The sequence below is a fragment of the Spermophilus citellus genome (genome assembly GCF_964194105.1).
Source record: "Spermophilus citellus genome assembly, chromosome: X".
Taxonomy (NCBI): Eukaryota; Metazoa; Chordata; class Mammalia; order Rodentia; family Sciuridae; genus Spermophilus; species Spermophilus citellus.
In genome coordinates this window covers 34636480-34780658 of record NC_138190.1, presented here as the reverse complement: position 1 = coordinate 34780658, position 144179 = coordinate 34636480, and the positions used below count along the sequence as shown (strand labels likewise).

The 144179-nt window shown below is 38.2% G+C and overlaps 1 protein-coding gene across 6 annotated transcripts; it reads right to left on the bottom strand.

Moving 5' to 3' along the window:
• Positions 1-30704: 30704 nt before the first annotated feature.
• On the bottom strand, positions 30705-142397 carry USP9X (ubiquitin specific peptidase 9 X-linked). Of its 6 annotated transcripts, XM_081276571.1 has the most exons (46): positions 141537-142397; positions 139484-139566; positions 113975-114228; positions 110316-110461; positions 108716-108795; positions 107570-107682; positions 105463-105681; positions 101577-101692; positions 101126-101377; positions 100911-101049; positions 99769-99921; positions 98814-98918; positions 95423-95629; positions 94590-94726; positions 92473-92621; positions 82379-82466; positions 79511-79853; positions 77787-77882; positions 76735-76946; positions 75365-75605; positions 74876-75025; positions 73782-73902; positions 68514-68644; positions 68050-68328; positions 66176-66301; positions 65302-65427; positions 63873-64039; positions 58017-58125; positions 57676-57822; positions 56965-57111; positions 56254-56476; positions 53527-53747; positions 50035-50225; positions 46924-47097; positions 44994-45135; positions 43172-43925; positions 42501-42624; positions 41780-42005; positions 40918-41047; positions 36841-37026; positions 36208-36428; positions 36032-36120; positions 34882-35038; positions 34563-34775; positions 33862-33957; positions 30705-32376 (listed from the first exon to the last, which is right to left on the bottom strand). In XM_081276571.1, the coding sequence occupies exons 3-46, from the start codon at positions 114068-114070 to the stop codon at positions 32239-32241; spliced, it is 7680 nt and encodes a 2559-aa protein (XP_081132697.1). In that variant the 5' UTR covers positions 114071-114228; positions 139484-139566; positions 141537-142397; the 3' UTR covers positions 30705-32238. The 6 variants fall into 6 exon arrangements, with proteins under 6 accessions (XP_081132697.1, XP_081132696.1, XP_081132701.1 ...); XM_081276570.1 differs by lacking the exon at positions 139484-139566; XM_081276575.1 differs by lacking the exon at positions 139484-139566 and having other exon boundaries at positions 92473-92606.
• Positions 142398-144179: the final 1782 nt, after the last annotated feature.

Below are 144179 nucleotides of genomic sequence, written 5' to 3'. Positions count from 1 at the left end.
GCAGCATGATGCTAACAAAGCCTCTCACACAGGGATTTAATTTTGCCTGTTTTTTGTTGTTGCTGTTGTTGTTTTGGGTAACAGGGATTGAACTCAGGGGCACTCAACCACTGAGCCCCATCCCCAGCCCTTTTGGTATTTTATTTAGAGACAGGGTCTCACTGAGTTGCTCAGTGCCTCACTAAGTTGCTGAGGCTGGCTTTGAACTTGAGATCCTCCTGCCTCAGCCTCCTGAGCCACTGGGATTACAGGTGTGCACCACCACGCCAGGCTGTGATTTCTATCTTGAGTAGGCTGAGCTGGTTGTGCTGAGGGCTGGTTATCTGAGCGTGGCTAGGTAACAGAGAACAGTAGGGAGCAAGAAGAGCTGCTGAGAGCCACTAGATTGGACTGTTTGAAGAATTCTAGAAAGTTCCAGTAACTGCTGGTTTCAGCTTCCTGGAAAGCAGCAAGGAGAGCTGCTGACACCAAGAGCTGCTGGCATTCAAATCTCAGAGCTGCTAACGCTAAGGGAGCTGCCCTTCACCCGTTGGTGAGCAAAGCCCCCTCAGCCAATTGGTAACACTATCACAAAAAGTACATGAAATAAATGAAGTTGAGATTGTGTGTGTGTGTGTGTGTGTGTGTGTGTGTGTTGCTGGGGATTGTGCATGCGAGGCAAGCACTCTACCAACTAAGCCATATTCCCAGCCCCTGAGATTTTTTCATAATTCTTACCTTTCTAAGACTAGCAAGTACATCTTCTACTTCTTTGGTGTCTATATCCTTGGGATACTAACAACCACATGGTACTGAAGAAGTGGAACGTGTGTACACAGAAGTCATGTTCTAGATGAGTCTATATCTCTCCATAGTGTCTGCTAAAATGTGTAGACACAGGGCCTGATGAGCGGTGACCAGCATTTACACAGGGATGGATGCCTTTTGCTATCATCTCTAGAGCAAAATTTTTTTGGGGGGGTACTGGGGATTGAACTCAGGGTCACTCAACCACTGAGTTCAATCCCTAGTACCCCCAGCCCTATTTTGTATTTTATTTAGAGACAGGGTCTCACTGAGTTGCTTAGGGCCTCACTGTTGCTGAGGCTGGCTTTGTACTCATGATCCTCCTGCCTCGGCCTCCAGAGCTGCTGGGATTACAGGGTGGGCCACTGCACCCAGCCTTAGAGCAAATTCTATAGGTTATCTGAAGGGTCAGGCCGTTTTCTGTTCAGCTTCTCTCCCTATCTGTGGTAGGGGGCCTTCAAGATGGCCCTCTAGTGATCTCTGCTTTCCCGAATTCACGCCTTTGTGTCATCCCCTGCTGTTAAGAGTGCACTGAACTTGATGAGTAGAGAAGCCAGACACAATGGTACTGACCAGGAGACTCGGCCGTGAGGGAGTGGAGCTGGTGGGTGGCTCAGTAGTGGGGAGCCCACGCAGCATAAATGAAACCGTGGGCTCGACCCCTGGTAATGGGGAAAAAACAAATAGTGGCTCATCTCCCAGTCAGTCTCTCTCTGTCTGTCTCTCTCTCTGTCCTCTCTCCCACTGGGGGAAGACTTGTCCTAAGCCCACATGGTAAGGAACTGAGACCTCCTGCCAACAGCCACAGCTTTGATGTTGGAGGTGGATCCTGTAGCCCCAGTTGAGTCTTCAGAGACTCCAACCCTGGCCAGCAGCTTGACTACAACTTTCCCCATGTGGCCCCCTAAGCTAGAAGCATCCAAAGCCTAACCCTTAACAATTATGTGAGGGGCTAGGGTTGTGGCTCAGTGGTAGAGCGTTTGCCTACCATGCATGAGGCACTGGGTTTGATCTTCAGCACCACATTAATGTAAAATAAAAATATTGTGTCCACCTAAAACTTAAGAATAAACACTTTTTAAAAATGATATGAAAAAGCTGGGCGCCATGGCGCATGCCTATAATTGCAGCAGCTTGGGAGGCCAAGGCAGGAGGATCTCAAGTTCAAAGCCAGCCTTAGCAAAAGAAAGGCGCTAAGCAACTCAGTGAGACCCTGTCTCTAAATAAAATACAAAATAGGGCTGGGAAGGTGGCTCAGTGGCTGAGTGCCCCTGGGTTCAATTGATGGTATCAAAAAAAAGTGTCTGGGAGGATGAGTGTAGATTTTATACAAATACTATGCCATGTTATATAAGGGGCTTGAGCATTCTGAGATTTTAGGATCTGCACAGGGCCTGGAACCAGTCTCCCAGAGATACCAAGAGGTGACTGCCCATTTCCAGTTCTTTTGTTCTTGTTCTTAGGTTGAGGGAGGATGCTGCAGAGAGCGTGGGGACTAAGTGAAGGCAACCCCTGCCAACAGCATGTTGATCATGACCTCCAGAGAAATAAGACGCCACGAGCATTGGCCGGTGTTCCTGAAACAGGGCCATGCCGCAGAATCAGAAGAACCGTGCTGCCAGGGGAGGACACACAGCCCTCAGAATGGCTCCATGCAGGCCAGGCTCCAGGGCCTGCCAGAACCTACCAGAGAAGAAGTCAAAGACGATTTTTGCTGGGCTGGGGCTGGGGCTCAGTGGTGCAGCGCTCACCTAGCCTGCGTGAGGCACTGGGTTTGATCCTCAGCACCACATAAAGCAAAATAAAGATACTGTGTCTACTTACAACTAAATATATATATATATATATATATATATATATATATAAAGCCTGCTTTTGCCAGGTTGGGTACAACTGAAACCAGAAATGCTGGGATCTCTAGTTTCCAGGATTCAATAAATATTATTTTCTATTTTCTCAAAGAAAAAATAGTTGATTCCAGTTTACTCAAGGTCTGAAATAAACTTTTCCCTTAATTGGACGATGTCGTGTATTGTATACACTAAATGAGAGAAGGGTTGGGAAAATATAAACAGGATATCCTTACCATAAAAGTCAAATGAATTGCTAAGTGAAAGGAACTAAACTGAAAAGGGTACATGGTCTGAGTTCAACGGTATGACATTTTGGAAAAGGAAAGACTATGGAGATCATTTTGGGGGGGAGGGGAGTGGGTACCCGGAAATGAACTCAGGGACGCTCAACCACTGAGCCCCATCCCCATTATTTAGAGACAGGGTCTCACTGAGTTGCTTAGTACCTCACTGTTGCTGAGGCTGGCTTTGAACTTGCAATCCTCCTGCCTCAGCCTCCTGAGCTGCTGGGATTACAGGCGTGCACCACCACACCTGGCTCTTTTTTTTTTTTTCTTAATCAGTGGTTGCCAGGGGTCAGAGAGAGGGGAGAGATAAATAGGCTAGGCATAGGGATTTTGAGGTGAGTGAAACTCCTCTGTATGCATCACAAATCCATCAAATATACACTACCAAGAGCAAACCCTAATATAAACTATAGACCTGGGGTTCAATGATGTGTCAATGCAAATCCACTGATGGTAATCCATGTACCATTCGGGTGGAGGGTGTCGATAGCTGGGGAGGCCATGGCGGGGCGCTGGGAGCATGTGGGAGATCTGTATACCTGCTGTTCCATTTTGCTGTGAATCCAAAACTGTTCTAAAAAATAGAGTGGAGGGACTGGAGTTGTGGCTCAGTGGTAGAGCGCTCGCCTCGCATGTGCAAGGCCCTGGGTTCCTGGGCTGGGGATGTGGCTCAAGCGGTAGCGCGCTCGCCTGGCATGCGTGCGGCCGGTTCGATCCTCAGCACCACATACCAACAAAGATGTTGTGTCTGCCAAAAACTAAAAAAGAAATATTAAAAATTCTCCCTCTAAAAAAAAAAAAAGGCCCTGGGTTCCATCCTCAGCACCACATAAAAATAAATAAATAAATAAAATAAAGGTTTTTTTTTTAAAAAAAAATAGAGTGGAAAGGAAAATGATAAGGTAAGCTTGGCTCTGAGGGCACATAATTTAGAAGTCACAGAAATTTCAAGCCCAGTTAACCTCAGAAAGAAGTTAGAGATCACAGGTGCTTTGTGAACCAGAAGACAGAAATCACTATGGATGATGAGAGGATGTTGGAGCGGGGCCTCAGCAAAGTCTGGGCTCCTTCCCTGGAGGCCTGCTCCTTTCTGGGCCAGCGTCTCTTTATTCTCATATTCTTCTTCTCTTTTCTTCCCCCCAACTGTTCCCTCTGCTTCCTCAGGCCTTTAGCTTCCCACAGCGCCCCTATTTACATGGAATAATTTATTTTTCCTTCAGTGTTTATTCTTTTCTGGACCAACCATATTTTCTACAAGAAGCATATATTTCTATTATCCAAATACAGCGAGGCGTACCTGTGCATCCCAGCACTCGGAAGGCTGAGGCAGGAGGGTCTCTCGAGCCCACAGGTGGCTGACCAGCGTGGGCAACAGAGTGAGATCCTTAGTGAAGGTGTTCGGCCAGCCTGGCTTTCTCTGATTTGAGACTCCTTGTAATTGGGCACATTTTGGAGGATCTCTAAGTTATCACAAGGTTATCTGGTCAGATGCAGCCAGCTGTCATTCTGCCTGGTAATAGAAGTTTCCTCACAGCCATATTGACTGCTTGGAGTGACAACACAGAAAACCAACACAGAACATGTGTGGCTCTTAGATACAGTTTCCCCTTCCTCTTTCCCAGTCCTACATTCCTGAGCAAGGAGACTCCAGGGGCTCAGTACTTTGGGGGCAAGGGGTGTGTCCAGTCCCACAACTGTGGCCCTGAGAAAAGGGGTGCTGGGCCCTGGCACCAAGGAAGAGGCCTGGAGCTCACCATCAGGGGGAGTCGGTGGGCACCCAGGCTGCTGGGAGGGTGTGGGCTGGGGGCTCTCAGGTTGGCCTAGTTTTGTGATCCCCAGCCAACTCTGAGCAGGGATGCCAGGGTAGCTTCCAGCTGAGCTCTGGCCCACTGTCCCCGCTCACTCCCAACCCCTGCAGCCTGTACTTAGGAGCTGTGGAGGAAGTTCACCGCCAACTGACCTGCAGTCGCCCTCTTATGTAACCAACAGCCACGGGGGGGGGGGGTGGGGGGGTGGGGGTGGGTGGGGGGGGATATGTGTGCATTCCGCCTGTTTTCTTTCTTTCTTTCTTTCTTTCTTTCTTTCTTTCTTTCTTTCTTTCTTTCTCTCTTTCTTTCTTTCTTTTATTTTTTCCCTGTTGCAGTAGGTTTTTTAATTTATTTTTTAATTAATAAGTGTGCAGAAAATAAAAGGGAAGCCACAGCCCCCACGCTGCCCTGCCCTGCAGGCTCTGGGCTCATTTTCCTGCAGCCTGGCAGCCAGCCTGACAGACGGGCCCTGGGGAGGGGGCCGGGACACGGGGTGCCAGCCATCCTGAGCTGCAGAGGCGACAGACCAATGCGACTCCTTCCTTTCCGTCCCTGCCTGGCGCCCTGCGTCCCCTCCCTTCCTCGCCCTCTCCCCCGGCGGGTTCTGGGCGTCCTTGCAAGGAAAGGACTTGAGAGGGTGGCTTCGAGGCCCGAGAACTCGCATCGATCATTGCAAACGTCGCTTAAAAAGCGGGTGCAAGCTCCACCAGGCGGTGGAAAGTTGGGTGGCACTCTAGAGAAGCGACAGCGCTCCCGTTGTCGCAGCCAGCCGGGGACGCCCAGGCGCCTGCCTCGTTGGAAGCGCGCTCCTGGGCTTCAGGGTTGTACGGGGGACACCCTGGCTTTCACAAGACTGTTTACAATGGGCTATGATCTAAGCTCAGAGGGGACTCAAAGGGGCAAGCGGTCCCCTCCCATAAGGCCGCAGGCGAGCAGGAAGGGTGAGCCTTAAATCTGGCTACAGAAGCCTTCTGTCCCCTCCTGTAGGGATGTCCCTTCCCTGGAGAGGTGGAACTGGTTTGTGATTCTGCCTGACCTGCCTTTGCCGATTGTCGCTCCTCTCAGCTCCCACATCCGCCACCTTCAAGCAAGCTGGCCTGGGCCTTAGTTTGCACAGTGACCAACCTGAACAGCTGCACAGGGAGCTCCCGCCCTGATGGAGCACGAAGTGCTTGGGGAGACCTTCCTGGATAGGGGTGGGTGGGGCTCCTCATCTTATTCCCCAGAAAAATGTATATAAATGTCTATATTTGCACAGCTCAGGGGTGAGCAGAAGGGCATTTGGGAGGTCAAAAGTGGACCTGGTGGAGGAAGATGGGTTTCCTTTCTGCACCAGTCGCAAGCATGTACAGAAAATGCACTCAACCAGAAAAGGCTCAGGAGCAAGTGTGCAGGTAAATTTCCTATTAAAATCCCTCCAACCTCCCCCTCCCCCACTTTGTTCAACTCTTTGTTATGGAAAATTTCAAAAAAAAAATGATAAAAGCAGATGACTAGATAATGAATCCTCGGCGTCAGCAATGACCAGTGTAGGACCCATTTTGTTTTGTCTCTGACCTTCCCCACTCCCTGTCCTGGTCAACCCTCTGGAGGAGCTGAGATTATAGGTGTGCGCCACCTGCGCCCAACATCCTTTCCTTCTATTTTTCTTATTTCTTTTTTTTTCTTTCTTTTTCTTTTTCTTTCTTTTTTTTTTTTTTTTTGGTACTGGGGACTGAACTCAAGGGTATCTAAGCACTTAATCACTGAGCCATATCCCCACATCCCCAGCCCTTTTTTGTGTGTTTTATTTACAGACAGGGTCTCACCAAGTTCCTTAGGGCCTCGCTAAATTGCTGAGGCTGACTTTGAACTTGCGATCCTCCTGCCTCAGCCTCCCAAGCTGCTGGGGTTACAGATGTGCACCCCTGCTCCCAGCCTCTTCTTGTTTTAGGGACAGATTGACATTCTGTTTTAGTTAATGTTTGCTGTGTTACAAACTGTTAGCACAAAGAGATCGGGCTGGATGCAAGCTTCACGGGTCATTTCAGCCTTTATTCAGGAGCGGGACTATACCTACGAGATGGACCCACTTTCCTGGTGGTAAATGAGCCACTGAACAAAGGAGGGGACTGGGCTTATACAGGTTGTGGGTGATTGAGTGAGCATGTCAGTCTGGGTACTCAGGAATTTGGGTCTTTGGCTTGGGGGTGGGTGGCCGGGGTTTATTTTGGAGGCGGTCATGTTGCCTAGGGACTATCATTCTAGGTTTGATGAAGCACATTCTCCCAGCCTGTGGCCAGCATCTGGGAAGGATTTATCTTGAAAGAGACGACAGCTATCAATGTATGGCTTTCTTTTTCACTTTCTTCTCCCAGGCCTCACTATTTTGGGGTTTTTCATTTTCCATATCCAATACAAACCAACCCCAGAACATAATCACCCCAAATAATAGTTTTTCTTATTTCCCACCATTATGGGAAGCGACCATCCTGGCTGTCCTTTTGTCTGGGCTGACTGCAGAGCTGGGGACTCAAACCCAGGGCCTCTGGCCAGCTAGGAAGGCTCTCTACCACCCAGCTGCATCCTCAGCCGAGGTGCGCCAGCTACTGTAGGCCTGTGGCCGGCACCCACCACTCTCCCCTCCGGAAGTCTCAAGCTTCCTGATGCGTAGGAGTCCCTTCTATTTGAGCAAAGCAAGTCATAAAACCAAGCCAGCCTGGGGTGGAGGTGGGGAGAGAACAAGACCCCCAGTTCTGGATGGGGAGGAACCAAGGGCAGAGACACATTGAAAAGTGATGCGCATGCTAGGAGAAAAGGATTTGTGGCCTTTTAACAACTGGCTGCAGTTTGTGTCCCATGAATGTCTCTTTTTATTTATTTATTTAATTTTATCTATCTATTTTATTTATTTTTGTGGTGCTGGGGATTGAACCCAGGGCCTTGTGCATGTGAGGCAAGCGCTCTACCAACCGAGCTATATCCCCAGCCCACTCAGCACCTTTTCATTTTTTTTTTTAGAGCGAGAGATAAGATCTTTGTTTGTATGTGGTGCTGAGGATCGAACCCGGGCCGCACGCATGCCAGGCGATAGCGCTACCGCTTGAGCCACATCTCCAGTCCAGCACCTTTTCATTTTTATTTTGAGACAGGGCCTCACTAAATTGCTGAGGCTGGCCTCCAACTTGTGATCCTCCTGCCTCAGCCTACAGAGTTGCTGGGATTGATTACAAGCAAGTGCCACCACATCTGGTTGTAAGGCCATTTTCTTACTGTTACATCTGTCATATAGGTGATCTGGTGGTGCGAAGCTATGACCATTATTATTCATTTTCTTTTTTCTTTTTTCAAAAGATATTTGAAATATACCTTATTCTGATTCTAAATAAAACAGAATGGAAATGATATTAGCAGACAAGATTTCACAGGGTGTGGTGGTACACTCCTGTAATCCCAGTGACTCAGAAGGTTGAGACAGGAGGATCTCTAATTCAAGGACAGCCTGGGCAATTTAGCAAGACACTGTCTCAAAATTAAAAAAATAAATAAATAAAAAGTTTGAGGATGTATTTCAGTGGTAGAGTGCTTACCTAGCGTGTTTGAGGTCCTGGGTTCAATCTGCAGCACTGCAAAACACAGTTTCACCACTGAATATTGTGACATGACCTGAGTAGTCTTATATTTAAAATTCAAGAGGGAAATAACTACATCCCGAAACAGCTAAATATGTAGGACCAACAGGTATTAGTGGCATACACCTATAATTCCAGAGACTTGGGAGGCTGAGGCAAGAGGATCATGAGTTTGAGGCCAGCCTTAACCCTGTATCAACTTAAAACATAGAAAGGGCTGGGGATGAAGCCCAGTGGTAGAGCATCCCTGGGTTCAATCCCCAGTATTGCAACCGATCAATAAAAATATGTAGGGCTAGCTGAGTGTGGTAGTGTGCACCTGTAATCCCAGTCACTCAGGAGGTGAGGCAGGAGGATCACAAATTCCAAGCCAGGCTTGGCAACTTAGCGAGGTTCTAAGCAACTTAATGAGAATCTGTCTCTAAATAAAATATATTTTAAAAATGGGCTTGAGATGTGGCTCGGTGGTTAAGCAGTCCAGGGTTCAATCCCTAGTACCAAAATAAAATAAAGTGTGTGTGTGTGTGTGTGTGTGTGTGTGTGTGTAGATCTAAAACATGAAGATTTTTCTTTTTCTTTTCTTTTCTTTTTTTTTTTTTTTTTGGTACTGAGGATTGAACCCAGGGGCAGTAAGCCACTGAGCCCCATCCCCAGCCCTTTGTGTATTTTATTTAGAGACAGGATCTCACTGAGTTGCTTACCCCCTTGCTAAATTGCTGAGGCTGGTTTTGAACTCGAGATCCTCCTGCCTCAGCCTCCGGAGCCGCTGGGATTACAGGCATGCGCCACTGCACCTGGCTTAAAACACAATTAATTGTCACATTCGCTCTGAAGCCCATGCATATCCTTCAGCACCCTGAAGTTGAAGCACACATCTATTAGCTTTGCAATCAAGTGGCAAACACACACACCACCCAACGCACAGCACAGTGGCCAGAATGAAGGAGGTGTGGGTGAATGAGAGTCCAGCTGAGGACTCAGTCCCATGGTGGTGGGTTGTATGGAGAGGAAGGCAGAGAGGCCCACACCAAACTGGCCTCTCAAGAAGCAGGCTTGGGGGACCCTCCAGCATCCTATGCAGGCAGCCCTGCCCTGCAGAAGACAGTCTGCAGCGACACCCCCAGCAGTCAGGGGGCCCACTGGGTTTTCCCTGTGGGAGGGTCAGACATGCCAAGATTCATGCTAAATGTGGACACTCTTCCTCAGAGTTCAATACTAGCTTAGTTTTTAATAAACACAACACTATTTTGGTGCCATAAACCTATTTTTCACCATCTGGCATCTCCTTCTGCCTCTTCTAGGACAACCTAACTGAAAAGAAAAAACTGTCAGGGAACCAGAAACACGCCACCAACCAGGATATCACCGTCCCTTTCGAGGGGACAGGGGACCTCTCTTCAGTTTGCATCTGCTTAACTTTGAGCAACAGATCTTTAAAAAGCTCTCTTCCTATAAGTGTCTAGAGAACAAAATAAAGAAATTTAGCTTATGAAATGCTAACGAAAAATGAAAGTTGGATTTTTTTTAACATAACAGATGATGATAATCCTAAAATACCCCTAAGACTAAAGAAGAAAACCACCAGTTCTGTCTGAGAGAATGGCAAATCTTGGCCCTAAGCCATCCTCTGTGATTTCTTTGGGGGTGACACGGAAGGAATGGAAAGCACGGGGGGGGGGGGGGGGGAACCAACAGGAAAATTAGCTTAATTAGTCAAATTAGCTTAATTAGTCAAATTGGCTTAATTAGTCAAATTGGCTTAATTAGTGGAAAATCATTCTCCTTGGAACAAGCTTTTAATCCGTCTGTGGTAATGGTGTGATTCTATGAATTTTCTGGAATACGTGCCAGGTGTGTCTGTGGGAGTGGGAGTGTTTGTGCCTGTGCGTGTGTATGCACAGGTGTGTGGGGGCAGGTCCAGGTTTTGTGCTGCTTGATTGTACAATTTGAGTGGCCCTTTAAAAAAAAAAAAAAGAAGAGGGGCTGGGGATGTAGCTCAGCTGGTGGAGTGCTTGCGTTGCATGCACAAGGCTCTGGGTTCAACCCCCAGCTCTGCAAAAAGAAAAAAGAACACAGGGTTGGGAGTGCAGCTGCAGCTCAGGGGTAGAGTGTATCCCTAGGGCATGCCCCTAAGCCCTGGATTCCATCCCCACACCACTAAAGACATGCGCACACACGCACACACAATACGAATACAAATAAGGAATGCTTATGTATATGTTTTTAAGTTTTTGGTACTGGGGATGGAACCCAGAGACGCTTTACCACTAAGCTACATCCCCAACCCTATCTATCTATCTATCTATCTATGAATGACAAGGTCTCACTAAGTTACTTAAGGTCTTGCTAAATTTCAGAAGCTGGCCTCAAACGTGTGATCCTCCTGTCTCAGCCTCCAGAATTGCTGAGATCACAAGCATGTGCCACCGCACCAGGCAGGAAATTTATTTTTCATTATGGAGGGTTCAGAAAACTTTCAGCTTCAAAATTGGTTAATAATTCTGTATATTTGCTTTTTTTTTTTTTTTTTTGGCCATGTTGTGGCAAGTGCTTTACCACTGTGCTATACACCCCAGGCCCTTTTTATTTTAATTTTGAGACAGGGTCATGCTAAACTGCCAAACCTGGCCTCAAATTTGTGACCCTCCTGCCTCAGTCTCCTGAGTTGCTGGGATTACAGCTGTATCACCTGGTCCAGCTCCACTCTGTGTACATTTTAAGGATTGTTTTCAATTTTGGGGAACCTCTATAAAGTTTCTTTCATATAAAAGCTGCAAATTTGCTGGGCACAGTGGCTCATGCCTATAATCCCAGCAGCTCAGTAAGTTGAGGCAGAAGGATTGCAAGTTCAAAGCCCACCTTAGCAACTTAGCAAGACCCTAAGCAACTTAGCGAGACATTGTCTGAAAATAAAAAAATAAAAAGGGCCAGGGAAAGCCAGGTGTGGTGGTACTTTCCTGTAATCCCAGCGGCTGAGGGGAGGCTGAGGCAGGAGGATCACGAGTTCAAAGCCAGCCTCAGCAACTGTGAGGCCCTAAGCAACTCAGTGAGACCCTGTCTCTAAATAAAATACAAAATAGGCTGGGGATGGGGCTCAGTGGTTGAGTGCTCCTGGGTTCAATCCCTGGCACAAAAAACAAAACAAAACAAAAAACAAATTTTTTCCTTTTTTTTTTTAGCATTGCAGATTTTACAAGGTATCTTTTTATTTGTTCTAATAAATTATAAATGACAGCAGAATGCTTTTCGATTCATTGTACACAAGTGGAGCACAATTTTTCACTTCTCTGGTTACAATGTATTTCTTGATGTCAGAATGGTTTCTTTTGTTACCCATAAAATTTCTGAAAAATAATTTTATTGTATTGTAAGCATGCAACTATATCCAGTGATAACTCTTTTTTTTTTTTTTTTTTTTTTTTGTACTGGAGATTTGGATAGTTTACCACTGAGCCACATCTGCAGTCCTTTGTCCTTTATCCTTTATTTTTTATTTTGAGACAGGGTCTCCCTAACTTGCTTAGACTGGTCTCCAATTTACCATCCTCCTGCCCTGGCCTCCCGAGTTGCTGGGATTGGAGTCTTGCACCAACACCATCTGGCTTTATTATATTATTCTTTTTTTTTTTTTTTATTGATTATTTATCGCATTACATAGTTCATTATTATATTATTCTTGACAGGAAAAACTTTCTTTTTGATCTGCTCACATGTTTTCGTATATAATGGTTGGAAGAATTTTCCACAGGACCAGCTTCTGGATCTATCACTTCAAACCTTGCTTCTCCTCCACCACCCACGTGGCAGCTGCTGTAGCTCAGTGACATGATGCCAGGCAGGCAGCGGGATTATTCCTGGAAGTCATTCCTACCCCAGAATGGCCAGTAAAAACAGTATGTGGAAACACAGCTCATTAAACCACCCAGAATGTATTTTCGAGGCAACTTCTCCAGGTACCAAAGTCCCTCAGCCTTTCTAATGCTGCAGGACCCCTGGGAGAGGTCACAGTGGGAAAAGTCACAGTGGGAAGAGACAGCAATCTTAACCAATAACAGTTCGAATTGTTGTCTTTTGCACATTTTATAAACCTTTGTGATTATGTGCATTCATTTCAGGCGTCCCCGAAGTGTCCTCTGCAAGGGAGCGACCTGATGCTTGAGCTTTATTAGTTTCATAGAGGTGTTCTGGGTATGTGTGCGAGCATAAGGATTTTATTGTTTTCTTTTTCCAATTATTTATTTGATTTGTGGAGGTGCTGTGGATTGAACACAGGGTCTCCACACCCTACCCCTGTGTCTGTCTTTCTTTCTTTTTCTCCTTTTTTTTTTTTTTGTACCAGGGATTGAACTCAGGGGCACTTGACCCCTGAGCCCCATCCTCAGCCCTATTTTGTATTTTATTTAAAGATAGGGTCTCACTGAGTTGCTTAGGGCCTCACTAAGTTGCTGAGGCTGGCTTTGAACTCACCATCCTCCTGCCTCAGCCTCCCGAGGTGCTGGGATTCCAGGCGTGCGCCACTGTGCCCGGCCCTGTGTCCTTTAAAAAATAAAATAAAATAATTTAACAAGGGGCAGCAAAATGCCAAAGGGCTTGGATCTAAGTGACCCTGAATGACTCTCTCCACGTCGCCAGACCCCTCATGGGCCAGGTAGCCCCGCGGCCTCTAGAGGGCACCAAATACTAATCTTGCGCGCGGAGGGCGGCGCGCGCTTGGTTGCCAAGGAGACTTCCGACCTGGCGGCTGGCCAAGCTCCCGGGCACTTCCGGCGCTTTGCGCAATCGTGCTTCACGCACGACGTCGGTGGGCGGGGAAAACGCCCACCGGGTGGGCCTTGCGCAGATCCCGCGTGATTTGGGCGGAGGGCGGCCCAGCTGCCGGGCTGCGGGGGCGGAGGGGGGCGCCGCCTGCCCCCTGGGGTCCGCTGAGCCCGGGTCGGGCCTCTTCCGGAAGGCCTTGGCCCTGTGCCCGTCAGTAAGGGGCTCTCCTTGAGGGCTTTCCTTTTTTGCATTTATAATCATACAATTATAATTTGACATAAAAATGGGGTTCATTTTGCAATATTCGTCCGTGTACGTAACGTAATTTGGTCAGCCTCATCCTCCAGCATCTTCCCTTCCCTGGGTACTTTGATCACCCCTCCGACTTCTGGAGTACACAGGACACTCCTGCTCTTGATTTGGGGTGTGTGGGGCAGCAGGGGTCAGTAGGTAGCGCGGGGAGTGTTTTTGACCAGGAAGGGCCACCCCAGGGCAGGCACACAGTCCAGGCAACACGTGCAGAGCCTCACACGGGTGCTGGGGGCTTCGGGTCTGATGGGGTGTGACGAGCCTCACTTGGAGGTTGGGCCATTCTCAGGGAAGGACCAATTTACAGTGGAGTCCGCTCAGAAGGGCGCTGCCTTAGGTCAGGGAGTTGGAATTCGGGCAGGACGTGGGGGGGGGGAGCAATAGACTGTGCAGAGTCCCCCCTACAGCCTCCTGTGGGTGGAGGGGCACAAAGGACTCTGATGATAATGACTGTTGTCACCCCTGTGCAGGTATGCCAGCATGGTGGCGGTGATCCTCTGTGCAGGGCCCAAGTCTATCATTGCTTTGGGACCTAATAAAGTGCTCAGTTTGGTTTCAGATTAAGGAAGTCAACAGGTAGCGGGAAGAGCTGGCCAAACAGGTGTAGGGGAGTGTGGGGACAGGAACCAGCGCACACCACGCAGAGCAGGGCGTGCATGTGACTGCTCCTTACAGCAACTGCAGGGAAAGTCGCATCTTTAAAATTTATGGCAAAATTCATGTAACATGCAATTAGCCACTTTAACCATCAATTTCTTTTTTTTTTTTTTTAAAGAGAGAGTGAGAGAGGAGAGAGAGAGAGAGAGAGATTTTTATTATTTATTTTTTAGTTACACAACATCTTTGTTGGTATGTGGTGCTGAGGATCGAACCCGGGCCGCACGCATGCCAGGCGGGCGCGCTACCGCTTGAGCCACATCCCCAGCCCCCCATCAATTTCTTTCAACCATACAACATATACTATAAAATTTACCATTGTAACCACTTAAAAAAAAAAAAAAAAACTGCAGTACTAGGAATTGAATGGGTGCCCCACCATTGAGCTTCATCCCCAGCCTTTATTCTATTTCTATTTTTTATTTTCAGACAATCTCACTAAATTGCCCAGGCTGGCCTTGAACTTGTGATCCTCCTGCCTCAATCCCGAGTACTGGGGTTACAGGTGTGCACCATCTTCCCTGGCTGTAACCCCTTGAAAGTATACAATTAGTCCTGAGCAGTGGCACACGCCTGTAATCCCAGAGGCTCCAGAGGCTGAGGCAGGAGGATCATGAGTTCAAAGCCAGCCTCAGCAAAAGCGAGGCCCTAAGCAACTCAGTGAGACCCTGTCTCTAAATAAAATACAAAATAGGGCTGGGGATGGGGCTCAGGGGTCCACTGCTCCTGAGTTCAATCCCTGCTACTTCCCACCTGCCCCCCAAAAAGAAAATATACAATTACGTAGCATTGAGAATATTCACAATGTTGCACAACCATCACCTGTTATCTAGTTCCCGAACATTCTTGTTTCCTCAGAACACCCCCCCATTAGCAATCCTCCCCTTTCTTTATTCCCCTTTCTTTCCTCCTCTCGCCCCCGCCAGCTGTCTCTGCTTTCCATCTATGTGGATTTGCCCATTTTGCAAGCTTCATAAATGGAATCAGACAGCATGTGCTCTTTCGGCATGTTTCCAAGGACCATCCGTGTCGCAGCATGTGTCATCCTCATTCCTTCTTATGGCTGAATAACATTCCATTCTGTGGACATAATCCATTTTCTTTATCCATTCATCCATGGACACTTGGGCTATTTTTTTTTTTAGGGAGAGAGAATTTTTAATATTTATTTTTTAGTTCTCGGCGGACACAACATCTTTGTTGGTATGTGGTGCTGAGGATCGAACCCAGGGCCGTGTGCATGCCAGGCGAGCTCGCTACCGCTTGAGCCACATCCCCAGCCCACACTTGGGCTATTTTGACCTTTTGGCAATTGTAAACAGAGGCATATGAACCTCTGTGTCTGCATCTCGTCCTCATCGGCAGGCCCCTCTGGGTCCAGTGCCCTCTGCTACTGCTGGGCCTCAGTCCACCTTCCCTTAGCCCCTATCCATTCCCAGGGAACTTTTGTCTGATCCCCGGATTCATCAGGTGTTGCCTCAAGCAGAGAGTTTAGAGTTACCGTGTTTCAGAGGTAAGGGCCCTTTAAACTTGGATGTTAGAAACACCTCCTTTTGCTCTACTTCTGCTAATACGTCCCTAAGGCAAAGAACAAGACTGGCCTGACTGCTGCCATGATGAGAGGGTGAACAAGTCAGGGATTGGACATCGGGGAACAAAGGTGACAGTTTGAAAATTGGATTTCATGTATTTTCTCCTTTGGATTTTTTTTTTTTTTTTTTTTTTTTTTTTTTTTAGAGAAAGAAAGAGAGAGAATTTTTAATATTTATTTTTCAGTTCTCGGCGGACACAACATCTTTGTTGGTATGTGGTGCTGAGGATCGAACCCGGGCCGCACACATGCCAGGCGAGCGCGCTACCGCTTGAGCCACATCCCCAACCCTCCTTTGGATTTTTAGACTTGTCTGAGGATTGAACCTAACAGTGCTTAACCACTGAGCCCCATCCCCAGCCCTTTTCATTTTTTATTTAGAGGCAGGGTCTCGCTGAGTTGCTTTGGGCCTCGCTAAGTTGCTGAGGCTGGCTTTGAACTCATGATCCTCCTGTCTCAGCCTCCAGAGCCGCTGGGATTACAGGTGTGTGCCACTGTGCTTGGCCATGCTGTGTATTATTATCCTCACACTCTCAGATGACAACGGGTAAAACTGATTGGAGGGTGAGACACAGAAGATCTGGAAGAGCCACCTTCCCCCTCTGCATGGCCAGTTTACCCAGGCCCTACTAGGAAGCAAGAGAAGTTAGGACCCTGTGCAGGGAGTGGGGTTTGTGGAGGTTCTGCCTGGACCAGCAGACCAAGGTGCTCCTTCTTTGCCAAGGAAGATGGGCAAATTGCCATGGCCAGTTCTGGGGGAGGGTAGAATCTCTCCCCAAGTCCACATGAACTCGCCCATATACTTGGATCAGTGCACAGCCCATGTCAAAGCAGGGAACAAGGGCTGGGTTGTGGCTCAGTGGTAGAGCGCCTGCCTAGCATGGGTAAGGCCCTGGGTTCGATCCTCAGCACCACATATAAATAAATAAAATAAAGATAAAGGTATTGTGTCCACCTACAATTAAAAAAATAAGTAAATCAATAAGAAATGCAAGACAAAAGTGTTGTCCTTCCACTTACCAAGCTCTCTAGTTACAGAGAACAAACACCTCTCTGTCCTCTCCCCCCACCCCACTTTGCTACATCCTAATTTGGATGTTTGAATGAAGGAGCAGACCCATCCCAGGTCACCTCATTCAGAATTCAGCATTTACTGACTGTGAAGAATATGAACTGCTCTCAGACTTGCAAACTCATAAGTACATTTTTTAGCGCTTTTTTATGTTAAGGAGACCAACATTGGCTTTCTAACTTTTTGGTGGTACTGGGGGTTGAACTCAGGGGCACTTGACCACTGAGCCACATCCCCACCCCTGTTTTGTATTTTATTTAGAGACAGGGTCTCACTGAGTTGCTTAGCACCTAGCTTTTCCTGAGGCTGGTCTGAACTTGAGATCCTCCTGCCTCAGCCTCCTGTGCTGCTGGGATTACAGGCATGTGCCACTACGCTTCGCTGGTTTTCTAACTTTTTGGTGTGCCAAGTTAAGAGAAAAACAACAACAACACTGTTCTATCATTTCCTGTAAGGGTGGATATTTGTTTTTTTTTGTTTTTTGTTTTTGTTTTTGTTTTTTTTTTTTTAAATAGAGAGTGGGGGGGGGAGAGAGAGAGAGAGAGAGAGAGAGAGAGAGAGAGAGAGAGAGAGAGAGAGAGAATTTTTAATATTTATTTTTTAGTTCTCGGCGGACACAACATCTTTGTTGGTATGTGGTGCTGAGGATTGAACCCGGGCCGCATGCATGCCAGGCGAGCACGCTACCGCTTGAGCCACGTCTCCAGCCCCAAGGGTGGATATTTGAATTAAAGATGATTCAGGCCAGCACAGTGACAAATGCCTGTAATCCCAGAACCTTGGGAGGCTAAGGCAGGTGGATCACAAGTTTGAGGCCAGCCTCAGCAATTTATTAAGGCCCTAAACAACTCCATGACACCTTGTCTCTAAATAAAATATAAAAAGGGCTGCGGATGTGGCTCTGTGGTTAAGTGCCCTGGGTTCAATGCCTGGCACCAAAGAAAGATGATCCAAAAGTACGCTCTGGTGGCATAGTATTCTAGGGTTGGTTTTCTCTGTTTGGTGGTGATTGTTTTTGCAGTGCTACCACCAAATCGCCAGGCAAGTTCTACTGCGGAGCTAGATCCAGGGCCCTGATAGTCATTTAAATAAAGTGAATTCAGTTTATGAAAATCTTACTCCATTGTCTTGTGGGAGCATAAAATATTCCATTGAAAATATGCTTATTAGCATATTTCCAGGGGGTTATGCAGAGAAAATTCATACCGCTGGCAGAGGAGAGAATAGTTCCCAAAAGCTGTTTTTTTGTAAAAGAAAATTGACATCTATGTGCATTAGTGAAGTAAGTAGTCAATGCAGATGGCTCTCGCTATCCTTTCCCCCTTTCTGCAAAGGAGAGCTTTTTTGTTTGTTTGTTTTTGTTTTTGTTTTGTTTTGTTTTGTTTTGTTTTTCCAAAGGAGGAAGAGATGGGGGTCTTACACCTGGCCCAGACAAAGACCAAGCAGGTGGCTATTACCTGGAGAGCTCATCTGCATCACAAAGCAACCCTGGGCTGCTGGGGCCCCCTCTCCTCAGTCTCCCCCACACTGGCCCACCCACCAGCCTTCACCCCCAAAACCAAGCCCCTCTCGCCTTCATCTCTGTATAAGATGAAAAAGAAAAAAAAAGTTATTAAGGCTCAGCGGTCTTGCCCCTCTTTGGGTCTATACCCCCATCCTTTAGGCTTGGAGTATGTTTTGTATATTCCTTTCCCCATTATCTGCCTACTGTCAGTTTCCTTGTAAGTGATCAAAGCTTAGGACAGAAAAGAGTGCATTTAAAGCTTCCCTCCAGGGCTGAGGCTGGGGCTCAGTGGTAGAGCACTTGCCTAGTATGCATGAGGCACTGGGTTTGATCCTCAGCACCACATAAAAATAAAATACAGGTACATAAGAAGGTAAAACTTATTTCTAGTTCTGCATCATCCCCCCCCCATTTTTTTTTTTTTAATGGTGCTGGGGATTGAACCCAGGGCCTTTTACGTGCAAGGGAAACACTCTACCAACCAAGCTATATCCCCAGCCCATCATTCCTTTTTTAAAAATATATTTTTTTATTTTTTGTTTTTTTAGTTGTCGATGGACCTTTTTTTTACTTATTAGTTATGTATTTATTTATTGATCTTTCTGTGGTGCTGAGGATGGAACCCAGTGCCTCCCATGTGCGAGGCAGGGACTCAGCCACTGAGCCACACTCTCAGCCCTAATTCTGCATCATTCTGATCAGAGAAAATCTTCCAGGGTTCTGAGGTCTGGGGACCCGCTCCAGAGTTTAGAAACCACCTCCCCAGGGCACGTCCCATCTGGCTATCTTGTTTCCATCTTGAATTATTCTTCCCAGTTTCCTTCTTGAGATAGTCATGGGGGCTTTGGCTGCTTAGAAAATGCATTGCTTCTTATATCAGATAAAACACTCAGCATTTGGTTTTTTGGGGATTGGCATTTAATAAGATAAGGCTAGAAGATAATGCTAACTTCACTTAGCATTATGTTCTCCAACTCCATCCATTCACCTGCAAATGCCATGATTTTATTCTCTTTTATTGCTGAGTAATATTCCTTTGTGTATATAGGCCACGTTTTTAATCCATTTATCGACTGAAGGGCATAGTGGGGTAGGGAGGGGGAGCATGGGAGGAATAGACGAACTCTAGATAGGGCAGAGGGGTGGGAGGGGAAGGGAGGGGGCAGGGGGCTAGCAATGATGGTGGAATGTGATGGACATCATTATCCAAAGTACATGTATTGAGGGCTGGGGATCTAGCTCAGTTGGTACAGTGCTTGCGTTGTATGCATCAAGGCCCTGGGTTCAATCCCCAGCATCACAAAAAAACAACAAAACACAAAGTACATGTATGAAGACATGAATTGGTGTGAACATTCTCTATATTCAGAGATAAGAAAAATTGTGCTCGGGCTGGGGATGTGGCTCAAGCGGTAGCGCGCTCACCTGGCATGCATGCGGCCCAGGTTCAATCCTCAGCACCACATACAAAAAACTAAACAATAAATATTAAAATTCTCTCTCTCTCTCTCTTAAAAAAAAAGAAAAATTGTGCTCTATATGTGTAATAAAAATTGTGATACATTCTGCTGTCATGTATTTAAAAACTAAAATCAATTTAAAAAAAGAAGAAGAAACACACTGCTTAAATCAGAACCCCTTGTAGCATCTAGAAACCTCTCTATTTGTGGTGAACAGCCTTTATTTTCCCCCCACAAGAGCCAATGTAGGGGGAAAACGTTGCTTATGGGCTGCATTTCTTTTCCTTCCAAATGAAAATAGCTTTGGATCCCAGGGCGGGGAAATGGATTCTCTTCCAGGGCAGAATGTTTGTAGGATCAAGTGGATTTCTGCTAATCATCAAGCGCCGCTGCTGGACAGTGGCTAAAATGTGAATATCCCCCAGCTCTGAGAATTCCTCCCAGGGAAGCAGCTTTCCAATTCTTTACCCTAAAATTAGCTGACAGACTGAAGATCGGGATAAACAGAAGAGCACAAAGCTATTTATCACCAGCCGCGTGCTTCATTTCTTGCCCTTTGATCAGCCCCTTAAAGTTGTTCGGCTCCAATACAGGAAACCAGCCAATTAAGAATTCTGCTTGGTGTGAATGCATTGCAAATTGTACATCTCAGTCAGACCTCAGATGTTTGCTAAGGTTTAGTTGTAAATGCCAGTGCTCACAACAGCTGCTCTCCCCAGGAAGCCAGGGCTTCCTAAGTCCTTAAGGGAGCCCAGAGCGAATGTACTGGAATTGCTTATTTGGAAGGTTTTTCTTTTTTTGTTCTTCCTTTTAATTTTTTATTTTTCTTGTTGTTGTTATTGGCGATTGAGCTGAGGGGTGATCTACCACTGAGCTGCATTCCTAGCCCTCTGTATTATCGTGTGTGTGTGTGTGTGTGTGTGTGTGTGTGTGTGTGTGTGTGTGTTGCTGGGAATTGAACCCAGGGCCTTGTGCATGCCACGCAAGCACTCTACCAACTGAGCTATATCCCCAGCCCCTGTATTATCTCTATTTTTTTAAAGAGAGATTGAGAGAGGAGAGAGAGAGAGAGAATTTTAATATTTATTTTTTAGTTCTCGGCGGACACAACATCTTTGTTTGTATGTGGTGCTGAGGATCGAACCCAGGCCGCACGCATGCCAGGCGAGCACGCTACCGCTTGAGCCACATCCCCAGCCCCTGTATTATCTATTTTGAGACAGGGTCTCCCTAAATAGCTGAGGCTGGCCTCCAATTTGTAATCCTCCTGCCTCAGCCTCCCAAATTGCTTGGGAGTATAAGCAGGTACCACCGTGCTTGGCTGTGTTGAAGGCTTTATAAGAAAATAAGTAACTGCTTATGTATTAACAGAATTTGTTTTTTTTTTGGTACCAGGGATTGAACCCAGGAGCACTTAACCACTGAACCACATCCCCAGCACCCCCACCCCTTTTTTTTTTTTTGTATTTGATTTAGAGACAGGGTCTCACTAAATTGCTGAGGCTGGCTTTGAACTCACCATTCTCCTTCCTCAGCCTCCCAAGCTGCTTAGATTACAGGTGTACACCACCAGGCTTGGTTTAACAGGAAAATTTTTACATACAGATCATGACTCAAAGTATAAAACATCTGTTAGCTAAATCTTTCATGTCATACACCCTAGGTGACCAAGGCTATGATACAAAGAGGGATAATGTGTTTGATCCTGAGGCATCAGGTTTGTAATCTGGAGTTGAATCACCTGGGTTCAAATCCCTGCAAAAACAGTGCCATTTAATTTACTGACTACTATGTTCTGATTCCTAGCGCAGAGGGACTTAAAAAAACAGGACTAGTGCAGTTAGCGAGTTTCTAAGATCTGAAATATGGGAACCACTAGTAGTGATACTGCAAGGGAGAGACAGACACAGCATACAGAAAACTTGAAGAAATGACATGATCTGGGAGAGACTTCAAAATCTATTCCCTGACTGAAGGGGTGCAATGGAGCACACCTGTAATCCCAGTGACTAGGGAGGCTGAGACAGGAGGATTGCAAATTTGAGGCCAGCCTCAGCAACTCAAGAGAGACCCCGTCACTAAATAAAAACTAAAAAGGGCTGGGGATGTAGCTCAGTGGTTAAGTGCCCCTGGATTCAATCCCTGGGACCAAAACAAACAATAATTTTTCTTTCTCTCATCCTGCTGAGCAACCCCCAAACAAGTTGTGTAAGGTCTTGGAGATAAGATTTCTTGGTGTATAAAATGAGAATATTTCTCCTACCTCATAGGGTTTATGAAGATTAGAACTATCCCATTGTTTGTTTGCAGAGGACAAAATAAACCAACTTTTCATGTAGTCCAATTCCAACAGAAAAGACAAAAGACTGTCTTTAGATGTCATTTAGCAAATCACTGCGGAAAAAAGTCACCATTAGCTAAATGCTATTCTCAGCAACAAAGCTAAATCTAAACACAAAACGGCAAGCCCAGACTTGTGGCACCCCCCTTTTCTTCAAAAAGGAGAGACGCCTCTGCACTAGCACAGTCCCCTCGTTGGATGCTCTGAAGCCACCACGCATGACCAAAACATCTTGGACAAAAATAAGTCGTGTTTCTTTCTGAGATGGAAATTGCTTTTGGCTGCTCACCTGACCATGGTTTTTGCTAAACTCTGGGCTTTGTTTTTGCTTTTCAATCGAAGCAGGTTTATAAACAGCAGAGGCAAAATTCACCAACTCAAACAGATGGCTTCAAGTGCTATTTCATTTGTCATTATTTGTTCAGGGAAGATTGCAGAGTTGGGCTGCTGGGATGGCAGCCTTAAAGCCAGAGGAATTGTCTTGGGCCAAATCAAAGCCCCCTTGTTACAAAGCTGAGCCGCAGCACTTTCCTTTCCTGAAATCACAACTCGACATACACAAAAAATATCCTTTTTTTTTTTTTTTTTTTTTTTTTGGTACCAGGGATTGAATCCAGAGGCACTTAACCACTGAGCCACATCCCCAGCTCTTTTTATGTTTTATTTTGAGACAGAGTCTTGCTAAATTGCTGAGGCTGGCCTCAAACTTGTGCCTCCTGAGCCCCTGGGATTAGAGGCATGCACCATTGTACCTGGCCCTTTTTTTACTTTTAGACAGGGCTTAAATTGCTGAGGGTCACTTCCAACTTTAGATTCTCCTGCTTGAGCCTCCCAATTTGCTGGGATTGAAGGCATGCCCATTGCGCCTGGCTGCACACTTTAACATTTATATGCCCACCCTGGCTCACAAAGTCACTCCAAGTACAGAATGCTAATAAATAATAACCAGGAAAATGTTGTGACCACCTCTGGGTTTCCTTTTTCTTTTGGGGGTTGGGTAGACCTCATTATGTGCTAGGTAAATGCTGTACTGCTGAATCACACCCCAGCCCCTGCCCCTGGCTTTCTATCAAGCATGTTTTTTGGCTTGTTTCATCATGACATCTAAGATTGGGTCTTTAGAGCTACATCCCAGATCTATTTTGTATTTTCTTTTCTTTTTTTTTTTTTCTTTTGTATTTTATTTACAGACAGGGTCTCACTGAGTTGCTTAGGGCCTCACTGTTGCTGAGGCTGGCTTATGAACTCACGATCCTCCTGCCTCAGCCTCCTGAGCTGCTGGGATGACAGGTGCACACCATGGTGTGAGGCTACTTTTTTCTTTTCAGCCTCTGATTTTGTAATGACTGTCTCTCCTCACACTTCTGGGTAGCAGAATGTCAAGTAAAAGTTTACATGTGGGGCTGGAGTGTAGCTTAGTGGTAGAGTACTTGCCTAGAATGCAGGGGGCCCTGGGTTCCATCCCCAACAGTCTCCGCCCCCACAGCTTAAATGTGGATTGCATATTGATAAAATTATTACTGCCCCCCAAAACCTGTTGCTCTTGATTACCCACATAACCAGTTTTTCTAGAGACAAAAACACAGCATGAGAGGTACATCCTGTAGCCACTTCTATCACACTTGGTAAGATTTTTCTACTAACATTCTTCTTCAGCCTGCATTCCTTGTGTAACAATGGGTTTATGAGAATTGGATATTGGCTAACATCAGTATAAGCAGCCTATTTCTACAGTCTAATGCTGTGTTGATAATTGAAAGACAAACCTGTTTATATTTTAGTGCAAGTCTTTGTGGTTTTTGCTTTTTTATTAGTTAAAAAATTCTTGGAGGGCTGGGGATGTGGCTCAAGCGGTAGCACGCTCACCTGGCATGCGTGTGGCCCGGGTTCGATCCTCAGCACCACATACAAAGATGTTGTGTCAACCGAAAACTAAAAAATAAATATTAAAAAAAATTCTCTCTAAAAAAAAAAATTCTTGGAGCCGGGTGCAGTGGTGCATACCTGTAATCCCAGCAGCACAGGAGGCTGAGGCAGGAGGATCGCAAGTTCAAAGCCAGCCTCAGCAACAGCCAGGTGCTAAGTAACTCAGTGAGACCCTGTCTCTAATAAAATACAAAATAGGGCTGGGGATGAGGCTCAGTGCTCGAGTTCAACCCCCAGTACCTCACTCCCCCCCCAAAAAAAAAATTCTTGGAGCAATAATAGCAAAGGCTAAGGACAATCTAAGGGCTTGGTATTTAAAACTGACTTAAGGCCTGGGGTTGTGGCTCAGTGGTAGAACTTCGATCCTCACCTCAGCACCCTATAAAAAACAAATAAATAAAATAAAGATATTGTGTCCATCTACAACTAAAAAATGTTAAAAAATAAAACTGACTTTTCGCTTTAGCTTTTAAATTTCTTTCTAGTCCATTCGTACTCTTCATCTTTGAGTAATACTTCCTAAATAAGTGATGTTTAACATTACCTCTTGGGAATCTACATAAAGCCCTGGAAGGATTCATCATAAATGCTTAAGAAAACATTCTGAAAGTAGATTACTAATTACTAATACTACTGATTAATATTTTCAATAAAGAGGCTACTTATTCATCAAAGGTAAGTAGGTACTATATATGTTTCTTATTTTTTAAGCACAACCTGAAAAACTTGTTTCCGTTATTACCCAAGAGAACATACTAATTTATACATCAAGAAATTTGTCAGGGACAATCCAAAGCATTTAGACACCTTAGGAAAATGGATTATGATGGGCTCTCGCTCAACACCGTACATGCCCTATGTTGACCTACTTGCTTGGCACCCTGGTTCCAAATGTCTCCTCTCCCTAACAGCCATTGTGCAGGCAGTACATTTAGGTGGGCAAGAAGGGAAGGGGATGCTGAACCTTCATGAATCAAAATGCCTCCTTCTCTCTGGGTCCACCTAAAATATTGGATGCAGCCAGGCCTGGTGCAGTGGTGCATGCCTGTGATCCCAAGGACTCAAGTGGCTGAAGCAGGAGGATGGCAATTTTGAGGTCAGTCTTGGCAATTTAGCAAGACCTTGCCTCAAAATAAAATATAAGGGGCTGGGGATGTGGCTCAAGCGGTAGCGCGCTCGCCTGGCATGCGTGCGGCCGGGTTCGATCCTCAGCACCACATACAAACAAAGATGTTGTGTCCGCCGAAAACTAAAAAATAAATATTAAAAAAAGTAAAATAAAATATAAAGTTCAATTCTCAGTACTGGACAAAAAAAAAAAAAAGACCCAATGAAAGTTATCCTTACTACTGAACTCCAAAGGAATACATATTATTCTAATGGTAGGGGGAAGAAATAGATGAGAACATGACCAAATGGCAAGCAAGTTAACCTGACTTGAGAGGCACAATTCTGTTAAGAATATATTTCCATTCCTCATGCAACACAGTCCCTTCAAAGGACTCCATAAAAACTCTTTTCCATTTCCAAAGCGCCCATTTTGAACTTTTCTCCATCTATACAAATTGAAAAGAAATAGAACATAAATACAGTTCTTACTGTCTTTCAAGGTGGCCCCCTTTTTTGGTGAGGGATAGCAGTGTGAAGCCCAACTTATTTTTGCAGTACTGGAATTGAATCCCACGGCACTCAAACACTGAACTGCATCCCTAGCCCTTTTTGAGACAGGGTCTCCCTAAACTTCTCAGGCTGACCTTGAATTTGCAAATCTGCTTCAGCTTCAGTCACTGGGATTACAAGCATTATAGGGTGCATCACCATGCCTAAGTATTCTCTCTCTCTCTCTGTATATATATTAGTTGTAGTTGAACACAATATCTTTATTTTATTTATTTATTTTTATGTGGTGCTGAGGAGTGAACCCAGCACCATGCACGTGCTAGGTGTGCGCTCTACCGCTGAGCCCCAGCCCCATATATACTCTTATTTTCTAATGTATGGAATGCACAAGAATCCAGGGCAGCTGATCAGTAGTTAGCAGCAGAAAATCTATGCAGATGAGAACTGGAGATGAACTACACAGAACTATCTCGAAAGAATGGCCATAGCCAGGTGCACACCTGTAATCCCAGCAACTCAGGGGGGTAAGGCAGGAGGATCATAAATTTGAGGCCAGCTTTGACAATTAAGAAAGACCCTCAGCAGCTTAGTGACACCTGTTTAAAAAAAAATGTATGGCTATACCATTAAGAATTTTTCTTCATAAATTTGTGAACTGGCCAGCTTTGATAGTAACTACTCAAAAATAGCATTTCTAAATTTTGCTAATAGAAAATAAGCAATGTAAAATCTACAAAAAAAAATCTTTCTAAATGTTAGATGGGGGTTGCCACCATATGGATAATTATTGGATGGATTCCCCACATTTTGATATCTCAGTGAATTTTCTTAATGGTGCACCTCATAATAGATGACATCTTTGTAAAACTCAACGATTCTCTAGTGTTAGTGGGGTAGAATTCGAACCTGTTGGACCCAAGATGACAGCTAAAACCACCCCCACACACACACATATATATAGTAATGGAAATTAAATCCAGGCGGCACTCAACCAGGATCCCCAGACTTTTATTTCCTGAGACAGGATCTCACTAAGCTGCTGAGGCTGGCTTTGAAATTTGTGATCCTACTGCCTCAGCCTCTGGAGCCATTGGAATTACAGGTATGTGCCACCACGCCCAGCTACCACTGATTGTTTCTGTTTGGTACATTTAAATGGAATGTCTTAAACCATTGTTTTAATTTTGCAGGGGATGGAGGGGGGAGTGGGGATTTAACCCAGGGGCACTTTACCACTGAGCCACATCCCTGGCCCACTTAATTTTTTGAGCTAGGGTCTCATCAAGTAGCTGAGGCTGGCCTTGAACTTGAAATCCACCTGCCTCAGCCTCCTAAATCAACTGGGATTATAGGAATGAACCACGGCACCCTGCAAAATAGCGAACTTTTTCATGAGTCTGAAATTTTAGTTTCTGGGCTGGTGTGTGGCTCAGTAGTAGAGCTTGCCCAGCATACACCAGATCCTGGGTTCCATCCCTGGCACTGGGGAAAAATGCCTAAGGTAAATCATAGGGCCACTAAGAATATTGTAGAAAATTATGATACATTATGAAACATAAGTGAATTTCATATTTAGACAGGGTCCAAGTTGCTGAGGCTGGCCTCAATACTTTTTTTTTGGTACTAGGGATTGAACCAAGTGGTGTTTAACCACTGAGCCACATCCTCAGCCCTTTTTTATTAGACAGGGTCTCACTGAGTTGCTGAGGCTGGCTTTGAACTTTGAACTCACGATCTTCCTGCCTCAGACTCTCTTGAGTCGCTGGGATTACAGGTGTGTGCCATTATACCTGGATGGCTTTTGACAACTTTTTTTTTTTTTGTACCAGCGACTGAACTCCAGCACTTAACCACTGAGCCACATCCCCAGCCCTGTTTGAGACAGGGTCTCACTGAGTTGCTTAGTGCATGGCCATTGCTGAGGCTGGCTTTGAACTCGTCTCTGCCTCACAAGCCCCTGGGATTACAGGGGTGCGCCACCATATCTGGCTGCCAGCAAAGCTTTTGATCCACCTGTTCAGCTTCCCAAATTACTGGGATTATAGTGTGTACCCCCATGCCTGTCCTGCTGTTGAAAATTATCAATAAAATTAGATAAAAAATTGGGATATTTCTTGAGCGGTACTCTTTGAAGTAAACCAACTTCAGGGAAACACCAACAGATGTCTGGAGAAGTCCCAGTTCCCTGAAACATGACAAGTTACTTTTTAGGTACTAAGAGCAGATGGCATGTTGAGAAATGTTTCCCTCCTATTACTTGCCTCAAAATATGTGACCTGGCTTTTATTTCAAATCTGAAAGAACTCTGAGACACCCAACTATTTAAATCTTGGTTTTAGAAGAAAGGACTAGGTCAGCAATTAGATCACAACTCAATCTCAGAACTGCCTTAGGTAGGAATACACTTTGATCAACCAAAACATGGCAGAGTTCCCTTAAAAAAAATTCCCTTCAATGGGGTGTTGAGGTCCTGGGTCTGATCCCTAGACTTGTGGAGTGGAAGGCGGAGAATTCCCTTCTGAACTTAGAAGTTTTAATAAATAAAAGGAAAACCCAAATTTAATTTATAAAGTTTTATTTTTGTATATGTGCTAAATCTTAGGAACTGTGGACAATCTTTATGTCAGTCTGTTGGTTTGTAAAAGGCTAGGAATTGTGAGTTGGGTGGTGAAATTTCCTTTTGAGAATCTGGATTTCAAAATAAAAATTTGCACTCACGCGTGACTTTAAAATGTGGTGTACCTCTCCCCACCTTTTCTTACACCTATCAATTTGGAGGAAAAGTGCTACATTTCTGCAAGCATGAAATAACTGTTATAAATACAATGGCAGTTAAGTTCTTAATACATTTAGCACTTCTTGTAGTGATTCATCACACCCCAAACCTTTTTTTCAAATGCTAAAACACGGAGGTGTAGGACCAATTCTGGTTGAGCCCTACTGCGAAATCAGTACTGTTCTTTTTCTTGGTAACACAAAGCGGGGGAGTGGGTGTTGTCTTCCTATATTGGCAGCATGTATGTAGTACCTTTAAACCGGAGGCCAAAAGTGGGCACTTAAAATGAAAAGGCAATTTTCTTATCCAGTTATAATTCTAAATAAGGCAGGATATAGCCACCAAATTAACCACAAAATCTGGCAAAGTAAAACAGTTCATGGGAGAACATAAGCTGCAAAAATACTAATAAAAAACTCAAAACTATTCTGAATTCATCTGAATTATCACAAACTGTGGTTTTCATTTACAAACAATTCAAATAAAAAAGGCTCATCGATTGAACCACTGAGAGGATTAAAGACTTATCATTCACTAATAAAAGTTAATCATGAAAAAAATAGAAAACACTTTAATAATTCTAAGTTTGTATACATTATAACTAAAAGACGCAAGGCTGGGAAATGATGACCGAGAGAAATTCAACAAAAAGAAAAGTCCCCAAATATGATTATGTTATTTCTGCCTCTACCATGTTGAACATGAAAATTTTGGTTGGTGGAGGGCTTAGAAACAGCAGCAATACGGTTCTTACCAAGTTGTACACTGAAATACTTAGATCCAGCAGGGCAAACCCCTAGTTCACATAGTTTTACAACTAAAACATCTTCAGTCTTTACGTTAACAGATTCTACTGTCTTCTATGCGAGCAATCATGCCATTTAGAGTTCCAGGAATATCTCTTTCGAAGGAAGACTAGTGATTCTGCAAGAAACATTTAAAGTAGGAAGTATATGGCTCAAAAAAATCATCTGAGGGAGAATTAAATAACCTTTAGGCACTTTTGAAAACTTGAAATTGAAAATGTGCCGTGTTCAGAAAAAGACTTCAGAAATCACCACTATGGTTGCTCTTACGATAACATGCATTTTAAAATTTGCCGTTCTACACTAATACTTAAGAGATAAATACAGAAAATAACTTGCACAAACAAAAATAACTGTTCGATCTCCCTCACTCCTGGTCACAAAACAGGCCATTCTTCCTCGGAGAGAGGGGAAAATGACTCTCAAGCCCTCACCTGGCACCACGTGGCGGGAGCGGCTTGAAATTCAAAGCAAAGTTGGGATCTCCCTCCAGAGAGAAAAATTCACAGCCTTTTAAAATGTCAAGTTTTTTTCTCATCTAGGAAGTCATTACATTTTAAATTAAGCCCATTACATACTTTTGTTAAGGACCAGGAAATTTTAAAATCACCTCTCAGATGGCGAGATGGTATCATTAATAATAATAAGAACTTTTCCAAATAAAGTTAACCTACTTTGCTAGTTGAGAAAGCTTGTAACTAACTTTTAAGTTAAACTACCAACTGGAATTGCAAACACCGTACAACCCTTGCTCAAACAAATTTAGGCTGGGGATGTAGCTCAAAGGTAGAGCATTTGCCTAATATGCGTGAGGCCCAGGGTTCCATCCCCAGCTCAGAAACTACAAAAGAAAAAACACTTAAAAAAAACTTAAATTCAGATGTAACATAAAGTAAAAACAAACTATCTGCTGTCAAAATTTCCTAATACTACAGAAAAACCTAGAAGCACAGATTTACTAGAGTACTGCAAATAAGATACCCAAGCTTTATCTTAAATACCTGCCCCTTTTAATCACAAAACAATGCAACGCTGTTTGTTTCTGCTTTGTTCAGTTCCAACTATTGCCTTTTGACAAAACTTTTTCCCATTAACTGAACTGTAAAAAATACAACCTAGCTTGTGCTCATTAAATATACATGTATATAAAAAACATACAAAAAGTACAAGATTGATTGTTAGGAAACTTCTACAGTGTCAACATTCTGTTTTCTCGAAGTATTTAATTTTGGGGGACTGGGGACTGAACCCGGAGGCACTCTACCGCTGAGCTGCATCCCCAGCCCTTTTGATTTTTTAATTTGGAGACAGAGTCCTACTAAATTTTCCAGGCTGGCCTCCAGCTTGAGTTTGCGATTCTCTCGCCTCAGCCTCCCGAGTAGCTGGGATTACAGGCGCGCACCACTGCTCCTGGCTCTCTGCAGTCTTTAGTAAAGGGCCAAAGGTCAGATCTTTCTGTGCACAAAAATGTTAACTGAAATCCTGAATTAAGTGCCATGGCTATGCATGCTATGCACAGAATTTTTATATGCAGTCCTTAAAAAAACAAAAACAAAACCAAAAACAGGACCAAAAAAGTAACCAAAAAGCCAAAAACACACCACAGGACAAAAAGTTCTTCTTAAATCAAATTCTATTTGTGAATTCAGCAAAATAATTTCTATAAAATAAAACAGCAAAATATTTAAATAGAATAGGGTGGGCTGTATCTGTTTGCAGGGGTATTTGGTTTTTCAACAGGTTCCAAAAAAATTACACACATTCAAGTCACCAATTCTCTTTTAAATACAGTATTAACCGATGAGTTCCTTACTTTAATCAAATGTTTATTCTGAAATTGTGATACTTCAATTATATTAACTAACCAGTAGTTTCTTTTTAAATTAGACCCTGCTTTGAACGTTAATATTTTTGGAATAATGGAAAATGAGCTAGGACAATTCTTGCTTTCAAGTAAAATTGTGACTGAGCAAAAAAATCAGTCAGACATCTTGATGCAGAGGTACTCCAAGTACTGTGGGATTCTGACGACTTCCACATCACTGGGATCCAGAAGAAAGGTTTTAGAAGACTCACCTAATAATCTCTACCAAAGAAACAAAACAAGCATACCAAATACAGTCTTCTATTATGCTCCAGCATCCTGGCATAGCAAATTTTTGCATATTTAAAAAAAATCTTTTAAAATTCCCATTACTGATACTTAAGTTTTCTTTATCCCACCCAAAGACTGAACTGTCAAATATGAGAAAGAACATAAGGGCAACTGAAAACTGCCTGTCACATTTCTCCCCTCGCTTTATTTTATATTCTAGGTGTAAGAAGGAAAAGCTCTGAGCAACACAGCTGTCACTTCCGGACAACTGCAGTCGTTATGGTAGTTTTTTCTTCATTGGCTACACTAACGTGGTGTGAAGCCATGCTAAATGTTACAGCATAACTATAGCCTCAAAGTGATTAACCTAATATCAGAATAAAAAGGCAATGAAAAAGATCTAGAAACAATGTTACATCACCAATTTTCCACATCAACCAAATAATTTAAAGGTTACCAGCCTTACATTGCTCATAGTTAAAATTGACTTCAGTGGCAAAGAATTAACATGAAACTATTGGTGTGGCTGACATGAATGGGCTGTTTTGTTGCTGTTGGTTTATTTTTTGTTTTTGTAAAGGAGTTGATCCAACTGCCAAGAGGCAGGCAACACTGGTTGCAAAGTGCAGTGGGTATAACAAGAAAATTAACTTTTGTAGTAGTTTTTGTAGATCTGTGAGTCCCATCAAGAAAAAAGTTTCTTGCTTAAGAATTAACAGTCAAACATTAATATACTATATACACCTTTGCCATTTACACATTAGCATCAGGCCATTTATTACAAAACACTATACACTTTCCACTGCAGGCGGGTTATATATTGACAGCAAATTTCTGCAGATAAGACAGTGAATAAACTCTCCACTCCATGTTGATTAGGAATAGTTTTCTAGTTTTAAATATTAGCCAGACACAGAAAAAGGTTGGACTGTAAGGCCTGGGTGCACAGTCTTGATGGAACCAGTTAATATGTGCATTTCACTGATCCTTGGTCTGAGGTGGGGATACTTCTTCACTGCCTTCGTAGTTTTCTTGTGCTCGTTGGCCAGTTCTCTGAGGGTTGTTCATGTGGTGTGCTGCTGGGCCTGTATATGGCTGTCCATGCACATGGTTATTCTGGGAGGGGAGAGGAGATGTGCGTGTTAACATTTTCCCCAGGTTGAACAAATTTTAAAATCACAAGCTCAAGTTACACTTAAGACTAATAGTGAAAAAATTAACCCGTTTGAAAGAAAAAAAGCTAGTTAAGTACAAAGCACGAGGCCCCCCCAAAAGAGTGATGATTGTGTAGCTCTGTATAAATCTTTGACCAAAGTTATTTTCACTTGTTTTGTTTTATTCTGGGAAGTACTGGGGATTAAACCCAGGGACACTCTGAGCTACATACTAGGCATCTTCACCCTGCCTGCTCGCCCGCACGACCCCCGAACTTTAAAGTCACAGTCTAAGTTGCCCAAGCTGGCCTCAAACTTGAGATCCTCCTGCTTCAGTCTTCCAAGATGCTGGGATTATAGGAATGCACCACTACACCCAGCCCAAAGTGACTTTTAGTGTGAAACACTAAAAGCCTCATAAGGGATTAGCCCATTATTGTTCTTGGCCAAAATCTTCACAAAGAATGATTCGTGAGTTAGAATACACAGAATTCGAATTCTTCCATATGATAAATGACTGCCCATGATATGAGATCTGCAGGCACAATAACCATGAACACAAAACAATGTTAGTGAGAAGCAAACAATGTTGAAGAAGATAATAAAGCAACCAAGCGTGCTTAATATGAGCATTCTCAGGGTCAAGCAAGTAATTTTCTCCTGTGGATTTGGTTAATCTTTTGAAATGCCAGAACCCTATAGGCACTCGTTCTCCTATATATCCCCACCAGCCAAGCCAAGATTTTGTTTTATTTTCTATATCATTTGCATTACGAAAATAATTGTGTTGAATATGCACTTCTTAACTATTAGGCATGCTTCTATTTATACCTTGAAGCCTATGAAAGAATGACTTACATGTGTCTCAAACAGTTTTTTTAGACCAGCAGTGGGGAACAGCACTCTGTAGGGGGAGGAGACCTGAGGCTCTGGGCAGGGTCTAGCACCCTGTCCTCTAACAAGCCCTCTAGGAGACTCTAATACCTGTTCAAGTACCACTGTCCATCGCCCAATGGAAAACTACCAAATCCTTATTTTTTTTTTTTCCCCTCAACAATTCCCATTCACTGAAATCTAGGGTTAAGTAACCAAGGATCCCTTACTTCATCACCATACCTGAATGTCCTCAGAATCCATTTGCAGACTTAGCCTAACAGGAGATATCGTTCTAATCCTTTGCACTAAGCAATGGTTATCATTTTATGTTGACATGAATAAATATACAGATTTACCAAGTAAATTACCAGTATCAGAAGGATACCTATGTGATGAGGAATCTACCACAGGGGCCAGTTGAAATGGGCACCATGATCCCACTCTCACCATTTCTCTTCTAATCATGTCCCCTAGACAATCCCTCCATGACTTCAGTCATAAAAGATTTGGCCACTATTTAAGCCTAAGAATTGGTTCTAGAGACAAAAACCAAAATCTGACTCCTGTTTACCTGTTGATACTGAGATCCAGGTGAATGGGGATATAATGGGGCATCTTCAGGGGGAGGTGACTCATGCTCATCTGGGGCATCTTGGTCATCTGGTTCCTAATTAAAAAAAAAAAAAAAAAAGAAAAGAAATTATAAAGGCAAATTCAAGCTCATTTTTAACCTTTTCTATTTTAACTAAAATTTACGTATTTGTTTTTGTGGTATTGGGGATTGAACCCAGGAGCACTCTAGCACAGAGCCACATCACCAGTCCTATTTGAGATAGTGTCTTGTTAAATTGCTGAGGCTGGCCTCAAACTTGCAACACTCCTATCTCAGCCTCCTAAGTAGCCAGGATTACAGGTGTGCCTCACTTCGTCCAGAATATTTTATTTTTTTTTGGTTTGGTTTTACGGTGCTGAGGATCAAACCCAGGGCCTTGTGTATACTAGGTAAGCACTATACCACTGAGCTACATACACCCCCAGCCCTGAAATAAAATTTTAAAACCTGCAAAACTAACCCATTAACAACTTCTTTTACTGCAGATAAACAAAGGAACTGGAATCAACACAACATACAGTAACAAACAAAAACTTCAATATAACTTTTTTTTTTTTTAAAGCACTACTGCTAATAGCTAATAAACACTGGCCTATAAAGTAAAGAATTACTTTGCTTTCTTCCATTTCTATTTGCTGCATACTGATGGCTTTTTTTACCTCCTCTGGACAGAGTTCACAAGCTTTTGCAAGTGTCATCCTAGCGCTATGTGATCTCTCCAAGAAATAGCCATTTGATGTTTCATTGCTTTGTACTGGGGGAGACCAATTGTTGTAAGTGTACTGAGGATTGCCAGTATATGGTCTTCTTTCAAGTTCGTCTCCAAGCCATTCCACTGCCCAGGTCCACTTTCTTTTCAGATCGCCATTACCCTTCAAAAGAAAATAAAAACCACATATGTAAGAGGACTTGGAACACTTCAAACTTAAAAACAAACAAACAAACAAAAAAACCCTAAATTCTCAGGACTCTCTTCACCTGTAGGATTTGGTAAGCAACAGGACAATTGCTGAAGAGAGCTACCATACATTTTATACATTGGTAAGCTCTTTTCTGATAGTGATTCTTAGAGCGCTGGATTGTGTCAAACAGCCCATCTCGGTCATCTGGAATTCCCTTAAGGGCATTATGAATTCTGAAAGAGAAGCAGAATATAAGATTAAAACTTCTAAAAATCTAATATAGCAGCTTATATTTATTGCCTATTACATACCACTTATTTAATGTCTGATATAGTCATTTAATCTAATGCTAGACTATAGGTATTGTTATTACACCCATGAACAGATGAGAAAATGTATCAAATAATTTGTCCAGGCTAACACCAAACTTGTGGTCCTCCTGCCTCAGCTTACCAAATAGCTATAGGATTATAGCTATATGCCACCATGCCTGGCTTGCAAGCTCAATGTTAGTCAATAATGTATGTCATACTGATAGGTGGATAAAAATGTAAACAGAAGTTCAAGGAAACCAATTTCCTAGCAGGAGTAACAGTTTATTATTTACTACCTCAGTGTCCGCAACGACTTTATAGACTGCTGAGGACTACTTTTAAGTAACCAAATATTTCAAGCGACTAATTCTAAAACTAATGCGAACTAATCCTAAAAAACTTCAAGGGAATCATCAATGAACTTAAATATTTACCAAATGCTTATGCTGGAGGGAGGAAGAGAAGTATAGGGCAGTAATATTGGTCAAATTATTATGTGCATGTATAAATACGTAACAATAAATCCCATCAGTATGCATGACTTTAATTTAAAAATTTGATTCAAAGAAATGATGTTAGAGTGTTAAGTATGAAACTCGGGCAATGAGAAGAAAAAAACAAAACAAAAACCAACCAACCAAACAAAAAAAACAAAATAAAAATATCATGCTGGGGGCAAGCACTATCACTGAACCACACCCCCAGCCTCTTTTAAAAATCTGAGACAGGATCTCACTAAATTGCCTAGGTTGGCCTTAGCCTCCCGAGTAGCTGGGATTATAGGTGCATGCCAATACACCTAGCTGTTTTTTAAGATGAAATATTCACTAGGACTCTAAAGTGGTGACTATTGCAATTATGTCTAACACCTGGGCACATATAAGTAGTCCAGTAATGAAAACAAGTATCCACCTGTGAGTCTGCCAGGAGTCCTCAATCAGTAAGATTTGTAGGAGGAGATCCAAATAAGGCCGAAGTTCGTAGGTGTAGGAATATGCAACCTAAAAACAGGCCAGAGAGAGTGAACAACTTAAAGGAATAACAAATCAAATCACAGAGATTTATCAATGTTTATATGTTCCTTTAACCTGCCAGAGAAGTTCACTGAGGACAGTAGATGAGAACTGAGGATTCTCCCAGCAGCAAAAACGAAGCAATTTGACAGTTTCCTCTGAGTTACTGCAGTCTTCAATGATTTTCTTCACATAACTTGTTCTCACAAATAAAATGTCTGCCACATTCTGCTGAATTGGCATTATAGGTTGTGATAAATTGGGATCACCAAACGGATTGGGAAGAGGAGGATTACCTAGAATGTAGATTTGGCAATGAACAACTAATAAACTTTTCTGTAATAACAATACACTGATTTCACCATAAAGGTAGCCTATGAATTTATTTTTGAAAAGTTAACTTCATAAATGTTTCTTAAGCACAATGAATATTATGTTACTATGATTAGATATCCCAAGATGACATAATGCAAAAAGTTAACTCTTTAAGTACGCCATAAACAAAGTGTCAACTTGAGTAGCAGACAGAAAAGAATTCCCTGTTAAACATGTGAAAAAGGTATAGTACTCAAAAATATTTCCAAACATGGACCTTCCTCCAGACTCTTATTTCGTATTTAAACATTTTCAGAATTAACATTTGATCAAGTGCTATATAGCCCAGCCATATTTCAAAATTATTGGGAAGAATGAGGCTTTCTACTTTACCATTTATTGAAGACTGCATCCTTGATGAGACATTGCAACAGCGGATCAGCTGTGACACTACTGAGTATAATTTGCCTAATTCAGCATACTGATATTTGATTGGAGGACCTGGCCCTTCATCTAAAGACACAAGCATAAAGGTAGCAGGTACACTTAGTTTGAGCAGCTGTGTCTTTTCTGCCACACCTACAGTGAAAGAGACGGTAGAAGGAAGAGAGGAAGAAAAGCATTAGGATAAGGGCTTTGTGAATAAAAAAGATAGTCTTATGTCAGAAGTATATCACATTTCCTTAGCATTCAGACTTAAACTGGGATAGAAAATTCACAGATTAGGAATAACTAGACTTAAATATTAAAATTGATAAACAGCAACCACGACTATAACCTTCTGGTTATACTGGACTATGTGGAACATGAACTTTCTGGGGCCTGGAGAGCCCAAAAGGACTGACAAAGATGGCAACCTTTATCATAGAGATGATAACTATTAAATGGAGAAATAAGAACTTTTTATAAATTGCCTCTCCTCTTTCCTCTGCAAACTTCCTGAAAAAGATGCTTATATTTGGTTTACTTTCTCATTTTCTCACTCCTCAAAATTCATGCCAATTTGGTTTCTATTTCCCTTCATGAGGTAAAGGAACAGAGCAGTTTTCAAACTGTAACTACTTCCTTCTTAGATTCTTAACTACCTTTTTTCTGCTCCCATCTTTTATTCTTTTCTTTTTTTGCAATACTGGTTATTGAACCCAGGTGCGCTCTATTACTGAGGTACATCCCTGGCTTATTTTTTTATTTTTTTTTTTTTGGGGGGGGGGGGACCAGGGATTGAACCTAGGGGCGCTTAACACTGAGCCACATCCCTAGCCCTTTTTATTTTGACACGGGGTCTCAAACAAGTTTCTTGGGGCCTTGCTAAATTGCTGAGGCTGGCTCTGAACTTGCAATCCTCCTGCCTCAGCCTCCTGAACCGCTGGGGTTATAGGTGGGCGCCATGGTGCACGGCATCCCTGGCTCTTTTTTGAGACAGAGTCTCACTAAATTGCTCAGGCAACTGGGTGTCACACAGGCGCAAACTGAATCTGCCCAAACTGAAATCATCCTCTTCCTCCATGCTTTTCCTCTGGAGTTTCCCCAACTCAGTGACACTATTATCTTCTGAGTTGGTCAAACTGGAATCCTGGGCATCATTCTTCTTCTTTGTTTTATTTATTTATTTTTATATGGTGCGGAGGATCTATCCCAGGGCCTCTCATGTGCTAGGCGAGTGCTGTACTGCTGAGCCACAACCCCAGCCCCTTGACATCATTGTTAACATCTATTTCATGCTCCCTCCTCTGAATATCCAATCACCAAATGCCACAGGCTCTCTTTATCAAGTACCAGAATCTACTTGTATTCCTCTCAATGCTAGTTCTGCAGTATAGGCCAGAATGATCTTTTGTCTACAGTTCATTTTAACCACCTCTAGTCCTACTCTATTGTAGATCTTTCTAGAAGGCATGTCTGTTCAGAGACCCACAACAGCTCATCAATGCTTCAAAATATAAGCCAAACCTCTTTCACAAGGCTTGCCAGAATAACATGAACAGGGACTCCTGTTCACCACTTCTGCCAATACTATATCAATTCTAAATAGACCGAACAACTGTCATTGGACAACAAGCAACACCAAGTTAATTCCATGTATTTGTATTTGCTGTTCGCCCTGCATGGAAAACTCAGGTAAGCAATTCCCATGTCAACTTCCCCATTAAATCTTCTACCCGAAAGATGCACATCCATAGTACTTTATATTTTCCCTATTATAACCATGAACATATTTAACTTAATGGCAACTACGTTTTGGTTTGCTTCCATATCCTATTAAGACAGTAGACTACTTTAACACAATGAATTCACCTCTATTAACCCTTATCTGAAATCCTGAGAAAAGTTCTTATTATAATCAAATTTCTTTCATAAAGTTGGTATCAAAAATATGTATTTGATAGGAAAACCTAGCCTGAACTGAAAACAGGCTATTTGCAGTCTTCCCCCTCCCGTCCCCATTTATTAATTTTTAAATATATTTTCAGTTGTAGATGGACACAATACCTTTATTTTGCTTATTTTTATGTGGTGCCGAGATCCAACCCAGTGCCTCATGCATGCTCGGCAAGCGCTCTACCACAAAGCCACAACCCTGGCCCCCGTTTATGTTTTAATAAACATACAACTCTCATTTACATTTTACTCCAAGGATATTAATGTGTTTAGTTATAAGGAGCTGTTTAGACTCAGATACATTATATATGGCATATGCACTGCCTTATTTTTCTTAAACCCAAGCAATTTTGAATCACATAAGCATTGTTTTTTAAATTTTTTGGTTGTAGATGGACATAATACTTATATTTACTTACCTTTATGTGGTGCTAAGGATCAAACCCAGGGTCTCACATATGCTAGGTGAGTGCACTACCACTAAGCCACAATCCTAGCCCAACATATCTGTTCTTAAGGGCTTCATATTGAGGCTTATAGACCTGTATTTGCCTTTAGCAGGGAAATTTTGTTAGTGAACAATGATATGTGCTTTATGAATATGCAATATCTAAAGGGGAAGTTGAATAGAATAATATTTTTGTGAATGCCTAAATCTGAAATTTCTAAGTTTGAAATACAGATTCTAGTTAGTGTTTGTGTAATATATTTCCTCTTCTTTCTCAACTACAAATACCAAATGCCTCTGGTATGGAAAGGTAAGGGAAAAGATGATCAACTACAGAGACAAATGGAAAGTAAAATGTTCCTGTGTTCCTGATGTTAAAAGGGCCATGTATCAGTAGAGCGAGCTCATACAGAAAACACGGGAAATGACAGGGATGCTTGGGTACAGAACTTAATTTTGGATAGATCAGTTCCTAAACTGGCCAAATAAATATTATCATCACTAAGATTTTAACTGGAATGTCTCAATAATCATTTTGGGATCAGAACACTATCATCTCATTAGTAATTTTCATAATTTCAATCATAAGAAATTTACCTACCCTAGGCCAAAACAGAACACCCACCCCAAATAACAATGAAAATATATTTTATGATATTCCTCACCACCCATCCATTCAGCAAACAAGCATTTACCAAGGGCTACTGTGCAATCTAGTGGGGGAGCAACACAAAAATTTGGTTGCTATCAAAATACAATAGAAAAAGTAGAGCCAAGTATAGCATAAATTTTTAGGTAAATTTCAGTAACCAACGAAAAGAAATGATCTAGTGATGTCAGAGTAGGCTACTTTGAAAAGGACAGCTGTCACATAGTGGCAACAATAGAATAATTTAAGCAAATTCCTAAGTTTTTCTTGTGGTGCTGGAGTGGAACCCTGGGCCTCATGTAGGCTAGGCAAGAGCTCTATACCACAGAGCTACATCTAGTCCCTTAAATGAGGCAAGAGGGGAATTTTATATTTATATGAAATATATAAATAATAAATAAACAAAAATCCCAGGGTCACTCTATCATTGAATTACATCCCAGTCATTTAAAAAAATGTTGTTTTTTTTTTTTTTTTAATTTGAGACAGACTTTTGCTAAGTAACTGAGGCTGGCCTCGAACTTGTGATCTTCCTGAGTGCTTAGCCTCCAAACTTGCTGGGATTACAGGCGTGCATCACCACATCCAGCTAAGTGAATATTTATACTATCCCTCATTTTAATTTTGTTTAGTTCAAGAAAAAGTTATATGTAGACCTCTATTCAAAACTTGGGAAGTACTACAATCATCTAGGGACCTTTACAAAATATAGATTCCATAAATTAACTTTGGGAATTCTGATTCAATCAGTGTGAGATTGGGGCCTAGAAATGAGTATGTTCAAAAAGCAGCCAAATCTGGCAGTGTTTTAGGAGACAAAATGTGACGACATAAGATTCTCATTTGTGTTTAATGCAGAGCAGTAACACATGAATTACTATAAAGTATAAGGTTTCTTGTACAAAATTTCTACGTTAAACTAGGTTATATGTGATCAATTGACCTAAACGATCTCACCATTTAACATACAGATTATGAAAACCTAAATTCTTACCTAAATTGGCATACATTACAAACAAGTTGAAATACTGCTGTAAATGACGTCCATGCTCTGAAACTTCCCTTCTCAAGAGATTTAGTACTGCTCGTAGTAAGTGATCGCTCAAGCTTAAGTTGTCATAAGCCTGTAAAATATAAAACATTAGCTGTTCCTCAGCAACAACGTGCAGGTATAACTCTCTTCACACAAGCATAAATTTACGGAAGAACTGATTACACAAACTATTTGAAAGGGTTGATGGTTGGGAAAGGGAATAAAGATCTGGGTAGATTTCATTATAAATCCTTCACATTATTGTACATTTTAAGTCCATTAAAAAACCCTTTAAGATAGAAAAATTTACTCAAGTTTATAATTAAGCTACTGTATGTATCTGAACAGTAAGAGTTTCTTTATTATTATTATCCTGCCTCAGCCTCCTGAGTTGTTGGAGCTACCACACCCAGCTCCCTTATGTTTTAAAAGCTCAGTAATCACTATTCATTTCTTTCTTTTTTCCTGGTACTGGGGATTGTACTCAGAGGCACTTTACCTGAGCCACATCTCCATTTTTTTTTTTTTTTTCATTTTGAGACGGGATCTAAGTTCCCTAGGCTGGTCTTAAATTTATAATCCTACTGCCTTATCCTCAGTCAGTGTGATTATAGGTGTGTACCACTGTACCCAGGTCCCAGCCCCTTTTAATGCATTTCCATATAGTAATTTTCACGGAACTTGAGACATTAGATTCTGTGTGTGTGCACACATATGAAGTAAACATATCAAAAGAGATGAACATAAGCCGGTGACTACAACTTCTAGCAAACATTATTCTTTGGTAAGCATTTAATCATTAGAAAGCAAACTGTACAATTACCTGACTAGAAGGTCCAGGAGACGCAAAAGGTGAAGGACATGGCCCATCTTGCAAGGAAAAATGTGCAATAAAAACTATAAGTTTTGCAAATGCACCCCTCACTTCTGCACTTGGGCATTCCAAAAGGTATTCAGAGAAGCGATTTGAAACATTAAAAAGGACATTATGAGCAAACCAAAAACGTACATTCTTGCTGTGGCGAAGGAGAATACACAATGCATCATACCTAAAACAAACAAAAATATCTATGACTATCAATATGACTTATACTTGACTTATTTTATATACAAAAGGGATGGATCTCTATGAACAAAAAGAAAAAAAGTAAAGGCCTCTACTGCTGGAGAGAGAAGCAGCAAATGGTTGCTTCTAGTACTAACATTAAAAGGATAGGTGAATACTATGACTTGGTCTTCTCTCAATGACTTAAAATAAGCAAAAGCTTGCACTGTACTCTGAAAAATCTACTAAACTCTAAGGTTCCATGACAAAATAGCCCCCACTTTCCTTAACATCTTACTCTTGGATGAGTAAGTAAAACTAGCCATATTTAGTCTAAGTATTTTAATATAATCTCACCACTGCTACCAAGAATTTTGTTTTTAAAACTCACTTCAAAATTGAAACAAGATCCTCATGGTTTGGAAAAAGTAAAAGAAGTTCTATTAAAGAACCAAATCAAATGTCAGTATACTAGGAATGAAAAGTCAAAGCAATGTACCAATCACTGGCAGAGCCACGGACTATTTTCTTTGTGTGAAATCCTGTAGTAAAGAGGAACCTAGCAGCAAGTTGAATACTAATCATAGTGATTTCTTCTGCTTCAGGCAACAGGTGATCTTGCCCTATAAATAAAATGCAGATATATATATATATAAATCAAATTTTTATTTTCAATCCCCATTTTCCAACAAGTCTGCATTTATGAGAAGTCCTAAATCTGTTAAATACCCCTTTTCCTAATACTTAGAAAATAATTTTTTAAAAAATATTTTTTATAGCAGATGGACACAAAAATGCCTTTACCTTATTTTTATGTGGTACTAAGGATCAAACCCAGTGCCCCACACATGCTAGGCAGGCGTTCTACCAAGTGAGCTACGGCCCCACCCCAAGAAATAATTCTTATTCCTTGATTTTGGCAGCTCATGAAAGCATTTTCAAATCAGTGAGGAAAAAAAATCCTTAAAACAAACTAAACTTCCTATCTCTAAACAGTTAATTTATTGCTCAAAGGTATCAGCCATCTTAAATGTGACCTTAAAATAAGCAAAAACTTAGACCCACTTAAAAATATTAATATTTTATGAACTTAAACATGTCAATGCTTAGGAAACCCTTCAATTATTGAATTATTCTTTATTATTAAGAAACCAAACTCACAACACTTACCTGGAGGAGGGTTTAAGTAAACACCATTACATGTAAGCAGTTTTTTCATAAACTGAAAATACTCCAAACTGTACTGCATTCGGTTATGCATGAATTGTACATTCTGTTTCCGTACACTTCTCTCAATGGCTGATGGCATTATTATTTGATGGGGTCTTGTGGTGATAGCAAGCTCTGATATGTATCTTATCAACTCATCGTCTTGGTCTATTGTGTCCATTCGTTCATAGAAAAGTATATAAGCATTCCACCACCTTTTCTGGCGTCTGTATGACATGCGCTTCATCATGTGATCAAACACTTCTCCCATGTATTCTCCACCAAAACACTGATTTTTCATTTCCTCATCATCATCCATTTTACATTCGGTTACATCTCCATCATCAAATTTATACCAGCGATTTCTCTCACCATCTCCACCATTCCTTTGAATGATGTAAGAATAATAATGTCCCCCACTTGCTTGACCACTGTGTACAAGCACACCCACAAGCCTATACTTTGTGCTTCCTGCAGTCTCACTTTCAGACTGCTCATTCTGTTGTATCAGCTGACTCTCTGGGTTTACATTATCTCCTTCCAGCTTAGCAACACCTGCAACTGTGTAAGGTTCCATGTCCAGCTCACGAGGAAATTCAAAATAATCATTAAACTTGATTGCACATTCTCTTTCCCAGTCATAGTCAAATCGTTTTAGTTGGATAGCAAGAACAGGAGGTAATTTTTTAATTAGCAAGCGCTTTACGGTATCAACCTAAAAATAAAGAGAAAGTTACTGGCTACTTTCTTATAATCCACTGCAAACAAAAAACAAGCAAATCTTTAAATGATATTATCAAACTCCCTTGAAGACTTACTTGGATTTTTATGTGTAAAGAAATACATGATAATGAACATAAAGTAATTCTGCCATAGTTGACTTAAATGTTAACCAAAATTAATAACATGGAAATGGCCTCTGTGATGTTACAAACTGTAAAAATTAGTGATACTAACACCACTTCTCACCTGGTTCCTACACGGTCATAGCTACCTAGCCATTACTACTTGATGTTTAATGTTGTTCTAATGAAGGTGGTTTGGTGTGAGAAAACCAAAGAAATACAACAAGTTATTTACTGGGCAATTAGATGCCACGTAATATTTTAAATGCTGCATGAACAGTAACGTATTTAATCCTTACAACCCTCTCAAGCAGGTACCACTGAATCTTAAAGATGAGGATAAGAAGTTCCCGAGAGGTTAAGTGATTTGTCTCATGTCACAGAGGTGTGGGAGGCAGGCAAGTAGTATGGCTTTTGCAACCTCTACACTTTAATACTTCTCTAAGTGGTTGGTAAGGCAACATAATGCAGTAATTTGAGGTGAGAGGGCCTGGGAACCTGAAAAGATATACAATATTTACTACCTATGAAATCATCTCCCTCAAAGAACTGCTAAGTTCCCACAGATAAAAACTAATTAGATCAGTCCAAATATCTAATCCAAGGGTTAAACACAGGTGGCAAAATAAATCTTAAGTGGTTAAATAAATTAATGGTTTTCTCCAAGTAAAGGACATGAGAGGCGAAGCATTTTCCTCTATTAGCAAGAAAATGTGGTGTCAAGTTATTATGACTTCTAAAAATCATCCACATGTTCATCACCTCTATGGTACTTTTTAACGTTCTTTGCCCAATAAATCATTAAATCAGCTGTCCTCTTGACTATCTCTCTATTATTGCTATGACAAAGTAGGGTAGATATTTTTTCAAAAGGGTGAATTTTGAGGATAAATAAAAATCATGTCATCATAACTATTTTAAAGCTGGACAATCCATACCTTTTTATTGCATTTTTCACAATGATATGCATTTGCACCTTCTAATAAATCTCCTTTGACATACTGTTCCAAGGAATCAAGAAGATTTTGGTGATTTCTAATGTCTACATTCAGAGTCGTAAAAGATTCTTCACATTCGTACCTAAAGATATTATTTAAGAAACAATCAAAAAAGACTTTATGCAAACTACATTTGCAATATTTATTATGTAATAATAATGAAGCTCCTAACTCACAGAATGTTACCAATACTGATAGTTAACGTTTACTGATCATTTGCTCGTGCTTGTCACTATATTTGGTCGTTTAAAACACTCAACATATTAGGTTTCTTGTTTTTATAACAAACTTGCTAGAGAAATATCACTGTCTCTACTTCAGAGATGAACAAACCGACTGGGAAAAAAAAGTTTTGAAGCCAAATATATTTGGACTTAACAGCTTAAGCTTCTTATAGTCTACCAGTGATATGTTTAGATAGAAACTATGGGTCCTATGGTCTCTGTGGCAGCTACTTAATTCTGCTATTGTAGCAAAAAGAGTCACACAGTATAAAACTGAGTATGTTCCAATAATATTACAAAAACAGGTGATGGGCTGGATTTGGCTTGTGCTATATAGTTTGTTGACCTGTTTTATTATGCAAAGTAAAGCCCTATAACAAACAGTCTTGGGACTCTCTATGTATGGTTTGGCACGTAAAAATAAAGACTAGTTCAGATATTGATCAGGCAGATAAGGATCTGACTTCATGAACATGATCTTTTATATTTTCATTTGGCAAAGAACACAAATCATTTCCAAGTAATTTGGTAAACTGTCCAAAACAAAGTGAGGACCGACTGAAAAGATGAGCAAAAAGTTGGCCATATTATCAATAATTAAAAACAAAAAATTAAGCTGAGGACAGTGGCACATGCCTGTAATCCCAGGGACTCAGGAGGCTCAGGCAGGAATATTGCAAGTTTGAGGCCGGCCTCAGCAACTTAGAAAGACCTAGCCTACAAAAACAAACAAAGAAGCCTAGAGATGGGGATGTTGTTCAGTGGTACCCTTTGTTTAACTCCTAGTGTCATCAAAAAAAAAAAAAAAAAAAAAAAAAAAGAGGTTAAAGTGATAATCTTATTGTTTTCCTAACGATGTAAACGGTCTTTCCAAGAAGGCCAAAAGTTGCCCAGGCTAAGTGAGTAAGTACATACACCAATTCAGAATGAATGGTAAAATTATAAAACCATAAAATTATTATTTATAAAGTATTCTTTACCCTCATGATTTCTCTATGTTTAAAAACTAAGTGCCTCCAACAACCATATACAAACTCAACTCTTGGCTATATATATGATCAATTTGACTTATAATGAGGTTTTTCTTCGGAAACAGCATCTTGCTAGGTTACCAAACCATGTCTTGACCTTGTGATTGCTGGGACTATAGGGAGGCACCATCATGCCTCATTGCTATTGTTAATAGGTATCATTAATTAAATACTTTACTTCCTTCCGTCCATCTGGACTGGGGATGGAACCTGGGGTACTCTACCACACAGCTATATTTCCAGCCCATTTTGAGATAGGGTCTTGCTAAGTTGCCCGGGCTGGCCTTGAATTTTCCATCTTCCTACTGTGGTCTCCACAGAAGCTGGAATTATAGGTATGATACCATGCCCGGCAACAGTTTCCACTTTTTAAGTGAAAAACTAAAACACACAACAAAGCACACAAACACAATTTGTTCTCTCATTCTTGCTGTACTGTATACAAACATTTTTAAGCAAAATGATAAATGATGTTATTTTACAAATGAGTATTTCACTTTAATAGGGAATACTACTCCAAGTCCACCATCTTTTAGGTTTAATACAGCAAAAATTTTATTTTTGTTAGTATATAAATAATACTACTTACACTTCCAATCTGTAATTAGCACTTACCTATGTGGACAGCCTTGGCAAATCTTCTGATCAGCAAAGGACCCTCCTAAGACTTTACTTAGCATAGCTGGATGTCCTAAGGCTTTTAAAGCTTCATCTAAACTATCTACCAATGAATTAAAAAATTCTAAAGCATCATGTTGTTCACGCAGATTAACAGGCTCGCCCCAAAGCCTAAGAAATGAATGAAATAAAACATTTAACATATGACACAACAATATATACACTGTACATACACTGTATTTTTGAGGGGAAAAGAAAGCAATGTGACCACAAATGACAGCATATGTACACTGAAATTTTCTTCCTCAACTACATGAGGAAAGAGGAAAGTACTGGTGTGGCTGACAGATAGTATGGGTCCAAGAAAGTTGAGGTTGCTTCAGGTGATGTGACAAAACAAAGTATCACTTATGTATACCACAAAATGAGAACTGACATTGGTAAAGCCCAAGCACTGCTGGAAACTGTCAATGACATCCAATTTTGTATTTACGTAAATAAACTAATACACGGAGTATACATATTTATTCTAAGCAAGAGCTATGCTGAATTATATTTTAGACACTTCAGAAGAACTGTCTTTTGAAAAATACTTCTATCACTTGTGAAAATAAATTTGTTGCATTATTTGAAAAACCAGTCCATTTTATTTGTTTTTGGAAATTTGAACGACACACGACTTGCTATACTTTGCAATGTGTACATAGTCTAGATGTCAACTTATTAATTATAAAAGAGAAAAATTACCCTTTACAATGGAGAAATCTGTTAAGACACTGGGGGATCAAAGTCATTACCATCAATAATTAAACACATGGATAGCATATGCTTCCCAACTGGACAAACTGAGAAGCATAGAACATCATCGATGTAGTTTTCCTGCTTTCCTCCCCTAAAAGCTTGACCTGAATCTAACCATGAGGAAATAATCATACAAATCAAGACAGACATTCTATACGACAACTGGCCTGTGCTGAGCACGGAGGCACATGCCTGTAATCCTGGCTCAGAAGGCCGAGGCAGGAGGAGGATCACAAGTTCAAAGCCAGCCTCAGCAAGTGAGCAAGACACTGTTGCTAATTAAAATATAAAAATGGGTTGGGGATGTGGCTAAGTGCTCCTGGGTTCAATCCCTGGTTTAAAAAAAAAAAAAGACAACTAGCCTGTACTCTCAAAAAATTTCAATGCCATAAAAGTCACAAATTTGGGAGCTGATTCTAGACTAAAAAAGAATAAGAAGGTGAATTAAATTCTTTTTGATTCTTTTTTTAAATATTTTTTTTAGTTGTTGATGGACCTTAATATTTAATTTATTTATTTATATGTGGTGCTGAGAATCGAACCCAGTGCCTCATACATACTAGACAAACACTCTACCACTGAGCCACACTCCAGCCCCTCTTTTTGATTCTTTCCTGTGTATTCCAGATTGGGATATAAAAAACCAAAAGCTTCAGTATAAAACCATTTTGAGGAAATTGGAATATGTACTGATATTATTAGAGATGATTAACATTAAATTCATTGGGTATGAAGTGTCATGTTTTCAGATTACTATCAAATGGTTTACAAAAATAAACCAAAACCCCAAAACCAACTATACTCACGGAAAAACAAGCAAATATGGCAAAATGCTAGCAATTAGACAGATCTAGGTAAAGAACATAAAACAACAGTGATGACTCCCCCTTTCTATACTTCTGAAAATTTTGAAACTAAAAAAATTGGGAGACACTCACACGCGCGCGCGCGCGCACACACACACACACACACACACAAACGGGAAGTTTAGTTCACATTTTCAGTAAATTAAATAGACTGGTACTGTTTCTAATAATGAAACAAATTGATTTTAACAAATAATGTCTGAAGTGTGGTAAATTGAAAAGTGCTAGTTTACATGAAGTGTGAGCTCCACTAGCTTTAGGGGGAAAAAGGTATTGTAAGAGAGAAAACTGAGTGATAAAATCCAAGCTATAAACTTGAATCACTAGTACAGATAAAGGAGGGGCCTAGTTAGGGGAATAAAATGTGGTAGTGATGGTGAAGCCACTGTATATTAGGCAGGGGGTTCACAAGAAATCTAAATATCCTCATATGTAAAAAGGGAGCCTCACTGCCATTCCACAAAATTAAAAACATCACTTGAATTTGCTCAAGTCTCCATCTTACATCTCTTACAGATGTCGGAGAATTAAGAAAATAGGAAACACTAAAATACCCTGGGGACCCCATCAACAAAATTCTGACTGGGAAAACTTGTAGTGTTAACCACCTATTCCCCTCCATAAACAATTGTTTAAAAAAAAAAAAAAAGGCAGGGTGGGGAGGGGGATTTTGCAACAATGACCAAAAGAAACTTAAGAGGCATTATTAACCATTTGTGGTATATGAACCTCATCCAGATCCTGATTATTAGGGCAGTACTAGGGATTATACCAAGGGGTGCAATCCTCTGCCCCAGCCTCCCAAATTACTGGAATTATAGGTGAGTGCCATTGGGCCTGGCTCTGGATCCCAATTTTAAAAAATACTAGTGAAAATAATTTATGAGATAAGTGGGTTAAGTTCAAACACTGATCACATTTGATATAAAGGATTTTTTTTTTTAAAAAAAAGACATAGTAACAGTTCTATGGTTATATTTTAAAACAGATATTAGAGACACATATGGGTGAAACTATCTGGGATTTACCTCCAAAACAATCTGGAAAGAAGTAGATTATAGAATACAGATTAAATAAGATTGGCTATGAGTGGACAACTGTTGAAGTTGGGTGATGAATACTAAGGTTTCATACTATTTGTGTACATATCAGACATTTGCATAACAAAGTTAGACGTCTCAAAACATTTATCTATTTTTGGTGCAAGAGATTTAACCCAGGGGTGCTTAACCACTAACCCACATCCAAGGCCCTTTTTAATTCTGAGAGAGGAACTTGCTAAGGCATACATGACCAGCCCTGGCTTCAAAACATATATTATAGAAGTTTAATATTAATGTATTGAGTATGTTCATCAAGTTTTAAGAAATATCCCTACATATTTAAATATAACAAAAAGAAAACAAAAGATGATCCCTATTATTATTCATTCATAGTTTACCTGAACTGTTTCCAAAATCCTCTGGGCACATAGTATTGTAGTCGAGAAGCAGCTAAATGACCAAAGATGACCTGAAGGTGTCTTAGGACACCAATATTGTATTCTTTTCTATCTTCTGTTTTACTTAATGCTGGTTTGTCTTCAAATTGTTGAGGATAGCCAAATACATCATCCCTGGGATCAACATTGCTCTAGAAACCAAAAAAATATCATTAATTAATGAGCTAATCTAAAATGTAAAAAATATGGTGAGACAAATGCCAGTTAGGGAACAAATGATTTGTAGTTTACTTATGTTTCTTATTTCCAAAGCACTTAAATTCCAATTTATAGATTTAAATTATATTCATACAGCTACTGTGGGGATTATGAGGTAACATATAGAAAGCGGAACTCTATAAACATCCTAACTCATACATATTAACAGTAGTAGTAGTACTCGTTAACAGTGTTGGGAAAACCAGATACATACAAAATAATGAAGTTGGATCCTTATCTAAAATTTTTTATGTTTAAAAACTAACTCAAATGCACCCAAGTCCTAAATGTAAGAGCTGAAACCCTAACTTTTAAAGACAACAAGGTAAAAGCTTCAAGATATTGGAGTTGGTAATGATTTCTTAGATACGACACCAAAAGGACAGGTGACAAAACAGACAAATTTGACCTCATGCAAAATAAAAACTTTTTTTTGGTAAATACATTGAAAAGGCAATTCATAGAATGGGAGAAAATATTTGCAAATCACTTATTTGATGAGGGATTTAATATCGAATAGAGAATCCCTAAAACTTAACACACCACAATTTTAAAAATGGACAAAAAGTTTTAGAGAGGTATTTCTTCAAAAAAGATATGCAAATGGCCAATAAGAATAGGAAAAGAAACTTAAAATCACTAGTCATTAGGGAAATTCAAATTGAAACTGCCACAGGATACTACTCATGCTCAATTAGGATGGATGACTACTATGATAGATAGGGTTGGCAAGGATGTGGGAAATGGGAACCCTCATTTACTGATGGTGTTAATGTAAAATGGTACATTTGGGGTAGAAAAACAAATTCCTCAAAAAAAAAAAAAAATTGAAAAGTGCTGGTGCACATGAATGAAATCAGCTATTCAGGGGGTTAGGCAGTAGGCAGGAAGATCACAAATTCAAGCCCAGCCCAGGCAACTTAGTAAAACCCTGTCTTTAAATTAAAATTTTAAATAGTTAAAAAATGAGGAAACAATCCAAGTATCCACACACAAATGGATAAGCAAAATGTGGTATGTACATACAATGTACTATTATTCAAATATTAAAAAGAGGAAGTTCTGGGGCTGGAGATGTGGCTCAGTGGAAGAGCTCTCGCCTAGCATGTGCGGGGCACTGGGTTCGATCCTCAGCACCACATAAATGTAAAATAAAGATATTGTGTCCACCTAAAACTAAAAAATAAATAAATATTTAAAAAAATAAAATGAAAAAGAGGAAGTTCTATTACATTCTAACATGAATGAACCTTGAGGACATTATGCTAAATGAAGGAAGTCAAGCTATAAAATGGCAAATACTCTTTGATTCCACTTATATAAGGCACTTAGGAGTGGTATAATTCATAAAAACAGAATGGTGGATGTCAGCAATTGGGGGGGCAGGGGAAAAATATTGTTTAATGGGGACGGAATTTCAGTTTTGCAAGATGAAAATAAACGAGAAGAATGGTGGTGTACAACAATATAAATATATTGAATACTGAACTGTACACTTAAAAATGGTTAAAATGGTCAATTACGTGTATTTTACCACACTAAGAAATTTAGTTGTGGTATATGTAACATTAAGACAGAATTGTTGAGCATCATAATCTAATGACAGTAAGAATAGCTGTTTGACCTCTGATATAGAAACAGATACTATCCAGTCTCTGCCCAAGAGAAACTTACAGTCTAGGGAGGGAAACAAAAGTATAAATAGAATAAGCCCCTCCACCCCTGAAATCCTTATAATGCATAAGGGTGAAGACAGCATAAAGCAGAGGTACCACAGAAGCAAAGGCAGGACACCTGAAGTTGATTCATATTCCATGTGCCTTATCTACTATTTGCCAGTACAATTAGCTCTATCAACTTGTGTTTAACTCAGCATCCTGGGGATGTATGATGGGCCACAGAACTAGAATTTGAACTCAGACTCCCGCTCAGAGCAGTGACTTTTAACCAGATGAGTATAAACATCCCCTTGAAGTCTTTTCAAAAAGTAAAATTGCTCAGCCCCCATTCCTTGGGTCATCAGGTCCAGGGGGTCTGTGGAAGAGTTGAGGCAAGGGTTATGTTCTAGCAGCCCTGTAAGTGGTAAACTGTTTCTTCAGAACAAATCCAATTCTGGTGACTAAAGGGAAGGATTGAGGAATGAACCATTTTAAGACATTTACTACCACAAGAATACACTTTGGATTTTCTCTTCAGTTCTAACACTATAAACAAGAAAAGATAAAATAAAAACAAAGTAGCATAGGGTATGTACAAACATGACTACAATTTAGGTCTTGCCATATTCTCTTCTTCGAAAAGCCACATCATAGTTATGTCAAATCTGATCCACCCCTACAACCTAACATTGCTTTATTCTGCACTGGATATGCCAAAGGCAGTCTACACTTGCTCACAAGATCATGTAATACTATTTCAAGTGTAGAGGAGTTTATTCTTTAAGCAAGAAGAGTTATGATCTGGGGGAAATGTAAGGACAACCTAAAAGCAAGAACATATAGTAAAAGTGGCAGATACTGTCCAACTTGTCATAAACCAATGGAGATATAATTGAAAATATGAAGTAGAAAAGTGAAAATATAATTCAAACTATTATCAAAAGGAGATGGGTACATTGTTACTTTAGAGACATACTATATCAAGAAGAGTTCAACCAGGAGAGTCCATTTCTACTTTCAAACATACTTTTAACAGATTTGATGAAAGTATAATATAGTCGGCCCTCCATATCCACTGGTTCTGCATTTGTAGATTCACCAATCCCAGGTGGGAAATATTGGGAAAATAATTGGGTTGGTGCTGAACATGTACAGATATTTTTTCTTGTCTAAACAATACAGTATAGCAACTATTCACATGGAATTTACATTGTATTAGGTATTTAAATCTAGAGAGGGGGCTGGGGTTGTGGCTCAGTGATAGAGCACTTGTGTGAGAAACTGGGTTTGATCCTCAGCACCACATAAAAAATAAAAATAAAGGTATTGTGTCTTTACAACTAAAAATTTAAAAAATCTAGAAATAAAAAGTATATAGGAAAATATATATAAAGGTTATATGCAAATGCTATACCTTTTTATATAAGGAACTTGAACATCTGAGAATTGTGGTATCCTCAGGGCATCTGAACCAATCCCCTGTGGATACTGAGGGATGACTGCACTCTCTTGGAAGAGAGAATAGTATCTGATATCAGAACTTCAAACACAGAAAACAGAAATAACTAAAATTTACCTCATTGTCCTGCTTCTCATCCCCAGACATATCATCATCTACATCACTACCTGTGCCTTCAATTGCAAGAATACCGTTCCTGATGGAAGGAATCATGTAGAGTTGCTGAATCACAGAATTCATGTAACAAGTAGCACCAGCATTTTTCAGCCCCACAAATCCTTTGGGTGGGCGGGGTCCAACAGGTGGCAGATATTCCCATTCAGTAAGTGCTTCACAAGCTGAAAGAAGGGAAGAGTCTTGTAGCATGAACATAACCATTCTGTACTTTCAAGCTCTATTAAGCTGATAAAGTAACAATAATGACAATTTCACCATCCCCACAGCTACCAGAGGCAGTGAATGCTCTCACTTTGCATCCCCTCAATCTAACATAGAAGCACAGGCCATTGCAGATTCTTAACATTAATGTCCACAAACTCATGTTTTATCTGGTATTATTTATATGGCAGTCTTAAAAGTAGTCATACAAGATGGCTCAATCCTAATCTGTGTGCTAACTTTGGTTTTATCTTTACTGTAACCATCATTATTAATTTTCTTATCATTTTATATGCTTTTTAAAAAACATATATACTTTTTAGTTGTCAATGGACCTTTATCTTATTTATATGTGGTGCTGAGAATAGTGCCCCACACATGCTAGGCAAGCACTCTACCACTGAGTCACAACCCCAGCCCATTCTCTTTTCTTAAACATGCTTTCAATCTCACTGTGGCATGAAACGTTATATAAATATATCAACACATGAGGCTTTGCTCAGTTTCAAATAATCCTAGAACCACTGAGGTTCAGTCTCAGTTTGGACACTTTTTTCTACCTTCAGGTGACCTTTTGTCCGCTCCTACTAAGAGTAACATTTGCTTTGCCTATATCCACAGTGCTATTTTGGGGAGTAAACCAGAAAATGGATTTAAAAATTCTGTAGGAATTGTCAATCACTAAATATATGTCCCCAACTCCCTCCACCTACCTAGTATAAACCTGAAAACAACACAATAATCATTTTCTAGGGAACCAGTTAAATAAGTTTAAGTATATTGAATTGAAAAGTATCTAAGCCAATACATGGAATTAGGTCAATACTTACATGTCAGATAGGGAACAATGACAGATATATTATTAAGGTATTAAGATATATTATTAAAAACAGAGTGAAGAAGACTGTATTTTATTTCCATTTGTGGTTAAAAAGTTGGGGGGAAAAAAAAAAGGTTTTGGCAGGGCACAGTGGTGCATACCCATAATTCCCGTGACTCAGGAGGCCGAGGCAGAAAGATCACAAGTTGGAGGCTAGCCTCAGCAACTTGGCGAGATCTGGTCTTAAAACAAAAACATTTAAAAAGGACAGGATGCATAGCTCAGTATTAAAGGGCCCTTGGGTTCAATCACCAGTACCACACACAAAGATTTTATATGCTAAGCAACTCAGTGAGACCCTGTCTCAAAATATAAAAAAGGGCTGGGGATGTGGCTCATGGTTGAGTGCCCCTGGGTTTAATCCCTGGTATCCCCCATGCATTTATATGTAGATTCTGCATACAGAGAAGTGGGAAGACAGACATGAACTGATGATAATGATTATAGCTTTCAAAGAGGACTGGGGAAAATGGATGGGCAGAAACATACTTTTCACTGTATACTCAATCTTAAGTACTTGAAGTTTCCACCATGTAAATGCATTACTTAAAAATAAGTGCAAACTCCTCTCCGTTAAGTTAAAAGAAATAATGGCAACAAAAATCACCTTACTAGATTTGATAGCTAAAGGTCTATTCTTCTTAAAATTTTATATTTTCAGTTTCAGCCCAGGTCTAATCTCTTAAGCAGTCTGTTTAACCAGAAACACTCAAGATGTTATTTTAAAACTTCCTTATATTCTGAAACATATTAAAAACGATTTACTATAACCGGATATATATTTATTTGTTTTTAATGGTATATAGGGATTGAATTCAAAAATATTTAACCCCTGAGCCACATCCCTAGCCCTTTTTAAATTTTTTACTGAGTTGCTTGCTTAGGGCCTCACTAAATTGCTGAAGCTGGCTTTGAACTCAATGATCCTCTAGACCCAGCCTCCCAAGACACTGGAATTAAAAGCGTTTGCCACCATGCCCATCTATATTCTTAAGTGGTGTAGATAAACCGGTTTTCTTCTTAAAATGAAATTGCCTTGGATTTGTTTGTTTTTACAGTTATTTTATATATGCATTCAATCCCTTTGAGCTTCAGTTTCATATCTTAAGATCTAGAATCTGCAGCTACTGTCATAGGCTTAATGTGGGTTATCAAGTGAGAATATGTAAAATACACCAAAATAGTATCTTCTCACATTCTAATCTTCAAAACTCCATATTTTCTTTGATGATCAACCTTGTTTTCATATGAATTCTCAGTGAGTACCTGAGAGGTTCTCTAACCCATGCAATTTAGTTGTAAGCTGTATTTACTTTGGCTACTCTGGAATTGGGATTTTACTTCAGATTTGAAGGCTGAAAATTTGTCAAATATTTATACTAGTTACAACAGTTAACAAACACTTGAAAACTTTTCTATATAAGGTTCTCTGCTTGTAATGATCATAATTATATATCCATTTGCTAAAAATGTCAAGCTAGCAACTGACAGAAACAACATGACAGATTTTTACTGAAAGAAACTTGGCAAATAAGAAATTGAAAAATTACAACATCCATCACAACTTCATATTTTAAAATACTTACTAGTTATTGCTGTCCCAATGTAATACATTTCAGTTAAAGAATCTACTATCTGTTTGAGATTCCTCACACAGCCAACAGCTAATGCTACAAGTAACTCAAAACCAGCATTAATCGTAGCTGGTGAACTACAGACTGGGATAGCCTGCTCAGCTGGGAGCTCTCCATTTCTCATATATTGCAGGTAAACATTGGATGCAGGAAAGATGAAATCGTCAATTAGTTCCTAAAAGGAGTTGAAAAAATGATTACATATTAACAATATATTCAGGAAAAGAAAAAAAATGTCTCTTGTAAGAAAACAATTTAAAAATTACTTATCAAAATTTAAGATCTTATTACAGCTCAGAAAACTTGGATTTAGAAAAATGAGTATAATTAAGAGACACATCCAATTTCTCATATTAAAACAAAGTATTAAAGACAGAATAAACTGCATTACTTAACAAAATTAACATTAATGCTTACTCTAATCAGATGTCTATCAAAATAAACCGATTTTGAATAAAAATTACTAAAATGACACTTTGAGTTACCACATAAAAAAACTCGAAATGATACATGACTCAGTCTTACAACAAAATGGAGGTTTGCCTCATTTTAATAGTCTGATGAAATGATTAATCCAGAGACATTGATGCTATTAGACAGATTTGATGGTGAAACATTTAGAAGGCTATGAAATCTAGTAAGGACCAAGAATGCTGAACTCACCTTAATGAGATTAGCACCTCCTTTTTCACAACCAATATGAAACTTTTTCTCAGGAGTTTGAAAGGCCAGTAACTCTTTTGTTACCCCAAGGTGGCCTTCCAAGATAGTCTCTTCAACACCCGTTTCACCTGTTCTTTTAACATCATCCTGCCAAATTAAAAAAAGAAAATAAAACAATAAATAAATGTCTAACTTTTAAAAGTGAGGCTAAGAGGGAAGGAAAAGCCAGTACAAGACAGAGCTGGAGGGACATAAGATAATTTCCAAAAATTGATCCACTGAAGCAAGTTTACAGAATTTCTTAGAAAGCAGGCTTTATAAACTATTAGAAAAACTGCTATTTTCAAGACTAAAACCATCAGAAACAAATTCTCATGCAATTATGTCCAGGAGTTATGATCAAAGTGCTAGCCTATCAGACTCATTTTTTACAAGAACAATTTAAGAATGCTTTTTTTTTTTTTTTAAAGCTAGCAATTTGTAAAAAGGCCCAAAATACTAAAATGGAAGGAGGTAAACACCAGCATTCAAAGTTTCTAGTAAGAAAGCATATTTTATACAACTAATGAAACGTTTGTTCTACAAGTCATAAATATCCACCAATCCTTTGGTTTGTTTGATTACTTTGGAGCTCTCCATTTAACCAAAATGCTCAAAACTATAAACCATCTCTTTTAACAATGATATATAACAGTATTAACTGCAACTTACCCTAATTCTTTTAAGCCAATCAATTTCATTATTGAGAAGAACTTCAGCATTGGGTACATTAATATTACTGTTATAAGCATAATTAAGAAGATGCCTTAAGAGAGTGAAGTAGTCGCCTGAATGTTTAGCTCTCTCTCTGGCGGTACTCTGAAAATAAGAAGGTATGAAAATATGAATTTATATGCCCATGCTTAGAATCTACTTTTTAAATACTCAGTAAATTAGAGCAGATAACTAAAACAGGGAAATTTCCATTTAATAAAAGCTAAGACCATAAATCCCTGAACGTCCCTGGTGAAAGAGTAAATCACAAATGGTAAGCATATTAAAAAATGTCTCACCCCCAAAACGGTAAAGAGCAGAGTAATGAAGAAAAGTAGAGGCCTGTGTCCCATGCAACACCTGGTGCACATTAAAAAGAACTGCTCCTGTGCCACCTGACGAACAGTTCTGAAACAGAAATGTTTCACATTTAATACATTGCTCTTATTAAAAAAAAAAAAAAAAATTCTAACACTGTTTTCTGGTTGGGGGGGGTTTGAATTAACAGTTATGATAACAAGGTAATCTCCCACTTGCAGTCTTGGCAATAGTTAATAAACAAGCTGTATCCTCAGGAACGTAAGCTCAACCCCTGTGTCTTCTGACATCTGTTTCGGAACAAGCTGGAAATGGTCTTCTAGACACAAAATGTTCTAAAGTTAGCTTAATCCATGTTTTTGGCCTTCCAGAGAATTTTCATTTGGTTGTGCTTTAATACAACCACTTTGTGGGAATTCTTCTGCAATCACCCAAGGATACTACTGCAGATGTTCCTTACGTCATACTAGTAGTTTCAAGGGTATGGTCTCCAGATTAGCAACATCAGAATCATCTTGAAAATGCCTATTTTCAGATTCTATCCCAGAATTCCTGAATCAGAAATACTAGGGGTGGGGACTGAATTAGAACAAGATACATTCCATGCTTTTATCATCATGTCAAAAAGGATTCTACAGATGTCATGAATAATAAAAAGAAGGAAAGAAAAATACTAGGGGTGGTGAGGCCCAACAATGGTTAAAACTATTTAGGTGGTTCTGATGAGTGCCAAAGATTGAGGACTAAGGTATTATGCAATATTTCCTCTATGATGATCTATAGTGAAAACATGGATCTTGTCTCAATCCTGGGAATTTTACATGTTCATTTTGAACCCAGGGCTGCTTCACCACTGAGCTATGTATCAGCCATTCTTTATTTTGTTTTTAGTTGTAGATAGACACAATACCTTCATTTATTTTTATGTGGTGCCCCATGCATGCTAGGCAAGAGCTCTACCACTGAGCATTAACCTCAGCCCCAGCCCTTCTTTATTTTGAGACAGTCTAAATTGCTAAGGCTGGCCTTCAACTTGCAATCCTCCTGCCTCAGGCTCCCGAGCTGCTGAGATTACAGAAGTGCACCATCATCCTGAGCTTGGATCTTTTTTGAAAACAAGAAACAAAAACCAAAACTCTATTATATACTATACAGATTTCGCTAGAATAAACACTCCAAGAACCTGAAGCAATGTGTGGCATACAGTAGGTGTTCAAGAACCAGTTACCAAATGTACAAATACTATTCGTTTACGAAATGGTAGTCTGTCTCCATTAGAAAGTAAGCTCTTTTGGGGTGGGGGGGCTTTGATTTGTTGATGCCAGAGTTCCAGGCACCAAGAACAATGTCTGACACATGGAAGAGGCCCAGTGAGGACTTGCTGACTGAGTATGTGTGTATTTTGCAGTTATCACCAACTACATTTCTGTGGTAACTATGTTTTATCTTTGTGCTAGCTGCTGAGCTCAGAACTGACTTTTTATTTCAATTGTAAAGGACCTGACAGTATACATTTTGTGACTCACCTCCCTTCCTGGAATTTTTAGGTTTCTGAAAACTGCCCATGGGCCCATAAACCAGAGGGACTCAGAAGTTCCTAAAATTATTGTGGGTAGAATTTGGGAGTAACCCAAGTGAAGTCAGGAGTACATAAATTTCTGAGAAGAAGGTCCATGGCTAGGTCAGATTTTCAAAGGAGTGTTACACCCACTGCCTGGTTTAGTTTGAAACAAGTTAGGTATGTAGCCCAAACTGGGGTGGAATGGGCTGCCCATAAAGAGTTTGTCAATTCTTCAAAAGCCCCGGAGCACTGTCACACTTTTATACTGCTTGCCAAGAAACACATTTCTGCTTGATAAATCCTGTTGCTTCCATCTTCACGACGTACCTGGAATCTGATAGTTTCTTTCCACTTTTATTAATGGAATAGTTTAGCTGCTTTTCCTAATACTCTACAACCCACACCCAACCACAGAACACATCAGATTTCTCCACTCAAAACCCTCCAACAGATTGCCATCTCACAGTGATCATCAAAATCCTCAGGGTGACTATAAAATCCTTCCAGACTATGTATTTATCCCCTCTGGTCTCAGCCCCTGCTACTGCCCTCCTTTACCCTTCTACCCTTCAACATGAAAGGAATGTTCCTGCCTCAAAATATCTACCTCTATTGCTTCTTCTGCTTAAAACAATCCCTGGTTACCTACATGGATCATTAACTTACTCTTTCAGACTTTGGATTGAAGGGCACCTCAGTGAAGACTTCTCTGACTTTGCTGGATAAAAATGAACCCCACTGACTCCTAAACTCCTTATTCCCCTTTCCGGCTTTATTTTTCACTGCATTATTTATTAGGTCTAACATACTATATGGTTTTCCCCATGTTTTCCATTCTCTATATCCTTTGGCATATACGCTCCAAGAAGGCTAAGAACATCTTCATTTTGCTTACTGAACTATTCCATAGTGTCTGCTACATAATAGGTACCAAACAAATGAGACTGACCACCATACTGAAATCAAACACTACTTAGATAGTAGCATCACAGGTCTTCTGTCAAAGTGACTCCCACTAATCTCTTTCACAGTGTGATCCTTTGCTCCTACCTATCAAAACTGGATCTCTAGTTCTACTCTGAAAGCACTATCCCAGGGGTGGCAATAGGAAGGGTAAAGCATTAGGCCCTGGAGGGTTTCAGAAAAGCTTATCACACCTAAATGAATTCCAATATTCCAACTTATTATCAGTGTTATGATGTGGAAGCAGACCTTTTAATAGGAATGGAAATTTTGGAAACTGTCCTGGTCTAGGGATAAGGAAAAGTTACTGGAAAATGTGGCATTAAAATTGAACTTGTGAGTAAGGAGAAGAGGAGAACAAATCGTGGAATGCTTAAAAAACAAACTTAATGTTTGGATTTGCTTAAAAGGCAATAGGAAGACATAAAAAGACTTTAAGCAGAAAAGAAACAATTGTATTTTGTAGAGACCATTCTGCCTACAGTGTGCTCAACAGATTAAAGGGGTACAATAACAGCAGAAGGAGGAACAAGGACATTGCAGACGTCCAGGCAGTGGGAGCTGGCTGTTTTGACAGAGGAAGAAGCAGTATAAAAATTAAATTAAAAGCAGAAGCAACATAACTGGAAATGAGGGGGAGAGAGGGGCAGCACAATGGCTATGTCTATCATCCTTTTAAATTTTTTCTGGCACCAGGGATTGAACCCAGGGGTGCTTAAACACTGAGACACAATCCCAGGTCAGTTTATTATTTGAGACAGGGCCTTACTAAGTTACTGAGGCTGGCTCTGAACCTCTGATCCTTCTACTTGAACCTCCTGAGCTGCTGGGATGACAAGCATGCGAATACACCTGGCCCATCCTCTAAATCCTAACTAAACATGAGCTCACATGCTAAATCCAGCATAAAACCCGCACTCCTGCTTCTTCCCAGGCAAAAGGTAACCTATTCCTTTTCCAATTCCCTAAGTACTTCATCTTTTATGGGGACTAAGACTGATGTAATTGAAATGACTGACAAGGTCAAAACAAGAATCAAGCTTTTCTTATATGTTAAATTCTGACTTGTTTCTGCCACAGAGTTTGATTCTGGGTATAATTATAATCTACCAGTAATATGCGAAACTCTACTATGTGCTGGGCAGTTAAAATTCAAAAGTCAAATAAGGAACTTTGAGACTCACATAGTTTTTTGGTAGTACTAGAAATATAACTCAGGGCCTTAAACATGCTAAACAAGTGTTCTACCATTGAACTACATCCCCAGAAATTTTCATAAATGGTTGAGGGCAGAAAACATGTTTAAATCAAGTTCCTTAAAATTATACATATAAGTTGTGATGGACCTTTATTTTACTTATTTGTATGTGGTGCTGAGAATCGAACCCAGTGCCTCACACATACTAGGCAAGCGCTCTTCCACTGAGCTACACCCCAGCCCAAGATCCTTAATTCTTTTTTCATTAAAAAAAATTTTTTTTTAGTTGTTGATAGACTCTATTTATATGTGGTGCTGAGAATTGAACCCAGTGCTTCACACATGCCAGGCAAGTGTGCTACCGCTGAGCCCTACCTAGCCCCAGCCCCAAGTTCCTTAATTCTTACTAGGCCAAGTTCATGAAACACATTCCTTGTGAATTACAGTAGATGGGGTAGAGAGAGAAGAAGGGAGGGGAGGGGGGATAGTAGAGGATAGGAAAGGCAACAGAATACAACAGACACTAGTATGGCAGTATGTAAAAACGTGGATGTGTAACCGATGTGATTATGCAATCTGTATTTGGGGTAAAAATGGGAGTTCATAACCCACTTCAATCAAATGTATGAAATATGTTAAGAGCTATGTAATGTTTTCAACATTAAAAAAAATTCCTAATAAAAAATTAAAAAAAAAATAGAATAAGAAATCTGCTATCTCCAGGACTGACTTCAAGTCTCCTCCCGCCTCTCCTCCCCAACTAATATCTACCACTGAGCTATGTCCCCAGGGATTGAATTTTTATTTTGAGACAGGCTCTCCCTGTGTTGCTGAGGCAGGCCTCGAACTTGTGATCCTCTTGCCTCATTTCTTACTGTAGGTGCCCGCCACCATACCTAGCTTCAAAAAACTTCTTAAGCATTCCTACTTGAGAACCTACTACACATCAATTTTAAGCACCCTTGAGAGTAGGCAAGTTGAACACACCCTATTACATACATCATGTACATTTTTTAAGCTTTATTTATCCATCACTAGATTTCACTTCAGCAAATTGCTTATTTTGACTTTATACTAACATTTCTACAACTAATTTTGTCATTACTGAATGGCATGTATGTAAGACAGATTAATCACATATTAACAGTGACACTAAAGTTTAAAAACTTAACCTTATATATGAAGGTCAGGATCAGACTGACAGAAATGGATGGAAACCAACATTTTCTACAAATCTGATGGACTTGCACAAAAGAGTGCAAATTGAAATTATTATCACTGACTAAATGCTTTTGAAAGGAAAGGCTTTATAATTGATCTTTATTCTAGTGTAAAATGCCAAAATTCGTTCAGTAACCTTGTCTCATAAATTTTATATCATATTAACTTTGACTAAAGAAAATCTGGCAAGGGAAGGGAGGAGGAATGGGAATAGGAAAGACAGTAGAATGAATGGGACATTATTATCCTATGTGCACATATGATTACACGATCATTTTAATCCTATATCATGATTAGAAGAACGAGAATATGTCAAAATACATTCTACATCATGTATAACTGATTAGGAAAAAAAGTATGAAAACTTAAAAAAAAAAAAAAAAGAAAAGAAAAGAAAGAAAACCTGGCATCTAAGAATCTAAGATAGGAGGACAATATCCTAGTTAAATCTTACAGTTCAGATTTTCGAAGATGGGCTAATCCATATTTCCTAAGTAGAAAAAAATTAGTACTTTGAGAATTAATGTTGGCTTTTCTTTGCCTTTTTTTTTTTTTTTTTTTTGTACTAGGGATTGAACCCAGAAGTGCTTTATCCCCATCCCTTTTTGAGACAGGTACAAGTTGCTAAGTTGCTAAGGCTGGCTTTGAACTTACGATCCTTCTGCCCCAGCTTCCCGAATCACTGGGATTACAAGGCATGTGCACCTAATGCTGGCATTTGCAGAGACAAAAAAAATCAAATGAATTCAGGTTAGGTAAAACATTATTACATAAAATTTTCCTCAACACATGCTACAGAGATTATCTGATTTAAGAGATACATTATGCCAGCATAAATCAATTTATTTCTGCTTACAAAATAAAATCAATTTTTATAAAATTAAAGACACTTACTTGCTGTGACAGTGCAAAAGCAAGTCAATAATGAATGTCTGCCAAGCCTTTTCTTTACTGAGAGCATCTAAGGCTGTTGGAATCAAGGCAAAACATAATGTCATCACTTCCAGTGCTTCACAGCAAACCTGTTCATCTTCCAAGTCCAGCTCATTGCCTGCATTGGTCTGTAAAATTAATCGGGAACAAATTACCTAGAGATGCATTTCAGAAAAATCTCATGTGATTTTAAGACTCCAAAGTAAATGCTTACAACTTATCTACTTGCTTCAACAACACAGCCTTAGTCTCCTGCAATTCTTCAGGCTCTTTTGAAATAGTCTAGAAAGAATTATAATGGAAAACAAAGTCTAATTCCAGTATTTTTCTGTCTAAAAAAGGGCTGAAGGAGCATATTGAGCATGACATGTACTTCTTTGTCCTTAAGGCTCCTTCTAAGTTATATACTTTTATACCAAAAACCATGCTTTTCTAAAGAACCACTCTAGTATAGTACTTTTGACTAGTTCATCTAATTTTCCTATTGTTCCATTTCATTCAAAATCACTTGTCTTGAACAATTATTCAGGAAGATTTTGAAAGCAGCCTAAAATATGCTTGTGAATTTATTCATTAAAAATAATAACTATAGTACATGACTGCAACAGAATAGGCCTTCAGTAACTTACAGAATGAAGACCCAGGAATGTATGAAATATGATATGTCAAGAGCTTTGTAATGTTGTGAACAACCAATAAAAAAAAAAAAAAAAGAAGACGACCCAGGACTTTAAATAGACAGATACTATTGGACACCAATAAAGTAATGAAAATTGAGGGTTATATTTGCTATAAAATACAAGTTCTACTGAGCCATAAAAGTACGTATAACTCAACCTCTCCTTCTAAATATGTAGCAGTACCTACCTAATAGGACTAGGTACATATGACAGAAAACCAAAGAGCCAAGCATAACTTCTGTTGTGTAAATAATTTAATACAAGGTCAGATATGATACCTAACTGGTTGATATTTTTCCTACTTTTTTGACTGCTTTAAGAGACTCAGACAAAAACACTTTAATGCCATGATACCATAAGATAATTAACTAAACCACAATTCACATAGTATTAAAGGGTGATGAAAGAGTAACAGAATGGGAGAATGCAATTCAATGATACGATTTTATTCGATCCCCCAAAGTAGTTAAAAAAAAAAAAAAGGGGGGGGGGACACCAATTTTATTTAAAAAGCAGATTCAGGGCAGGATTCTTAAGTATTTTCAAAGCAAGATTTTTATTAAATTCTCAACTATAGATACCAGTTGATTTTCAGTCATTAACATGCAAGCAGGTAGAATTTTTAAATATAGCAAACTTAATAAAAATTTAGCCACATACACAATTAGCAACATTTATTAAAAAGAATATATTTCTGTCACAATTCTTACCTTTTCATAAATTTTAGTGATTTCTTCATTTGGGCTAAACACTAGTTGTAATGCTCCACATCCTGATGCCCAGATGATTTTTTGTATAGCTCTAATGACACAAATATCAGGCATGTATCTTGACGCCTGCAAGATAATGAGTAATTAAAACTATTGATAGAAATAGGAATTAGTGAGTAGTAGTATCACTGTCTTTAGGTTTTCAAGTTGCCTTCATCTTTTATTTATTTAGCTTAAACAAAAGTATGCTCTACAAATTAGTACCAGAAACCACACTGTTTTTATCAGGGTCTTAAAATGACAACCATTCTACTCTGTTGCTTACCCAAGAGACTTGAAACTCTCTATCTACACAAACACATGCACAGAATATTAAATTACAGCTTTCTTAATAGTCAAAACAGTCCAAGTGTATGGATAAACAAAATGTGAAATATCCACAATGGGATATTATTCAGCAACAAAAAGAAATAACTACTGATCCATATAACATACATAATTCTCAAAGTCAATAGTCTGACTTTCACATATATATTACATACATATGCATGTAAAAAAAGACACAGAAGAAGACATGCCATATGATTCAGTGTTAGAAAATGGAAACTCCTCTTATAAGGACAAAAAGATCAGGGACTACCTGGGATGAGAGTTGGAGGAAAGAATGGACTGTAGAGGGGCAGAAAAGACTAACAGAAATATTTTGTGTCTTGAGTCTTCATGTACAATGCCCTAGATTTGATCCCAGTGCAATAAATAAACTTTTGGGTAGTGGTTTTACATGTGTGTACTTGTCAAAATTCACCAAACTGTATACTTTCTGTTATCTGTAAACAAAGATATAAAAAACTCATATAATTCTTACAATACTAACCTCATCAGATATCTGCTGAGCAAGACGAACTGACACATTTCTAAGCATACACTCAGATGATGGGTTAGGAATGCTCTGAAGGGCACTTTGTAGCACCACTGCTTGATCATGAGTAACTTGGTTGACCTGGAAAAACACTTTATTTAAGTAATTCGTACATAAGCAGACCCAATCATTTGCACTTCATTCATCAACATCCAAGATGACCATCTCTGCACAAATATAGAGCCTGTAGTGACTTAGACAAAGCACTTGATGCTGCCAACAAGGTGTGGGTTCCCTCTCTTGCACTTTGAAGTGCTATGCGCCTCTCTGCCAACTCCATGTTAGATTAATCCACCTTGTGTCTCAATATCTGGGTTCAGTGTAACTTGCAGAGGATAAATGATAAACTGAATAGACTAGGTTCAACTTTAGGGACTCAGTAAAATATTACACATCTTTAATATACATGCCCCTAGGCAGACCCTGCTTGCATTTTCCCCTATCCATCAAATTCCACTTTGTAAAGGAGAAAAGGAATGGAAAGGGGTGGGGGGGACTAACTTATGAAAGATATCAAGTGTCATTCCTTCACAGAATAACCAAATTTTGCAGTCTACAAAAACAGATAATATTTAACAACACAATTCTAACTGCCTTTGAGTGGTAACTTCCCTTGTATGTACTATAAATATTTCTATGTCATCATTTAAAATATTTATATATTACTAATTTTATATATTTTACTTCCTATAGACTATGAGCTTCTTGAGATTGGAGGCTATTATGTACTAATGGCACATTCTCTGAAAAGGTTAAAAGCATTTTTTATTTTTGGACTTCATTAAACATCCGCATTAGGAATTATGACAAGAATCTGTTCTTATATCAAAACAAGAAGTTGTCTTTTAGTGCTTCCCCAAAATCCCAACAAACCGGACCCACAACAACAAAAACAAAATAATATAAAACATAGGTCATTTTATTTTATATTGAAAATTTCTAACACATATGAAAGCAGAGAATAATTTAATAAACTGCCACATATTCATTACCCTGCTTCAACTCTTATGAATAACGGACCAAACTGTTATTGTTATTATTATTCCTCCTAATTTCCAATCTCAGTATTGTTTTCAGTCAAATCTAATATAATAGCATTTATAAGTATTTCAGCCACTATTACAGAAATATGGGGGGGGGCTTTTCCTTTTAAATGAAACCATAATATTATCATACCTAAGACATAATTATCTTATCAACATTCCAATCTTCCCTAATTAAGACATAATTTCTAAAGAATAAAATCTCATCGCTGAAACTTTTATATTCTGTCAGTACCTTTGTAAAATTATCACTTACAATGTATATAATACAACTAAAAGTTTAGTTTGACCTCTCATAAGTAGGTGTCAAATTCTGGCATATTTGGAGAAATTTAGTACTATGGATCAAGGATGCCACCAAGGAAAAGGCAGTCAGATAAAAAGCTCAGAAGTGGAGGTTAAGCTGATCAAAGTGGGAAGGGAAGGGAAGCTGACAATAGGCTAAATTAATTACACCTGATCTTCACATGTCTGGCAAGTACAAGTTACTAAGAGACTCATAAGGGGTTTTTCTTAAATTTAAAATAATTTAAAGTCAAGCAGGATGTAAGCAGCAAGGGGAGGAACTGCCTTCTCAAATCAGTAGTATACTCAGTGAAACATTTACACTTTTAACACAAATATACTCTAATAGAAGAAGCTTCTAAAACAGGTACCCAACTGGAAAAAAAATTGCAACATTTGGAATCAACCCCAAACTCTACTTAAAAGTTGCTGAGAAGTTTTATCTTAAGAATTACTATCATAAACTATTACAAAAAGAATATTTTTTAAAGTCTGTATTACCGATGTCATGGGATTCACGCCTTCTACACCTGGCTGACAAGCTTCTGCCACTGCCCGAACATGGCCATAGCCAATAGCAGTTAGCAACAGTTTGGCTATTTTAAGAGCATTGAGGTAGGCACCCCTTCGAGTTTCCATATCTGCATTTGGTAGGAAGTTATTTCTGGTTAGCATACTCAGGACGAGGGGTAGGCCACCACTTTTCAAGAAGTGAAACTGAAAATCAGAGGAATCATCAGCCAGAGGCGCACCAGCAGGCATTAACAAGGCATAGACCACCTAAAAAAAAAAAGAGGGGTGGGGGAGACACTGTATTAAGATTCAATAACTTCAATTTCTATCATCATTGCTAAGAAATACTTGACCAATTCAAAAATATCTCACCCATGTTCTTCATATTAACAAAAGATCAAATTTAAAGAACATGAATGGAATAAATTCAGAAGGGGGAGGGGAGAACCAACCTCTGTTAGGTATAGCACTTGTGAGGCTGAAGGACCAAAGAAAAGCGAGTCGAGAGATGGACTAAGGCTGCTCTCTCCAAGTTTGGCGTGGTCTAAACAAATAGCTCTTAATTTTTCTATTGTTGTACTATCTGTAAGAAAGAGAAGACACGGTCTGAAACAAAACATAATTCACGTCGTCTTCATAATATTTCAGTTGCCACAGGCTCTTTTAAACTAGATTGATTTAATAACACATACACACACACACCAGCCACCCCAACCAGGGCCCTTTAATCAGTCATCTTGAACACAAAGGGAGCAGTAGAGGCTTCTAGTGAACATGCCCTCCTAAGCCAATGGAGACTGAAAAAAAACACTCGAAAAGAAGTGGTTCTGAGCCAGCACAGTGGCACATGCCTATAATCTCAGTGGCTCCTGGGTTAAAAAACAAAACAAAACAAAGAACAAAAAAATTATAAACTCTTTCCTCCAAATTCTCTGTGTGTGTCCTCATGACACCACTAGCAACTTGGCAAGGCCCTGTCTCAAAATAAAAAATAAAAAGGGGGGGGGGCTGGGGTTGAGGCTCAGTGGTAGAGCATTTGCCTCACATGTGTGAGGCACTGGGTTCAATTCTCAGCACCGCATATAAATAAATGAATAAAATAAAGATCCATTGACAATTAAAAAGATATATGTTTTTTAAAGGGGCGGGGTGCTAGGGATGTGGCTCAGTGATTAAGTGCCCCTGGGTTCAATTCCTGGTACCAAAAAAACCAAACCAACCAAAACTAGCGTGCTTCACTGAGAAAGACATGGTGGTACACAGGAAACATTCGTAAAATTTTTAGCCAACATTAATAATGCAAATGTTTACCTTAAAATAAGAACTTTGAATTTTTTCTATAGTTGTGTAATTAAAATTTTTTTAGTTTCTTCTAAATTACAGTGAACAGAGTTAAATAAAACAATAATTCCACTATACAATTAGGCATTTGCTACCAAATTTAAGAATAATTAATCAGGGGAATTCTGTCTCTCCTCACTTGAATACATCTTTTTTTTTTTTTTTTTTGAGAGAGAGAGAGAGAGAAAGAGAATTTTTTTAATATTTATTGTTTAGTTTTCGGCGTACACAACATCTTTGTATGTGGTGCTGAGGATCGAACCAGGGCTGCATGCATGCCAGGTGAGCGCGCTACCGCTTCAGCGACATCCCCAGCCCTACATCTTATTCTTAATGCTTGGGGGGCGGAGGGAAGAAAGAAAAAATAGTTAATTACCTTTAGAAAGTACTTTGATAAAGTTCTTTCTAAGTAACTGCCCTATAATTTAAAAAATTGCTCGATAAATTACTACTTTTTTCCTACAGAAAATTAATAGTAAATAATAAGTTAGTAAATTAAGTAATCATTTAATATGTGTGCATATATGCATATATTTTTCCCACATTTTTACTGGTGCATTATAGTTGTACTTATTCATGGGATGTGTTATGTATTATTAAGTGCATTAATTATTTCAAAGAGCTTATAACAGACTTGGACATATTTAAAAATATTAGCTGCCCGAACGAAGCTTCTATAAAAAAAGCAACTTATTCCGCCTGGTAAATAAACAATTTAATCACTCAGTATCAAGCAAGTGTCTTTTTCTGCTGCACACAAAGGACACAGGAGTTAAGTCTAGTTTAGATCATAAGACATCAAATTATAAAGAATACAGAAGCTCCAAGTTGAACAGCAAATCATAGTACAGACCCACTTTACTTCACGCAATGATCTGCAAATACCTAAGACATAAAGTCAATTACTAGGACATGCATGCTATGTTTATAGCAGCATAATTCACAATATCCAAGCTATTTAATCAACCTAGGTGTCCATCAATGAATGGATAAAGAAAATGTGGTATATTATACACAACGGAGTTTTATTCAGCCATAAGGAAAAATGAAATTTATGTCATTTTCAGGAAAATTTAAATAAGTCAAACTGAGGTGGTCAAAGGTTATGTATTTTCTGTCACATGTGGAAGCCAAAGAAGAAAAAGTAAAAGATGGGGATGGATCACGTGAAAATCAATGGAAGATCATTAATTAAGGAAAGGGACTAAGTGGCTGGAGGTGGGAAGGGAGGGGGAAAGTGCTGGGGAGAGATATTGGCCAAATTATATTGTTTTACTGTGTATTATGTGCATGTAATAATACTTAAAACATCCCATGAATAAGTACAACTATAATGCACCAATAAAAATGTGGGGAAAATATATGCATATATGCACACATATTAAATGATTACTTAAATGTTACACAGCTGATTATCATCTGAAAAAAGCATCTTCACAAAATTTCTGCCGGAGACTTCTGAAAAGAGCTCACTCTCGCCATCTGGTGGCAATAAACTCAAATCACAAGACCAAGGATTCTATAGTAGTTTTGTATTTTATAATGTCAGAAGGTTGAATTTGGATATACAATGCTACAACTATTAATGAGACATTGATGAATGAAATAATACAAATTTTATACAATAAAACAGATCAGGATTAAATAAAATTTAGGTAAGTTTTATCTGAGAGGCTAATTTGTGAAGTGACTTGTCTCACTAATCAGAAAGTAAGATGAGAAAGCCAATAAGGTGGTTACTAAGGCAGTAATAGAAGCATAAGACAGTTTTTAAAACTATCACGGTCACTCAGTGGTCAACGTCCCACACCCGCTTCAATCTCCAGTACCAATAAAATATAGTTGATATATTGTCTGGAAAGCTATGGATGAATATTCCTTGTAATATCTCCCTAGAAAGGAGATCAACTTTGAACTGATGACCATTTTCTTGGCTGGAAAAAAAAATCCATTCATTTGAGAAAAAGCACCATCCTAAACTGGTGGTAATGTAGGGAGGATGATTTATATATATAGATATATCTTCTCAAAAGTTTTGTATTTCTATTTTTTTGATTTAATATAAAGATGTAAGGGCACAGGACAGAATTATTTACAGGGTAATTATCCTAGAATATAAAAATAAACTCAGAAGAACATAAAAAGGAGAGGAAGCAACACCAGAAAGCTGTTGACAAAGCGCTACCTTATAATATACAATGCCAGTTAACAGATGGAAAAGGAATGATGAAGTGAAAATAATTCTGCAATCATGATAAAAACTGATTTACGTCATAATCACAGTAAATAAGGCGAAAATTTCATCAGGAAAAGATAGGCAATGTCTCAAAACATATTCCCACAAAAGGAGAAAATATTAACTTCAGAGGAGAAACCCAGCAACTAAGTAAATCTGGGTTAATGTAACCAAAAGGACACAGTGTCTCCTGTTGTGATGCCCTGAGATAAACAAGGCATCAATGTAAGTTGTACTGTGTGGAAAAAAAATATACAACCTGTATAAAATCATGAAGATTTTTGAGATAGTCAACACCACAATTGATCTGTACTTTTCGAACACATCAAGGTGATGAAAGAAATACTAAGGTGTTTTTTTGAATTAAGAAACAGTGCAAGGGGAGGAGAGAGTCTATACACAGAGGTAGCCCAGCATGAAGATTTAACTCAAGCGATGTCAGGACAATGACCATTGAGTGGAGTGAGGCCCAGGATTGAGAGTATAGTCCTGCACACAGAAACGGGTGGTGGTGGTGACTTGTTACATGAGGAGGATAGATTAAATAGGAAAATATGTTAAAGGACAGCTACCAGACATTTCACAAATACAGATAGATAGAAAATTAGAATGAACCTGTCACAGGTGACAACTGGAGGAACTGACATGATCCCATGGTTTTAAAAGAAATATATACACACATACACTATATGTATGCGTACAAGGACTCATAGGTCCTTGGAGAAATGGCAGATTCTAGACTAGGGTTACAAAATAAAGGTTGTCAGCCTGAATTATCTTGAGCCAACAAGAACACAAGTGCTCAAAAACTGATGAGAACAAATTAAAAGAAACCAGCTTGAAGAGGTTTCTACTGACCAAATTAGAGATAATTTGAGCATTCAAGTAAATGTCAAGTAACAGATTATAATCCTTTGAATGTAACAGGAAACCAAGAGTTCATACAGATATAAATGCATAAAAAAAAGCCCATGAGAAAAAGTATAAACAGATTCAAGGTATCTCAAAATACTTTATTACAAAGGGAAAAGAATAATTTTTCCAGCAGAGAAGGAAAAAACTCAAGTGCTTACAGAGATCATCAGGAGTAAAGGGAGAAACTGAAATCACATAGCATCAGAAAGAAGACATGGAGAAGAACAGAACATCACTTCTGTGGTATTACCAAAGACTCAAATTGAAAGCTGTGTATGGGGGGCTGGGGATGTGGCTCAAGTGGTAGCGCGCTCGCCTGGCATGCGTGCGGCCCGGGTTCGATCCTCAGCACCACATACCAACAAAGATGTTGTGTCCGCCCAGAACTAAAAAATAAATATTAAAAATTCTCTCTCTCTCTCACTCTCTCTCCTCTTTCACTCTCTCTTAAAAAAAAAAAAAGAAAGCTGTGTATGGAAGGCAAAGAACCGACAAATGAGGAAGAGGAGGAGGAAGAGGAAAAGGACAAGAGCAGAGTTGATGGATTATATAATGAACAACAATGGAAAATTATTTTGAAAGATTCAAGAAGGCATATGGGAAGAATTAAAGAGATATTTAAACAAATTGGGGAGGATGTAGGAGTAAGAATTTTCATCTACAAAGTGGACAATCAGTACACATCTAAAATTGACAAAGAACCAGTGGTAAGAGGATATTATTTACAGATATAATGGAACATACATATGTAAGAATAAAAGTTCAAGTTGAAAGTGATTGTTTCTAGGGAATAAAGAAGTAACAATACTGTTGGTGACAAATGATCTACATAACAAGACATATGAAAGCAAATGTTATCTATAAAAGGCCTCAGAGTAAATATTTGAGGCTTGTGGGTCACAATTACTAAGCTATGCTATTGCAAAACAAAAGTATCAAAAGACAGTGCATCTTTGAGTGTGGCTACATACCAATGTAATTTTGATTATCTACGTTAAAATTTAAATTTCATGGATCACAAAATAGTATTCTTTTGCATTTTTTAAAAAGAAATTAAAAAATTTAGAAACCATCTTAAGGTATTTGGTTATTAAAAAAAAAAAAAAAAGGTATTAGGCTGCATTTGGCTTGTGTTTATCAACCCTTAAGTTGTGGTCCATTCAGAACGAATTTGCAAACATACCCCTTTTGTTCAGCATGTACTTTATCATCATTTAAACATTCTTACCTGGTGGCATAAGTTTCATAAGCACTCTTGCTCCATCTCTAAGAGGTGGCATGTTTAGGCTACTACCCAAGTCTGCAACTTGCCAAAGGAAAGAGATGTATCTAGGATGCAGTGACATTATCTAGAATACAAAATATATGAATTACCTGTAAATCATCCCCCACAAAAAACATAATCCAAAGAAGTTAAACTCCATAATTTGTTCATCTCATGTCTACTCTGGTATAGTTAGCTTTTGGCATCTTCTCACATTTACTAATCCTTCCTGATACAGACTGAACACCTTATCTAAGACACTTCCAGTAACTTCTTTGTGATGGCTCTTTTACTGTTCTATTAAATTTCTCCCACATATACAACTTAAAACTCTGGACATACAAAAGGATACTATTCGCACTACTCAATTCCTAATCAAACTGCTGCTGGGAACCAAATTCTTCTGACACTGGAATAGCTGGTGTTACTGTAGTCATTAAGATTTTTGTGGAGAGGGGACAAAGGAGATGTCAAGAAAGGGAGAAATAACTGCTTCTATGGAGGATATTCTGCTGACAATCTAAGAAGATTACAGATATTTTCCTACATAAACAGTTTTAAATAAAGGACCCATTTTATTCTGGTACTGGGGGATTGAACTCTGGGGCACTAGGCCACCGAGGCACAACCCCAGCCCTATTTTGTATTTCATTTAGAGACAGGGTCTCACTGAGTTGCTTAGTGCCTTCCTTTTGCTGAGGCAGGCTTCAAACTCATGATCCTCCTGCCTCAGCCTCCAAAGCTGCTGGGATTACAGGCATGCACCACCACACCTGGTGACAATGATATTTTTTGAAATTTATATATTTGAGTATTATAATTAGGCTCTAATAGATTACTTCAATGTAAACACATCATATGTACCTATAGGGAAATTGTTTTACACTTCAACTGAGTTACAATCACCATTTAGAGCAATCCATTCTAACCTTAATGGTCAATAGTTGATAACTATTGTAAACTCAAGAAAAAATAACTATTTTGTATACTTCTTTATTCTCAAGATTCTAGCCAGCACAATGTCTTACACACAGTATGTGACAACTGCATCTACTCACCACTCCGGGCAAACAACTTTCCACTTCTGGATTGGGACCATCACTGTAATGGTTACCGTGATTTCCAGGAGATCCAGTTGAGGAATCAGAAGAACTATCAGGGCTTGAAGGCATATTGGAACTTATTTGTGTAAGTTTGGCTGTAATCAGCTGAAAAGGACATAATGTATTAGTATCAAAGACAAGGAAAAATATTTACACAAAACCCAACTCAGAACCTAGTGACATACCAAGAAAACACCCTAAAATAACATGCTATACTTTTAGAAATTTTTAAAAATATTACCTTATATAACCCACAGTTTTTAGAAATCTTTTATTCTGATATTTTGTAGGTGTCAGTATGCCTGTTTTAGTTAGCAATATAAGCCCAAACACCTAACACAGCCTTATGCATAACAAATAAAAAGCATTTCTTGAATGAATTAATAAATAATCTCAGGTTTAGTTTTATCAAAAAAAATTAGCAAGTATACATACTTTACTTACCGATTTATCTTTAAGGTTTAATTGTCCAATCAACTTCCTATCATCTCCAGGATCTATTAGCTCACCGCCCACAAAGAGCTCAATTTTTGTATGGGCTACATTGGCTTTAATGCGATTGAGAATACATCGTCGAACTGAACCAATTGTATCATTTGTATGAGACCATACCTCCAGGTCATCTACCTGTCTGCCCTGGTTTGGAAATCGAACTACAAAAGAGAGGTGTTTGCCACGGAAAGCTCTGCGGGGGGAGGGGAAAAAAAAATTATCATATTCAGCAGTCTTTCAAATCCAGTGGCCAAGAAAATAAAGCTAGGAATTTAACACTGAGTATTTTCTTATTAAATAAGGGGAAGTGAATTAAAGATACTTTTTATTTTTAGTATCCTCAGAATGAAAAATGATCGTTCCTTTTAACTACAAGTAACTTCAAAACACAACATGTTCGTTAATTTTCTACCTACAGTTGCTGAAAATGATGGATATGACTCAAGGAAATTAAGACAGTGACAGAAAAATTCACTTATTTTTATGCTATAAAAGCCAATTAAGACTTTATAAATGTGAAATGTAAACTTTACCTTGAGAACATCAACAAAAATGCTAATATATATTTTCCCTGAAAAACTCTATAAATATGAAAATTCACCCGAAAATGATATTTATGTTAGCATATTACCTTCTTTTAGTTAAGATACAAAATACAAATCATACTAAAGGAGTAACTTTATCTAATTCTTAAAAGGCAAAAAAAGATGACACTTTATATAAATGGCATTTAAATTACTAAATGATGAAACCTTAAGAAAAATGTTACTTAGCCCATATGAAAATCTTTTTTCATTTTTTTAAAAATATTTTAGTTGTCAATGGACCTTTATTTATTTATATGTGGTGCCGAGAATCAAACCCAGTGCCTCACATATGCTACGCAAGTGCTCGGCCACTGAGACACAACCCCAGCTGCTGAAAATATTATATTTCTTCCTATATTAGCTATCTATAATGGCAGCTTAAAAAACTTCTAATTACTCCCCAATCTGACTAAGCTATTATTTTTAACAGTTAAAAAGGCCACTATTGCAAACATTCTGTATGATACGAATAACTCAGCTTTTCTATGTTTCGCTATGTTGCCCAGGTTGGCCTTGAATTCAGGATTCTCCTGCACTAGCTTCCGGAGTCGCTGGGACTACAGGTATGCATCATCACACCTGGCACAAATAATGTTTTTAATGGGCAAGACACTAATATTTTGTAAAAAGATTAATTTCCTCACTCTTTTTACCTGTATCGTCTTTTTCAATCATATGATTAGGAAAATACCCAATAATTAAGAATTAGCACTAGTTGATCAGTTATTCACAAACCTTGACATAGGTAGAATTGTTCTTTCCTCATGATAATCACTGTCACATTCATTTATATATTCTCTTAAAACAGTTAATACTCGAACCATTCGAACTGCTTCTTGTCTTGCACAATTAATACTGTCTTTGTCACCGTCCAAAACACACAACGTGTCATAAGAAGCTTTCAAGCGATCAAAGCAAGACTGAATGAAGTCTTCGTGGATCACCACCTACAAATAACGGGCCAAATAAAGATAGTTCAAGTTGCTCTAAGATGGAAAAATTAAGCATATAACATTAACTTAATTAGAGATGACAATGGCTAATTTAAAGGTAGCTCTCAATGAGACTCGGTCTATAGTAATACAAAAACACATCAAGGTTTTTCTTTTCTGTCTTTTTTTAAGGAAGCTAGTGTTATGGAAATTACTAGGATAAAGTAGGTTTCCAAAATGAACTTTAAAAGATTAGGTACTAGTATCAAAACAAATTCAGTAAATCTCTTTGCCATTTCAACAGATGATTAATAATCATATTCAAACAAATTAAGCCAGCCATGTATGTCAAGATTCACTTATGATATTTTGTTTAACAGAAATATGAACTTTTTACCAATATTTTTGATAAGAGCTGGAACAAAACAATTTCTAGTTAATTCTGAATAAAAGAATAAAATTCTTGGGGCTGGGGCTCAGTGGTAGAGCATTCGCTTAGCATGTGCGAGGTGCTGGGTTCAAGCCTCAGCACCACATAAAAATAAATAAAAGTATTGTGTGGAACTGCAACTAAAAAAAGAAAGCATAAAATTCTTACAGGACACAGAGTGCGAAGTGTTATCAACTGGTACTCTAATATGTGGGAATTGGTTTTGTTTATTTATTTTGCTTGTGGTACTGGGGATTGAACCCAGGGCCTTGCCATGCACAGCAGTTGAGAAAGGGTCTCACTACGTTGCCCAAGTTGATCTGGAACTTGCAATCCTCCTGCTTCGGCCTCTCAAATGGCTGGGATTACAGTCACGTGCCACTGTGTTTGGTGTATGTGGATGTTTTAAGCTCACAGATTCTTACCTGATTAACTTGTAGCCTTGGACCAAGGTTTGTGTATATCTCTTTCAGTAGATCTATAGCTCTGCTGGCAATATCATCATTACTCTGAATCACAACCTAGGTTCAAAAAGATTGAAATGTTAATTCTCAAGACATGTTTAGTTGATCATATGCTCAATTATTTTTAATATACTCTTCAAAAATTAATATTTAACTATAATCTGACTTTAATAATCAAGTGAAACTGGTACAAATAGACCAAAAGAATAAATGAAAAATTTTAGTCTTTGAATAAAGAAAACTATTTAAGAATGAGACATTTTACTTAAGATAAAATAATCTTTGACCATTATTATTTAACCCTATAATTTTAACATCTTATTAACCAAGTCGTAAGGCATTACAGGAGGAATTCAAATTAGTTGAAAGGAAGAAAGAGAATAGTGAAATAGTTTAGCATACTCTCCTTCCACTCCCAGTTTCTAGAAAGCTTTATCACCCATCTAATTACATTAGTGGTTTTCAAACAATGTTCAGAACCCAAGAGGGCTTAAAGGAGGTGTTTCAGTGCTGACCACTCTAAGAGGCTTGGGGACACCAAACAACAACAAAAACCACAGGATTTCTTTTTTTGATTAGATTTACATTTTGGATTATTACGTGAATTTATTTTTAAAATCCATTTCCGCTGTTAAATTTTAGTATGTGCTAAGGATCCCCACTAACCTTTTCTGCTGCTACAAAAAAGCTGAGAACACTTTCTTAAAAATTTTTTAAATACTCGTATACCACACTAAACATCTTAGTCTACCTATGGTTTGTAGAACATTATTTCATAGAAATCTAACAAAACGATATAAAGTGCTGTATTAATAGGTCAGATTTAGGGTTTTTTTTTTTTTTAGCTTTTTTAAAATTTTATTTTTTAGTTGTAGTTGGACATAATACCTTGATTTTATTTATTTATTTTTATGTGAGGATCGAAACCAGGGCCTTGCACGTGCTAGGTGAGCACTCTACCGCTAAGCCACAACCCTGTCCCCGATTTATGTATTTTTTTTGTGTATGATACTGGGGATTCAACCCAGAAACCCTAATTGAATTACATCCCAAGCTCTTTTTGTTTTAATTTTGAAACAGGATCTCATGTTGAACTTATGATTGTCTTGCCTCCCAGTTGCTACGATTATTAAGTGTGTACCACTGTACCTGGCAATAGGTCAGCTTTTTAAAGATAGGAATGATATAAATACTATAAAAGATGGAAAGATTAGCCTTAAATAGATAATATTATACTTCCCTAAGTATTTACCAATGTAAGTTTAACAGTGCCCATAAAGTACACACTCATAATCCTGTCTTCTTTTCTGTCCTCTGTTTTAGTGTCAAACGTATAATGAACTAAAATTAATAATGAAGGAAGATCTACAATGAATGAAACTGGGGTGGAGTGGATTAACTTCCATGGGGAAATTCATTAAAGATTTGTATGGTTAGTATACTCCTACACATAAATAAACACGAAATTTCAAGCCAGACAACAGGAACACCAGTGGCAGAATGAGGGAGATGGAAAGAAAGAATACAGAAAAAAACTCTCAAATGACAAAAAATACAGTAAGATCAAGATGAACCACTACCATCCCAGAAGCCTGGGCTATACATCAGAGCAGAATACATACATATCTATATGTAACTTTATAATTCCTACAGATAATGTTTACAGAGTTCCTATTTTGACTTACCCTCCAAAGATAGTCTAATCCTATCAACTCCAAATCATCCATCATATAGGCTCTCCTTTTTGCTACTAGTTTTCCTTCTCGACAATTCACAGCTTTGAAGAATCGCTCAAAACATTTCATTCCATTTTCAGTTAATAGGGAAGGATCAAGCTGAAGCACATTACTTTCAAAGAAGTCCTTATTAATATCAGGATCTAAGTCTGGTTCATCCCCCATCAATTTGGAATACCACTTAAAACAGGCTTCACGATCACAAAGGTAAACTGCATTCTCAGCTAAGCATTTCCATATTTGTTTTGCCTGAGGAGCACATAGCCACAGTTGGCCATCCTTCAATAAAAATCTTGGAAAAACATAAAAAATTGGCAATTAGATTTACATAATTTTTATCCTGAAAGGCAATCTAACTGTATATGTATGAAATAATACATTTATCACAATTTTTTTTTAACTACAGATAAAAAGATGTCAGTTCTTTCACAGGAACCTATTTCTCAACTTTTATCTAGTACAAAAAAAAAAAAAAATACTAGATAGGAATTCATTCAACACGCCTGTACAAGGCCCCCAGTATAAGCCCTATGGAACTTCACTAAATGATTATAAAGAAAACCTTCATTCCTTGAATTGAAATAGGTCAGTCTGTGAAACCAGCCATTTTCGAAGTATATTCAATCAATAATTTGAGTTTAAAATAATGAAGATTTGGCATTGTTTAAATGGCATCACTGGGAAATGAGATATTCATAGCTCATTAATATTTATGGATCAAAATTACTTCCATTTTTATACTTTCTGATGACCTAGTAGTCATCATTTGTTACCTGGTCACACTGAACACAATAACACGTATGACTTAAACAATGGTCAATAATCAATAGGATGCCTATCAATCATTTGGTGGTGCTCTCTAGGGTCTTTTAGTTTTCTGACTATTGGATTGGTCATTAAGAACAGACAGTAACCAAGGTGAATTCTGCTATAAATAGTCCTTTTTGGTAAAGCTTTCTAATTTCCTTTGGCATCCATTAACCCACCCTGTTCTGCCATGTGTATGAGACAGGGAACACCTCACTTTATTCTGAGTAATGTAACAATAATTTTTAGCTAACACCATAATGGTAGCCACATGCCCAATGAGAGTAAGGTGCATTTACTTAAATGTTGAGGAGGTTCCTTTTCCTTTTCAAATCATTTTTGGATCTCAAATTAAGGCTTTTGATATTTTCACAGAACACACTTCTACCTAACCCTGAGAACCTCTACTTTATAGATCAAAAAAATGGAGGTCCAATGTGGAAAAAATACAATTGCTTTCAAAGTGTATTTAATTTTGTTTTCTAAAGACAACAGCAGAAACCTTTTTTCAAGTGAAAATAACTTTTAGAAATCTGATACAAAAGCAGAGCTGCTCCAATTCTTAGGAGAGGTAAAGAAAGGAATGAGAAATGGGGTTGAAACTTCTCTCACTTATTTTAAAAAATTTTCACAGAATCTACTCAGAAGTCCTAAAACTCCAAGTCTGAAAAATTACTCATCTAATAGGAAGAACACAGACCTGTGGAGAAGTGTAATTCTATCCCATACTGTCTATGTGATTTCAAAAAAGCTACTCTAAGTCATTTGAATCTTGTTTTTTTCCGGATATCACCTAGCCTCACACTATGCTATGAGGTGTAAGGTGTTTAACACAGGCCAAATACACAGCAGCCATTAATTTGGTTCCTTTGCTTTAAATCTGTTGTTACAAGTCACACAGGTAAGTACTAGTAAGTAGGAGTCACAACAGGTCCCCCTGATCTTGATCTTAGAGAAAACAGGGCTTACAACTGCTTTTCTGTTCTAATAAGCCAAAGGGATACAAGATACGCCAATCATTAATGACGACTCACTATTGCAGTGATTCTAAATCTGGGAAGCAGACACCTCTATGTGAGTGGTCAAAAAACAAATTTAAAAACTCCCCCTAAAACTACTTCACATTAAACAAATGCCAAATTTAAAATCTGGTTGAGTTTTTCTTAAGTCAAAATCATTCTGTAATTACTTAAAAATAAAGAAACAAAGTTCAATAAATAGAAGTCCCTAATTAACAAACCCCAGGAAGATACTCTCTCTAGAACTTGTAACAAAATAATAAATGTGATAGATTTTCTAAAGTACATAATTTGGGCATATTTAGCACACTTATTATAAGAAAAAAATTCTGCTATATAATGTGTTTTATTTAATCCTTTAAGATACATAAAAAATTTTAACCACAAAGATATTTTTGATATTTTTCAAATTTTCAAATGTATAATCATTAAAAGCTCAATCACCAAGAAAATACAGTTTTGGGCATTTCACTTAGTGGAATAAACCTTATTTTCCTCATCCTAATTAGAAATCATGTTTCTAATTTGACCCTAGATTGCCCTTGCCAGGCATCGTCAAGATAAACAAGGCACTACAGGACTAAAACTACTTTTATTAGGCGCTGGCCCAGCAACCTTTTGTCTCAACTTTCTTGGTGTCTATAATATCACAGAGATAGGTGTGGTTCTCTGTCCAGTTGTGTGAAAATATGGAAATCTATGCTTTAAAAATAAAAATAATTCCCACAATGAATATGAGAAGTCTACTCTAAAAAGCTTAAAATGTGTTTTCTTTAAATACTGCAAGAAAAGTCACAACTCAGCCATTAATTTTAGAGTATTCAGTAACAAAAATAAGGAGATGTTATGTCTTTTAGGCAATGATTTTCACCTTTAAAAAAAAAAAGTGGTAAGGGGAAAAGATCACCCAATGAAGATGTAGCTGTACAGCATATTCCCTCTACATTTCTTATCTATGTCTTAGAAAACAATGGAATTATATAAAACAAACCTAAGGAAGTTAAGCCGTTCTTGGACTTCTTGAACATGACTATATCTACTTCCCAGCCTCACAGTTTGTGGGTCATAGTCTTCATGGTCTGCAAATTAAGAAAAATCATGCATTATACACATGGATACTCATATCAATTATTTCTATCAAAGAAATTTTCAATTAAAAAAACTCATTAATCTTTTAACATTAGAAAGCAACTTGAAATCTACTTATAAGTGGTAGTTTTGAGTATTAAACATTTCCTTTTTTGTCCCCATGAAAAAGAAACTTTCCATTCCTTTTACATGATCAAGAGAGATAAGGATCGGTTAACACCAGGAATTCTTCAGCATAACCCTTAAACTATACAATGAAGCAATTTATTATAGGCTAACACTCATCTGAGGGGTACGTAAAAACAGGCAACCAAGACAAAATATACTTTTTATTCAATTTAGTACCCATTATACTGAAATCTGTCTTTGCAGAAAAAAAAGAAAAACTTCAGTATAATAAACAAATCACATTACTAATTTATAATTGGGAGGACAGGGTAACACAACATGGTACACTACATGACCAACTTATCATACCACCAATACCATGTCATGGATGTCGCTTCCCTTTAACATTAAATACAGATATGGCTATACTAGATTCTGGACTTCAGAGTATGCGTGCAGTACTGCCAGAGAATTCCAAATGCATGGTGCCCTTTGGAAATAGTATAGGTAATCAATGTCTTCAAAGAGAGTGAAGTTTCTTCTCTAAACAACAGCTGGATGTGCTCTAATAACAGGACATTTACAATGTTGTGGAAATATTGTTTTTGACGCTTTGGTGAAGAAAGAAGCTCCATGTATTATGACTGCTTTCTACCTGCGAAAATATTATTAGCTGCCAACAGTCCTAAATACATATTATCTAATTCTAGAAAAGTCAATTTCATTAGGGCTCAGAACTTAAAGCACTATGTCAAGAAAATGGATAGAAAATCAAATCCTATTCTGTCACATAAAAATTTTCTTTTTATAGCACTAGACTGAGAAGTACTCTGACAAATGCTGGATTTCAAAAATCCACCAATTTAAATACCTTCCCCCACCACCTTAATATTGGGAATTCATGAACAGTTGTATTTTTGGCAGGTACTATTTTTAAGGGTAAACTTTTTAATAATTTCAATCAAGTTTTAGAAATATAAGAATTTCCTTATAATCTTTATCCGTATTCACCTATTATTTATATTTTGCTCCATTTGCTTCATTAGGTGCCATGTATACTCAACATGTATACTAAACTATTTGACAGTGAACTGGAGACCTGTGCTTTTACTCCAAAATATCTCAGCTCTTCCAAATAACAAGGAACTGAACACTAATAAAACACTATCATCTAGATTTCTCAACTGCACACTATTGATATTTTAGGCTGGACACTTTGTTGTATGGGACAGTCCTGTGCACTATAAAATGTTCAGTAGCATTTCTGGCCTCCACCCACAAAGATTGGGTAGATTTGCTTCTACCCAAAGTTAAGAACTATCAAAAAGAGCTCACCCCACGAAAGTAATACTAAGGCACATCCTGTCACTTGTGGCAACACTTAACAAAGCTACCTTTCGCTACATGGTCAAAATGGTTTCTACTAGGTTTCTCCACTGCAACGTCATCATTTTTACTAATTTGCTTTAGCAACCAACCTCTGCTCTTCTAAATTTAATTACCAACCATAGACAAAGGATAGAATTCAAGAGTCAATGAAAGCTAAACAATAATCAAGAAGTAAGAAGGTCCCACTGTGCTAATTAAGAAGGATGAAGACGCCTTCTCACTACAGAGAAGTTTCCAGACAACGTAAACAAAAACACGATCTGGTTGATTTTGTTGTAAACATTCTGATGCAAATACCTTGATTCATTAATAGTCAAATAAGGAGGATGATCCATTTTTGACATGTTGCCATAGGTGGCGGATAACCCATTGAAAACAGAAGGAGTAATGACATGAGATCAAATTAAGTCAGGTGTCTTTGAAAATCGGTGGGAAACAGTGGTGAATCATGGCCGAGACAATATAAATTGTCTCGTGTCCTCATAAATAGCAAGTTGTCTAGGACCCATTTCAGAACTCATGAAAGAGAACTTTAATTAGTTAACATTTATTGAAATGTGACTCAAATACCATAAAAATCCACCAATTTAAAGCACACGATTCAATTTTTTGAGCTGTATATTCACCATCACTGTCTGCCCATTTTTACCTACCTCCCAACCCTTTGTCTATTTGAAACAGTTCATACAAAAGTAATCAATGCAACACCTAGTGTTTTCTGATTGGCTTTTGCCCATTTGGCATGTTTTCAAAGTTCATACATGTTGTATCATATATTCTTTTTAAATGCTGAATAGTATATGTACATTGTATTTATTCATTCATCAAACATTAGACACTTTGGGGGTTTCCACTTTTTGGCTATTATGAACAATATTGCTACGAACATTCACGTACACACATTTGCATGAATTTGTTACCATCTCACTTGAGTATATAACTGGAAACAGATCATAAGCTTTAACATTTTGAGCAACTGCCAACATGTTTAACAAGGTGGCTGCACAACTTTGCGACTCCACAAGCCATGTATGAAGCCTTCAATTTCTCTGCATCCTCACCAACACTTGCTGCTATCTTGTCATTCTAGTAGGGGCAAAACAGCTTATATTAGTATGGTTTTGATTTGCATGTCCTGAATAACTGATGATACTAAACTGCTTCTCTATTCAGATCCTTTGCCCACTTCTTAATAATTAGGTTGTCCTTTAATTGTCAAGTAATAAAAGTTCTGTATATAATCAAGATACAAGTCCCTCACTAGACGTGATTGGTAAATATTGTCTCCTATTTTTCCTCACATTGTCTCTTCATTTTCTTGATGCTGCTTTCACTTGTAGCAGGTAATTTTGAGAGACTCATGTAGTTCAATTTACCATCCTTCCTTTTTGCTTTTTTCGGCTGAATCACTTTACTTTCCCTAATCCAAGGTCATATAAATGCATAACTATTTCTTCTAATAGCACTATACCTTTAGCTGTTATTTTTGGGTCTAGGATTCATTTTGAATTAATTTTTAACATATGGTATGAGGCAAAAAGACCCAACTACAGTCTTTTAGATGTGAATATCCAATTGTTCCAAAAACCTTTGTAAAAAAACGGGGGGGGGGGGGGGGCCTCTTCATTTTCCACTGTTAGGTTTGGCACCCTTGTAAAACTCAATCATAAACGTGAGGGTTTATTTCTGGACTGTCAATTATACTTCATTGACAGATACGTTTATCTTAGTGCCAGCACCACAATGTCTTATTGTTGCTTTGCAGTATGTTTTGAAACCAGGTAGTTAGAGTCTGCTAACTTTGGTTTTGAAATTTGTTTTATTTGAGCCCTCTGTGTTTAGAATCAGCTTTGTCAATTTCTGCAAGAAAATAAAGCAGGCTGCAATTTTTATAGGGATCATGCTAAATCTGCAGATCATCTTGGGGACTATTGTCATCCTTTATTACATTTCACGCTGCTATGACAGAATACCTGAGACTGGGTGATTTAGAGAGAACAGGGAGTTAATTACAGTTCTGGAGGCTGGGATGTGAAGTGTCCACAGCTGGTGAGGACCTTCTTGCTGGGTCATCTTATGGTGATAGGTAGGAGGGCCTACCTATCACCATAAGGGACCAAACAAGAGGGTTTTGTTGTTGTGTTGTTGTTTTGTACCAGGAATTGAACTCGGGCATACTCTACCACTGAGCCACATCCCCAGCTCTACTTTGTATTTTTGATTTAGAGACAGGGTCACTGAGTTGCTTAGTGCTTAGCAGTTGCTAAGGCTGGCTTCTGGCAATTCTCCTGCCTCAACTTCCCAAGCCGCTGGCATTACAGGCGTGTGCCACCACACCCGGCCAAACTAGCTCTTACAACAAGCACATTCTCGCAACATCCAACTTGCTTTCTTGATGACATCGGTTTACATGATCTAATCACCTTTTCTTGGGTCCCAGCTCCCCACACTGTTGGATTTTCCAATACATGGACTTTGGGTGACACATTCAAACCACAGCATTACCTCAATAATATTAAAGTTCTGCATGCCATGAATACAGGATGGCTTTGGAAAAAAGAGACCTAAATAATTACAAAGTTTTGTAACTTCCTGTATACCAGTTTTGTCCTCTCATTTATTTCTCACTATTTTTTGATGCTACTGTAATTAAAACTGTTTCATTATTTCATTTTCAGGTTTTTCACTCCTAATGTTTATTAATTTTGTTTCCTGTAATGCAGTAGAACACACTTACTCATTATGTTTTAAAAATAAATTCCTTATTATATCCTATGGTATTATAAACATATATAGTCTTTTACTTTGTCCATTTCAGTCTAGAAGCTTTTTACATTTTGGTGGCGGGCGGGGTGGGGGGGGACCTAGTTAGCCTGCGTAAAATGTCAAATAGAGTGTTCAACAGAAGCAGCTAGAACAAACAAACTCGTCTCACTCCCAATTCTAGGGGGAAAGTAACCAGTCTTTCAGCATGAAGTAGTACACTACTGTGTGTTGTGTTCCTGGTTTATTGAGCATTTTTATAATAAGAGGGTCATAGGATTTTATTAAGTGTGTTTTCTGCATCTATTGAGATGATTACATAATACTGTTAGTTTCTACTATCATTGGGTGGAGCGTTCTATAGATAACCATTACGTTGAGTTAATTCACAGTGTTCCTCTTCCTTTTTTCCTGAAGATTTTGAGTCATTGCTGTCACTTGCTTTTCACTTAACTACTTCCTTTAGGATTTCCTTCAAGTCTGACAATAATGAATTCTCTCTTTGGCCTTCAGTTTTACTGAATGCAAGAGTCTTGATGGTTGGGTCCATCCCTCTACACTGGCACTTCGAACATGCTGTCCTATTGTCTTCTGGCCTCTGATGTTTCAGACAAGAAGTCAGCTGTTAATTGTTACTAGGGTTTCCTGTGAGGAGGAAAATATTTTATCTATCATATCCAAGTTTGGGCCTCTCTGTATTTTTCTTACTTGGAATTCTATTTTCTTGGACTTATAGGGTAGGGTCTTTCACCAAATTTGGGAGGTTTTCAATGGTTACATCTTTTTTTTTGTTCCCTTCTCTTACCTATCTTCTGATATTCCCATTAGATGTATGCCGATGTGCTTGTGTCTCATACCTTCCTGAGATTCTGTTCATCCTTTTTCTTCTGTTTTTTTATTTTATATAATCCCAATTGATCTGAGTTCACTGATTCATTCTTTTGCCAGCTCAAATCTGTTGAATGCCTATGGTTATATTTTTAAAGCGAAGAATTCCCATGTTGCCTTTTTCCCTTTATTATTTAAAATAATTTCTTTGATATTGTGACATTGTCATTATTACTTTCTTTTTGTACTGGAGCTTGAACCCACAGGTGCTTAACCACTAAGCCACATCTATAGCCTCCCCCACACCATGCCTCTCTAACATTTTATGTAGAGACAAGGTATCGCTACGTTGCTGAGGCTGGCTTTGAACTTACCATCATCCTGCCTCAGCCTCCAGCATAGCTGGGATTACAGGCTTGCACCTCACTACTACTTTAATTGTTTAGACATGGTTTCCTTCAGTTTTCTGGGCATCTTTGTACTTTTTAGTCTTTTACAAAGTCTACCTTCTCGGCCCCTTCCAAGGCAGTTTCTGCTGGGCCACATCTTTCTGTGTTTAGAAGCCTCGTTTTTCATTGAGATGAAGATGGTTTAGAAATATATTGCAGCAACTTGGACACTGTTTACTGGGTTATCGGAAGTCATGGTGCTCAGCCACTGACAGCTCCGCTCACGGGTTTCCCCCTTGTTTTTATCTTTTACCGTGGCTACGTAGGGGTCACTCCTGGGTCAGTATAACCCTTTATTGGTCAAACTTGTACTTGAGACCCCTTCACTAGATTATTATCCATAACCACTGGGTATATGTGAGACTCAGAGGCTGTTATTACAGTTATTACTTTTTTTTGGTCCTAGTAACTTGGATGCTCCCTTTTCAATTGTTCCAGAAAAGAGGCAGTTATTCCAGACTGCTGGGGATACATGCAATTTTGAAGCTTGGCTTCCTAGGAGTTCTTCCCGAGTCAGGATATCTTATTGTTCATCCAGTGTTCTGTTGGGTCAGGAGTTGCATACGAGTTCTCTGTGCCCTTTAGGTCTTTACCATTTGATGACGAATCCTGGTATAGCTTGGGGGGACTATTTTTAATCTGCCCCACGTCCTGCTCTGATTGCTTTTGGGTGAGTGGACCCTAGTGTACACAGCATTTCTGTCCCTCTGAGTGAACTGTGATCTCAATATCTAGCCTGTCTCCTTATCTAGATCTAAACTTTTGTTGGTCTCCTAAGTTTTGCTTGTACAAGAGAACAACAATCACCCTCTTAACTGTTCTTCAAGAAATCTCAACTTTTTTCATTAGACATGGCATGCTCTGGACTAAACAGTCAACCCTTCAAATCTAACTGCTGAGCTTTTCATCCTCACAGCTTCTCTCTTCGTCTGCGCAGAACACCTGTGCCACTATAGGTAGTATAGCAACCAGCTTTTCCCAGGATGATATCCCTGATTTATGAGCAGGTGCTGGTGTGGGGTAAAGGGGAATCCACTGATTTTCTCAGATTGTCCCTTCTCACATGAAACTTTCACCCAAGGAGTAAGTAGAGATGGATCCAAGTTTTCTAAGCCTATAATCCCTGGAATAAGGTTTCACATTGTTAGTGGACACTGCACAGGGTAAAAGAGCTTCAGTCCTGGCCAGATCTGTCAGGAATGGAGCTTCTGCCACACGGAGCTGAACAAGGTAAGAAACATCAGTAGCCTGCAGCTTCCCCAGGTAAAACTGGAGCCCTACAGGAGCAGGTGTGGGGAAAAATGAGCAAGTGTGGTTCACATACTAGACTTGCTTTTTTCCTCTCCTTAAATAGATTTTCTTGAGTACATATTTCTCCATTTGCAATAACCCCCTGATGACTATTTCTAGATACTTTAAGTGATTTTTCTGTGTTCCCCCAAATAATTGGCAGTTTCGTTAAGAAGGTCTGCCAGGCAGCTTATTCCAACATTCTAAAATTTAAACCCCTCATCCCTTGGTTTACATGCATTATGTTTTGCATTTATTAGTTCATATTTTCCTTTATGCCAACACATTCACATTTTATAAAATGGATTTAATTATTTTCATTATTTTGACTCAAGTTTTAGTCAGCAAAAGCCAACCACTCTGTCCTTTTGACTTATATCTTGAGTACTTCTGGAATAAGATCTTGAAAGATCACCTCATATTATCTCTGCTCCAGACCTTGAAATAGCTATTTCTCCAGAGAGATGTCTACTGTTCACAAAATGGCTAATAATGGTTCATTTTTTAAAATCACAAAGAAGCCACACAGACCTAGTACTTCATGGCTGATGGGTAGGAATGTTTCAGCCCAGTATCTGCATCCTAACAGAGCAATAGCAGTTAATGCCACTTAGGAAGAATCCCACTGCCCACCTTTTTTTTTTTTTTTGTACCAGGGATTAAACCCAGGGGCACTTAACCACCAAGCATCCTCAGCCCTTTTTGACACAGGGTCTCACTAAGTTGCTTAGAACCTCAATAAGTTGCTGAGGCTCGCCTTAAACTTGCGATTCTCCTGCCTCAATTTTCTAAGTCACTGTAATTGCAGGTGTGTACCACCATGTCCTGCCCCTTTCCTCCTCCTTTTAGGTGGAAAAATGTTGCTAAAAACTGTCAGAGTTGGATATATAAGAGGCTGGGAATGGGTAATAGAAGTGGCAGTCCTTAAAAAACAGAAGGCAAAAATGTGATCTACAGCAAAGTAAGTCATTAAATTCTATCTAGATATGAGGTAGAATTAGGTGACCGCGCCTAGGAAATGTTCTTTCCCCAAATGTGAAGATGTTAGTGGAGATGAAATATGGGCAGAATACTTAATACTAGTGAAATGGTTATCTAAAATTAAGAATATCAGTGACTGTGCAAGTCTGATGTTATCCAGCTAAATAATATGTCTGTCTCATACCTAATGAAATTCATGCCACTCTTATATTATGCAGAGGACAAAAAAAAAAAAAAAAAAAAAAAAAAAAACATAATTTACCACAGAACTGCAAATTCAGAAATCTTGGTAGACAAGGTTACCACAGAAATGACTTAATGTTGTGAAAATTTGAATAGGATTTCACTAGTGTTAAAAATTATTCCCCCATAATAACATGCTAATCATTATTCATTAGAAGAAGAGTATTATAAATTAGAGGAAGAAATGGTGTCAAGGTGAGTTAGGAGAAACAGAAAGTATGAGATGGTCCATGAATTTAGATAAAAAGGTTAATAATAAAAAAAAAAAATACAATTTTACAAAAAAAAAAAAAAAATCGAGTGCTTACTCTGGGCCATACATTGCTTTAACATAAATAACTTACTAAGGTTGTAGAGCAATACATTTAGGTCAATGTTTCAAACTTAGACAATCTGATCATGCAGATTCACATCTCTTGCTTTGTGGAGATACAAACAGCAAAAGGAGGGGAAATTAAAGAATGCAAAAATTCTTATGGCCCTGAAATTGAGATGAGGCAGTAACTTATGAAAATTTGACAATGAGTCTGAAGTGCACATGCACTTCCTGAGTACCCAATAGTAGATTCCTCCACTCTGGACAATAAAAGTACAAATAAAGTAAATAATAGCACTGAAACATTCATTTATATGGCCTCAACTATGAGGGACGGGCTGCATTGGCAATTGTGAAGGCTTTGTACCACAAAGAAATGAGGTCGTAATCAAAAGTCTGAGTTATGTTAATGTGAGCACAAAAGTATGGGTGTTTGCGTATTGTGTATACTGCACTCAACCTAGTTTCTCTCACGATTTTGGCTGTCTTTGGTATAGAACGTGTATCACACGTTTGCACGCCTATACTGCCTTCACTGTTCTAGCCTGCTGCTTATAAGGAACACAGGACAGAAATGATAAAAGGTCACTGTCTGATGCCCATCACCTGCCTAACTCTTAGACTGCTTGTCCAGTTCTACCATCTGGAAATGATCCAAAGAGAAAAAAAAGGAAGAACAGAGGCAACAAAGTCAGTAGGGCCATCTGAAGAATTGCTTAATTCTTCCTTTGTGTTTATCTGAATTGTAAGGGTTAAGCAAAAGTCTGGTGATTTATAAGTACCATGGAATTTTATTCAACAATGTTGAGTCTACTCTGCTTCTCAAATAATGAGTATTGCAAATGTAATTATTTTTCACATACACTATTGGCTTCTCCAGGTCCTAGTGTACCATGTTAAATGAGTGCTATGTTTAGTAAATATTATGTTCAAGTCTGTCTTTAACAATGATGATATAAAGTTATCTATGGCTCTGGTGGGGGGCAGATGTGCATTAACTCATCTATACTCTAGCACACAAACAATCCTGACACAACTATTAAAAAGCCAAAAAAAAAAAGCATTGACACGGTTCCATATATGGCAAGCACTTAAAAATGGTCTGTTGAAACCATAGGAAACTTCATTCCAACATGTTTAAACAATTTCACATTTTTAAAGCAAATGTAAACATCCAGGTTCTTGGAGCTTCCTATTTCTCCCCATAAAGTCTGAAGTACTTATAAAACAAACTTAGGATTATTAAAAAACTAATATGTGCAAAACCAGACTTAGAAAAAAACAAATTTTCTTGAAAAAGCTAAAGGTGGTGGCAGTAAAGATTCAAAGGTTGAAAATGAAGTCAAGTACATACCTACAAAGATAACAGCCAAGTGTAGTACAGAGAAGCAGAGTGCGCCAGATAGGGACAGATAAAGAAATCAACAAGAGGAGAAGGCAGGCTCAAAATGTTAGACGAGAGTTTAGGATGTGTAAGATTTGACACTGAAAGTAATCAAAAGTCCATAAAGGAACATGATTCAAAAGCCAACTACCATGTATCATTTAAAATAGATCAGTCATTTCTAATGTAATTAATGTAAGAAAGAAATCACTGTTATTTCCCATAATTTATCTTATAGTACATACCTCTAGCATATAGTCTCATGCTTTCCATGTAAGTTGCAAGGTTTTCAGCTACCAAAGTAACTAGGGCATGATTGTGCTGGAGTTGATTGATTAAATCATGGCGATAAAATACATGGGGACTTCGCTGAGTTTGACTGAAACGAGAAGAACTTCACAATATAATTAGGCAATTAAACTCTGTTGTGTTCAAGAGTTTACACATCTAAATTTTTAGCTAGTAATTAAAAACCTTTAAAAATTATACTTTTGACCATTTACTTCCTTTAATAGAAATATTAAGCAATTTAAAAGAAAGCAATGCCTCAAAAAATAAAAATTATTCTAATTTAACTGAAAAACATGCATCAGTATTCTCTACCTTCACCCCACAGGGAGTCTAGTTCAATGACTGATTTCTAGTACCATACTACAATAGTACCAAAGTATGTGCGTCTGGTTTCATGATTATTTCAGAATTATAAAGACAGAAACATTCCTTCCAAGACTATCATTGTAACTCCTAGTGACGAATTTAACCAAAGAAATATTTTCATAAAAATTTTATTTATTACTCATTCAAGGTACATACTAGGATACTCGGTTTGTGGCCAAGACATTTTCTGGTGACACTCGTTGGAAAACTTGGCCATAGGCAACCAGTCAACTTTCATAGCCATTATTATTCATCTAGTGAAGATAACTACCGGTCCTTTGAAGAGTTTGGGAACTACTGTCTATGTACATGTACAACTATATACGTGGTGGGCCAAACATTTGAAGTACGTTCTTCAAATAAAATGTTACTATTAGTAAGATAATTGTCTGAATTCTTCCCACTAATTTATACCTCTAGCTTTTCTAATTTCCTATTATTTTTTTCCAGATTGAAGGGGAAAAAAAATGAGACAAAGTTCACCTGTTAACATCTAAACATATATATGACCTTTTCTATTTAGGCATAATCATAGTAATTCAGAGTTGTAATAGATCTTGCCAATCATTTAACTCCCCCCCATCCCCCAGCAGTACTGGGGATTAAACCCAGGGGCAATTTACCCCTCTATCCACTGAGCAACATCCCTAAGTCCTTTTTATTTTGAGATGGTCTAGCTAAGTTGCCAAGGCTGGCTTCGAACTTGTGATCTTCTTTCCTTAGCCTTCTGAATGGCTGTGATTATAGGTGTGCACCATCTTTTTTTTTTTTTTTTTTTTGGAGGGAGGGGGTACCAGGGATTTAACCCAGAGCACTTTTACCACTGAGCCACATTCTCAACACTTTTTATTTTTGAGATAGGGTCTCAGTAAATTGTTTAGGGCCTTGCTAAGTTGCTAAGTATGGCCTCAAACTTGCAGTCCCTCCTGCCTGAGTCTCCCCAGTTGTTGGGATTACAATTGTGCACTAGCATGCCCCACTCCATTATTTCATGTTGTACAAAAAAAAAAAAAAAAAAAAAAAAAAGATCCTTTAGAGAATGTTCATAAGCTTAAATGACTGGTTTGACACAAGGTTCACATTCCATTGTGAATATTCCTTACACTAAGCTCTTTCTGTCCATATTATTTTTATTCTAATATTATCAGTTCCAATTCTATTATCAGAAAATTTAAAGACAAATCATTACAGTAAGCTACTAAAAGGAAACTTCACTAAAATAAAAATTTTAGATCATATTTTGTTATCTTCCATTATTTAAATGTCCATGAAGTCTAATGTTTGAAATTAACTTTAAAAATTTACTAAAAAAGAAAAAGTTTCTACATTGAAAACTATTCGGTAGTAGTATGGTGATTCAAACAACAAATGCAAGAAAGATAAAATCAAATGAAGAATGAGATCAACAGATACAATACATGCCATAAAACTGTCTGGCCTACTTGCTGGAAATAAAATACCTCTGAATAGAGAACCACAAGGCAGTATTATCAGCTTGATTCTGACATTTATCTGTTAATTGTGCCTTACACTTTCTCATCAATAAAAAAAGGAGGCAGATATGACAAACTAACCCTCCTCTTAGTTGGTCACCACACTAAAATTTTAAAATCTTTTTTTTTTTAACCATTTGTTAATGCTATTTCTATCCAACAAAATACATACATAAAAATACAGTAAAATTGGCTAGGTTTAAAAGTCTTACCTCAAATTTTGAGGTGCTTCACCAAACAAACTACAAATTTCTCTAATTTGTTTCAGTGCGGGAATAACCCATTTGTCATTTGTGCGAAGTTCTTCTATAAATCGATCTATCCACTGGATCTTTTGTGTGTCACGGTCCTTAAACAAACAATTTCAATGTTTTATATAGAACTATAATTGGAAGAATTCTACCTTCACACTTAAGAGAATTATGAAAGTTTTTCTCGTCTGATTAGCATTACAATTATGCTGTAATTGTAGCAAAGAGTTTAATGTTTTTTTAAAAAACTATGTTTTAATTTCACATTTACTACCAAAACTCCAAAAAAGTAAAGCACTATTAAACAAATGTGGTATAATATGTTTGCCAGAAGGTATTGCCTTTTATCCAGTGTTTTGAGATTTTTCCATATCACAGGATTGAACATTAACATATAATACCCTAAATGAAATGTTGTACTATTGAGGACATTATATCAATTTTTTCTTACCTCTCCTATGAGCAAAGAGAACCTAATTTCTCTTAATTCTGAAGTCCCTAATCAGCATGTCTTATGATCTATTTGAAACTGGTATTTCTGCATTGTACATTTGATAATACTACCATTAAATAGTCTTTTGTTTGTACTATCTTTCTCCCAAGGAGAATCAGATGATTCACAAAACCTTGATGTAAATACCTAAGTAAAAAAAAAAGGCAGACTTATTCAAACAAAGTCAATTCCTGAAGATAATTTGAAAAATAACAATGTTACAATAACCTGGAACTATTCTACAGCTAAGCTATCCTAAAAGAGAAGGCCACAAAAATTGAGCAAAGCAGCACACCATTACCTGGGAGCAACTATAATCCAATATTTTTATGTGGGCACTGAGGGCCAGGTCCATGATATCTACGGGCACATCATCACTGTGGGCCAGATTCCACAGAAGGTTCAACACTTTGTGTGCCATCACACCATCTTTATCATCTTCTGCAAGACGTCGAATCAGCTCAAGTAGCTTTTCACGTTGCTTTTTACTAGCATTCGTCCAACTGGCCTAGAAAAATAATTTCAGTGACGTGAAAACAACATCTATTTGGTTGCTGCTTCTTAAATGCACTGTTACCAAGTTAACTGAATTTAATTCATCAGGAAAAAACACGTAGATGAGCACAGAATTATGTAAGTGATAATATGAAAGATGACAATGGTATTCACGGAGTAGAGTCAAATTCCAGGAAAATAGGAAAAAGTCTCCTTTTAGAGTTAAACATCTTACCTTGGGTTTCCCAACTTCAGTATTACTGTCATTTTGAGCAGGAAACTTCTTTATTGTAGAGACTGTCCTATGAGTAGCAACCCCCACCCTCCTGTGATAACTATTTCCACACTGCGTGTGTGCGTGTGTGTGTGTGTGTGTGTGTGTGTGTCTAGGGGTGGGGGGAGGATAGTCTGTTGAGAATTAAGATTTGACCCTCTACTTGTGACTTTATAGAAGAGAGCAAAGACAAATTCATATATCAACATTTTCATAATGAATGCAAAAAGGTGATAGAACAATGTGCATTACATGTTTGAAAACAAGAGTCTGTGACAAAGTCTAAATTATTCACAAAGAAAAGTATCACACAGGCTGAGGCTGTAGTCAGTGGTAAAGTGCTTGCCACGCATGTGTGAGGCACTGGGTTCAATCCTCAGCACCACATAAAAATAAAGATACTGTGTGTTCATCTACAACTAAATAAATATTAAAAAAGAAGAAGGGCTGGGGATGTGGCTCAAGTAGTAGCATGCTCACCTAGCATGTGTGAGGCACTGAGTTCGATTCTCAGCACCACATAAAAATAAAAAATAAAGATGTTGTGTGTCTACCTAAAACTAAAAAATAAGAAAATTATAAAAAGAAGAAAAATATCACACTAGGATCCTGACTCAAACATACTTCTAAAATCAAGTATAACCTGAGACACCTGTAAGATTTTACAGTGCTTGATGATGTAAAGAAATTGTTATACTAGTATAACAATATGTAAAACAGTGGATGTGTAACTGATGTGATGCTGCAATCTGTATACCGGGTAAAAACGGGAGTTCATAACCCACTTGAATCAAAGTGTGAAATATGATATGTCAAGAACTATGTAATGTTTTGAACAACCAACAATAAAAATTAAAAATAAAAATAAAAAAATAAAATACAGAAAATAAAGGTATTGTGTCCAACTACAAAAAAAAAAAAAAAAGAAATTGTTATTTCTTTTGGTGATAATGGCATTGTAAGTATTCATGTGCTCATCTTTTAGAAATGTGGACTCAGATAACTAAATATGAAAAGAAGAAATTAAGGACATGTGTTCATCCAAACAAACCATAAGGTGATTGAAAATGACAACCACAAACTGGGAGAAATGTTAACTATTGAACTGACAAGAACTAGCATTCAGAATATGCCAAAAACTTCTGATTCAGTAAGAAAAAGACAACACCATAGGGGAAAAGGTCGACAAAAAGACTTAACAGGCATTGAGCAGAAAAAATAAGGAGCTCAAAAATACCCGAAAACATGCTCGATTTCTTTATTGATCCAAGACATAAACACTAATACCATAAGGTAACTTTTCACACACAGATAATCAAAAACAAGTTCTGCCAAGGATATGAAACCCTTGATGAAACTGTAAACTGATGTATTAAAAAACAAAGACTTTCTGAGAACTCAAACATTTAAAAGCCAGACTCTGGGCCAAGGACCTATAAAGTCTAACCAAGAAAGTTTGGATCACTTGGTTGCAATCCTATGAAGAACTACAAAATGATCCAGACTTCACACTTCCTTTAATCATCTGTACTAGAAACTTTCGAGATATATTCCATAAGAATTGCTAGATTTAATCAACGTCATAAAAAAGAGAAAAGGCCGGGGAAAGGGGCGACAAAATGTGCTTGCTACAAAATGACAAATGCTTCCCCCCCCTCCAAAAAAAATTTTTTTAGCCAAGGGAAAAACCATGATTGTTATATTTAGACTTTACTGTATTTAGAACACCCTGAGGAGGATCCAGGGAATGCAATAATAACCAATTCCTCTCTTTAGTCCATGATGGCCATCACTGGTCATGTGCCACCATTTTGGAAATCATCGCAAGATTAAAAACGAATGGCAATTAACTATAGGGTACCCATGACGGTCTGTAGGGTGCCCATGGTAACGAATTCCAGTTTTTCCTCAGCAGTCTTGATGTAATTCAATGGACAGGAGAAAATGTATAAAGTTTTACTTCTACAAGTATGAAATACATAAAAATAAGGTACTAAAAACTGCATGAAAGACTCACTCAATACTTTATTCCTTCAGAGTGGATTTTTGGATGAGGCTTTAATTTACAACTTTAACATCCTTAGGATTCATCTGAGAATCTGCTTACATACATACTGCCAGGCTTCATACCTAGTGATATATATATATCTTTATTTTTATTGTTATGTGCTACTGAGGATTGAGCCCAGAGCCTCACACATGTTATACAAGTACTCTACCACTGAGCTACATTCCCAGCCCTATTTTGTATTTCACTTACAGACAAGACAGGTCTCATGGAGTTGCTTACAGCCTCACTTTTGTTGAGGCTGACTTTGAACTCGTGATCCTCCTGTCTCAGCCTCCTGAGCCTCTGGGATTACAGGGGTGAACCACCTCACTCGGACAGGTCTTCTATTCTTAATCCACAAATTCACTAAGCACTTGGGATTTTACAAACCAAACCCTACCAACTGATGAGAGACTATTACACAACATGGCCTTAAAACGCACAAGATGGCACTAATGCAAATATGATTATAGGGGTGTTGGGTTACCTTAAGAATTCTATTTCCATTTAGTCACATGCAGCTTGGGCATTTGTCCTCAGGACCATGGTATTTGCATACCCTTCCTTTCTACTGTAATCAACCTTCCTGTAGCTCTATAGTTTGCTTAAGCCTATTACCAAAATATACACCATGAGGGGAGGACAACCCAAAATAATAACCTGACTTTTAAAAAGAATGAAATTCCTTATTTATAAATTATGGTTACCATTGAAAAACATGAAGTCCTCATTGGAAAAGAAAATAGTGGCAAAGTCCTTCACACCAGAGACAGTTTAATGAGATTTCTATGAAAGTATTTTTAGTTAAGAACAACACATCAATCTAATGAATCAATTCTATTTAAAATAAAGTGGTAATATGTTAACAATTACCTTAAAGCAATCAAAAAGATGATCAAGTTGTTCAGGAGAAAAATCCCATGCTAATTTTGCCAATAGATCATGTACATTCTTTACAATGGCTTCATGTTTCCCTGCCTAGTAAGAAATAAAACCACAAGCATATTAAAATGTGAACAGAAAAATAGTATGAACTGCTGGTAACTATCAAGTTATTCCATCTCCTTCATTTAATTGTGTTATGTAAAATTCCTAACATAAATGCTTTAAAAAATAAAATCTGGCAATTCAATTTCTGAATACACACAGTTAATGTGTACTTTGACAATTACAGTTTACTGAATTTAACATACCAATTTATTGTAAATAGGAAAAAATAAGGCACATTAATGATACTATTCCAAAATCAGAACCTAAAATACTCAAAAGCAAAACTACTCTGATTTCTACAGACTTAAGAAAATCCAAAGCTTTGTCATCTAACACTCAACAATGCTTCCAAAGTGACTTACAAATAAAAATCTATCATTAAGATAATTGAAGGATTTATGCATTTTTACATCTCTGAAACTTTCCAATTCTCCTGATAAATTATAAGACCTTAGGAATAATCACTACAGGTCTTTGTAAATAATTGAATGATATAACTATCCCGATATTGGAAGTTTCCCGCCCCCTTCTAAATCTACAAAGGAATCAGTTATAATTGTCTTATGCTCTTCCAGATAATGTTATTACTTTACTATTTGCATCTTATTTAAAACCACCTACAAAATGCCAAACTTTACCAAATACAAATTGATAGAAAATTTTACATTTTAAAATATTAATGGCTATTAAAAGTTTTCTAGAAAGATTTCTGTAGGAACTATTTAATGTACAAAAAGTCACATAACACAAGTCTGTGTCCCATTTCATGACTGCTGTATTTGAGATTTTAAGCAACTTCTTTCAGAAACAATATAACCCCCACCCTAAATTTCCTTACCTGTGCTGCCCAGATATTATCAAGATCTTGCAAGGTCAGAGCTTTTTCTTTGATGACAAAACGAAGAATCTTCTCCAGCTTCTCTACATACTGTGGTTGATGAAGACTATCTCGCAAGACTATGGATAAAATATTGTTCTGCTGTATCCATTCCTAAATAAATTTAAAAATGTGCTTCAAAAGCAGAAACTACAAAATGCAGGCTTTATTTTTTTTTAAGAAGTTTTATTTTCATCTTGGGTGAAAAGGCACTCTTTATATATTTTTTACTTTATAAACTGATTATCATGTGCCAGACATGGCACCTGCTTATCGATCAGGTCTGTCATATTCTAAATGAACCTAGTGAGGGGATATATTACCCTATTACAGAAAAGTAAAGGGGTTTGCAGATGCTCAAATTAGAATCTGAATCAAGCCTGCCCCCTTCCATTGTCTGTTCCAGTAGCATTATGCTAGGTTGCTTCATTGACATTCTATTTAAAATCCAGCATCCATAGCAATGAAGGACCAGGTCATGATTTAAAAAAAAAAAAAAAAAAAAAAAAAAAAAGGTAGTTATCTACAACACATGGCTTTACAGTATTCAGCTGACTGAAAATAAGAAGTAGTCAGGCCCAAAATGTGCCATAGAACTACACTTCTCAGCTGTTAAAGGGCTATTAAAACAATTTTTAACCCATTATAGATATTTTCCTAAACTACAGTAAAAATGTGACTAGGTTAAATTACCACTAAAGTTTCTATACATTCAATGCTATTTTCTGTGCCACACATGGCACCTGCTTTCCCAAGGCTGAGAGGGACATCACATGCACAAAATCAGACATCCATCTATCAAAACACCTCCCAATTTTAGCGTTTACTTTAGAAAGTTCCTATTACTAATTTTATCTTAAGTGGATTCTTGTTTATAAAAAAAAGAATCATGCTTGGTCTGGTGGCAAATACCTTTAATTCCAGCAATCTGGAAGGCTAAGGCAAGAGAACAACAATTCAAGGCCAGCCTAAGTAAATTATTGAGACTCAATAATTTTTACAAAGGGCTGTGGATATAATGCAGTGGTTGAGTTCTTGCTCAGCACATTTTGAGGTCCTGTGTTCAATCTCAGCACCGAACACACAAAAAGAACAAGACTTACCGCCATTCGTTCGGCTGTGAGCCACTCTTCCTCCTCAGGATTACCATGCCGATGCGTATAGTATGACACACTAGATATCACCTTGTTGACTTCATTCAGTGCGTTCATCTTTCCATTGAAAGAAGAAATTTGCAATAATCTGTAGGAGAAATTCAGCGATAAGTATGATTCTCAAAATTCACACACATGATCACTTCAAGAGATAAATAACTTACCTAAGTATCATTTTTAATCTAAATATTTCTAAGTTTTTTACAGTTTCTTCTTGTCCTGGAACCCTTGAAGCTAAATTCTTCAAAGATTTAATAATCATTGAAAGGGCATCATTTTTGGCTTCGTTCTTTGCTTCCTTTTTCAGTTCTTCATCAGTTAAGTTTTCTAAAAACTGTGGAACCATTTCTATTATTGGAAGAAAGTACTTTTTCACTGTATGAAGAGTAAGAAACTCATAGCATTGTCCAAATGGTCTGAAATAAAAAAGACGAGACTCCTGTATTAATTCCTTATAATCAATTAAGATAAAATTCTCAGACTACGTATATAACATTTTTTAAAAAGCCAAGTAACATAAGAAAAATCCACATTTGAACAACTCCATTTTTTAATCAAGCAATAAAAATACAATTTCTGCGTCACACTGAATATTCATCTTAAAATATAACTTACTTAATAAGGGCTGCAATTATTTGAACATTTAATGCTGATCCATTAATGAAACGATCATGCAATATCTGGAACCCATTTAAAGTGCCAAATTTGTTGAGAAGATCCACTAGCCAACCCTGCAATACAATTAATGAAAAAAGTTAACTTCCTGCTTTTAGGGGAGAAAAACTACTACCTTGAATGATACATACTAGAAATAGTAAATTCAATAAAACAAAATTATGTCAAATTGTCTTCGAAAAGACCTCAGAATACTGCATTTTATTCCATCATCCCACTTGAGATATGAGCAACAGACGTAGTAAGTACACCGAGACACAGCTCTTTACTCATACCATACAGCCAGCAAACAGGTATTAGAAGCCATGCTTCTATTTCAGCAATCTCAACATAAGAGTATCTTCTAAATATCTGCAAATGTTCTACATTAAAAGCATAAAGACTTCAAAATTTAATAAATCAAGAAAAAGCTACTTAGTAACGTAGTATAATGAATTCTGAATCCATTTCTTATTGTAATTGTAGATACTAAAAAGTTGCTATAAATATATAATTATTTTAAAGCCTGAAAGCAAACTGGCCATTAAAAACTAATCCTTGGGGGCTGGGGTTGTGGCTCAGTAGTAGAGAACTTGCCTAGCATGTGTGAGGTACTGGGTTTGATTCTTAGCACCACATAAAAATAAATGAATAAAATAAAAGTCCATCAATATCTAAAAAAATATTTAAAAAAAAATCCTTGATGTGCTAGGGATGTGGCATGGTGGTAGTGTACTTGCCTAGCATGAGCAAGGCTCTGGATTCTATCCCTAGGACCACAAAAAAACTAACACCAACTCAACATACCAATACCCCTGAGCCCCTGAGATTAATGATACCTGCAGTTCCTTTTGCTAATTTTTAAGAATGCCATCTAGTCCTCCTCATCTTAGAAGCAGCACCATACAATAATACAGTCTTTCATCCTCTTCTTTAAGGAACAGTGGTGACTCAACGTACAATGTACAATGTAGCAGGGGCAGGCAATAGCTGTACAACTAAAACCATGTTTATATGTAAAAGCTTTTAACGTATTAAAGGTTAAAGCACCTAAGACAACATTTTACATCTTGCCTTCTTCAAAGAAGAAGCCACATTTTAGAAGCCTCTGAGGGAAAAACATGGAGGAAAAGAGGCACTCTATTGAGCCTTAAGGAAAAATAATTTCTACTTAGAAAAAAATTTCCAAGAAAAAGGGAAAATGATATCATAGCTTTTATTGTTCATGTGTGTTTTAAAGCTGATAGTTTTGATATTATTTTGGGATAACGTAAATCAACTACATTCTTCCCTAAGTCTACTAGCACATTTCCATCCAAGTTCACATGGAATTTTCCTTTTTATTTGGTCTTAAAAGACTAATTCAAAACAATTAAAACTCTTACTAATTAATTCATTAGACATTTTTGGGATTCGGTAAGTGTAAGAAATTACATGCTCTTTTTTAAAACAAAATGTTTTAATTGTAGTTAGACACAATACCTTTATTTTATTTATTTTATGTAGTGCTGAGGATCAAATCCAATGCCTCACTTGTGCCAGGCAAACGCTCTACCACTCAACTACAACCTCAGTCTAGTACATGCTCTTTATGTAATATACTCTTATTTTTTCAGTAATAAGAATGAGACTATTGGACTGATATGCTAATGTTATAAAGATAGCGTGTGTGCTCACAGTAAAGACTAGTTAAAATCTAATCTTTCCATATTTCTTCAGCTGCAATGTTTACATAATTAGGAATACTGAAGAGTACTTTAAACTGAAGTGTACTTAAGATAGCTTTAGCAACTGGAAAGAAGAGCCCTCCTTATCTCAAAGTTCTCAACACTGACAAGGATAGACCACTCACCCTAAATAAAAATTCATAGTCCATAATTCGTTATATTTTTTAAAAATACACACACACACACACACACACACACATACATTTGGTTGTAGATGAACACACAGGATCTTTATTTTTATGTGGTGCTGAGGAATGAACCTATTGCCTCACACATGCAAGGCTTTACCACTGAGCTACAGCCCCAACCCTTGTTATATTCTTTAAATGTAGTTTTAACTACACTATTGCTTCAACCTATCAAGTTTCTACTATCTTTTTTAAAAATCTTTATTTTGCCACTACTGGCTCAGCATCCCTAAGCCCCAAATCCAAAATCCAAAATCTAAAACCTTTTGAGCAATAATGCATTTCAGATTTTCAAACCAGGGATCCAAAATTAAAAAACAAAAAATCCCCACATGCAAACCTGAAATCTGAAACTTTTGCAGTACAAGGATACTCATACTCAACCTATACCATGGGGGGGGGTGGGGGGCAGATGGGTGGTGTTGGGGAGGGGGGCGTTTACATTTCCTTCAGGTTCTTCTTTAAATCACCGTACCTGCATCCAACTAGGGACACGGTTAAAAATTTTGCCCGATGTATCTTTCAATCAATTTTCAAAAAGTTGATAAGACATATTTAACAATGTGGAAAACATGAAATTTCTCTGACTGCAGGAGGAGGTAACTGAGCAGGTTTAACTCCACAGAATAGGTTTCTCCATGGTTTAATACCATAACTTTGGCTACATTCAAAAAGAGTTTATATTTTTAAAGACTTCAAAAGGCTAAGTACCCTGAGAGCTATTTAAGAACTAGACTTCAAGATACAACTAAAAACTCTTTAAAAAAAAAAAAAAAAAAGTACCAGCCATGTTAAATCAAGTTGTTCCTCGAGTCTTTTAAGACTTGCAGATTATTGACCCGCTGAGAAAAAACATAAAATAAAATTTAAAAATACAGGTATAGATAAAAATTGATTAAGACTGCAATTATTTTTATATTAATCTGATCTACTCAAGGAAAAATAAGCCATCTAGTGACAACAATATGAACTGAGAAGTATCAGAAAACATCTCAAGTTAATTTCAGCTTCTAACAAAATAAACCAAGTACATGCCTTCAAATTTTTGTGGCTGATCAGAAAAATGAAAATTTTCCTAACAGTCACAATATTACAAACATCTCCCTAAATTCTAAAATAATATCATTGATAGCAATTAAAAGAAACATAATTTTTAAAAATTTACAGTAAGGGGAAGGGGTTGTGGTTCAGCGGTAGAGCGCTTGCCTGGCATGTGCAGGGCTCTGCATTCAATCCTCAGCACCAAAAAAAAAAATACCTTTAATTTTTAAAAAAATTTACAGTAAAAAAGACCCACATTTGTAAAAAGTATGTAGTCTGTTTGCACTGATATGGGAAATTTACATTTATGTATAGAAAAAAATATAAACCTGTGTATGTGTGTGTGTATAAGCACTTATAAGATACACTCGATTTTGGAGTAAAATAATCTTAGAATGTAGAAAATGTTAAGTAAGAGCCTTATAGAGCAACACCTGAGGTTTTCAATACAATATCCTACTCTGTTCTTATTACAAAGGAAAAACAGTCTGTTTCATATTAACCCAAATTAAGATTACTTCCATAGAAGCTGAGTAGAAAACAATGAGGACTAGTTATACATAGAGAAAATTTTAAAAGATGGCCATAAGCACTGAACTAGAATGCTGTGTCTATGTAAAAAGGCTCCCAGTTTCATATGTTTTCATTTAAAGTCTCAAAGCAAATTTGACAGACTATATATTTCAACACAGAAAAACTTACCAGTAGTACAAAAAAGACAGAGCACAGCTTTGGTACAAAACAAAGAATTCAAAACACGGAATAATGCAAAATCCCTCTAAGAGCAATGGGAAATAACTCTTTGCCATGTTAAGAGGTTCAGGTTACAAATTCTGTGGCAGAGCAAAACAACTGTAATATTTAATTTTGGAAATAACAAACCCAACACACTTTTGGTGATCGAGGGTCTGGAGAACGAGCGAAGAGTTCATCTTCAGGCAACTGAACACTTGAGGAAACTGATTCGCATGGACGTGTACCATTGTAGATATGAAATTTGCAATGAGGATTTAAGGCCATGGCAAGAAGTTCTAGAAGTGGAAACCAGTCTTGGGACAACTTTGCTACACATAGCTCCACCAGGCGATGAGTATTGTTAATAATACATCTCTGTTATATGGGGGAAAGATGATTGAAAATATCAAAACACTGCACTTTTACACAAATACCTTATGACCTTACTCTCCATTTTTCTATACTAATCATCTGAGTTATATTTGATTTCATTTGTATTAGGATCAAACTACCAGATGACAAATAGCATTTATTTACTTCATAATTTACAGGGTATCTACTTTGAAAAGCCATCTCCTATGAAATAGGTGCCTAGGTTATCAATTCCTGCTCTACGTCCACACATAAGAGGTAAACTACCATTCTTTCCTCTTTGGAATTTGTATACCACCAGCAGCAATTCTCTATTTTTTCCCTTTGATAGTGAGGACTGAATCCAAAGGTGCTCTACCACTATGCTACGGCACTTTTTATTTTTTGAGACAAGGTCTTGCCAAGTTCCCAAGGCCGCAATGAAGAGTCAATGGCTAATTATTCTTTTGTTTAACAGCTGGGAATTGAACCTAGGGCCTCACACACACTCTAGGCAAGGACTATACCACTGAACTACATCCCAGCCCTTTTTATTTTGAGACAGGTATCCTTATGTTGCCCAGGCTGGCTTCAAACTTGCCATCCTCCAGCCTTAGCTTCCCAAGTAGCTGGGCTTATAGGAGTGTACCATGATGCCTGACTCAGAGGCAGCCATTCTAAAACTCTACATAATTACCCAAGATGAAGATCTGTTATCCTCAATGACACAATTTCTAGTTAAATCAGAAGATGTTGGAATTTCTATGCCATAGTCATAGTAGGGAAATAGTTCAGAGATGACAAAAAATATCATCTGCTTTATAATCTATGACATTTCCATAGCCAAATAAGAAACAGACTTAGGGTAATTACAATATTTCATTAGTCTAAGATATATCTTGTTTTATTTTTTTAGAGATCTTTAGAATCTCCATCTTATAATCATTGATTAATGAGGTGTTTGAGGATGATTTGTTTGCCTTTGCTAGTTATAGAGAACACCACCATCATAAAACCTTTTTAAATTCTCTACTTAATGTTTATTTTTTTAATGACAACTGTAATTTGAATTCAGACTATGAGGCTGATGATGTATCTCAGTGGCAGAGCACTAGCCTAGCAATGTATGAGGCCCCAAGTTCAATTCCTAGTACTGCCAAAATAAAAAAGTCTGTTGAATTCAGACTATAAAACTTAAATAACAGCATATGGTTTAATTCTTTAGGAGGTCTTTTTTTCCTCCCTCCACCAGGTGGCAAGATTGAAACACACATGCTTCTTTGCCATCCCCTTCTGTATTGAGTTCATCTCATTTACCTCTATGCTGTCCTCGACATGTGTTACATTCTTGGGTATTTTTCTTCCTTAATGGTACATAAAACAGTGATGCATCTTATAATTGATAACAACACATTTTCTTTTTGGTGTTACTGGGGATGGAACCCAGTGGTGCTTTACTACTAACCTATATCCCCAAACCCTTTTATTGTTTTACTTTGACAGAGGTTCTCACACTAAGTTGCTTAGGGCCTTGCTAAGTTGCTGAGGCTGGCCTCAAACTTGTGATCCTCTTGCCTCAGCCTCCTGAGCTGCTGGGTTCAAAAGTATGTACCATTGCACTTGGCTGACAACATTATATTTTTAATGAAATGTGGTAGCTTAAGGTCACAAAGCACTTGAGAACACCACATTTTCTAATTCTAAACCTCAAGCTCATTCTAAATGACGATGCTGCCTTCAATAGGCAATAATAATATATTTTACAAAATTCTAAGTTTCATTTTTACTCTATTTTAATTAACCAGCCAAATACATAACCAAATAAACCACACACACACACACCCCTGTACTTCCTTCCCAACCAAAAGGGGATCACTGGGCAAAATTATATAAGTCATATGCAACAACTTACATGTATTTCAAACTTCCATCCACTCACTGCTTCATCTGTAAGGATTTTAGTGAATGATATTGTTAGCCCATCTCGAAAAAATCGCTGACAGGCTTCACTTTTAACATCAAGGCCTAAAAGGTGTGTGTGGGGGGGAAGAAAATTAGAATGCAACATAATATTCTCTGGTTGTTTTACAATATTCAGTGATAAAAGGTTACAATTGGATCAAATAACTGTGAACCAAAATAAACCTTTTCTCTTTATAATCTGATTATCTCAGTAATTTACTACAGGAACATTAAAATTGATTAATACACATAGCTGTATTTCAAAAAATGAAGTTTTACTTCATTTAATTTTAATCTCCAATGACCTAAAAAGTAAGTGTCTAGTGTTGTAATAGTCCTCCACTAGGAGAATTAAACTGCACCTAAAGTAAACCAAACAACTGAAATGAAAGATAGCTTTTACTTCTAGACAACTGAATATAAACAAAATCCCTTTTTCAGTAAATTTATTTAACATTGAACCTTATTTTTCCAAGTGTTTTTCTTTTTTTTTTGGGGGGGGGGGGAATCACACCTGGTTTTTTTTTTTTAAACCACATGTAAACAAGACAGTTTATTTTTAAAACACTATTAATGAAATGGCAATCTTTATTCAAATGACCATAGAAGATGTACTAGGTACAAAGACAAACACATTTCTTGATTCTGTCATTTTAGTAGATCAGTCAGAGGGCAAATGTAAATACTTTGTCAATTTACATAATGCATGTCCTGAGACTGGAAATGGCTCAGGATAAACACATACACAGTTAGCTTTACCTGAAGTTCATACCATCACCTACAGAGTAATTAACAGTAAAATGTGTATACTATTTCCCCATAATGGACAGGACTCTACATTATAAAGGTTTTTTCACCTTTGAGTGACAATCCCTCTATGAATCTAAGTAACAGATCTGTTCCTTAGAAATATAAATATTCATAAATTTTGTCTATTAGACAGTTCATAAATACTCTTGAAGGCTGTCCAAAGATTATGAGCCTTGATCCTAAGCCACAGCACGTCTTTATAACAGGAAAACAAGGTCTTCGGGAGATAAAGGGAAAAAATGTATCTAGTAGTATCCATTACAAAAAGCATAATATCAAAACTTACCTTTCTTACTAAGATCAATAGCAGCTTCTAAAAGCACTTCTAATTCCCCTTTCGGCAAAACAGGAACCACCCATCGAGGCCTAAGAATTTTTTTGAAATAAAAGATACTTATTGGCTGTGCACTAAAAAGGGCATTATACATAAGTTAGTAATTATAATTACTCACCCTACCATGAAATATTAATACAAAATAACATTAAAATATTAAAAACAGCAAAGTGGGCAGAAAATCTGCTTTGTTGGACTAAGCACCATCTGTTGTCTCTACAATTTTTGAAGGTATTGTAAAAATAAAAGCAATGAGGGAAGGAAACTAAATCATTCTAAAAAAAAGGCAAAAATGAGTCTTTTGAGATTCAGAATAGCAGAGACATTTTTCAACTTCCTCACTAAGAACAAAAAAATTAGGAGGCAAAGGACTAATTTAGGCCTCAATTCACCATAATTCATTCACTTCTTCTGAAGGGTTAGTGAGTTGTGGGTCCGCAGTCTCCATGTTTCCACAGAAGCCCTCTGCCCTGCTCTCTCTCTGCTCTCCAAAAGACCAGCCTTCTTCCATCTATCCCTTAATCTGCTTTAAGAGCTGGCTTCTTCAGAATCCCCAAATACTCCCACACTTTAAAAAAAGGCATTTCATTTCCAAACAATCCACGAAACAAATGTATATTACCTGTCATTGTTTTGTTTACATTTGAAAACATCCTTTGTATTTTTCTTCCCTTAAGGACTGTTAATAGTAATTTTTGGTTGGATGTATGAAAGGGGAAGATAAAGAGAAATTTACCTGCATGATATAGTTACATGTTTAATAATATATGTTCAGGTATTTTTTTTAAATGCAAAGGATTTTTATATCCCCTGACAAGTGCCTGTAATAGGGTTTGTGTGTTTTTGTTACACTCCCTTTTTATGGGGCTGGGGGGATGCATCACAACTTTCTGGCACTCATGTGTTGAACCCACAGCCCAGTGAAGATCATGCCCATGTGGATTTTCTTAATATGCTATTCTTTTATCCTTTTAAAATCTTTTTCTTGCCCTTCACAGAAGCTTAAAGCCTGACATTTGAGGGCTCATAAAGGGCAGGCACTGATGAACTCAGTCTTCTCATGACCTGGGTTATCCCAGGGCCACTGAAAAATTATTAAAGTCATCCAACAACCAACATGCTTCATAAACCCTTGAAAACAAAGTACACAGGTAGGGCTGGGGTTGTGGCTCAGTGGTAGAACACTACCCTGGCTTGTGTGGGGCACTGGGTTTGATTCTCAGCACCACATAAAGAAATAAATATATAGTGTCCATCCACAGCTAAAAATATTCTTTTCAAAAAAAAGTCTACAGGTAGTTCTTCAAAAACATACTAGCTAGGGTGGTCATGGGTCTAAAATCTTTGATATTCTCATTCCCTTTATTAAATCCACTTAAAACTATGTTTTACAAAGTACTTAGCAATGAGTAAAGTGGAGACTCTGAAGGTGGGCAGTGGGTACCTATGATATTCTTCTTCACTCTTTTCTTGTCCACTACAACACACAATGCTGAGAAAGCTAACCAGCTTTCTCGTATGTTACAAACATTAAAAAACAAAACCAACTGACCTGTTGATCATATCATCCAACTTTGCCAAGTCAGTATGTGGAAATGCAGGTTCCTCATCTTCAACCTGTGGTGGGGCATCACCTTGACCTTGTTCGTCTGGAGGAGTTGCCGGGGAATTTTCATTCGAAGAATCAGGCGACGAAGTCTTGATTAAAAATTAAATATTTCAGACTTAAGTTTCTATAATATATGTACAATATCCATTAATACAAACACCAACAGAGATTAGTATTATAAATATAAAAATTTTATAAAAATTACATACTTTTACTAAAAATATTACTGAAAGTTTACAATGTTAGTTTTACTTAATCCTCAACAGCCCAGGGAAGTATCTATTCTACTGTCATTTTTTTTTAAGGGGGGGTGGGGAGAGAGAGAGAGAGAGAGAAATTTTTTTTAATATTTTATTTTTTAGTTATCGGCAGACACAACATCTTTGTTTGTATGTGGTGCTGAGGATCGAACCCGGGCCGCATGCATGCCAGGCGAGCGCGCTACCGCTGAGCCACATCCCCAGCCCCTCTACTGTCATTTAATAGATAAGAAAACAAGCTCAGTTAAGGTCACACAGCTCAAACTGTTGTCAGGACTTGAATCCAGCTCTATTTTAAAGTTTGTGCTTTTACCCATAATATATACTGCCTCTCTACTAATACTTTTTCATTATATGAACACTATCATGATACAGAAATTATGGTATAAATGAGACCTATTATAGATTAAGAGTTTGATTTTCAACTTCCACTTTTTTTTTAAAGGGGAAAAATGTGTTTTTCTGTGAATATGGAATTCTCAAACTATTATCAAACAATAATTAGTCAGGCACAGTGGTGAGCAGCTGTAATCCCACCTACTCGGGAGGCTGAGTAAATGAACTTTTATGACCTATATTTTACTTTTTTCTTTCTTTACTTCTTTCCTCCCTCCGTCCTTCCTGTGGTTCTAGAGATCCAACCCAGGGCCTCTTACATGTTAGCTTCAAGAGCTACACCCCCAGCCCATGACCCTTATTCCTAAATTTAGAGAGTAGGTGTATTTCTCTTTCAAAATGAAATCAACCTAAATTCTAAATTGATTTTTACTCATACTTCTTGAATTTTCTACTCACTGTAGGTTGATGGGCCTTTCAGAAAGAGGGCTGCACCTCTTTCACTATCATCAAAGTGCCTACCGAATAGTTACATAATAAGAGTTGCATAAATAAATGCTCAGTCAGGTATACCACCTTAATATCTTTAATATGGTCTACTTACAAAGTTTATACATAAACTTAAATGGCCAATTAGCGAGTGAAGGGTGAACTTTTACTGAAGATGTTCCAGAGAACACATCAGGTGCCGCAAAGAGACTCTCCAGGCACAGAATTCAAATGTTAGAAGACCAACAAAAATAACTTAAGTATATAACTTTAGAAGCCTGTTTCTTTTTTTGTTGTTGCTGTTTGAAAAAGAAGAAAGAAATCTTTCCCCTGGTATATATGTGATATTTTAAATATATATAAAATACGTATATCTCACAGAAAATGTAAAGATAAAAATAAAAATGAAAACATCTGTAACACCACACCAGATATGAACATATCAGTGATACTGCACTGTAATCTGTGGGCCAAAATAAAGCCTGTCTATATCTATGTATAAATTTTTAATAAAATTGGGATTATACCTGCTTATGTCTGTGCCCTTAAATTCAATACCTGAGTAGTAAATTTTTTAAATTAAGACTCTATAAAAAATTAATGGCCAGACAATATTACCATAAGGGACATTCACTATCTTGTAATTTTTGCTGCTAACAAATAAAGCTATAATTAATCTTTTTATGACAAATGTTGCATTTTTGCTTAGGATTGTATACTAGAAATATAATCACTAAACTGAGAGTATAAACAATTTCTTTCTATAACACTGACATATATGTTCCCAAATTCCATTCTAGCACCTTCACTGGCCATTAGATTTATGACACAGGAAAGACTTAACTCTGTCCAAGAACTATGACCATACACGTCAGTATTTTATGTCTTAAAAGTGGGAACTGGAGAGGAAAAGGAATTTTTAAAGTTGGCACATTTGTTAGGGGGACACCTGACCTCATACATGTCAGTATTTTATGTCTTAAAAGTGGGAACTGGAGAGGAAAAGGAATTTTTAAAGTTGGCACATTTGTTAGGGGAACACCTAACCTGCACATTTCTCTAAAATATCAGAGAAGGACAGAGAGAAAGCAGCTCTGTCCCATCAGACGACTGACAGAAGATCTAATCTGTCACAGTTGGACAGTAAGAACTTATCCCCAAATGACAAATATTGTACAATAAAACACTTTTGCCTTAAAACATTTCACACAGATTCTACAAAAACAAATTCCAACTATAAGCAGTATGTCTGTGACTCCCAAACAACTTCAACTCATTTATCTCTTGATGCTATTTGACCTGCATATCACAAATCTTAGTGCTCAATTTATTCAGTTTTAAAACTCCCCAATATAAAAACTGTATATTAGGGAAAAAAAAGCTGAAATCCATTACCTAAACTTCCATTTCAAGAAATGAGAAAAAGTACAGCAGACTGAAATCAAAAGAACAGAGATAAGGGTAAAAGCTTGGGGGGAGGGGGTCAAAGCCCCCCCAAAAGCTGGTTTTCTGAGATTTTTAATGAGATTGATAAACCCCTAGAAAAATCAGGAGAAAACACAAATTAACAGTATCAGAAATGAGTAAGAAAATACTACCATAAGCCCCAAGACACAAAAACATAATAAAAAGGATAAAAAGATTATCAAAGTTGGTGGGGGCACATAGCTAGCTCAATGGCAGAGCATGACCAGGCCCTGGGTTTGATCTCCAGTGCATGTGTGTGCTCACATGCACACCCATTATTATAAACAACCATACCTCAATAAATTTGACAACCTAGAATTTGAAATGGAAAATTCCTTGAAAAGCACAATAAAAGACATTTTTAAAAAAAGAAAATTCCTCTTTTTAAAATAAGTTGGATCTGCAAGCAAAATCTTTGAACAAATAAAAAATTCCAGGCTAAACCATTGATGAAAAACTTAACAGAAACCTTAGATAAATTCATCTAATCAAACAGTAAAAGAATATTATTCAAAGAGTTTTAACCTTGACATCAAAATCTATGTTAAGCCCTTTGCAAACGTTATTTAACTTGTAGTAAGTTATGCTATTAGTATATCCGCTATATAAGTAAAGAAACAGACCTAGAGTTGAATCTTGAAGACAGTATGGTGCAAAGCTGCAACGTGATACTAGCAGTATGATTTGAGTCCATGCTCAAATATTCTGCTGTAAACTGACAAGGAATTTGTGTATATTTACAGGATACAAAGTGAGGTTATGATGTATGATGGTTCCATAGACTATACTTCACAATATAATATTTTTCCCCAAAATTGACACAAGGCTTAAATAAATTTTAAGGATGACTGACTATATTAGACGAGAAAAAGATGGGCTATATACTCAAACAGCACTGTCTAAAGCAGTTGAGCTTTCTTATTACTGTGCAAGACCTATTTACTTTTCTTTTAAAACAAAACTTATTTATGATTATTTCACTAATCATTCAGAACATGCTTCATATCATATTAGTATCACATAATAGACATACCAATTTCAATGTCCTACCTGATTCTGTTGGAGGGGGGGCTGAGACTGTCCATCAGGAGCCTGGCCCTGGTTGTCATTCCCTCCGACTGGAGAGCCACGAGTCGTGGCTGTCATACTCGACACAGGGCAGATCTTTGCAATTTTGTCTGCTTATGTAGTTGTCTTGAGAAAAGAAATTATAGTCCACTTATACAAGATGAAGTACCAGCATTTGTCAGTCTTAAAAAGCTCCAATTCAAGAATAAACCATCTTGCAGAGACCATTGCATAACCTACAAGTAGAAGGGGAAAAAACTGTTTTAGCTATAAAAAACATGAATTAAACAACTGTTCAAATTTAGTACCACCAATAAATAAATCAGGTCAGGAGAAGGTGGCTATATAAATGAAAGAGAAAAGTAAAAAGCTCAAGTTTCATATCATATTCAACTTAAACTGATAATGGCACATCAAAATATATTAAAAATAATAGCTTTAGTGGGCTGGGGATGTGGCTCAAGCGGTAGCGCGCTTGCCTGGCATGCGTGCAGCCCGGGTTCGATCCTCAACACCACATACCAAAGATGTTGTGTCCGCTGAGAACTAAAAAATAAATATTAAAAATTCTCTCCCCCCCCCTCACTCTCTCTTAAAAAAAAAAAAATAATAGCTTTAGTACGTAATATTTCAGTTTTCTTCTAAACCTGACTCCAAACATAGTAGAAAGGCACTTACTTAGTTGCCACTTGATTATTATGGAGTAACAAACTATCTGTCCTCAATTTGCCAATGCCTTAAATATACCACAAAAATGTGTGTAAGAGAAAGCAAAAACCAGATTTTTTAAAAACATTTCGGGAAAAACTGCACATCTAACACTTATCATTGATACTAGGGGATCATGATTGTTTTTAGTTTCTTTTGCAGTGCTGAGAACTGAACCCGAGGGGCCTCTCACATGCTAGGCAAGTGCTCTACACCTCCATCCCTTAGAAGTAGTTTTAACATAAGCTTTTCATGCTTTGGGAAGAAAACTCCAAGAGTGTGCACATACAAAGGAAAGACTACATGAAGGCAGCAAAAAGGAGACCATCTGCAAGCCAAGCAGAGACTTCAGAAAACATAAAATCTGACACCATGATCCTAGACTTCCAACCTCCAGAATTTTTTTTTTTAATTTATAGAACAGCAGAATGCATTACAACTCTTATTACATATATAGAGCCCAATTTTTCATATCTCTGGTTGCCAACCTCCAGAATTTTAAGATAGCAAATTTCTGTTGATTAAGCCCACCACACTCCCAAACCAAAAACAAAAACCACTCTTTGGGGGACTTCTTAGGAAAAGACAAACTATTTCAATACAAGTGAACATCAAGTGACTTTAGCTCTACAATGTTGGCAAGGTTGAAACCACAGGGAGTCCTGAAGCCCTGCAGGGCTATAAACCACACCTAATTTTAAGGAAATCCTAATTTTAAGCAAATCTTTGCAACCTACCAAAAGTACATAGGAGAATACTACCAAATCTTCAATTGTATATTCATTAGACCAGTGAATTCCATATTTAGCTAAATAGTAAAATCACCTGAGGTATTTTAATAACACTGATGCCCAGGTTCCTCTCTAGATGGAATAAATCACATCATTTCTTTCCTGTGATTGATTTCACTGTGCCACTAGATGGAGAAACTTATTACTTGATTGATTATAAGTACTTGGTTAGAAGTAAGGTGACCATACCTCCTATTTTTGCCCAGAACAGTCCCTGTATGCCTAAAAATTGAAATATAATCACTTAACCCACAGTCAAGGTTCTAACTTACTGGCTTATATAAGAGATATTATGGTTTGAATGAGGTGTCCCCCAAAAGCTCCTGTGTAAATACAGGAATTTTCAGAGGCAAAATCATCAAATTACAAAAGATAACTAGTCTGAGTAGGCTGATTGGGTGGTAACTGTGGCATGACTGGACAAGGTGGGTCACTGGGAGCATGCTCTGGAAAGGTGCATTCTTCCCTGTGACCCGTTCCCCTTTCTCTGCTTCTTGGCCGCCAGGAATGAGTGGAGCATTGCTCCTCTGTGGCTCCCTTTGTCCATGATGCTGCCTCACTTTGTGCCCAAAGCAACAGATCTGGTCCATGGACTGAACCTCTAAAACTGAGGCAACATAAACTTTTCTTCCTCTAAATTGTTCTTATCGGGTATTTTGGTTGCAATGATGAAAGAGCTGAATAATACTGAGACTGAGAGAAATTAGCCACAAACATTGCAAAGTTTCATTTCTATGTTTTCTAATCACAACCTTGCCAAGATACTCAAGACCAAATTTAAAACATGTATATAAAACATACCTAGGGCTCATCTGCTTTCGTAATATTAATACCCAAGTATTTACCATGAGGTACTTAGGTGTACGGAATGTGTTTCCACCACATGTCCTACTATGCCTCACCGATTCTCACACCCAGTCTACACAGTACAGAAAAGTGGGTATTATCATCATCCCCATTTTATGGAGTCAAAGTAAGATCTGCAAGGACTGGTCCACATTATGTAGAGCCAACTCTAATTCAGATCTGACTATATGACTTCTTCCACTTTAAGGTTTCTCTCATTTTCAAAACAAGCATATCTTATACCATACAAAAACAATGAATTGTAGGTAGGTTAAGGGAAAATGCAAACAGGAAAACTATAAATTAGAGAACATGTTTAAAACTTATTTAAAAAGCACACAGAAGTTCAATTTTAAGATACACCTTCCTCTAAGCAAAATTCAGAGACATCAGGGAGTAAATTGAGATTGGTTTCTGTAAAAATCAAAAGTAAGGGCTGCAGATGCAGTTAGAGGTAGAATGTTTGCCTAGGACACTGGATGCCCTGGATTTGATCCCAACTATTATGCCAAAGACATTACAAAAAGAAAAGGCAGTTAAAAAAAAAAAAAAAACCCGAAGGATATAAAGTCTCAGAAATACAAGCAACCAATAAACACATGAAATAGACAACTTTAAAATAAACCTTTTCACATTATGCATTGTCTGAAGCACTTTAAACCTCACATGTGTTTACAATAGGACCTATTCTCATCCCTCTATAGATGAGTAAAGAGTGGAAATACTTTCCCTACAGCATTACTTAGTGGCAAAATGAATTTCCAACCCATTTTGCCACTAAGTAATTCTTAACTGCTACACTACCCTACGTTATCAACCTCATTAGCAATTGTGAAAAATGTCAGCTAACTCATAATCCCGCCCCCCCCCCTTATTTCCCTTTGAGAAAAAGGAAAAAGTTGTTTTACTACAAAGGGGACTCCTGTCCCAGAGACTGTGATTCTGTCCATCAGGAGGAACAGAGGGTTAATTTCATTCATACATCTTTCTTTACTTCAAGTTTGTTGCAATATCTTCCTCTTGTCCCCCAACCTGTGCTCATTATTCCACTACATACACTTCTTCAGTGGGTGATACTAAGAGTTCCACATTGCTGCGCAGGTGTGTCAGGACTCAGCAGACCACCATGCAATAATCTGATAACTTTCCCTCAGCATACTAGGTTGCAAGCTAAGGATCAAGAAGTAGGTATGCAACAATTAAAAATAATTCCTACATTTAACATAACTGTTGTTCAAAACCCTACCTACGACGCTTATAATCTGCCTATCTTAAATGCCAGTAACATCCTCTTTTTCTACCTCTTTAAAATTAAGACAGTTAATCACAAAAATGCCTTGAGAATTATAATGGTGTCTCACAAATACCAAGCACATAATAAAACTTTTAAAATATAATTTTCTTTTCCCTTCTAAAATGTACTTTGTAAGGTTTTTGAATATTTGGGGAGTGAATTTGAAAATGTTTTCAGAATCAATTTGGAAATTTTTGATTGGGATATAAAACTTTACCACAGATATTCTACAATTCTACTACCTTAAGAGGAAAATAGGGGCTGGGGATGTGGCTCAAGTGGTAGCGCGCTCGCCTGGCATGCGTGCGGCCCGGGTTCGATCCTCAGCACACATACAAACAAAGATGTTGTGTCCGCCGAAAACTGAAAAATAAATATTAAAATTCTTTTTTTTTAAAAAAAAAAAAGAGGAAAATAACCCAGGAATCACTTGCTTTACTTGATTTCAAATATCAAAGAGCTTGTTTGCTATGTCAACAAGCGAATTTAGGCATAACTAAGCAAGGCTAGAACAAGCTTTTCTTCCAAGTCAAAGTATCAGTATCTTACACAAAACTGAGCAGCTCACCAATTATTTAAATCATTTAAAATTTGACACAGTAACATCAATTCCTATTATAGGTATGCTTGAATTCAACAAATCACAATGTGAATTTTTAATTTTTTGGTAGTTGTAGATGGTCAGAATGCCTTTATTTTTTATGTGGTGCTGAGGATCAAACCCAGTGCCTCACACATGCTAGGCAAGTGCTGTGCCACTGAGCTATAGCCCCAGCCCACAATGTGAAATTTTACTGCATGAAGTTTAAAGAAAAAAACCTCAATAAGCAGAAAGTATGTTAAATTTTCTGCAATACAAAGTAACAACCAAACCAGCGATATTGCATTTGGGATACACTGCATTTATTTCATATTCAAACTTAACACTCCAACCTTTTTTTTGGAGGGGGGGCTGGGGGGAAGAGTGGTGCTGAGCTACACTGAGCTATATTCCCCAGTCCTTTTTATTTTGAAACAGGATTTTTATTAAGTTGCTCATGCTAGCGATGATCTTGATGATCTTGTGATCCTCCTACCTTAGGCTCCCAAGTTGCTGGAATTACAGAAATGTACCACCACACATTGAGAAAAGCACCACCTTTACCTAGATAAGGTTGAGCCTAAAGTTGTTTTTTGTTTTGTTTTTCTGAGGGGGACGGGTTACCAGAGGTTGAGCCCATGGGCGCTAACCACTGAACAACATCTCCAGCCTTTTTTTATATTTTATTTAGAGACAGGGTCTCACTGAGCTGATACTCTAACACATGGTAAATGACAAAACATTTTAAACTTTGTAGAACTGACTTCGCTAGCAACTTAAATAGGCCTACTTAAAATTTTAATGTAAAAATGTACAACAAATTGTTTCATCTTTGCTATAATCCACATCTTTTAAGCACTAAACTTTCAAAATAACCATTTTACAGTACAAAAATATTTATTTTTAAGCCAAGAGTATTTACACCATTTTGAATTTTAGGTTTTTACTGCTATGAAAGATTCAATATGCTTTTAAAGACAGTTTACATATTATCTTAAAGAAAAAGTATCCTATATAATAGTTTTTCCATACAAGAAAGGATATAAGGTATTGCAGGCTTGACACACAGAGAAATTGCCCAAACCCAAACACTTTATGAAGCACAACACAAAATAAAAATAATGAATTCACAGTTAGCCTTCAATTTTTCAACTTTTCTCCCATTCCTCTATTTCAAAACTATTGCTATCAGGTTGACACACCAAATTTTAAATAAAATTTTCCTTATTAATAGTTAAAATTTGAGTGTTTACTATGTATCAGGCACTATTCCGCTCGAGACATCTAATCCTCAGAAACTGAGGCAAGCTGGGCATGCTGGTGCACACTGTAATTCCAGCAACCAGAGAGGCTGAGGCAGGAGTAACTCAAGTTGAAGGCAAGACCCTGTTTCAAAATAAAAAACACTGTTGCTGTAGCTCAACGAGAACATTCCCAAGTACAATCCAAAAGAAGGAAAGGAAAGGGAGAGGGAGAAATGAAATGAAACTAGGGCAGAAAGGAAGCTGTCAAAATGGTATTTCCAGGATAAGCCCAGGCAGTACAAGCTCCACTTACCCAGTGTGAACCACCACACTGTACATTAATAATGTTGGAAATAAGTAAGGGGGAACAAACTACCATTAATCTCATAACATCCCCACCCTGGAGGTAAACTGTTATCAATTTTTTTTTTTTTTTTTTTTTTTTTTTTTTTTTTTTTAGTTTTCGGTGGACACAACATCTTTGTTTGTATGTGGTGCTGAGGATCGAACCCCGGGCTGCACGCATGCCAGGCGAGCGTGCTACCGCTTGAGCCACATCCCCAGCCCCTATCAAATATTTCTGATACAGAAATATTTCACAAAATTGAATTTTTCACTTATTGTGATTTTTCCCATGTTAAGTATTCTTTTAAAACATAATCAGCTATATTCCCAAGAAATGATAATCAAAAATCACATTATAAAATTAACAGTTCAAGGCTGGGGTTGTGGCTCAGTGGTAGAGCCCTTGTCTTGCATGTGTGAAGCACTAGGTTTGATCCTCAGCACCAAATAAATAAAATGAAGGGATTGTGCCCATCTACAACTTCAAAAAAAAATCTTTTTAAAAATTAACAGTTTAATAGACAGATAAGAATTCATATTAAGTTGTCTGAAATGCACCATATTAAAATAGCTGCCATCCACAGCCAGAAACCTAAATATCTAACCCTAAGTAATTTTAAAATGAAACCTTCCTTCTTAAAGAAGTTTTTTCCTTAGCTCCACCAGCACTGCTATTATCATTGGTATAGAAGTTACCATTCTTATCCACATTATGTTAAATTAGACACAAAGAAAGTGAAGGCAACTATATTAAGCAGGGCCCCCCACCCCATACTAGTTCTAGACAGCTTCACCACCTCCAATCAATAATCCAGAAAATGCAAATGAAGATGTCCAATTAATTTTTGTTAAATTCTAATGTTACTTGAACTAAATGTTCATATTCTGTTTCCAACATTAATTTTTTAAAAAATCCACCCCTAATTTTTGCCACTTGATCAATGTATATATCTGAAGCTATTTCCTAAGGCTAATTTCCTAGAAGTCATACAGTCACAAAACTGTATCCTGAGCTCAAAATTCTTTATGGCAGCAGAAATTTATTCATTTAGAAATGCTTGCTAATTGGCCAAATACTCCTATTCAAAACTTGTCCATCCTGAAGTCTATCAAGTAATGTGTACACAATTAGGGTACTAGAAGCTTTAATGCTTAAAAAGCTTCAAAAACTTTAAGCAATTTTTCCAAGCCATTCTCAAACAGGAATTTTTAAGTGGTCATAGACAATTTGAATAAAATTTAAATTAAAAATGACTTTTGGAAAGGTTTTCTTTTTTTTTGGTACCAGGGATTGAACTCGGGGGCACTGGACCACTGAGTCACATCCTCATCCCTATTTTGTGTATTATTTTAGAGACAAGATCTGAGTTGCTTAGCGCCTCACTGTTGCTGAGGCTGAGTTTGAACTCATGATCCTCCTGCCTCAGCCTCCTGAGCGACCCGCTGGGACTCAGCTTAAAAAATGACTTTTGGGAGGCTGGGGATGTGGCTCAAATGGTAGTGCGCTCACCTGGCATGCGCAAGGCACTGGGTTCGATCCTCAGCACCACATAAAAATAAAATAAAGATACTGTGTCCACCTAAAACTAAAAATAAATATTTTTTAAAAAAATGACTTTTGGAATGGTGACATCAGAAGCTCTATGGGCAATTTCCCCAGTGAAACCATAACAGGTTTTAAAAAAAATTAAATAAAAACATTTAAAGTCTCTGGAAATTGTCCTAAGGACATACAGGAAGGCAAGAAACTTTTAATCAAGAAAACCTACCATATACTAATGTTAGAACACAGCCTGGCACGTAAACCAGCTCAGCAGGACAGAAGCTCCACTTCACATGAGTACCAGAATTCTGGGCTCCTCCCTCCCAGTTGGTGGTATCTCCCCCTGTAGAGGAAGGCAACCAGCATTTCTCATCCATCACCCCCAACTGCAGAGCCTCCAGTGCAAGCCAGGAGTGGCTGAAAAACCTGGGGTTCTTATTTTTCCCATCCAGGAAGCACTTGTTGGGGCAGAAGATCAACCCCCTGGGTGCAGCAAACCAAAAATACTGCAGCCCTGATGGCCATCACCCCACCTCACCCACAGAGCCAAGGTTCTAAGACAGGAGATAAGCTGAGAAGACCAGAGGCTGCTGCATCCACTCAGCACCCTGCTCAAGAAGCAGGGCAGTTAGAGAAATGAGCTACCATCCTGCACCAATTCTGAAAGTTTTTGCCAGGGGAAAAGGCTGCCCGTAAGAATAGAAAATTCTAAAGTTCTCAAAGTAAACTGACTCTGCTTGGTTTAAGAGGGGGGTGATTCAGTTTACCAGAGAGAACCAGGGAAACAGAGAGCTAAGTATAACTTTCCTGAGGTCAAAATAAACTTCCAACACTGGTGTGGTAATTTATCCCCCCAAAACATGAGAATTACATAGAATAAGACTATGGGGCAATTTATATCCCAAGGCATCATGTAAAACAATACAGCAACCAGGCAGCAATTAGAAGAGGCTAACATAGCATGTCAATGGGGCAGACCTGCCCCAAGACAGGAACTTACCAAGAAAGCCTTGCTAAACTAAAACCACTCCCACCCTAAGGTGGCTACTACGTACAGGACTAAGGTTATGCCCTCTGAAGAACATCAGAGCCTGCATAACGGTGGTGGGGAGGGGTTTAAATAGAATTTAAGATCACTTAGGCAGTCACCAAATAAACAAGCAAATAACTACAAAGGCCATGGTGGTTGGGGTGAATGAGGATTCAGTATCCAAAGTTACATAATATGAATGGTCCAGTATTAAACCCAAAATTACAAGACATACAAGCAAACAGAATATGTGGCCCCTCATACAGGGAGAAAAAAGTATACAAAAGAAACTGGCTTTGAGAGGGTCTAGATGTCAGAATGTTAGTAAAAACTTCAAAACAGCTATTATGAGTACATTCAAAGGACTCAAGGATAAACACTTGAAGGAAAATACGATGACAATTTTTAAAGATTATCAGAGATTAAAGAAAAAAACACAGAAAATAAGAGTCAGGTACAATAACTGAAATGAAAAACTCCAGAGTAGTTAGTTCAACAGCAGCTGAATCATCAGAGGAAACAATCAGCAAACTTGTAAATTGTTAGATACAGCAATCTGAAGGAGGAAAAAAAAATGAGCAAAGAATTAGAGAAATGTGTGACACAATTTAAAGCACACTAACATGTACAATTAGAGTCCAAGAAAGAAAAAGACGTTAAGAAATTATGGTCAAAAACTGCTCCAAATTCAATGAAAATCACTTATTAAACGGAGAGATGCAAAATGAGAAATATCAAACTGCCAAAGGCAAATACAGAGATTTCGAAATTGAAAATTGAATTGAAAGAGCAAGCGAACCATCACAGAGGAAGGATTCTCATTGACTAGCTGAAGATTTTTCAATCAGAAACATGGAGCAAATTCAATGTGTTGAAAGAGAAAAACAAAACCATCAACAAAACTTCTTTCAAAAATGGAGTTAAAAAAAAATCAATTTGCAGCAGGACAAGGTGGCCCGTGCTTGTAATCCCACTGACTCAAGAGGCTGAGGCAGGAGGCTAGCCAAGTTTGAGGCCAGCCTGTGAAAATGAGTGAGACCATGTCTCACAATGAAACATAAAAAGTAATTCAAGTGGTATAATGTCCCTGGGTTTTATACCCGGTAACCGCCTTCCCTCTCCCAAAAAATTCAGTTGACAGCATGAGAGTTTGGTAGGTATGATCACTAAGAGGACTGGTAACTCCAATTATGCAATTATAAAAAAAAACAGCACAGGAGCTGGGGATATATAGCTCAGGAGTAAAGTACTTTCACAAAACCCTCATTTCAATTCCTAGTACGGCAAAAAGGAAACAGTATGAATGTGTTTCTTCTTTCTTAACTCATTTGAAATGCATTGTATAAAACAACCACCTGCATTTAATGAACTGTTGGGATTATTACATATAAAAATGTTTCCCATCAACAGCACAAATTAGCTCAAAAGGACCTAGACGTACGGTCAAAAGCTCAACAATCTAGGATGTGGTGATGGATTCTTACAGATAAAACATCAAAAGCAGGAAGAACATTAATAAAACCAGTTAAGTTAGATTTTATTAAAACACTTTGCCAGGCGTGGTGGTGCACGCCTGTAATCCCAGCAATTCAGGAGGCTGAGGCAGGAGGATCACAAGTTCAAAGCCAGACTCAGCAAAAGCAAGGCACTAAGCAACTCAGTGAGACTTTGTCTCTAAAGAAAACACAAAATAGGGCTGGGGATGTGGCTCAGTGGTCAAGTGCCCCTGGGTTCAATATCCGGTATCCTCCCCCACCAAATTAAAAACTTAAAGTGGAGGTGGGGGTGGGGAGTGTAACAGTAGTAGTGTACGCTTAGTATGTGAGAGGCCCTGGATTCACCAAAAAGAATAAAAACTTAAAAAAAAAAAAAAACTGTGGTTCAAAGGTCACTATAAAGACAGTGAATAGAGAACTCACAAAATGGAAAAAAAATTATAAATCGTGTATCAAAGACTTATATTGAGAATATAAGAATTCATAATAAAAAGACAATCCAATTAAAAAATGAGCAAAGAATCTGATAGGCATTTGTCCATAGAAGAAAAACAAATGACCAGTAAGCATATGAAAAGATGCTCAACTTTGGCCAAAGAAATGCTAATAAAAACCACAATGAGATACCACTTTGCACCAAGGAGGATGGCTACAGTAAGTGCTGACAAGAATGGGAAGAAATCAGAACTCTCATGTATTGCTGACAGGAATGTGAAATGGTGCAGCTGCATGGAAAACAATATGGCTAAGCCTCAAAAAAAGTTTTAGAATTTAACCATATGACTAAGATCTGGCAGTTATTCCTCTGAGTGTCTTAAGACTTGAACAGATATTTGTACACCCATGTTCACAGCAACATTACTCACAGTAGCCAAAAGGTGCCAAATGTCCAAGGCGAATGGGGAAACAAAATGTGGTATGTACAAATAACACAGTATTATTCATATTTTAAAAGGAAGAAAATTTTGTTCGTTAAAGATGGTTGAACCGTGTAGATATTACATTGAGTAAAATAAGCCAGTCACAATAGAACACAAATATTGTATTGACTCACTCATATGAAGTACACTTAAAATCATTAAATTTATAAAGAAAGTAGAATGGTAGTTGCCAGCTTCCCCGAACATATTAATGTTTTGTACCAGTGAGTAACAGAAGCTGAACTCAGCACAGAGGCAGGGGTTACAGGTCTGGACCAGATCTCTATCCCCCACATTCTTCCTCTTGGCTTTGCCCACATGCTGTTTTTAAAAGCATTTATGTGGTTCTATCTGATCTTTATGCATTTCAGCCTTGTCTCAACTCAATAACCTCAATCCTTCTTTATACCCCAGCCCTTCCATCAGGTTACCATACCTTTTTTAAAAAGTCATGTTATTTATTATAGTTTGTCATGAATTTAAGACCTTTTAAACTATCCTGTTTATTTTATTACAATTTTTATCGTCTTGCTAGTACTCTAATTACAAAGTAACATCACTTTTGAGCAGTTTGCTCTCAATCCCATTTTCATTTTTCTTTTCTTTTTTTTTTTTGGTGCACAATTTTGTAGAATGCAAGGGTTTTTTCAGCCATGCATATATACTGCAATATAAAAGGCCTTCAACAGATGATGTTTAATTTAAAGTACCATCTTTTTCTCTGAAGGTGGCTAACACCTCCAGAAATTGTTGGAAAGCTTTAATGAGAGAATGTATGTGAAGTGCCAGGTACACAGAAGGAGCCCAGTAAATGGTAGGTGTTGGTTATTTCTCTCTTGAAATGCTAATCAGATTATTATTGACTCTTGACAATTCTTATATTTGAACCTTCAGAGGCTCCTTATGATCTCCACACCAGCCCAGGGGAAAATTATTCTCCAAACTATAAATTACCAGGATTTTCTCCCAATATAAGCGAACTCCAACAGTTTTAGTAATGTAAACTGTCTTTATTATTCTATTCCATTAACACAAAATCCTACTATACTTTAATATTACTAAGTCCTACTTTTTTAAAGGTACATTTCAAGTCAAGATATCTTACCCTATATAAGACAATTCACAGCACAGTATTCAGAGTTTGTGCTGGCTCCCAAGAAAATGTGATAGTGGGAAGAAAATGCAACAGTGGGGAGATTAAAGAAACCATAACAATTTGACATCAAAATTATGCAGTGCTACACAACTTAATATCCCTTGAATGAAAGGATAAACAAATGAACCATCCTTTTAGGTGGAAATATAAGTATCTTTCCCACACAAACACAGAAATAACCTAGTAAACATTGGCATTGTAGTTTTAGTTCCAATAATTCAACTCCAAGCACCAGGTTCCTATCAACACCACCAAGCTGGCTCAAGTTTACTAATTCTGTTCTACTTTAACAGAATTTTTTAAAGCTAATTCAGTTACTTTCTATTTTAATGTTCCTTAAATATATGCAGAAATGAAATTACGATTAAACTCCTTGTGTTTACTGCTCTTACATAACTATAAAATCAGGACAAATTTTTAAACCAAATATAAACAAAATCATTAATATTAATAGAATGTGACAGATGGCAACATATTTCTGCTAAGGCATGGGTTCCTCTGAGTTTTATATATCATATCACATGGGAGACTTAGCTCTCCTACTTCTACTTGAATACCACTTTGTATACATGGTGTGTTGTGACATCATTTGCCCTTGGAGCCAACAACTCAGGTGTTAAGTTTATCTCTATATTCCCACAAAACAAATGGTACAACTGAGTACCAAGACATTAAAAAAACAGAGGTTAATAAGTACTGAAATGCTGTCAGTTCTTGATTATAAGGCAAAGTCATTCAGGTAATCCAAAGTACACATACTTATGATCAACAGTATCATAGAAATGAGAAGACTTGCTTTAAAAAAAAAAAAAAACTTTTAATTTGAACATAAATTCAATGTTCAAGGTCAACAAAGAGATACTTAAAAGGCCAGAATCTTGCAGATAATGGGAGGGATGGCTCAAAGGATATTAAGATTTGGATATTAAGTGCTCCAAATTTAGGAAATGCTGTATCTTTTCTCCCCTTGGACATTTTGCCACAACACTGTGAGGCCCACTACTGTGTGCGAAAAAGCCCCCCTCAACCCATCTATTTCCTTTGTCATTGATACACATTACAGTTCTAACCCTGGAACAAAAAGTTAATATTCACCATCATCTATATTATATGAGGATTTATCATGTACATACCACTAGGTCTCTTTTTAAGACAAAGATACACTTTTACATATTCCTTTATTTACTACATACTTACAAAGGGTGTGAAGTTCCAATAAATTCCAGTCCCTAAACAAATCAGTCAATTAAAAAAGTAATGTTGACCTAAAATATTAAGAACAAGACACATATCAGGTACTCAAACCTTCTGTAACACTTATCCTTCTACTCTGTTGAAATGACAGGTTAAGATATACAACTCAATTTCTGTTAATAGCATTTATCATGTTTGTCAAAATTATCTTAACACTTTTAGAAGTTATAAATCCAGTCATGAAATGCTGGTCCAACACAATGAAACAAAAATCTCATTTTCATCATAGTCAACATTTCAAAGCAAATCATTAATTATAAGCATTTTGTGTGCATCTTTTTGCCTGGGATCTTCCACGACTAGTTTGCTTAAGTTGCAAATGTAGAGGTGTAAAGGAACTGAAAAAGGAAACCAAAGAATTTCAAATTCCTTTTCAATGAAATTACCTACCATGTATTTAATTGCCTTGTGATCTAATTCATATAACCAAACCGTTTGATGAAGCGATTAACTGAGTTTTCATATATTCAGTTGTACAATTATTGCCACAATCAATTTCAGAATATTTTTTTCACCCCCAAAAGAAACCCCATACCAGAGCTGAGGGTGTAGCTCACAGGTAGACCACAGGCTTATGTGTGAGGCCCTGGGTCCAATCCCTGGTGGAAGGAAGAAATCCCATACCCATCAGTAGCAATCACTCCCAATTCTCTCCACACTCCTTTCAGCCCCAAGCTAACCTATTCTGTGTCTCAATGAATTGAAATGTTTTGGATATCATATAATATGATGGCATCATATAATATGAGGTCTTTTGTAAATGGTGTTTTTCACTTAAGAATGTTTTCAAAGTTCATCCAAGTTGTAGTATGTATCAGTACTTCATTTCTTTTATTCCTAAATATTCCATTTTATATATAATATATACATATACATTCATCACTTGATGGACATTTGCCTTGATTTCTCTAATGGAGTTTTAAATATATAAATTCCATTAAGCTGCAAAAGGATGGCAAGTTGAAGGACATCTCAGCTAATTAGCAAGGCCTCATCTCAAAAGTTAAAAAAAAAAAAAAAGCTGGAGATGTAGCTCAGGGGTAGTAAAGCACCCCTGGGTTCTCAGGTATCACACACACACACACACACACAAAAGAAAGAAAGCACACTTTATTATATGTAAGTTATAAATTTCAGTTTAAAGAATCTACAGTAGATAAGTAGTCTCAAATAATACTGAATTCTCCTGGCTTGGCATTCTATTGCACTGGTTCTCTCAAGAAAGTGTGGTGTAGGCCTTTAATCCCAGCAGCTCTGCAGGAGGATCACAAGTTCGAAGCCAGCCTCAGCAACTTATGGAGACCCCATCTCTAAATAAAACATAAAAAGGGCTAGGGATGTAGCTCAGTGGGGTTAAGCGCCCCTGGGTTCAATCCCTGGTACCCTTTCCCCAAAAACAAAGTGTGGTGTAGGGACTCCTAGAGTCTCTGAGATCTTTTTTCAAGGGGACTGAGGTCAAAATTATTTCCCTAATAAGACGTTTGCCATTTTCACTGTCATTCTCTCTGTTACAAAGGACTTCATCCAGAGGCTACATGAAGTAAAAAACAGAGAATCTGGGGCTGGGGATGTGGCTCAAGCGGTAGCGCGCTTGCCTGGCATGCGTGCGGCCCGGGTTCGATCCTCAGCACCACATACCAACAAAGATGTTGTGTCTGCCGAGAACTAAAAAATAAATATTAAAAAAAAAATTCTCTCAAAAAAAAAAAAAAAAAAAAAAAGAGAATCTAGCTTCTAGAGATTTACAAAAATTGTAAAACAAAGTCACTGATCTCACCAAGGTTTTTCTTTTGGAAAAATTCTTTATCATAAAAATACACTAACATGCAATGGGTTATTTTTAAATACATACATAATTTTTAAAGATATATTTTAAATTTCCAAAATAGGAAATATTGATGGATGTAGTCCCACATAAAATCTCTCTGGGGTCCTCAATAATTTAAGAGCATAAAAATCTTGAGACCAAGTTTGAGAATGACTAGGCTAAGAAATAAAATTAAAAAATAAGTTTCTTTTGCTGGCTCTATTACAATAATAAAAATGAGGTCTGAGTATTTTCTCTAAATCATCTATGCCAGACAAAACTCACTGCTACTGTATGTACCTGTATACTTTCATCTTCAATTCCAAAAACATGATTCCCCGGTAAATATTATTTTCCCTAGCTGGCCATATCACTTTAACAGCTGTAATGCACTTAAAAGTTAAGCCAAACTTCAGATAAAAACTTAACCAAGCTTTGATCTAGGGTTGTAGCTTGGTGGTAGCCTGTGTGGGTAGATTCCCAGCACCCTGCAAAAAACAACCAACTAGAAAACAAAGCAAAACAACTCTAAACCTTAGCCAAACTATAAGCTGCTCTACCAGTAAAGAAATTATACCCCTGGCTACCAAGTGTATTTTCCTTAAATTCACACTATGAGCTATTGGCCAAGTACAATTAACCCATTCTAAATAAAACAAAGCCTCCCAGACCCCACAAAGACAAAGAATCATAGGGGAGGAAACATTCAAATTGTTACACTATCCTTCCATTTACGTGCCAATCCAACAACTCCTAAATCTATTACTTTTTACTTTATTTTGCTTTAATTGAAATTTTCTCAAGACTCCAGTTTTATCCACATATCTGCTGATAAATGTAAAATTTAAAAACTTAAGGGTAAAAACAAAAGACCTACCTTAAGTCGTGTCTTGTATACACACCTTGATTTTACACATAAGCATAATAAGAACCCAAAAAGTTAGTGAAATGATTTTATACAGAGTGTGGGATAACTGGAACTATAAAATACAGCCCTTCTGACTGGAATCCAGTTACCCCTCCACTACATCACTCTCACGTAAAATATGAATGCCATTAAACATACAGAGATACGAAAAATTGTGCTCTATATGTGTAGTAAGGATTGTAAGGAGAGCCTACAGTTAACACACTCTGATGCCAGATTCTAGCCCCCTGTATTTGGGAGGGGTAAAGGTGAAAAACACGTATGTTAATAATCCACTTCTATAACCCAGATTCCTTTCTCTCTCTGCCCTTTCAACACACCTCAAACAGCAACAGCAGTCACTGAAAGAGAACTGGGGTTAGGAGAAGGAGTTGAAAGAGAAGACAAGAGAAGTATTTTGCTCAGGACTCCAATGGTGACAGAGAAGCCAAAGTCAAATTAGCAGCACATCCCTCATACAATGGGAGCCCTGTGAATCTCATTCCTCTATATTCCATTCTCTAAATCATTGTTTATCATCACTTAGCAGAACTATTAAAACATTGTCCCAATACCCTGCTATCTCTCTTCCAACACAATCAATGTGGGCATCAGAATTACCTTAAAAACAAATGTACACACACAGTCTCACTTAAACATGAAGGCCTAGCTCATTATCTCAAAATTTAAGTGCCCTAACATGACACTCAAACAATCCTTTGTGACTTGGTCTCAAACTACTTTTGTAGTCTCATCTCCATGCCCCATCCCTCTCAGTAACTCCAGTGTTCCTTCTACATTCTGCTAGTTTTTCCTCCACAAACATTATCCTTTCACTTTTCATTGATCCTTTATCAAGTAATGATTCTCAATTTTGCTCTTAGGGCACATCTGGAAATGTCTCATGTAATTTTTAGTTGTCACAATTTAAGAGGAATGGCACTTGTGGAGAGAGGTCAGGAGTGAGTAGGACAGCATCCCACAACAAACAATAATATGGCCAAACAGTGTCACGGTATATAAACCTTGCCTGATCTCACATCGATCCTTTGCCTTCCTGGAAGTCCCTGTTCTAATCTATAAAAGCCATCAAAATGGCACACCTCTGGGCTGGGGTTCTGGCTCAGTGGTAGAGTGTTTGCCTAGCATGTGTGAGGCACTGGGTTCGATTCTCAGCACCACATATAAATAAATGAATAAAATAAAGGCCCATCAACATCTAAAAAAATTTTTTTAAAAAGGCACACCTCTGAGGACCAGTAAACCACACCCACACCCAAACCCAAACCAAATAATTTCTTCAACTCTTTTACCATTGCATTTTCTACTTTTGTTTTGAGGTGCTGAGGACTGAACCCAGGGCCTCCTACGTGCTAAGCACAAGCTCTACCAGTGCTCCTCAGCCCCTCAATACCACACAGCTCTTACTCAACTGGATGGTTGTCTGTCTGGCCCATTTGACCTAAGAGCCTTGAAAGTAGAGATTAATTATCTTTATACTCCCCCTGTATCAAATGTTATTGAATGAATTCAATTTAGTCATTACAGTAAGATAGCCATCACCCAGTCCAAGTTCTTCATTTTATAATCTTATGGAGGTTAAACCACTTGCTCACTAGTTAGTAGTTACAACTATAAGCCAAGCCTTTTCACTGAGATTAGAGCTCTTTATTACCCATTACTCTGTCACAATTAAACTAAAGAAAGTTGCAGCCACTCATAAAAGACCACTCAGAGCCATGAGTGGTGGCACAGGCCTGTGATCCCAGCTACTTAGAAGGCTGAAGCAAGAGGATCATAAGTTCCAGATCAGCCTGGGCAACTTAGTGAGATCCTGTCTCAAAATAAGTAGCAGAGCACATGCAAGCACAAACCCTTGGGTTCAATCCCCAGAACTAGGGGGGTAAAGGGAAACCTCTCCCACAGCCACCTTCCCAGGAGCTGCTTCTGAAGAAATACAAAGAAAAAATAGAAGAGTTTAGAACAAAACAGAAGCATAGGAAAAATGCTATCCAAGTTCAGAGAAAATAAAGACCACTTCCAATTGGAGAGAATTAGAAAATACTCCTCAAAGATGACATGTGGCTCAAAGGAGATGGAGCTCCAATAATAAAACCAGGGAATATGAAGATTGAAGCACCGGGGTCAGCTATGGACCCTTTGATTAGCTGGGGAGGTTAAGAAAACCTTGCACTGTAGTACATGCCTGTAATCCCAGGAACTTGGAAGGCTAAAGCAGGAGGATCACAAGTTAGAAGCCAGTCTCAGCAACTTAGGGAGACTGTCTCAAAATAAAAATGACTGGGGATGTAGCTCAGTAGGAAAGTGCCCCTGGGTTCAATCCCCAATACAAAAGAAAAGGGGAAGGGGGATAATCTTGTTACAGCAAACTGGACTAGCTGGCACAGTAAGAGTTTTGAGTAATTTTGGGGAGAGAACACACTTGGAGGTGATTCTTAAGGCTATGTACCTGAATAGAAACCAAATAATCTTCCTATGATTTTATGATGCATTGACAGGATTCCCCTTCTCACAATGAACTGAGTATCAAGGCAATCCTTAGCTTTTATATGGCTCAAATAATGACATGCTCTGACATCAGACAAGGAATACACCTGAACACACTCCATTAGGTTCTTCCACCAACTCTAGGTCTGGCCCCACAATCCCTTTTGCCTGAGCTCAGGGAGCTCCAAGTCAACAACACATTAAGAATTCTGGTAACTCACTAATATACTTCTACAAAAGACACAGTAAATAGACATATACACACTGATTAAATATATGTAAATGAAGGCTGAAGCTGTGGCTCAGTGAGTGGTAGAGTGCTTGCCTAGCATGTGTGAAGCACCGAGTTGGATTCTCAGCACCACATATAAATAAATGAATAAAATAAAGGTCCATCAACAAGTGTATGTGTGTGTATATATATGTGTGTGTGTGTGTGTGTGTGTGTGTATACATATATATGTGAGATTTCCTGTAGTCATTTCCCTAAGAATCCAGACAAATGCTATACATTGGCATCATCCTTTAATTTACAATGCATTCCTGAGCTGCGCGAGGAGGTTGCATATCTGTAATAACCAGCTACTCAGAAGGCTGAGATGGGAGGATGGCCAGTTCAGAAGGCAGCCTGGGCAACATAGGCAGACCCTGATTCAAAACAAAAACAACAACAACAAAAACTCTAACAATTTATTCCTGAAAATCTGACAGAAGTCAAATCTTTCAAAGTCAAACAATAAAGTCACATGGTTTTAGGGGTTTTCCCTGCTCCCAGAAAGAAAACAAACCCCCATTACCTTCATCTTTCAATAAGCTTTATCACACATTTGCCATATTTTTCTACTTCATTCACCACCACCTAACAAGGTCAACATAACCCAACTAGCACAACCTAAACCACTAAAGTTAAAGATTCAAATCCCTAATCAGTTCCCTGACTCAAAGATACTCAGTTTGCTTTTTCACTCATTTTTTATAAAAATACACCTGAACTTGCAAGTAAACAAGATATAGGTGTAAAAACACAGTAAAGCTTTTGAAACCAAATTGTTCTCTGGCAGTACTATTTTGCAAAAAGAAAAAAGAAAAAAATCTCTTTCATAAGTACTGCACAGAAGTCTGAACTTGACTGACTTAAGAAAGAAGAGGCTTGGGGTTGAAGTTGAGACTATACAAAAACTAAATCTATCACAATTGAAGACTAACATTTTTTCAATGGAAAAAAAGGTATAGTATCCAGAAAGCAGGGCTCATTGTAAAGTTCGTATAAAAGACCCTCGCTATATCCAACTATAATCTGCACTGTCATCTCATTTCCCTAGTTCACAGAACATTAAGGAAACAAAGGCCAAAACTACAACTTACAAAAATAAAAATATATTATCAAGAAAACAAAATCATTTAAAAATTTTTAATTAAAAAAAAAAAAAAAAGAGCCTGGAGTCTTTCGGTGTTCATGTATCCTGTACACATCAGTAACTACTTAAGAGAAAATCAACAGACACATAAAATGAAACAGGCTTAAAAGAAATTATGTTCATAATATAACTGGCATTACCAAACAAAGGGAACTCCTAAAAAGGATACTGGAGGGCTAGGGCTGTAGCTCAGTGGCAGAGCTCTTGCCTAGCATGTGTGAGGCACTGGGTTCCATCCTCAGCACCACATAAATTTTTTTAAAAATATATTAAAAAATAAAGGTATTCTGTCCATCTACAACTACAAAAAAAAAAAAAAAAACAACTTTTTAATAGGGTATTGCAAAAACAAAACCATAGAAGTGGGAACACATGGGAGGTGGCTTATGGAGAATTGGGAGAGAAGTAAAGGGGGAATAGGGGATCACAAGAAAAATGATGAGAAAACAAGTAGTAAAGTTATATTAAAATTAACTATGACGAGAGTTTTGAACAGTCTTTACAAAAGTTGTCTCTTAAAAGGGGGGGAATATAAAAATAATGTCTTTCATCTGGGCATGGTGGTGTGTACCTGTACTGCTTGCTACCTGGGAGGCTGAGGCAGGAGGATCCCTTGAGTCCAGGGGTTTTGGACCAGCCTGCACATTACCATATTGAGACCATGACTCAAAACAATACAACAAAAAAGCCTTTCAGGATGAACACATGGCACATACTCAAGTCCTGAGGCAGAAGACAGAAGATCTGTGAAAATGTGACTTATTAAACTGGTTATGTAACTAAAGAGGATCTTTAATAATTAGAAATTCAGAGGTAAGCATTTACCGCAAAAAGTTCATCACAGCATAACAAAAAAAAAAGGAGAAAAAGAAGAATTTAAAAGTCATGGAGGAAGTTATGTAATGATAAACTCATTTAAAAGATTATAGGGCTATGAAAAATATTTATAGAAAGTTTAAAAATAGAATGGGGAGGGAATGTACCTACAGTATTTCCCATCTAATTAAAGATAAAAGATAAAAGATAAATGAAAATAGACCTTTCAAATAATATGGGTGCTTCTATATGGTGAAATTAGTAGAGGTGGGGTTTTTGTTTACCTTTTATCTTTTACCCCCTTATGCTCCCCAATCTTTTTCTTTATGACAGAACATACTAACTTCACAATCAGATACAAATTACAGAAAGCATAACATCTTTAGAAAGCTTTCCATTAAATATTAAATTATGGCTTAAGTAGCAAGCTTTGGTATTTTGAAAATTAATTTATACAGAACATTATCCCCCAAGACACCAAATTAATGAAATATTACTGTGTTTGACAATGCCCTTTTCCAATTTAGCTTACACCATTGGCCTGCTTTCAAAATGGTGTTGTCTCACAGACTTTTAACCTCTAAAGTGTTTCTGGAAATTGATTCTTAAATTCACTCTAACCAGTATATATGACAGGGACAATCCTTTCTTACCTTGTATTCCTGTTACCTTGTATATTACCTAATACATAATACTATACCCAGTACATAATAGGCAGTTTAATAGACAATTATTGGATTTAATATAAAATACAAAATAAAAAAGATTCAAGATAGATTTAGACAAAGTAATAAGCCTGAAGAAAAAGTAGGATATGCTGGAATTAATCTTTAAGTCAGCATTTCTCTAAGGATGATTCCCAGTGTGGGAATTTGTTAGAAATGCCTACTCTAGGGACCCACTCCAAACTTAAACAGGATAAAACTCTGAGGGTGGGCACAGCAATTTGTTTTAATAAGCCCTCCAGTTTGGGAACCACTGCTAGTAACCAGGAGCCAGCAAACCATGGTCATCACAGACCAAATTCATCCTCCTGTTTTTATTTAGTCTACAAACTGAGAATGGATTTCACACAGAAATATTTGTCAATTTGATAACAGGGATTAAACCCCAATTAAGCAAAATGGTGTATTACCCCCTACACAAACACCAAATTCTATTGTACTCAGACTTGAATTATACATGACTATCTTTAATTTCATTAATACAAAATTTATCCAATGTCCTTGATTTTGCCTTAGCCCACAAAGTACAATATGTTCATTATCCGGGCCTTCACAGAAAAGGTTTGCTGATCTCTGCTCTGAGTTAGAGGTCTTATCACGGAGAATAACCAAATCCTTCTAACATTATCTTGATCACAGACAAAACACTCTGTTAAGGTAAAATGTGGGCCTAATACCATAAGACAATTTCCATACTCTCTGAGGTCAAAGTTAAGGGGTAGACTTAAGAAGTTCCAAGTAGGGGCTGGGGTTGTGGCTCACTCACTGGTAGAGCACTGGCCTGGCTTGTGCGAGGCCCTGGGTTCGATCCTCAGCACCACCTATAAATAAAGGTATTGTGTGAAACTAAAAAATAGTAAATATTTTTAAAAATAATGGGAAAAGATGTAACCAACAACCAAAACTTACAACCCTCAATAACCAGTCAACAGGAAGGAAATGGGCATAAAAAGCAGTAATGGGAGGCTTCCCCCGCTCTCTCTTTTAGTTAAATTTCTTCTTGTCCCAATTCAGACTTCAGAGGATGGGATCTAATATCCAAGACTACCAAGCTCAAAATCATCCCAAGGCAAACAATTCATTTGATAATAGTTAACATGCTAATCTAACATGTACAGAGCTAGTGTGATTGATCAGTTACAGTTATTGTGAATGGCATTACTCTAGGTGATCTGTAATATACACACACAAAAAAAGGGACAGAATCCTGGACCATATCCATTAGGAGGGAGAAAACTCAACGTTAATTTTATAAATTACAAAGTAATTTTATGAATTACAAAGTAATGGTTTAGAAAATAATGTACTTTGTTGCATACAGAAATAGCTTTATGAAAAAGGTAATCTATACATGCCTATCTTAGTCATGCTACTGCATGTCTTTGAGGCATGCATTTGCTTCATTTGAAAAATGAGGGGGTCTGACTATCACCAAGATCTATTCCAAGACTCATCACAGAAGGATTATTAGGGTCAAGTGACTCCAAGTAGTGAAGAGTATAAGCAAAAGAGTGAAGAATTTTAAAAGATCATACCAAGAGCTAGGGATGTGACCCCAATAAATATTTGAATTTTTAAAAAGGAAAGCAATGCCTTCACAGATATTTAAAATACTAATTTTGGACCTGAACCATAAGGTTCTCAAAAGTGACGAATTAATGTATTAGATACACGTATGTGAATGAGAGTCTGTGTGTGTGCGTGTGTGTGTAATTCCTGACCTGACACCTATTAATCTAGTGTCTGAATTTTTCACTGTTTGTGTTTGAGTCTGGAACTTTTGGCAATGTGACTGACAAAACTAAATTCATGCAAGAATACTGCTGCCTAGTGGTAAAAAACAAAATGCAAAGGATCTCACCTCCCTTTTCCCTAAAATGAACTGCCCAAAAAAAAAAAAAAAAAAAAAGCAGCAGCAGCAGCCAAACAAACCATAGCTATACCTTAGTAGCTAGCTACACCAGAAGTTTATTTTAAATGCCCAGGGTCCTGCTCCAAATCTACTCAACTACAATCTAGAGAGAATAAGACCTAGGCAAAAATACTTTGAAAAAGCTCTAAAGATGATTCTGATATACAGTTGGGCAGAAAATCCCTGTTTGGAAGTAATTAAGAATCAAATTGGAAAATCATTTCCTGAATATACATATAGGACACAGAGGTGTATGTTAAAGGCCTCAGGACTTAACATGGGTATGTTAGAATAAATTTTAGGTCAAATATCTTAACAATACAGTATCACATTCCATTCCTTAAAAAGTATATTATATGGGGCTGAGGCTGTAGCTCAGTGGAACAGCGCCCGCCTCACACGTGTGAAGCACTGGGTTTGATCCTCAACATCACATAAAAATAAAGATTAAAAAAAAAAGTATATTACAATGATCATCACTTTATAACCAATAGTAATAACTGAATGATAATTTCAAGCCCCAATATATATGTGCAAATATTTCCTTTTCCTTATGTAAATTATATTAACTTTAATACTGAAATCCTATTTTCTATGATAATTTAACAAAGAGCTTTGAATAATCTTATGTCATATTAAGAATGCTCATAGGGATAGTTGTACAGCTTACTGGTAGAGCTACAGCATGCAGGAGGCTCTGGGATTCAATCCCCAGCAATGAAAAGAAAAAAATGGAAAAAAAAAAAGGAATGCTGAGAGATCTTAGTTTTAAGTTTCTTCTTCCCACACAGAATGTAGCAAAGGGGATCAAAGAAATTACACAAACACCAAACAAATGTCTATTATTGCTATTTTGTTCATTCCACGAAACAATTATCAAATGATGCCACAAAAATGCAAAAGCAAAACCCTTAGTTTTGAAGTTTTTTGTAAAAATTAAACTAGTTTTAAACTAATTAAAACTCAGAATTTTCAAGGTAACAGAATTTCACAATACTAAACATTCGCTTATGGGATAATTTAAATAACCTATCAGGCACAAATGCCTGTTTTACATCTTTTAGGAATGTTAAATTGTCTAACATTATTTTAGTCATAACAAACTCATCAACTTAACTATCACTCTGAACACTGTGGCAAACATATGGAAGACAAAGAACCTATTTGCTACAAAGTTTCAACATCTCCCTTGCCAAAGATATTTCTCAAATTACATTTTGATAGTCTTAAAACTAAATGTAAAGGTATTCTGGTATAGCAAACAATTCAAAAGATCTAATTTAAAAAAAAAAAAACAGTAATCAATCTTTTCACTAACATGGCACATTTGTTGAAGCACCACTGGTTGAGCCCCACAGACTTCAGACCCTCACCTGTGTAATGGAAATAATACTGTGTACATAATAAATGTAAATGCTTAATAGTGCTGACATATAATTAATACTCAATAAAAGTTAATTATACTGATAACTGAAAACAGGGAAAATCCATTCACTTATTTATCCACTTAAAAGTTTTCAACTCTGCATATCAGAATCATACACATTGCTTTCAAAATATACCTTTGCCCAAGCCCCAGATCGGACACCCTGAGGGTGAGACACAGGAATCAGGTTTTTAAAAACTCCCAACTGATTATAAGAGTTGAGGTCAATGTATTAACTCTTCCCCAAATAGTTAAAAAAGACTATGCTAAAATATACAAGAACTTAATAATAGATGGCTTTCAAATATATAGCTCTTAAAAAGAACCAAATGGAAACCAGAATCCTGTTTCTCAATTTTTGAAATGAAAACCATTTCAAGATTCAGAAAACCTACCAGCATGAAGGGAAAATATAATGCAGGCAATAAATGAAAGCATTACGTTCTTTTAGAACAAAAATCAACTAGTAGCTCAATAACCATGGGATAAGAACCCCTCCCACCACTTACTGCCAAAAGATTCAAAAGAGAAATAATCCTTTAATGCACATATGTATGTATTTCAAATAACGTTCTTTAACCTGATTTAAGGATTGGTTTCGATATTAAAATTCTGAAACTAGTGCATAAAGACATTAAAATTGATCTCATGAAATAAAAATACGCTAGAAGAACGATTGCATGTATCTAATTAATCAAGAACGGGATGACTGGCAAATTCATGGCAAACATCCATTTTCAAAACTATAAGCAGCATTATTAATACCACGTCAAAGAAAAATGATCTCTGAGGAGATATCCACAAAATCTCTCGTCTTCTTGAGATATCATAAAAGGTATTTCAAGATCCTGGAAGACAAAAGAGCCGAGTAAATCCTACTTGAGCATTCACCGATATTAAAAATAAGAGGGCTATGAGATACCAACAAGATACCTGAATAATTTGGTGAAAGGTAAAATGTACCCTTCGAAGTTACTTTTTGAAAGAATATAGATTCTCACATGTAGTGTCCTTGCTGTTATTTAGTCCCTCCAGAAATTCTCAGAAACTACCAAGGTCAGCAAACAAAAGAAACAGCAGAACATTAAGATAACAAGAATTAACAACAGTTACAAGTTCACGGGGAAAAATTTTATGAAAAGGAGTCAAGAGAAGAAACGCTATAGTCTAAAAGTTACGTTTTTAAATTAGAGAAAGCAAAACATGTTAGAAAATATCAAAAACATTTTTGAGTTCACCCTTGGAATATCGATTCAGAATACTTCAAGTTTTCCCTCAAGCCAAACACTGGAACAATAGTTTTAAAGGTTACAGTTACAAATATGACAAAGCACATGAATTTAAAAATTGAGAAAACAAATACTGACTTCTTTGTAAATTTATTGTATATTTTTTTCCAAGAATTTGGAAGGCATTTTGCTGAAACCAAAATGGCAGCCCAGTGAATCAGTCGACCAGTGAGATCTAAAGGAGTTTGCAGTCTCTATTTTTAAGTTCAAGTGTAAGGGTTAAGAAAGCCAAGCTAATCAAGGCTAACTAGTCCTCTATCATAAAGGTAAATAATCAGCTCCAAGAGAGGGTTAAGTACCTGCTGAAAACTTTCTTAATGCACCCAAAATGACTCTTCCTCAAGAGTGAAATTATACGAATGGTATTTAGACTCCGGGGTTTCCAGGTAAAAGAAGGCTACATTCTCTCCTCCCAAAAGAAAGCATGAATATTTAACCTAAACCTACAACTCGGTTAAATTCAGACAATCTGAATCAATTATACACACCTGTAAACTGCACCATGAAAATGCAATTAACGTTATAACTACGGAACCCCCCCCCCCCCCAAAAAAATAACAATTTAATCAGGAGCTACTAAAAAAAAAAAAAAAAATCTTTCAAACCCCAGGGTAAGTTCCAGTCTCTGCAGAAATCCACAAACACAAAAAAAGCCAAACAAAACAAGTAGACACCTGCTCCCTAACTCTTTAAATATTTCACAATGAATGAAAAATAAGTCATTTATCCAACCCGAAGCCTCACACCCCAAGAATCTCAAGGTTTTATCACTAACAAACTCTCACATGCTAATATTTTCGCAGAAACAGTTAAAAATAGAAAGGTGGTAGGTCCAAGCTCACTTGGAAGCGATTTCTGCATCAAAACATCTTTTCGCGGCTCGGGCCCTGGGCAACGAAGGGGGGGGGGGGGCGAAGGAGGTGCCGGGGGCCGATAACCCGGCTCCGACTTCCAGACCACAGGGCCGCGGAGAAGCTGCGGGTTATCGCGGGAGGGTGGGGGGAGGCGGACAAGTCGTCAGGCCTGATAGCCAGGCGTAGCCGAGGCCTACCGCTCCAAATCACTCCACCTCAGTAATGGCGTTTGGTGTCAAGTGGAAAGAGACTGGGGAGAAGAGCGGCCGCGACTCCGCGGGGCAGCAAGGCCCCGGGCGGGGGCGGCTCGCCCGCGGCGCTGACCCGGCCCCCGGTGCGGATGGGGGGGGGAGTGCTGCACGCCGCGCCCGGAGACTCCATCCTCCTACTCGCCCCCAGACAGGACGGGAAGGGGGAGGAGGGGGAGGGACGGAGCCGTCAGCCATTTTCCCTTACAGTCCAAAACACACAGACACGCTCTCGGGACACCGGCTAAGCAGAGAACACAACCCCGCGCTCGGCCGGCCAGCCCGGACCGAGAGGGGGCCGCGGGGAAGCCCCCGGCCCGGCCGGCAGACACTGAGGGAGGGACTTCACACACACCCCCCTCCCTTCACCCACATCCAGCTGTTGGCCCCGGAAAGGCGCGTCGCCCCGGCGCGGCTGGCTACTCACCGCACGACACAGGCGTCTTCTTCTCAGAACCGGGACACGCGGAGGCGGGACGCAGAAAGGGAGGCAAACCTCGGTCCCGGGGCAAGGCCTAACCTGGGAGCATCCCAGGCCTGCGGGTGACGGGCGACAAAGTGTCGAGAGGCTGCGGCGACCGGGCTCGGGAATGCGGGCGTTAAAACTAAGGGGCTGCACACGAGCGCTGGAATTCGCTCCTCACCGTGTCCACCCTGCAGCAGCGGTGGCCTCCGCCGCCTCCTCCTTCTCCTCCTCGGCCGGCAGCGGCCCTCTTCCCCCTTCTCCCCTCGGGCTGGGGCTCTAGCTGAGCTCTGAAGGGCTCCGGGCGGTGCGTTTCTCCTGCGTCACCTCCTCCCGCTCCTCCTCCTGCAGCGGCACCTTCACCTTCCCCTAGACGCCGCCTCTGTCCCCGCTCCAGGCCTGGTCGCTCTGCTGCGGCTACCTTCTCGCTCCCGGCGCCGAGCCGAGCACCGGGCGCTAAAGCGGCCGCCTCCCGTGAGAGAGAGGCGGCAGCAGCGGTCTCCCGCGAGGCCTGTGGGCTGTGCAAGGCGGGGAGGGGCTCGGCGCGGCAGAGGCCCAAACGGGCCGGGTGCGGAGAGGTTGCGGCTCCGGCGGCAGCGGAGACTAGCTTCCGCAGCCGCGGATACCCGTCCTCGTCAATATGGCGGATCCGACAAACCAAAAGAAAAAAAACCGCTCGACCAGTGGCGGCGGCGGTAGCGGCGGCGGCAGCAGCAGCGGTGGTGGCGGCGGCGGCAGCGCGGCGGCGCAGACTCCCACTACCCCCAGCACCGCCCAAAGGCCCGAGGTTCTCCGCCCCCTCAAGACCCCGCCCCCTCAAGACCCCGCCTCTCGATCCTCCCCCTGCCCCTGCCCAGCCCCCCCTCTCTCAGCTACCCCCTTCTCCCCCTTCTCCCCCTCCACCCGGGCTGCAGAGCCTGGGAGAACCGCGTGAGCCGCCTGGGGGCCGGGCCTGGCGAAAGACGCCCAGAACCCTGAGAGCCGGTTGGGGGAGGGGGAGACAATGCGGTAAAGATTGTTCACGCAGTACCGTTTCTTCCGGCCAGCCCCTCCAGGGTCATGCTACGGCCACAAAGTGTTCCATACCCCTCGGCTTGGGAACTGAACGAGGGCAGAGGTGGCACGAGGACGGACCGAAAGGGGGGGGATGGGAGGCCCGAGAACATCTAGCATACCACGCTGAAGAAGGGGCTGGGCGGTGGGGACTGGCTGGGTATGTGGCGAGGACAGGGTTAATCGCGTGAGCTGCAGCCGCGTCGCTGAGTTTGACTCGGGACGCTTGTTTTGTTCCATTGTGAACCGTGGCCCCGCCGACGAGTGCCCGGATGATGACGTCACCGGTCTCCCCCTTTTTCCGGGTTGTGGGGGGAGGGGCGGAGGAAAGATGAGATTTTAAGACCTAGCGCTGGGCGGTCGCTGCCGCGGTGCCTGGGGGTCCCGGCGGCACAGCTGACCCGTGTCACGTGACACACGAACGGGCCGGGCCACCGGTGGCGGCAGCGGCGGCGCGATGTCCCGAGAGTTTGGCCACCTGCTCCGTGCCGATAGGGGGAAGGTGTGGCTATATCTCCGTGGAGGGAGGAGGGGGTGTTGGGAGTGGAAGCCTCCTTCCCACCCTATGAGGGAGGCGCTCTAAGAAACTCATTCACAGGATCCTGCAGCATCAGTACCCACAAGCATTTAGGCTTCCTCACATCCCGACCAACCATTCTTTGGCCATTGGAGCCCTTGAAATCGACCAGCAAAAACAAAGATTACGCAGTGCCACCGACAGCACAGCTACTGGGCAGCACTAAATGTGGCAAGATTAGCCTGTTGACAAATCATCAGCATGATTCTGTGTTAGAACCCGGAAGGAACTTATGAACCCATCCGCTATGTCATGGACTATATTCTCACATGTTTATAATCCAAAATGCAGGCCCCATAGGGAAAAATTATCAAGCTAATCTCAAATAAGGAGTGCTTGGAACAATACTATACAGTCTACCTAAGCTACCCAAATGAAAAGAAAACAAATGCAATCCCTAATTTACCAGATTTTCTTTTCACTTAAAGTTCACTACTGATCGGATGCAAAATTGTAGTAAGATTCTATAAAACAAGATGTGTTATATTTTGCATAGGACAAGGGTTGGATTTAGTTATGCTATAAATATATTAATTTATAATGAAGAATAAATGAAATGGAATCCAAACCAATCTGGATGGCGGCCCATGTTACTGGTATCTTAAATTTTGAAGCCATTTCTCTATGTAACACTAAACTGTTTTTGCCACAAAAATTAATGGTGTGCCAAAACATTCCAGTCATAGCCCTAATCACTCTAAGCACGTGTTATCTTGCTTTTATAATTACGTCCATGCATAGTTTGCCTCCTCAGGTAGCTATGAGCTCCTAAAGAGTAGACACTTCACCCATATACACTGTAAAGTTTGCTAGCTTCATGGTGGTTTTCTTGAATCCTCTGTACCCTGTGAGGTAGCCAGAACATATATTGATGTCCTTGATTTTCGGTAAGTAATTTGTCTACAATCAACAGACAAGATTGGTAACTGTTGACCACAGGTATTTTAACCCTATTAAAAATACTCTTTCAAAAAGCT

Coding starts and splice junctions, on each gene's coding strand:
- USP9X (XM_081276571.1), bottom strand. CDS start 114,070: ATGACAGCCACGACTCGTGGCTCTCCAGTCGGAGGGAATGACAACCAG. Junction 79,854..82,378: donor GAACGGCTTAACTTCCTTAG/GTTTGTTTTATA, acceptor TGTTTTTCCAAG/ATTTTTATTGAAGGATGGCC. Junction 53,748..56,253: donor CATTGGGACAGCAATAACTA/GTAAGTATTTTA, acceptor CCCTTCTTTCAG/CTTGTGAAGCACTTACTGAA.